Source organism: Brachyistius frenatus, unplaced genomic scaffold, assembly GCF_029030835.1.
Source record: "Brachyistius frenatus isolate BFR_SWC_R1_liver_20210118 unplaced genomic scaffold, ASM2903083v1 Contig_3, whole genome shotgun sequence".
NCBI lineage: Eukaryota > Metazoa > Chordata > Actinopteri > Embiotocidae > Brachyistius > Brachyistius frenatus.
This window is the reverse complement of record NW_027210602.1, coordinates 4,591,833-4,736,011: the sequence shown is the minus strand read 5'-3', so window position 1 is coordinate 4,736,011 and position 144,179 is coordinate 4,591,833. Positions and strand designations below refer to the sequence as shown.

At 40.1% G+C, this 144,179-nt stretch overlaps 1 protein-coding gene across 1 annotated transcript; it reads left to right on the top strand.

Annotated features, from left to right (window-relative positions):
- The first annotated feature begins 60,501 nt into the window (after window positions 1-60,501).
- On the top strand, window positions 60,502-125,044 carry LOC138624130 (matrix metalloproteinase-17-like). The gene is made up of 10 exons (XM_069704082.1): window positions 60,502-61,003; window positions 86,057-86,189; window positions 86,395-86,530; window positions 99,567-99,853; window positions 112,019-112,195; window positions 112,980-113,082; window positions 114,843-114,925; window positions 116,239-116,391; window positions 116,802-117,059; window positions 122,455-125,044. Exons 1-10 carry the CDS (start codon window positions 60,863-60,865, stop codon window positions 122,778-122,780), a joined length of 1,797 nt encoding a protein of 598 aa, XP_069560183.1. The 5' UTR covers window positions 60,502-60,862; the 3' UTR covers window positions 122,781-125,044.
- Window positions 125,045-144,179: the final 19,135 nt, after the last annotated feature.

The window sequence follows — 144,179 nt, the reverse complement described above, 5'->3', positions numbered from 1 at the left end:
ATGCTGTTGTGTCTTCATTTTACACTGCCAGGCACACCTGTCTTTTCTTCTCACTTACTGCATATCTCTACCTTCTTAACCGCAAACACGGGCCACACAGTCAGCCGGTACAGGTCAGCAACAGAAGAACAATGAAGATGTTTTTAAAGAGCAAAGATTGCAGGTGAAAAGAAAAGAAAGACATCAAAAGCAAATCTCAGGAAGATGCACAATTCAAAGCCTGATTGAAGAAATGTCCATAAAAGATTGCATTGAGCTTCTCATGGTAGTAATCATCTTCCATCTTTGACACTCTCGGTTTCTATTGACTCAAACATTTTTTGCAAGATTCCTGCTATTTTTCTGCAAAAAAAAATGTCATCAATAGAAGCATTTGTAAAAAAATGTTTTAATTACACTTAAGTCAAATTACCAAGTAACAAAACTGGATATACAACCATGGAATTGCATATCATGACAAATAAAGTCACTCTCAAATCAGGTATAAAGCTCTGACCTCTGTTAAACCCCAAATAATTCAGTTGTTAGTTCTTAATAGTCTGTCTCGTCCTTTACAGTTGTCAGTCAAAGTAGGTCTTGTATTTATATCTTCAGAAGTTCCTTGAAGTTCAACAGTTCACCATTAGTCTCTTCGAATGGATTTTTGTTTGTTTTTTGGATAAAAACAAAACAAAACAACTTTGAGATCTCAGAAAAGCAAAGTGCAAATAAAATTAAATCCTTTAAGTTTCTCAGATTTTGTTCCTACTGCCTCTTGACACGGTTCAGTATCCACGAGCAGCGGTGAAGTTCCAGACGGGATAGCAGACAAAGCATCTCGTTGTCACTTGTTGAATCCCTAAAAAAAAACAGCCTGCACACGCACAAAGAAACGGATGGAGAGTGTGAAGTTTAAGCCTGATTTTTCTGAGTTCAGTAAAGAATCCTTCCTCCCTTCACCTCCATCAACATTATGAATGCGACTATATGGATGTGTATTTATAGGATAAATAATGAATATTTAGGGTTACAAAAAATATCCAGAGGTTTAATGGTCAATAGTCTGCGACTGCAACTGTATATATATATATATATCTTATGATAATGATAAGAGTGTGCCTGTATGTGTTTGTCTGCATCTTGTCTGTGTGACTGTGTTTGACTCCTGATGTGGCCTTTTCCTACTGTACAGTCGGTGTGCGTCACATTGTTTCCCAGTATGTGAGCAGAGCTGAGGTCTAATTGACTGGGATCTGTGTCTGCCATGCACTGTTACAGACAACGAGGCCCAGTCCTTTGGGAGGAATGTCATCTCTGCACAGGCAGCTTTACACCAAGGGCTCAAAGCTTTGGCAGCCCGCTTTAACATCTTGACACAACTCAGCCAGCTAATGAACAGCATTAGAGGCCCATTGGCCGGCACATACAAACTCACGGGCAAACACACACACAAATGCACAGAATAAAACGTATTAATTTCAGTATGCTCGACAAGCTTTTTGACTCACATCTTTCCTTTTTCTCTCATGTTCAGACTTTTTTTTCTTTTTGTCCCCACCTTCCTTTCTATGTTACAGCTTTGTATGAATTTAATACAGCAGGACAGAACTGGGCCTAAATTGATTGTCTAGCAGATAAAACTAAATGCCATGCCGAGCAGGTAAAGACAGACTTAGATTTATTTTCATTGGTAATACAAATTTCTATATTATTGAATTCTCTCTGTTCTATTTGTTCATCCCTTCTTGTCCCTTCTTGTCTCTTCCCATTTGTTTCCTCACATCCCCATTAGGACTCCACCAAGGTCTGTTCTGTTATTAATCAACTTTATACACGGATGGACAAGTTTTATCACTCGTTCAGTCATGCAGGGACATAAATCTCTCTCATCCAGTGACCGCAAGCAGCCCGTTATGTGGAACCAAGGACAGGAAATGCCCTAAATGACAGATATGCTTACAGTACTGAATGTGCTGTCTTAATATGTACACAGGGAAATAAATAAATTCAAACCCAAACTCCTTTTCACCAGCTCCTGTCGTGTACGGGTCAGTTCCAAGGGTTCCTCCTCATTACCCTGTGTGTCACTGATGTTAACTGAGCCACCACCTCAAAGGCTCGGTACAAGTTGTCATTCGGCTCCAGATTCACACTTCAGTGTAAGAAAACCTTGCAGTCATAGTAATTGATGAAAATTCAACTAAGCTCTGCAATATTTTCAGGGCTGCAATCTTGTAAAGCTCCAGCAATTTCTCCACAATAGATATAGTTCATGGAAGCTGCTGAAGGTATTACAGCACAAAGTGCTCCTCCTGTCGTCATCATCAAACAAATCACAAAATCAATCACTAAAGAAAACCAAAACCGGAAGTGACAATGTGTATAATGTGGTCTTATCATGAGAATTAGATAAATTACATGATTTTAATGTGCAATTTTACTGTGATGCGAGGTTTGGAGGACTAAAATGAGGTTGGTGGTATTCCACACATAGATGGTCTATGTTTAATACATTAGGTTTAGTGATGGTCCCCCCTCTGTGTTTTATTGAACAGCCTTTTTTTTCTTCCGCTAAGCTGGTTAGCCTTTGTTGTTTTTTTGTTTTGTTTCAGAGGCAGAGGTTTAGTTCAGCCCAATTTTTTTGTATTGTTTTCTACAACCTTTTTTACACAATCCCTTACTCTGACACATAACCATCACTAATAGCAAGCAATTATAGTACACTACCTCACACTAATGCTGCTGCACTTATTTACAGCCAAATAAATTTCTCTCCCCGTAGTAATATGGGACAAATATGATGGAAACTGATTGAACTAACAGATTAATGTAGTCAAGGGGCTACAAACTAGTGTGTCTGCCAGATATATGAACCATAAAACATGTTCACCTGTACCAATTCAAGTTCAGTGGACTGATTTGTGCATCGCTTGGCAGATTATAAAGCAGATATTTACAGTTTCTGCTTTCTCTGACAATAAATGAAATTAACTGGAATTAGCTCAGCTCAATGAAATGCAGCCGCCACTAATAATATTAGTTGACTGAACTCAAATTAAATATTTAATCACATCCTGCGTCTAAATAATGCTTTAAAGTGCCAATATTGTGTTGACAGTAATTGGAAGCCAATTCTGAAATTCGTAAATCTGCACACACACAGCATGCTGCACTCCATGTGGTGAAATATAATGCATGAACTATTATTGCCTCCGTTCTTTGTCTTGGTAATAAAACGTCAGCGTTCAGAGTTGTCTACCATTATGCCATCCTGATTGATTAGAGGGACAGTGGATAATCTTTAGATGCAAGCCATTTAGCTGCTACATATTAACATAGCCTGTCAAACCCAGCTAATTAAGGAGTATTAAAACAGAGATGACAGTGCTTGGCAGGACATCAGCGACACTGCTCCCTGTGGGTGATTCTGCTGTTGGCAGTGTTTGTGTAAAGAGCAAGGAAGCATGGGTGGCATCTTCTCATTGTATTTGCATATATTAATGTTCAGGATATTCATCAGATTTACTCATTAATATTAGAAGCACTGCTGGCAATAGTAATAGTTGGAGTTCAAATGCATAAATACATGTTCAGAGCTATCTTCAGACTTGATGATGGCACCAACTGAAGGGATCAATAAAGTGGGTTAATATGTGACTAAAGATTGCAGAGGCTTGTAGAGCAGCTGACAAATTGCATTGTGTTGACCTGAGTGTCAGCCAAGCAGACTGGTTAATCTAGGGTTTGTACAAAGTCTTGAAAGCACATGCACATTGAAGGTAACTAACTATTGTAGCTGCTCGTCAGCTACTAGAGAACAGGTGGATTTGGTTGTCGTTTTAATAGCCACATGCCAGACTGTCAAGCTGCAAAAGATATTAGAAATGGCTTCAGAGAGGAGCCACAGAAAAGAATGTGTACTGCACGATCTGCAGACAGCAGGTTGACCTCAGCTCTTTTAGGAAAGCAGATTTGAAACAGAGAGGGGAAAAAAACCATTGATATAACACAAGCTGTACGGTACAAAAGAAACGATCATGCAGAGAAGAAGGTTTCAGCCTTACTTGGCTTAAATTGAAGAGAGTCAAGATTTGACATCCTACAAAATGGCTTGACTTTTAAAGCTTAACTATTGAAGTCTTAAGTAAAATCTCGCATACAAAAGTATAGGAGTAACAGAGCAATGCACTCAAGGTACTTGCTCTCTGCTTTATAAAAAGTACTCTCCATCCAATAACTAGTAATTTCAATTGAAATACTTGCAATATGATGCTTTTATGATTTTTATGTTTCTGTATTAAACCACGCTGTTACCTTTCCCTAACTTCAACCAAGTGCTGCCAGTGCCTATTGCTGCAGTCACAAGTAGACACTGTAGTACAAGATTGGCTATTTTGGCAGAAAACCCATTCGCTCAGTCAGTGAACACTTCACTTTTTTACAGTTTTGGCCATGTGTGAAGCAAAAGAGAGCAGAATGAGGAGTTGATGGAACAGCAGCCGGGAGTTACAGAGGACACAGTCATGGCATGCTGAATAAGGTGACCTGAGGCAGATTATTTGCAGACAATGAACTGTGGATTCTGGCAGCTGTGGCGCTGTCTTTTTTTTTTTTTTCTCTTTATCCATCATGACCAAATCATTGTTGCCATGCGTCCTTATCATTCCATACAGTTCATGTTAGTCCCTGAAACACAGATGAGCTACCGAGCACTCTATCACTTTCTGGTACACAATCATTTATCCGTCTGTGAATGGTGCACCTGTCTCCTCTTACCTCTTTCTCACAGAGCTTCTTGTCTGTATCTCGACTGAATTCGGTTCCTTCCCCAATAATTTTGCACATCTTGTATAAGGTATCTCTTTACCTCTCTTTCCACATCTCACTCCTCTCAAGGGAGTGCTAACCTGAAAAACTCGGGTGCCTGATTGTCTTGATGGATATGGGTCCAGTCCCAGTTGTCCTACAGGGGGAGCATTTTGGTTGTTACCAATCTGACCGCCTCCATGCTCTGGTGTCGGTTTACTGTTGTAGAACCTCCTGACACATTCATCAGGGAAATACAAAAGAGATGGCTAAGTTTTGTCTGGGGAGGATTTTTACTCGAGAAGAACTGCTGTGCTGGTTTTATGGGTGTTACAAGGGTGCAGGGGGAAGAACCAAGTCTATTACAAGCAGTGACAAATTAAAGTGGTCACAGGCCCCTAGATTGCCCTTTGTGTGCCCCACTCATGCTTTACCAGGAAAAACGAACTTACTGCCATGGGTAAAAGTGGACCAGGAATATTACACTACCCACACTCAGACACTGGTATACACACATTGACAGCCTTTACTATAAACATCAATGCTCCTGAAAAAAAAAGGCATCCACAGTGCATCTGCAAGTTGATAACAGCTTTTAGCTGCTACATCTGCAGCAGTACAGAACACCCTATTTTACTGAGGCAAAATCACAACATCCTCACAGACACACAAATCGGACCGCTGTGTAATACTCAAGTAAAACCATAAGCCATAAAAATACAGTCAGCACACCAGTAGGAGATGACAACAATAACACGACAGGCACGATCATAAATGCATATTCCTACCTTTGTGAGTTTTTCTTTCATTTTTTGGACAGGAAAGTCCTCAATGAGGCTGCTAAAATCCAATTGGCAGAATATCACTTTCACTGGACATTAGAGGCAGGTGTGCCAGTCTGATTTGGCACCCTTTGTGGATCTCAGTCTATTTTTAGCTAGTCACAGTTTTAAAGAAGTATGCTTCCCCACTGACATTGCAACACTACAACCACCCTCTTTAAAACCTCGGTCCAATATTCACATTCAAATTGTTTTTTTAAAGTTCTGAATCCATGCGCATCATCAGCACAGCTCATGACTTGAGCAATCATAGCCTTTCTATAGCTCTGAAATCCTTTGAGTTCAGCCAAGCGCTGGCTCCTCTTTTCTCTTTACTACAGCAGTGGGTTGCAGGTTTAAAACAAGTTTTAAATGGCAAGCGTTTTATTTTGGATTTCAGACACTGTGCAGGATGGCTCGAGAATGACTGAAATTTGTTTTGATAAGTTAAGGCAAGATGACGAAACAAAGGGTGTTGAAGTGATAGTTCACAAAACTGTGTCATATTTAGAAGTTTTTATTTTTATTTTATTTTTTTTGGGTGGGGGGGGGGGAGTTGGAGATCTCCTGTGCAGTGTTGCTCAACAATCACTTTTTCTGTCACCTTTTGTGGCATTTTTTTTGTTTCATTTAACTTTGTGTATTTTCCACTGTTTTAAATGAAAACTTAGACCAATAAAAGATTGGTTAAAGGTCAAAATGCTCCTCTGGTGTCTTCAACAAGACTTTCAAACTCCTCTATCTTGACAGAACAGGTTTCAGAGATAAGAACTCTTCTGTCGAGTTTTGGGACAAACTTTCAACACGTCAGTCTTTATTTCAACCCGCACTCTCCCTCCTTATTGTTTCATTATCTCCCCCTCAGCCCAAACACTAGATAGTATACAAATGGAAAGGTAGCATCATCCCCTTATCTCTTCTGCTGCCCTGTATTTTCCCCCGAACACTTAATCTTTTTCTGTGTAGCTTTGTTTTTATTGCTCTAATCCTTTTTATTTCAATGCCAACTATTCCCATTTTGTTTCATTCCTGTTCAACTTGTCACTTTTTCTCAAATATTCTCTTTCTCTCCCATCCTTGTCTCCTGCGCTCTCTATTCCTCCTTCCTAGCTTTTCTTCCGGAACCAAAGAGTGTTGATGATGATGGTGAAGACAGAAGGTGGAGAGTGAGGAGTAGATATGGTGAGATGGACAGCAGCCTGGACTGTTGACACAAGGCATGTTTGGTGGATTCAGGCGTTTCACGCCGAATTCTGACCGACCATCTGCAGCCTCAACAAAAATGGAGATTCATCAGACCAGAATGAGTTTTCCAGCCTTCAGTCCAGTTTTGGTGAGTCTGAGCCCACTGCAGCCTCAGATTACTGTTCTTCGCTGACGTGGTCTTCTGCTGTTGTAGCCCAACTAGCCTCAAGGTTCAACATGTCTCCAGTTGTAAAGCACACTGTTGTCGTGTGTGGGTTGGTGTAGCTTGATTGTGTATAAGACTATATGGCTTTGTGGCAGTATCAGACATCCAACATTTGCATTCTATCCTTGGTTGCCTGCCACTTACATTTAGTGTGCCTTCCTTTTTTTTTTTTTTTTTTTTTTTTTTTTTTATCCTTTTACTGGCTGCGGTTTGAGAAAATCATCTGTAAAATCCATGGCACCGTGGATCTGAAAAAGCCGAGCAGTTGTGCTAGTTCAGAATCAGCAAGTTGCTGTTTAATGATAAATCCATGTCAATGCTGCTGAAATAGCACACCTCATTGTGGTCCACATTTCTGTCTGTTGCAGCCTTCTGTCTCCATAAGTCTTCCCTCACATCTGATTTGCACCTCCATACAGCCCATAATAGGCTTTATAAGAGCCCCAACAGGTCCTCGCCCCCTCTGCAAGGAACCAACAGCTCTGCGCCTGATTCTAAGGTTAAATTTCCATTTTTGACAAGCCGCCCATAAAGACAAACAGGAAGGAGAGAACTGCAGCAGGTGAGCTTTACGTAGGGGCCCTCAGGTAATAAAGTTTATTAGGGCCATTTTGAGTCGCCAAGGTAACTGGACACGGAGAGGGAAGAAAAGAGTACTGCCAGATTATGACAAGTACCGCTGCATGAGGAAAAGTCACGGTACACCAAATAGTAAAAATGTGGACGGGTCAGTTCTGCATACATACCGGACCACTTTGAGCACCGTTATCTAACATAGAGTTAAAATGCAACACTAATGAACATCTAATTAATTACTAAAGAGACCTTTAAATTGATGACTCAAACAACCATTCATTACTAATCTGTCAAGTTGCACAACAAGATCTGAAAACCTTTTTGACACCTTGATATTTATGGAAGCCTCTTCCACAGTAGTATGTATATGCATAAAAAAAAAAAAAAGCTTCTAACCCCATTATTTACTTGCTGCACTTCAACACACTGGTCTGGTGTTTTAGCCATGTATATGGTCCAAGTATGTAAACACAACTATTCAGGAACACAATCCAACTTCTCTTGTACATTTCTGAATGCATTACTTACATGAGTTTAAGTAGGGTCTTCTTTTGATTATTCTTCTCGACCACTTCTTGTGTCTTTGCAGGATTTCCATACACAGCAGTGTAATTTACCTCAGCAGCTGGATTTGGTTGTCGATGCCCAGAATCAGGGAAAGATTTGTCATTCTGCGGCCTTCATTAAAATGTTCGGCAGGAGTAGTCTGGAGCTGCTGTCACTGACCTCATCTCAAATCCTGTTGACACAAAAAGGTATTCTGTCAAGCACCAGCTGTGATTACCTGTTACACACAGTCACAGTTTTCTATGACACAGATTTCACCTATGACAAGACAATTGAACCAAATTCTAACGTCAATTATATGCATATAAATTGTACTTTAAGTCATGTATGACTGAGCCTCCAAACCAACAATCACCTTTGCCTTTAGTATATCACAAAAATGACATCACAACATCAGTGACCAGAAAGGCTGCATAAGGTCAGTAAAAAGCACACATATAAGCATTCATCTAAATCACAAGTCCATGGCAATATTCAAAAGGTTTTCTCTCCATTTTCTGTAAATTATTTAAACAGTCCTTGATTTGGAATTCCTAAAACAAATAGGCCTTAATAACGCGTGGTAATCGTAATTATCTTAATGTTTTCCACATGTGTCTAATTAAAACATTATCAGACTTCATCCTGGCCTCAGTCACACATTGATTACTATGCAGGGTTTATTCTTTGTAATTAAAGCCATTTGGGGCTATACAGTTAAAACTAAGTGTAAAGCCTGAAGGCTGTTGAATAACCTACACCATTTATTTTCTGTTTTATTTTATTTTTTCCAGTAGAAAAAGCTGAGTAAGTTTTAAGTTTTCTCTGCAGGAAGGAGAGGGTAATATAATTAATATAAATACCGCAGGCATTTTGCAATAGCTGGCTCCTTTTCAAAATAACGTTAATGATACCATTTCACCACAGATTTTACAATACACCAGCTGTTTTACAATGGTTTTCTTTTCTGAATGTTAAAGACCTGTGCTGTGTTTCAAATGGTGTACTTGTGCACTAACACTCACTATTTTGATTTGAGTCAAGTATAAAAACATGCAGTGCACTACAAGTACCTGGATGATGCACTCAAAACAAACCAAAAAAGAAGTGTCAAACGCTGGACATTTAGGGCCTGATTTACTAAAACTCAAATAAAGGGTACTAAATTGTGTGTTCCTTCCAAAAGTTAGCAAATTCTTTTTCCACCTGTTTTGCGGGTGATTCACTAAGAGTAATTGCGTCATTGAAATCAGGTGCAAATCGCTGTATGTAAATGAGGGGTTTACGTGTGTCAAAGTGATTCCAGCAATGGATAAAAGAGCGACTACAAAAGGAAAAGGAAATCTGATCCCATTGAAATTAAGAAATGTAAATATAACAAGAACAAAACGCGATATAGGAGATTATCAGCAAGAAAGTCAACAATGGAAAAACAAAAAAGCAAAAAAAAAAAAGGCTTAATAAAAGAACGTCCGCAAATAAAACAGGAGGTGGATGAGATCCTCTAACAAACACCGATCAGCAGGTCCAGATCTTTCTGTGATGAGCAGGTGATTTTTCTTTCAGCGCCTCGCGAGTGCTCGTGAACCTGATGAAGCTACCTGTGAATTCTGCGGGACACATTCAGCTCTGACAGCACACTTGAATAACAAGACTGGGTGGGATATCCAAGCAGCGATATGCTGGGATGACCCAGAGGCAGGAAAATGCTGAGTCGTAAGATGTTTTTTAATTGCTGGTATTGCGTGGCTCCTCTTTGTTGTTGGCTGTCAATCATTATTCAGTTTATTCAATAACTAAGAAATGTCATCGCTGGACAAATGATATGTCTGAATAAGTTTTCCCTCTGTCATCTCAAAAATGTTTCCACAGATGTAAAACCACGTTCTCTACATATTTTTTTAGTTTCCCTGCATCTCCTTCTCACCACAATAAGAGCAGCTGTTTCTCCAGATTTGCGCATCTGATTACTACAAACCTTTCAGACGTACTAAAATACACAACAATCACTTCTCCTATTTCTACTTTCAGGTTTAGTAAATATAGTTTTCTAGAAACGCCCAATATTACATATGCATGCAGGAGAAAACGCAAAATGGACAACATGTGTTAAATTGCACATTTGAAAGACGCAATCCTCACTGCACGTCGTAAGTAAAACTGCTTAAACACTTTTTGGGGGTGGTGTGGAGTTTGCACGTGATTTTACACACGCAAACCTTTAGTAAATCAGGCCCTTAGTGTGTTTATTAAATGTGTTAAATAGAGTGTGTTAAACAGAGGGCATGAAACCCTGTTCATTTCTGAGTAAAATCATTAAAGCTGCGTTATTTTGGACGGTGATGTGTTCACGTACTCGGGTCATTTCCAGTCAATGCAGAATGGCAGTGTGCGGATTGAAACACCACTACCCGATAAAAATTCCTGCTAGAGTCCTAACATGGAAGAGTACTATTTGTTAGTATACTACAGGAAGTATGCCATTTGGAACACAGCACTGGTCTAGCATCTTATGCATACCCTTTATTTTTTTTATTTTTTTATCTCTCTGCTATACGGAGTGAGAGACTGGTGACATTTAAATGTTTTTTTTTTAATCCATTTCTTCTGAGATGACTTGGACTTTTTACTATTTGATTTTTACAACACATGACATTTTTGTCTTTAAAATTTGTCCCCCCAAAAAAAGATCAGGCACATGGAAAACATTTAGCACATCTTCAAATCTAAAAAAAAAAAGTAATCAGGGGTTCTAGATTAGGTGTCAATGATTAGAACCTTTGACATTGAGGGTCTGCTGTTTGCTTTGCTACTGAAGTGTGTGATGTCATCAAGAGCTCACTAAGGCCTTCAGAAAAAAAGGTTGTGAATAACTAAGAGCCTTACAAGGGATTTAAAAAGCTCTCTCCAAGTCCTGAATAAGAAATCAGTCCAGGAAAATGTGCATGACTAAAATCATCTACAGTACAAGTGGTGTAGATTTCAAATGAATGCCACTTTGTCCATCACTGGTCGCCCTGGAAATTGGGGGGGGGGGGGGGGGGGGGGGGGGGGGGGGGGGGGGGGGGGGGGGGGGGGGGGGGGGGGGGGGGGGGGGGGGGGGGGGGGGGGGGGGGGGGGGGGGGGGGGGGGGGGGGGGGGGGGGGGGGGGGGGGGGGGGGGGGGGGGGGGGGGGACAGCCAGAACAGTTTGTCTCCAAGATCTTTAACATTTCATTACAGAATCTGCTGAAAACTCTTGCAACTGTTGGTGTCGAAGTTCATTTGTCAAATATCTTAAAGCGTTGACACAAATTTAAGCAGAATGGGAGCCATTACCAATAAACACAGAGACAAAGAAAAGGCCTTTTGAAATATTATGTTCTGGACAGTCAAATCAAAGATAGAATTTCTTGGCAGTAACAGTAGCCATTTTTGGTGCAAATCGAAAGCAGCTTTTCTGGAGTAGACCCTCATATCAACAGTGAAGCACTGTGATGTAGGGTTGCTTTGCTGCCTCAGAGACTGGCCAGCTTGCAACCATTGATTCAAATATGGATTGTAATCATATCAAACAGTAGTTGAAGATAATGTAATCTGTCCGAAAGTTGAAGTTGAACCAGGAGTGGACCTTTTAAACCAGATAATGATCCCAAGCACATTCACCCACAAAGGAATGGCTCAATTAGAAGCAATGGAAGGCAATGAAATGTTGTGGGGAGATTTGAAACGGACCGTTCATGCTAGAGAACACTCAAACAAACGAACTTAAAAATAATCCAGTACTTGTTCGTCCATATGTTTTCAAAGATGAAGTCCAAGATATTAATTACTTTTTCACAATTCCAGTGCAATTCATACATTTCATATTTATTTAAAATTTCAAGTTAAGGTGTCAAGTTTAATCAAATGCTTTCATTAGGAACCAAAGTAATGTGCTTGATATTTGTGATAACTGTGAATGTGGCCTTTGATTGGACCTTTTAGCATGAACATATTGTTGTTGGTGTTTTCTGGTGTAACTTCAACATTTGGGATTTTAATATCCCACAGGAAAACCCAAATAAAATATTTCTTTGTAAGTTTTTGTATGTGTTCTTTGAGTAAAAACATGTGAACAGAAGGTAAGGACAAGTTCAATAAAAGAGTTGGAGATAAACTGGTCAGTAAGTGGTCCAACCATTTTTTTTAAATGGTTGGACCACTTACCAATTTATAATGGGTAAAAGGAGGATCTAATCTGCAGTATGTCTAGAGGGCCTGACAATGAGATGCAGCCCAGCGGTCTGTACAATTAGGAGTTACACATCTGTCAGACATATTCACTGTAAAGTGTTTGATTTTCTTACTATCAATGGTAGAGGTTGGTAGGATGAGCATTAATAAGATGAATAGGAGTCTTGGTATGCGACTTTTGGTAGGTATTAGCTCAGACACGTATAATGGGGCTGATAATGTTCTTTTAGCTGATCATTCATCCTCGGGGATCTTTCGTCAGGCTTAATTGTCTCGGTTTTCCAGGGAGCGGTAATATCAAATGAAAAGAAGCAGACGTGATTCAAATCACTTAGTAGTCCAGCAGTACTGCCTTACATGCTGTATATTACTTCACATACATCAGTTTGAATTTGCGGTTTCAAATACAAAAACTGTTGTGTGTATCTGCCAAATGGAGATTTTTCTGTGTGTGTAAGGTAAAGCCTACTAACTGCTGTAGAACTTGTATATCAAGATAGAGTACATTTAGGCCGCACTGCTCGGTGGTCTTTACTTTTTTTCGTTGGTGGTGGGGTTTTTTTTGCCTTTATTTGAAAGCATTAGTAGAGAGAAATGCAACCAAGTTTCCAGCTTGATTTGATTCAGACATGTTGGATTCTATGATTGGCGTCTTAATCCCTGAGTCAGGGCGTGCCGCAAGAATATGGTGGCCTTTGTAGGAGAAACTGGCAAATACATTTATGTGGTTACCAGTGAGTTGTGTTTTTTTGCGACATATCTCAGCCAACGCAAAGAGGACAGTTTCAGAAAAATGTGTTTGGCTAACTCAGGCTGCTAACATTTCAGTTATCTGTGAATTAACTTTAACTTGAATTAATATGGCACATTTTACTTTTGGGGAACTTTTTTCAATGTTTTATTTACCGCAGTAAGTAGCTCATAATTACCTCTCTTTTTTTGTTTAGCATTATATAGGAAGTAAGAACAACTGTTTGCACTGTCAATTTATTTAATCTTCATATTCATGATATTTTAATGGCCTACTTCACTGATTTACGTAAAATTGTGAACAGGTCTTTAGGACTGGGGGAGAACTTTCTTAAATTACTTTGATGTTTAGTTTTAATAGCATTAAAATGTAGAATGAATCAGTTTTTAGTAAGAGAAATCCCAATTGTGGAAGATTTGTTCAATGAAAAGTGTTCAGATGTCTTGTGAATTTCTAATGAGTCAAGTTTAAACCGTGAATTTGCACAAATGGAAGCCCTGACAGCTTCATTTTAATTTTGCCATCTGTGGATTATCTAACTTGCTGTACCCACAGTCTCCTTACATTCATTTCCTCTCAGAAACTCAATCCAGTTTGTCATTATCGGTTGGAGGTAATTATGCCTACTTTATGGGGCCAGTCTGATGATCTTTTGAGTAAATTGTACAGATGGAATCATTTAAGTACCAGCTTTTAAAACACTTACAGTATGTGAAGTAGCCAGAAATTAAGCAGATCCAAGAAGGAGCCTGTCATTTTTTATTTTTCTCTTCCTGTTTTTCCCTCCTCCAGATTTCCTGTGACTGTTATTTTCTGTCTCTTTGTTCCTGCAGTTTCTTTCTTTCTTCCACACTCGACTCACTGATTATCCTCTCTGTCACCACTTCTCCTTGCTTATTAGCAAGGGGCAAATGAGCATGGCCTTTTGTTTATTTCACACTGCTTGGCAAATTTCAAAAGATTTTAATATCTGCTCGCCTCATTCAACTTCTATTTCCTCTGTTACTCCAACTGCATGAGTATTAACACAAGTGCAGTTTGCTTAAATCTTACAGTTTCCAATAAAATGTATAATGTATTATTAGGTCTTTAAGCGACTAACATAAATTAAGGAATAATGATGACTTTTGGCAAAAAGTTTTTTCCCACTCATTTCGAAATAGTTTCTTTGTATTCTACGTGATCACAGGTGAGCGCTGAGGGGTGTTATGTACAATCCCAGTTATGTATTTCCTTATATGTTCTTCTTTAAAACCTTTTTTCTTTCTTGTAGATTCCCGAGCTCTTTGTTTCTCTACCTGCCTACCAGATGTCTTCCCACATGCCTCTGTCTTCCAGCTCACTCCAGAAGCTGTACCTAATTAGTTATTAGCTCCTGTATGTCTCTCTGTGGTTTCCTCAACAGCTGAAACTCTCTGAAAGTTAATCTTACTGTGAAATTCTTTGCCTGCAAACTTCTTATTTCATCACATCACTCAACGTTTTCGTCATCGTGCTCTGTCCCTTCCACTGGACCCAAGGCATGTTCAGTTACTATCAATTCTGTTTAAAATGAACAAAACACATCTAGTCTCTTCATCTTGTATTATGAGAGTGGCATGATCCTAATGATCAATGAATTAATATCTAACTGTTACACCAGATGAGCTGTGACTGCCTGGTATGTACGCTCCCTCCTGAACCAAAACCTGCTCCACACTGTGCTACCAGAAATCCAATAATGTGTGGATACAAAGTGCGTTAACAACAGGTCTTCATATCTAAATGACTACAACTCCCAACACAACATATTCAAGCATTTTCAGCGTCCTCTACAGGACAAACACATCCTGAAAAAAACAGAAAAGCTCATATGCTAAAATGACATAATTATATGTGACTGTTAGACAGTACCAGTCACAGACGTTACCATACCTTTGTTCTTTCTCATGGTATCACAGTTTCAGTTTTGTTAGGTTTAAGAAAACCTCATGTTGGGTTAAGAAGTCATTTGTTACTTACGTATGTGATGTAAGTTAAATACTGCAATAAATCAGGGACTCTTAATGGTAAAAGATCAGGCAGAGAGATGAACTCTGTTTCTGCACAGACCCCAGGATCTGCTATTTTTTGGGCTGTAGAACATGCCATTAACATTTACACACCAAATGCACACACAAGAGGGACTTACAATAACACCCAACTCACATCACTCGTGGTGCCCGAATGCAAAAATATTAACACATTAACCCAGTGTCTGATAGGGCCTGTCTGGTCAGCTCGTGCACCACGCGGAATTGTTCTCTGAGGTTATAAAGGTAGGCTAAGCCGGCCTCGTCCCTAACCTTGGGCTACGGGGGGTGGCCAAAGACCAAATCCACAGGAGTACGGAGCTTGTGTCCAAACACAAGAGCTGCTGGAGTGCACTTGGTGGATTCCTGGACTGCTGTCCGGTATGCTCACAGGATTATCAGCAGGTGTTGATCCCAATCTCGCTGCTTTTGGCTGGTTAGGATAGCAGGCTGGGTGGCCAGGGTGCGGTTGAAACGTTCAACGAGCCCATCACTCTGGGGATGCAGTGGTGTTGTCTGGGTCTTTCTTATGCCCAGCCGACTACAGACCTCGCCGAACACTCCAGCCTGAAAGTTCCGTCCCTGGTCGCTGTGTAGCTCCTCAGGGGTACTGAAGCGACAGAACATCTCGTTGACCAGGTGCTCAGCGGTGGTAGCAGAACTCTGGTCAGGAACCGCATACGCTTCAGGCGACTGAAGTCGGTTTAAAGTTTTGGTGACCCCAAAGTGGCCTACCCCCACTGAGCCGTGAACAAGCATGAGGACCTTGGTCCAGTGCTGATAATGCTGGCCATGTTGGTCGTTGGTTGCAGGTGGCAGTTCTCCCATTGTGCCACCCCGTACTAGTTTGATGGTAGCTGGGGTGCTAGGCTTCGTGGGGTCGGTGCTGGGCAGTAGCGTGCAATGTGGCCTGGTTCTCCACATCGGTAACATCCTTCCCTCGAACTCGAATGCAACTCCCATGTTCAACGAGTTCAAATAACTGTTTTTTAGATGGAGTCTGGTGGCATTTAACAGAGCGATAGTACCGCTGTTTCTGATTAAACAAAAAGGTCTAACATTGTAGGAATCCTTTCCGTAAAGTTGTCAGACAAATATAATTACCCACTGAACGCGTCAAAGGCAGCTTGGCAAAAATACAATGACGTTTAAAAATTCATACGTTGTTTAATTTATAGTTTTTAGAGACCCACACCCTCTTCTTTTCTGGCTTTGTTCCTGAACAGGAGGGATACATTATTTCTTGAACTCAAAGATAAATCATCATCAGATGGAGAAAATATATTTGTTCTTGTTTACATTTTAGCTAAATTGAATGGTGAAAAGAGATCTATCCATTCATCGTAGGAGGCAGGAGTATTCCGCAGCAAGTAGGAGGTAGAGTGCACCTTGGATGGTCAATTATGGGCAAACACACTTGAAGACATATTGTAAAGGGTAAATGGACTGCACTGATGATGCTGGTCAATTAGATGCAATTAGAGGAAATGTGAACTCAGTGGCATCTCAGTTGCAGCACTTGTGTTTGTCAGGTAATATTACTCTGATGGTTTGTTCATCTCAATTTCAGATTTGGTCTTCAGTTATATTTGTGCTTCCTCTCACGCCCACAGATGTCCCCTGAGCTGAACCACGGCATTGTGTTTGGAATACAATTATTCTGCACCAAACAGACCAAATATGAGACTGAATCTTGCTGTGGGATTGTGAACATGCTTAATCTCACTGTTCTGCATGTTCTCTGTGTTAAGTTTGAAAATCAATTATCGGAGTCTTCAAGTTGGCAAATACCTCGTAGCTTTCTGCTTCAAATATCTTCTATTTCTGCATGAATCCGGCATTCTGTGGTCATGAACGGGCTGATATGTGACATACCAAACAAGAAAAATCACATGTTAATGTGCTGTTTGGATTGTTCAAACGATAAAAGAAATATATAACTCAGAAAACACACAACTTTTTTGACAAAAAACATGATTAACAAGAAGAATAAAAGTCTACATAAGAATGAAACAAATTCACATTTGCCGCGCTGATGTTATGGTATGGCTTTAACACAGCTTTGAATGAAGGTGGTGCTCTCCACTTATTTCATTTTATTGAAAAATGGTGGCGTCTGTGAAATTAGTTGTGACGGTTCTGATGGCGCTCATTGTCTCACTGCATACATTTGTCCCTTCAGTTTTAACTGGAGAAGACCAATAATCTTGGAACGAGGGAGAGACATTGACAATTCTGACTGTATTCTCTGGCACTAATGACGATGTTTTGGCTGGTGGCCTTCCTAGAATTACTCTCCATGAGAGAGAGTGTTGCAGAGAGAGAGCTTCGTCTGCTTGAAGCATCCTCACTCTGCTGTGTGTGTTTTTGCTCCCTGTTTTCCCACCGACTGGAGCTGCACAAAGATCGGCCAAACTGATGACCCAAAAATCATATTTGTTTGTGGAAGACGGGACAAACTACCCTCAAACCTGCTGGAAATCCCCTATTTCCATATTTCACTGTACTTGACTCAGGCTACTAACGGGGGTCTGTGATAATAATTGCAGCAGGAAATAGAAATAGGATCCAGCAACAAAAAATGCAATCTGAAACGGTCTTATACATCAGCCCTGTCATAATTACATCAACTTTTGTCCGCTTTCATCATAGCAGCAACAAAATATAACAAATGACGGCATTTGTAGATGCTCAAGTATTCCATCCACATCCATCCTTTTCCTGTGACTTATCCAAGTCCAACATGCAAAGGAAGCCGGCTGAACAAGGCCATCTCACCATGGTTTTATAAGTACGACTAGATAACCTGCCGAGGAAAATAAACGTTGTTGCCTGTATCGATGATCTCAGTTTTTCAGTCACTACCCAGTTTTCATGGCTGTAGATGAGGGTTAAAAAGGGAGCTCGATTGGCAAATCCAGGGTGGTGCCTTCAGGCTAAGTGAGTATTTTATTCATGTCAGTATGTCAAAATGTAATGTCTACGTTATATGGAGCAATTCTAACTGACTGAGCTAATTAGATCTGCACTTTAATTACAAAGTATAAACTAGTGACTTTGAGCAAAAATAATGTTGCCAAAGTATGTAGGCACAAGTCATGCTAGTTCAGATGTAAAATAGGTAGAGCAGTGGTGGTGGGTGTGAGTATTGAAGGGGGTAGTTGCTGCTGCAACAAAACAGCTGTAAAGGGAGGAGCCCACTTGACAATCCCAAAGAGACAGCTAAAATATTTCCATCACACAAACATCAACTAGCTGTTGTTAATGTGATTTTTTTTTTTTTTTTTTTTTTTTTTTTTTTTAATACCACGTATTAAAAACAACTATTTTCATTCATCAAACTCATCATCAGTGGAAGGAGAATACATTTTGAAACTTGAAATCTGCATTTGCAGCATAGCCATGAGTGAAATTAATTTGGAGAAAAACCCATTCAGCACAGTAGATGTGCACTTGGTATAAAAAAAAGCGCAGCGCTGAGTGTAGAAACCCTGCAGTGTAGGCTACAGATCCAAAAAGTGTTAGTGCTCCAGCTGATGGAGGTCAACAGAGTGTGAATGGACAGTCTGCATTTGGCCCCAGCGGGCTTTCAGCACCAGCCGCTCAGTGAACACAGGATCAGCTTTTGCTATACCAGATGGAATTCAGAGGATATTCTCCTCAGGCTGTGAGCCACAGCGTGAGCGCATACGTGTGCACCTGCATGCGTGCCTATTTGCACCTTTCCACTCGCTTAACTTCCTGCTGCTCTTGAGCCGTTTCTGCTTAAAATACCAGCGTTCACAGGAAGGCTATCTTTCCATTTCCTGTCCCTCACAATTATACCAATCGTTCCTTCATCCAAGCAACACTCTTTTGTACCCGTGTCATTTTGAATCCTGCAGTTGTACTCCCTCTTTATGAGTTTATTCAAGCTTATTAGAAGGTTTTCTTCATCTTATCTTGAATGACAGACAACTGATTACATCCCTTTCCTGCTTTTCTGATTTTTCAACATCAATAAACTTTCTCATCTGGTTCTTCTCCCCGCAGTTGAAGAGCAAATGACAGAGCGCATCCCAGTAGCTCTCGATTCACACACCTGTACTGCACCCTTACCTCTTTGCTATGGAGTCTCCCCATATAGCTGAATAGTCACAACATTATATTTCACTTTTACGGTTTACACAGGGTGCATGTGTTTCAGATGAAGTACCAGTGATATGAACACTTTTTTTGTTAACAGTTTATTTTTCATGGTGTTTGTGGTGACTTTATGTTATCGAGGAGCTTCAACAGATTAGAACCTCTGCACCCACCCACACAGTAATTTCACAGTTGGAGAAGCTTGTCTCTGTTTGTATGTGACTGAGAGGCCACATGCATGCATGATGCCAGGTGCGCCTCATCCACAGTGGAGTGGAGATCATGCTGTTTTTTTTTTTTTTTCTGTTTTGTTTGTGCCACTGCTTCTCAGAGCAGTTATTTATTGGGATTAGAGTAATCAATAGAGAGGTTAATGTCAAAGAAAAACAGAGAGCATGAAGAATTGGGGGTGTGGGGTGGGGATTTCCAAATGTCATTTTTTTCAGGATTTATAATCTGTAACTCCTATTTTGTCTTTCTTTGATTATCCATTATTTTTATGATTAAGATTTCTGCCTATTCAATTACACTTCCAGCTGCTTTAGACACTAGTGACCAAATGATTTGATTAACCCCTTAACTACCCTGGTTAATCAAACCATGTGGTTGATATAGATATAGATATAGATATAGATATAGATATAGATATAGATATAGATATAGATAGTGATAGAGAGTCTATACCAAGTCACTGACCTGCCATTTACACGAGGAAGATTAAGACATTAATTAAATTCATATTGCCTTTTTAGAGCGTACAGATGTGGCAGCAGTTTTGTACGTTCCAGTTTTAAAGCTGAAATGATTAAGTTTTTGGAAAAACTTAAGACTTATAGGGCCTGATTTACTAAAGGTTTGTGTGTGTGTAAAATCACGTGCAAAAAAAATTGTCCAAGCAGATTTACTAACGAGGTGCAGTGAGGATTGCGTTTTTCAAATGTGCAATTTAACACATGTTGTCCATTTTGTGTGTTTGCCTGCTATGTGTAACATGTAATATTGGGCGTTTCTGCTTGAAGGCGCAAAATACTGGGAGGGAACATTCAAATACATTCATTTAGCACCTGCAACGATATTTACTAAACCGGAAAGTAGAAATAGGAGAAGTGATTGCGTGTGCATTTTAGTACATCTGAAAGGTTTGTAGTAATCAGATGCGCAAAACTGGAGAAACAGCTGCTCTTATTGTGGTGAGAAGGAGGCGCAGGAAATCAAAGAATACGATGAGAACGTGGTTTTACATCCGTGGAAACATTTTTGAGATAACACAGGGAAAAAAATTATTCAGACACATCATTTGTCCAGCGATGACATTTCTTAGTTATTGAATAAACTGAATAATGATTGACAGCCAACAACAAAGAGGAGCCACGCAATACCAGCAATTAAAAAACATCTTACGACTCAGCATTTTCCTGCCTCTGGGTCATTCCAGCGTATCGCTGCTTGGATATCCCACCCAGTCCTGTTATTCATGTGTGCTGTCAGAGGTCCTGAATGTGTCCCGCAGAATTCACAGGTAGCTTCATCAGGTTCACGAGCACTCGCGAGGCGCTGAAAGAAAAATCACCTGCTCATCACAGAAAGATCTGGACCTGCTGATCGCTGTCTGTTAGAGGATCTCATCCACCGTACCTCCTGTTTTATTTGCGGACATTCTTTTATTGAGCCTTTTTTATGTTTGTTTTTTTGTTTTTCCCACAGTATTGACTTTCTTGCTGATAATCTCCTATATAGCATTTTGTTCTTGTTGTATATTGATTTCTTAATTTCAATGGGATCAGATTTCCTTTTGCTTTTGTGGTCACTCTGTTATCCATTGCTGGAATCACTTTAACACACGCAAACCCCTCATTTAAATACAGCGATTTGCACCTGATTTCAATGACGCAATTACTCTTAGTGAATCACCCGCAAAACAGGTGTAAAAAAATGTGCTAACTTTTGGAAGGAACACACAATTTAGTACCCTTTATTTGAGATCTTAGTAAATCAGGCTCATAGAATATTCATTCTCATTGAATCATTAACATCAGGGAAGTCAAACTATGCCTAAATGAGAGCAATGAATTTACAGCCTCTTATCAAACAACAATTCAGGCTCAGCAAACAAAGCCATATGTGACCCATTCATCAACAACTGTGAGTTTTTCTTTCAGTATTCCTGAATCTCCAAAATACTGGTAAATTATACAGAAAAAAATGAGGTCCCAGGTCCAAGTCACAGCACAGCACTATCAATCAGTCAGAAACCTGGTACGACAACAAAATAACATGTTTATGAACACACCAACAAAGAATGAAGACCATTCATCTGCTGGAAAAATAAACAAAACAGTTCATAAAGTTTGAACCGTCACAGAACTTTCCGCCATTGAATTGAACTTAATTTGCATATAGAATAGCTAACAAGAGCACCTTCTCTCAGACATTATCCATGATTGGCTTAAAGTCCCTGTCATAAAGCAATGTATTTCAGTCCACTACTGCACCTACTGAACTCAGACACATCGCTGTGAAATCTGCCATGGGTCAAACAGTGCGAGAACATCAGAAGCATTGGGAAAAGGCTCACAGACAAACCACTTGGAATAAGCAAGCAGTTTCCACTGCACATAATAGAACTTTCTATCATAACTGAAAAGCATGTGGCAGGCATACTCTGAGAAACCTTTCAAAGAATATAACCTTTTATATTACAGTTAGGCCTGTAAACTGGAAAGACTTAAGAACACAAACCTTAAAGGGAGTGGACAAAAGAGGAGTGATGGGGAAAAGCAGAAGGTAAAGCAATGATAGCCCCGTTAAAACACTTAAGAGGAACCACTCTCCTTCCCAGAACTGACTAAGGCACTTCATCTTGTGCCAAACAATAGATCACCCGCACAAGATAGTTATCCAGCAGAGTTCTACAAGCAGTTTTGGCCCTTTTTATTCCTTTACAATACATTTTCAATTTCAATTTTGTTTGCAGTGCTGAATCACAATGAAACAAGGTCCCAATACAATTAACAAACACAAAGAACAGACACATTAAAATATCAAGGAGAGTGTACAACTAATGTACTTAGTAATGCACTTTACAATAGAAAGCCACCTTTCATTACTAATGCTAATCAGTAAAATGTCAGTGTTGAAGGAAACAACATGCAGTATTGGCAAATGCACGGAGAGCAAGGACGACCATAGCGATGGCATGGTTCAAGGTCTTTTCACATTCCCCTAATTGTAAGCTTACTAAAAAAGGAACATTTTAAGCTTTGTCTTGAAAGCAGGGAGCGTTTTTGCCACACAAAGCCAAACTGGGATCCAGTTGGAGAGGGGCCTGATAACTAAAGACTCTGCCTTCCATTCTACTCCTGGAAACTCTCAGAACTGTTAGCAAGCCTGCAAAATTTGATTAAATTGATATCTGATGTATATAAAAATGGAACTATTCCATCGCACCCTGACATTGAAACTATGAACAAAACATTGTTGCTCATATCATAATGTCCCTGATATGCACAGATCAAACTGCTGTCATCAGAAAATCATACAACTATTCAACCTGATGTAAAATTATATAAACAATAACCACCATGAAACCACCATTATGGCATGTCTTGAAGCTTAACAGCTATTTAAAAGGGCAGACTTGTCCTTCCTCTTTGCCTCATTGAGCCTCTTTGAACTTGGAGAGCATATCACTGGAAAAAAAAAACATTAGACAACTCACCAACAGCATGTGTAATTACCAACAGCTGTAACTAAGCTACACAAAACTACTCGACAAGCATCCCCGCGATCTCCACTACTCTTTTATCTCATGGTTGAGTCTTTGCTGCATCTATTAAGCAGTGTGACAACAGTTAAGGCATATTTCCTCTGTGAGGATAATCTGATCACTAACTACAGCAGGCTACTTCATTAAATGGTCTAAATTTGAGATGGAGTGTTTTCATGATCTAACAATTCAGATAGTTTTCACTCAAAATGTTGTGGTGAAGCTGTTTGGCTTTTATTCAGTTATTAATTATTTCAGGAAATAAATTAACATCTCCCAGTAGTAGCCCCACCAGCTCCCACACCAGATTTTCTGGCACAACTGGCAGAAAAATGCACCTATAAGCCATCCTGGTAAATTGACTATTTATCTCACTACCTTCTGAGAGATTAAATCGTTTTCCTTCAGCAAAACAATGTTTGCATGACTTAATGTGATCAGTTATTATTAGGTTTAAAATACACTGCACCAAAACTATAACTGAGTTTTTTAATTACACAGGAATATATCAAGAACTGCCCGATGAAATGTTTATGCAATTTGAATTATACTATTTATTTCTACTACATATTATGAACAGTGTTGGGCTGCATACAGTAATTCATTGCGCTTCATTTTATATTAATTTTCTATTAAACCTACAGTATTAGTAATCGCATCTTTTCTCTTTAAAACTTAGACTTCATGTGCACCACGTGGATCAGATTAATTTGCTGGTAAATGTGGCTAAGGCTTCAAATGAGCAGGTTTTTTCTTAAGCTGATGAATCCTTTCAAGGTAGATGAAGCTAGATGAAAAGCACACCTGGCTCAAACCAATGATGAGACACAATATTTTTAAATAATTCTGTTGGAGAGACATTTTATCTCTTTAAATGCTTTTTTTCAGCTCAGCTTCGATCAAAGTGTATTCCTTGTCGAGATAGTTTGCAAATCATTTTTTAATTGGGGGTCTTCTGTTGCCTGTGACCAGTACTTCGGCAAGGAGCTATCTTATACAGAGTCAGTCGTAGAGACAGACAACATTTCATCCACCACATATCCAACCACAAGCTTCATTACTTCTAGCCTGCTGTCTACAATTAAAATCCAGGTGTGTTTGTTTAGCCATTGAAGGGATGCAGCCATCCTTCGAACTGCAGAAGGCTCATCTTTGGGTGCGATGTATTACAATAAGCTAAGACAAAGGTTCTTTCCACTGTCAAAAATACAACCTCCAACCTCCTAAAATACCTACCACAACTGCACAGCAACAAAACAGGATGTGCCCTGTGGCGGCCAAGCATTTATAGCAGCATCGCTTTTTGAGCCATAAATGTCGACTCTTCCTACCTTTGTGAGGCAGAATTCACCATGCGTTGGATTGTTTAGTTTAGTCCACTAATAGGGAGACGGGTTAGTTTTACACTACTGATGATGTGTTGTTGCAATAGTAATCCAATGCAAAGAGTCCTAATACCGGCACAATTTACATTTGACGATGATGTTCTTTTCATCTTTCCTCCCTATAAAATCAAATGAATGGGAATACCTTCAGCTGCTAACAGTAAGTATTTCCATATTCTAAGATAGCTTGCTCCTTTGTGATGTGCACGCGCAACGATTACAAAATTGAATCGAGGGATGTGATTGGATTGTTGGATTTCAAATCAGTGGAGGAGTGTCAACATATGTAAGATTGTAACTGTAGACTGTGTATAAAAGTGGACATTCTGGGTCTGAAAAGTGAGGCCAATGAGAAAGTGGGGGGATATAAGAGTATTATGATTGAAATTGTATTTGTCATTCGTTACATTACTTGTTACTGTGGAAAGTAAATGCATTACTGTAATACTTTGGTAGTTATTGCCCAACACTGGTTATGAATGTGGCAGGTTCAAGTATGACTCCCACAGAACATTTGAGACTCTGTGACTCTGCAACTAAGTTATTAGATGTCCCAAAATAAGGTAAAATTGAGAGATTGACTGAAAACAATAGGTGAAGCCTGTGCTCCATTCTCCTGCCTCTTTTCTGATTCACTTCTCTGAGATGCCTCCCTCTACCAGGAGCTCTGTTTCATCTGGAGCGCTCATTATGGAGATATATTATGTCTTGGGTTGCATTATAAGGGAAAACTAAAGAAGCCCACCCCTGAGCAGAAAAATTGGGTTTCATACCTGACTGATAAAACAGCTCATCAGCTATGAGGCTGACATGTGTTTTGGTGCACAGAATTTTAAGTAGGGTAAATAATTCATACACCGCAGAGCCTTGTATCCTGTTTAAGAAGAAATATTTCTACTTTCTTCCAAGTAATAATAACATTCATTGCAGTACTGCTTAATTGTGAAGCTGCCGCAGGGCTGTATTGCATCTTCCGATTAAAGGCTTTTTTTGTAATTTTTTTTTTTTTTTTTTTTTTTTTTACTTTCATTTCTCTCTGCTGTTGTTTTCTCTGTCCTTCCCTCTCCCCAGCTGTCTTTCTCTTCAACACTTTATCAGCTTCACATGTGAAGCTGTTTTTATTTTCCACCTGTGTGTCTCAGCTGCTGTTATACAGCCTTTTCTTTGTGTTTCTGGGTTGTAGCTAACTTGTTGTGCAGCTACTTTGTTGTGGAAGCTGTCTGTAAAGTGAAACGGGAGTCATTGCTGTTTTTCTTGTGGTTTGCATTTTAAAAAGGTGAGGGATCAGCCTAATCAATTTCATCTAATTAAACTTATGAACGGTTTATTGCTCCTGTAGATATTGTGATATAGTGATATGGACAGAAAGGAAATTGCTATTTCTTGGCGCTCTTCACCCTTTATGTCACACATGTAGAAATACCACCCAGGCAAAGTACTGTTCTGGCTAGAGCCTTTCCCAGCTCACTTTTGGGCAAAGGCAGGTGTTAGAAAAATTACTCAGAGGCTTCGTTCAAAATCAAACACATCAGACATTTATTCTTGCAAGAAGGAGCAACTACATGCACCCTCAAAGAGAGGTGTCCAGCAGTGCTCCCCCCAGCAGCTCTCTACCCAGCAGGGCTCTACTCAGCAGGGCTCTACCCAGTAGTCCTCTCCAGCAGGGCTCGCCCCAGCCGGGCTCTACCCAGCCTGGTTTCCCCCAGCAGTCCTCTCCTCCGCAGTCCTCCCAGTCACTCCTCCGTAGGGCAGCTTTTATACAGTTGACAAACAGTTGACAGTCACCCCCATTCCCTTTGTATCTGCTTTCGTATGGTAATACAGAGTTGGTTGTAGATCACAAGATAAGGACACAGGGGAATCGTCCATTAGATGCGGAATGCAAAACAAAAGGAAACACTTGCAAATAAGACCGAAACCAGAAGAGACTTTCCGGAGCCACAATGCAAACGAGAGGAAGAGACAAATCTTTTTTTTCCATCAGCAGGATACCCCATGGACAGGTCGCCAGTCTATCACAGGGCCAACACATAGAGACAGTTGGAACAAAGACCACTCTCATTCACACCAAAGTGGCAATTTGTAGAATCACCAATTAACCTGAGATGCATGTTTTTAGATCGTGACAGGAAGCTGGAGTACCCGGAGAGAACCCATGCAGGCACAGGGAGAACAAGCAAACTCCGCATAGAAAGGCCCAGGCTTGGATTTGAACCTGAAACCTTTTCACTGTGAGGCAACAATGCAAACTACTGCACCACTGAAAGACCATAATTAGCCACAATGTTGGGTACCATAATTAGCTCAGAAAAATATCTAGTTAATTCCATTAGAACATTGTGAGGTAAAAAAAAAAAAAAATGAACAGCTGAAATTAGGTTGATCAACACTCTGGCTGTGTTTTAGTTGCACCTCCACACCCATTAAGCATCCAAGACCCAAGATTTGTCTTAAAAAACAATAATTTCTCTTCTTGAAAACACAGATTTCCTAAAAGCACAAATAGAGAAACCATGTCGTCAATAATTACTGTATGAGGCTACAAGCCCCTGACCCCAGATTTCTAAAAGCTGTACTACCTCTTTTGGACTTGACAACACAGTTGTGAACTTTTTCAGCATCTTCCTGCAGGTATGGTGCCGCCATATGGCTCATGGCCAGTATGGAGCACTGAACCAAGTAATATGAGAGGATAAACTGCCATTAAGCCTTCTTGTGACAACATGAAATTGAATGTTTAAACATCTGATGTGTTTTTATGGTGTTTATGTGTTTTAAGTACTCCATTTATGAAATACTGTAAAACAAAAAGAGATTTTTATGCTCCATCAGTGACTAGTAACAGCTAAAACCTGTGTCATCTACAGCTACCCCAATGAGACACAACGTCTCTATCATGCCACATGTTATTTGCTGTATATACTAAAGCCATCTTGAGTAAGTAATGACTCATCGTTATGTATTCTTCCCCAAATCGTCTTAAAGCATCCTTTAAAGCTTAATTTCTTTAGTCTGAATTAATAAATAGACCCTTTACATGATTTGGAAAAGGCCAAAGCAGGATAACGTCGATCAAATCCAAAGAACTACCATTCAGAGGAGGGTACCAACGATTTATGTTTTCTCCATTTAGGTATCATTTTTAAGTCAATAGTACTTGTAGGTTTTATTAAGAATGTCTTTAAAGGGTCTACCTATATTTTCAGTAGGCTCCATTTGGCCTCAATTTATTGTAGAAGTTTGTGAACACACTTGAAAGATACAGACTAGGAATATGTATGTGTATATGTAGCAGATTATCTAATCAGGATATGACGACAACTTTTTTCTATACCAATCTTATAAAATCCGTTTTAAGGAAAAGGAAATCAAATCACATATTACAGTAGAAATATTTAGTTCTCATGCATTAAGAGGGGAAGATTGTAACCCAAATTATATATAATCTATGATGTTCCTCAACATTTTACATGAAAGCTATTGCCACATACTGCAGGTATGTGGCCAAAAATTAGTTTGTAATGAGTACAACAAGGTGACCTATTGTAGGATTTACACGCATAAGTTAAAACCTTGTGATTTTATCTATGTGGGTGTGCCGTCCAAATAGAGGCTACATATGATAAATACTGTGGTTTACTGACAACGATGACATTTACTCCCATGTAAGCAAAGCAAAGATCACGGTAGGCATCGAAATGTCATACCAAACGTGGTGTATTTTTTCAAAACTATAGTCCCAGAGCAATAAAGGTATCAAAGTTTGGTACGCAACCCTAAAGATGATGTGACATTTCCTTTTATTTTCTAACTTGGAGGTGTTACACATAAATACAGGTATGTATTCTTTATGCAAGGAGGATCTCTTTGGAAGAGATGATGTCATATCCTCAGTGTTTTGTCTTTGCTAAGTTACTTGCATAATACTTTTTTTTTTTTTTTCAGTAAATATTTGAGTACTCTAGCTTAAGCAGTTTCCTGTTTTTACAAAGTAACAGTGCTTTTATGCAAGTACAGTTTGTGGCGACTCTACGATCTTTCCATGATCCACCGCTCTGTTTACCAATTGGATTTTTTTTTTTAATCCATTATCAGTCACTGTTAAGTAATTTACAGTGGCACAACAACAAAGGATGAGAGATTTTGTTCACACTATTCACCACTGACCAGTGAAAATCAAAGCTGGCTCGATAAAGGATGTCTATCTGGGCGGTTCGGGAAGGAAATCCTCCAATAATTCCAAAGTGTACGAGATCACAAAAGGCCTAATTTTTTGGCACTCCTTGCTTCCATCTGTGCGTCTTGCCTGGATACAGTATCGCACATGGGTCAACAAAATGTGCTGTTCTCCTGGCCAGATCTGTATATGTGTGTGTGAGAAGAGTTTTATTTGATTATTGTTGCATTTTATCTGCCTCGACAGCTGTGCTGGCTTTGACAAAGCAAAGAAGTAAGGCTTTTCAGTGGGTAATTGTCCACTGCCACCAAAGAATAGATAACTTTGAGTCAAATGGAGTGGATAGAGGTAGCTTTCTCACAATGAGCCGGTATCCCTTTATTACTGAGGCAGATATGCTTATACTCCTTCTGAGGTATTGAGGAGATTGTGCCACATTCAGCTCTTCTGGGCACAACTCCTGATGTCAAATGGGGAAAAGGGGAAAGGTCACCGTTTAGGCGATATATACACCAGGTGGAAAACTTTTAAATGTCATGCGGAATTGGACATAAATTAAAATCCAGAACAAAGCTGTAAAGTATAGATTTATTTGTGCAGTCAAATTTCCTTCCAGCACCACCTTCCTCGTCTAGATTTTTCACCTGGTTTTAATAAGATCTGATGAGTTGGCTTCGCACGGCCATACAGCCAAACTTACAGGAGGAAAAAGTACTCAGTTTCTCTCATCCAGTTTTTATTGTCCATAACATTTCTACTTTAAAATCATACTCTAACCTCTAAAGATTAGACAGGAGGTGCTATAACTCATGATTGAAAGACGATGCTGACTGTAATAAGTAATAAAGGACATAACTTAAGTGATTTTAAAGTAAATCAAACAATCGCAGCCGACATTAAACAGATTCAGGGCGTGCTTTGTTTTAGTGGTGCAGTCTGATTTGCCTACATACGTATAATCCCACAGTGTCCAGCCGTGCTTAAATCACAATTATGTACTCAGATGAAGTAATTGATTGTGACTTGACTAGCGTTTGAAGTTTCATTAGCTTGTCCCATAAAAAGACAATAACTGTGCGTCTTTGTGTATGCTTGAATTAATGACATTGTGTGTATGGGTATCTGGTCATAGACAGTGGCATTATGGAGACTCATCTCCCTTCAAGAAAAGTTAACGATTTATTTTAGGGTTAAGGCTTGGTTTTTGGTTTTGAGGCAGAGCCATGCAAGTTATACATTTATCAGAAACGACTAACCCTGGCTCTTTTCAAAGTTAAAAAATTCAAACAGTTTACCAGCACCTCTAAATGTGCATTTTTTTTTTTTTTTTTTTTTTTTTTTTACATTATATGGCCTTTGTTTTATCTTCACAAAAATGTAAAAACGTCAAGCTGCCTTTTTGTCACTGTGACGTTGCCAGTATGTGTGTGCTTCCTCTTTCTGAAAACACTACAGTGGCTATATGCCTCTGTGTGCAACAGTACTAAGCTGGTCTGTATTTGGTAGCTTTGTTTTACGCAGGTAGGCTACTTTTTTTTTTTTTTTTTTTCATATTCACCCCCAGACCCTACTCAAGCAATTAGAGGTTAAGTGCTTCACTAAAGTTCACCTCAAGGGCCCAGGATCAAATCCTGAGCCCGCTCTGTCCCATGCTCTTTCAGAATAAATTAGATGTCTCCCATGATTGCTAATAGCTGCACACTACTGAAACTGTACTTACAACATAGAATACCTTTGTTGCATTGTTGTTTCAAACAAAAACGGTCCGATTTAAGCCCGGTGGGAAGATTATGAACAAATTAAATGATAAGTAAAGATTCATAAATTTTAATTGGTTGGCCGTTTGACCCCAGGATGACTCTGTGATTTATGTTGCTGGGTCCTGGCATTCTGATTTGACTGCTGGTGTGACCCAGGCCTCAAAAGGTTGAGAATAATGACAGCCACCAGAAATGTCAATGAAAAGGGGGGCAGATGAGAAAGCTTTGCCCTCAAGGCACCACAGTGGTGTTATGATGTTCACTTATTTTTATTGTTATCATTTTTTTTTTTTTGTAAGTCAGTAACTCAGGATGAGTCTGTCTGCTAAATGCCTAAACTGTAAATCCTTAAGGTCGGCAGACAGACCCAGTAAAAGAGAATGGTGGTGCTGCTTAAGTTTGAGAGGGATATAAAAGAAGGAAACAGAGAAGAGGGAAAAATGACTTAAAAACTGAGAGAAGGGAACTAACACACATCCATGTTCACTAATTACCTGTAAATGCATTTTCGAAAAATGTTTTCCTCTGGTCATTCTTTTAAATGTTCTGCAGTTGAAAAAAATATCTGAGTGCATACAAGTGGGTGCTTCAACTTTTTCACTCCTCTTATTGGAGCCACACAGTGGGGACATGCCATCTCTGGTGCTTTTAAAACCACTTACCAACCTGCGCACTCTGTACACACAATGTAGATTACTTGCACATTAATTTCAGCTGTTGACATCCGTGTGATGTTTCCACAACAGCTCTCACATGAAATATTTGTCTTGATCACACTCATCATGTTATCTTGTCTTTGCCCGCCATCTTTTTCCTGATTTTGTCTTCCAATTTCTCTATTTCTGTGTTCAATTGTTCCACTGTAATTTCTGTTTTTCATTTTTGGTTGGATGTCATAATGAATATTTATTTTTAGAGGGAAAAAAAATAATAATAGATAGGGACAGATGGGGAAATAGTGGAAGTAGGGAGGCAGATATGGAAAATAGAAAATCAGAGAGTGCACATGGACCTAGTCACAGATAGAGAATAGAATAATCACTTCACTGGCTATTGTATGTGCGCTGGATGTCTGGAGTGTTTGTGTAGGAGAGCATTTTCCCTTGAGGTCTCAGCTGGATGTTTCATCGTGCATGCAGGAATGTCAATCGCCAATTGGACTGTGACAGAACACAAGAGGGGGAATACTGGAGGGTTTTTGGCTGAGTCCATGGACAGCATCAGCGAGCAGTGGTGGCAGTGTCTCTCTTTTACCCCCCATCTATCCTGTATTTACTTACCCAGTTTGTGTTGGCCTCTTGGCCTGTTTTCTCATTGACACACAGTTCCGCCTCTATGGACCCCAATAAAGAGCAAAGCACACATTGTTTCCCTTAAAACATGAACTCCTTCACATTCATCCTGTCCAGCTCCAAACTCTGGAACAAGGACAGAGCACACTACACAATTGCCCTTGAATAAGAGCCCCATTAAAAATACAAACAGTCCCCCTGTAATTGGAAAGACCTCTCATGAGTGACGCTGAATGTCTAACCATGGGCAATCAAGTCTGAAGCCTGGAGTTTGTATTGTCTTTCTCTACGAGGAGGCTGTATGGGATTGGTGTACTCAGACACATTTCTTTCATATTGTAGTGTCATTTTACTTCACTGCACCTCACATTTGTACCACCTATGGATTGGAGCGTAATAAGTTTGTACATAAGTTTAGGAAGGAAGACCTTTTATCTGGTGTCTTGACATAATTACACCTCAGTGAACTAATCCTGCTCTGCTATCTTCTTCCGCTTTCCGACGCTGTCAAAATAATCAATCATTCTCAATCATGATGTCATTCTTCTTTGTCCAATGATCTTTCTGCCTGCGTATCAGTCTCCAGTCTCCGTTCTTTAAATATCATAGTGATTCATCTCATTCTGTCTTCTAGACCTCCTAATACACCCCTCCCTCTCCCCATCTCCACCTCATGATTCCTTTCTTCCAGGAAACCTCAACCAAAGTCTCATCAGCCATCCACCATCTTTACCCCACCATCACCACCAGGCTCCAGAGGATCCTGATCTATCTCACCTATAGCCTACTGCTTTTGAGATGTTGCCCCTTTGACGCAGCCTCACTATGGAGCCTAATTCCCCAAACGTATTTTATCAATGTATCACATCAATACACTTTGTTATTCACTTTCAATGATCTCTCGTTAATGGACTGTATTAGGACAAATGCAGAACAGATCAGAGATGCACTCCCTCATGGACATCCATACTTTACCTTTAACTTTGTTGTAAATTGTAAATTGTGTGCTGCACTTAAGAATAACTTGTGTGCACAGTATGCTCGACGTTCAAGTGGTTAAGTCATGACAACACCGCTGCCAGGCAACACGACATGGATGGCATCTAGATTTACCAATCTAGCAGGCGGGTAAAGTAATGCAAGCAATGCAAAAGTTTAATGACAGAGTGAAAAGATGAGGCTAACGGGAACGTCAACATTTTTGTCAGATGTATCATTACATTTCTAAACTAAACTAAATTACAATATATCACCCAATGAAAACTGAACTTCTGTAGCCTCTGACATTTCTGAAAACGTCAGCAAATATGTCACAACTCATGAACTGAGGTGCAACTAAGCTTTCAGAAAATTTTAAGGTCCAAAACATGGGAGTGTTCAGATGATTATTTTAATAAGAAACAGCAAACATGACCCCATTTGAAGGCAGCATAAATTGTAAAGGACAAGCTTTCAAAAGCAAGAATTAAAAAACAACCTATGAAGATCAATGATGGACAAAAGTGGTTGTTTCCCTTCACAGTGGATCCAAATCCCTCATACGTTTTGAAGCAGCAGGAGATGAGTAGCTCTTAATTGGTGGACTTTTTACTCTCAATTTCTGTGACCTGAAACTTACATAAATCCTCTGTTTTTTTTCTTCGCTGCTAAATGATGTGAGGCACCAACAGCATTTCTTAAATCAGTCTCTCTACAGCAGAATCTCTCCTCCTCTGCACATTCGCCCTTCTTCCTCTGCCAGCCACAGCTGAAACAGGAGTGGTCCCATGTTTGCTTTGATACTGCATGCCAGCCGCGCCACATTCGACAAAGAGTGAGGTCGCAACCTATCTGAACGTCATCTTGATGGGCAGGCCTGATGGCTGTGCTGGGTTTCACCTGGCAGGAGGAGTCTGTATTTAATCTGGGTTAGAACAAGCGGAATTTCTAACCTCAATAAGACCCAAGCAGCAAAAGGTAGCAAAGAAATAGAAGAACAATGACACAGACTCCTCTGTGTTTTCTAGATGATCACAAAGTGGAGTGCCTTTCCAGAGCAATAACACGTGTATTGATCTGTTGAGTGTGATGCTCCCTTTACTTGTGGATCCCTTTTAGATCTATTTTAAGATGTATATACTGGAAATTACTCTATTTGGAGTAAAAAGGTGCGTCTGATCTGGCGATTCCACAATAAAAAACTTTCAATTGTCTTCAAAGAATCCTTAAAATTACACATACTCTTTCTCCTATTAAAATATCCAGAATTTATGACTATGCACATATATATTTCATTTCTAAAGTATAACTGATGGACACAAGATCTCTCCTACATCCCTCTAAAGTTAATTCTCAATATATGTGAACAAGAGGCCTCAAGTTTTCACATCATGCTTGTTTTAGTTAAATTGACCAGGATTGGCATCCAAACAAATTGTGATGTAACAAATAACGCTGGTAAGTCTGCCCCTTAAAATAAAATTTACAGTGAGTACAGCGAAACTTTTAACTTCCAGCAGATGAATAATATGACAGCCTTCTAGTTTCAAACTCTGCACACACATTATTCTGCACAGTGAAGCTTAAATAATCAACTGTAAGAACAAGAAGAAAAGCCTTTTTTTTTTTTTTTTTGTGAAAGAAGACTTTAAAGGTCCCTTATTTTATACATTCAGATTTACATTTGTTATTTGATTATTAAGAAAGTATAGCTGCTGCATAAATACAGTGAAATTGTCAAAATCTGAGTCCAATGAGAAATTCACACAACCTGTATTCATTTACTGTGTCATTTGGACATCCATAAGTTTGTGCTGTCACAAACTCAAGCTCATGTCATTTGTCTGCCCTCAGCTCTACTCACTGTGCAATCTTTTATGTGAAAACACAGAGCGGTCACTCCGTTGCACAGCTAGCAAGCTACAAGACCAAAAGAAAACATATGGTTGGTCTGCACGTGTGTTACTCAGAAAAAGGACAGCCATTTAGAAGATAGGGTCATTAATATCAATGAGCCTTTAAGGCAGAGACACAAAACAGCCTGTTCAGAGCTCAAGAGAGAAGCTTAAGAGAAAAAAATGGTTTTGAGATTTATTTATTTTTATACCCAAAACCACAGTATGGATTTTACGGGTATAAAGACTGCAAAAACAAGAAAAATAAATAAAAGAAAAGAAAAGTGTAAAATGGGACCTTTAAAACTAAACAATATACAGTAGCTAAACTACTACATATGGCACACCTCATAAATCATATGTTGTGGAATCGCATTGCATGAATGTAGTTCCAAGGAGCTGATTAATCGTCACTTTTTTTTCTTCTGAAAATCAGGCAGAAGCCTTATTGAGCACCAGAAATATCAGAAGCAGCCATGTATGCAAACTGAAAAATTAAATATCAGCACAGGCAGATCAAAACTGAACCTAGCACTGTGAGGATTAATAGTGAAGTAATGTGTGATGTGATGTCTTTGGTCTAGCACTAGAAAATTCTTCATACCTTCTTTCGTATTTACCTTTCTTGTTACTAAATATTGTCAATAATCATGCCAATTAGGGAAAATTGTCCATATATTCTTTCCTAATTTTCCTTTGGGAACTTTTTGTGAAATCATTTATTGAAAAATCCTAAAGTTTGTCAATATGTGTCAACAAGACAGAAACCTGTGCTTTCATTACTCATCAGAATCCAGCAGATTTCATTGTGGTGATGTCCCACAGTGACAGAGGTGAGACCAAAACGTGCTCTTGTCTGCTCTGAACTAGTGACTGATATAAAAATGTCAGTACCAATCACACGTGCTTATAAATCATCATGGTTTTTCTAAAAGAGAGCAGTGTAAAAAAAACATTTGTGAGAGTGATGATTTATTACAGCCTTGTTCACAAACACACACCTACAAATAAACACACACACACACACACACACACACACACACACACACACACACACACACACACACACACACACACACACACACACACACACACACACACACACACACACACACACACACACACACACACACACACACACACACAGATGCTAGAAGCTCCAATAGAAACAAACCAACCATTGCTACCTCTACAACATAACGATTGGATACAGATTCAGTGCCTTCAGCAGCCATAAAATACCTCCATTTTCATTAACCCTCAACTGAACCTGGAGAACAAGGAAAAAACAGTGGCAGCTGGGTGGAGGGGACAATTTATAGTTGTGCCTTCTAGATGTTTTATGCCTTTAAGTTTCCCTCAGACATCTAGCCAAGGCATTCATAACACATAATTGCTACATCAATGATCAGTTTTCCCACGTTGGAGTCCACACAAACAGGTACAGATGCAAGCATTAGAGAAAAAAACATGAACACTTACACATAACCTGAGTTCATCTTCTCTCCTCTACCAATGACACTCCATTTAGTTGTTCCATTAAACACAAGTGGGCCAGCAAAATCTACTGATTTATTCATAACTGAGCATCACTGAGGCAGTTAAAAACCTGCTCGGTGCAGGACTTTTTTTAATTTTTTTTTTTTTCAAAATTACACACTGTGAAAAGGTTTAAGGCATTAAAAGTAAAGTAAGGATTCTTTCAGATGTAATTGAATAATTTTATTTGTAAATTAATCTTGGTCCAGTAAACAGAAAACAACAACAAAAATTAAATCAATATTTACTATGACTACCCTTTAAGACTTTAATACAGCATCTATTTTCCAGACTGACTCTATGATGTTGAGGTCAGGGCTCTGTGAGGGTGACATCATCTTCTGCAGGGCTTCCTTTTCTTGTTATTTAAGATGTTTATAAGGGTTTATTACTGCTTTAAGTCAAGAGAACGCTGTTTCCAATTGAGAGCATGATTTCTTGTTTCCACAATTAAACATTGTAATATTCTCTCTCTAAAGTCTCCACTCAGATTTAAATAGTCAGTGCTCCCTCAAGGACATACTCAGCTCTCTTTCAAAACTTTACATCTGCACTCTGTTGCTTGCAAAGATTTCATGCTTCTGTTTAATCCCTCTTCCCTCCACACAGACTGCTTCTGCGAACCCTTAAAAAATTCTGCTCATAGATCTCAGCTCGCACTCTCGGGTTTTTGTGATGGATGACCCCAAATGATCCCGTCAAAATTCCTCAACTAACAGAATCCCAGGTATGATGTTGATCAATGAAATCGTCTTCGCACTGTATCACGTCAAAGCATGTAATACACCCGTTAGTCCACTAGAGGATACAAAGTCAGTGTCACGCTTTGCCGAGCCTAGCCGTGAAAAGTACACGCATGTATGACCAGGGTCGATGAAGGAGGTCATGAGACGGAGGTCATGTGACAGAGATCATGTGATGAAGCCCATGACGGAACACTGGACTTTCACCTGTGGGATCAGTGTTCGCGTCCATGAGAAAGCAAAAGTCAATGTTGGTTTCTTAACATAAGAAAGTTACACACATAACATAACATATTTAACTTACTGAACAATACTTATGTAAAATGAGTTATCTTAATCCAAACCATGATTAGTTCCAAACGCCAAACATCATTTTGATGCCTAAACCTAAGGCCCCTTATATCATGCCTCAGAGAGGCAAAACGTGACACTGATAGTGTGTCATCTAGTGGACCGACGTTGTATTACACTTTGGCGCGATAACGGGTTGCATGACTTCATGTTTGAGGTCATTGTCATTCTGCAGAATAAATTTGGAGTCAATCAGATGCCTCCCTAATGGTGCTGTGTAAAAGGCAAGAGCCTATAGTGCAATAAAATGTTGCACGGTACTTTACATCATGAACACACTTTGCAGTTCAACATCCCCACATCAAGGGCTAATCATGTTAACTATCTGGCTGTATGAATGTAAGAAAGTGTTAATAAGAGTATGAACGAGGATACAGACATTACCATTTTTCAATTTAACTGGATTATCATCTACCGTCTTTGGCTCCATGAAATTGGCTAAACTGCACACACTGATACACATAAGGCACTTTTGTGGCCTTAAGTGAGCAATAGACGAGAGGGGACCTACTATTATTCGTTCCAACACAATCCCACCAACTCCTATAGTCTTCTTTCTCCCTTTTTATTTCTCCTCCTCATCTTCCCCCTTTCTCTGTTTATCATTTACTTCTTCTCCTCTGTGTTGCCCCTTCCTCCATCATCAATCCTTCCATCTTCATCCACTCTCCCAAATTAATCTGGGTAATGGATCAAGCCCTTGTGCAACTGAGCAGAACATGGCTGCCCAAATGTGCTCCTACAGGAACACCGAATCACAATACTCAAGTCCGTGCATGGAAACACGCGAATAACATACGCACACACGCAAGCAGCCGTGCGAAGATCTGAAAGCACTTAGAAAAAAAGAAAATATCTTATCTGTGTGTCCTGTGGATGAACTGGGTAACCCTGTCATAGCACTCCCCTAATTAGCAACGAGATCAGAGTGAGTGGCAGGGCGGGGCATTATGGGATTGACTAGTTGGGGGGGATTGAAGCACTCCCCTCTATTACTCATCTGCTAGCACTTGTATCAGGGGAAGATGCAAAGGAGAATGGAGCTCGCATCTTTATCTCCGTTTTGGACTCTCAAGGTCTCCTCCAGAAAATGTCCCCACATCCATGAAGCAAATATTTAATGCATCATTTCTTGAGCAGGGGAGGTCATATGACCTTGTATTTTTTAATACTCAACTTGTATTTGCTAAAAAGAACACAAAACAAGAGATGTCCACAAAAAGCTGTAACAAAACTTTTGCACGTTGCATAAGACGTTACTGTCTACATACCTTTCTGTATTCTTAATCATTAATTCTCCATCTCCATTATACCCTGTCAAGCTATTTCAAACTGCCTTGATCCTCGCAGAAAGCATGTGAGGGTGAGATCATATCAATCATTGTATCATCAGTCTCAGTGTGATCTCTGTCTAATGAGCCTGGAAACAGCTGCTCACACATGCTTTTCTGAATAATAGATGTGATGGGCCGGTGCCTCCGCCACTCATCATCTCGGAGGTTTCGTCAGCGCTCGTATCGAGTTGGCTGGGGGGAAGAAAGAAAACAACTCATCACCGTTCAAGACATGCTTTGTGGTGGATCCGTGTTATTCTTCCTCGGCATTTGGTGGCATGCTATCGGAAGTGTATATGTACATATCCTCAGGAGGTGGATGACTTTGAATTAATCTATCTAATATCTACAATAGAATTAGAGAAGCAATACAACTATATGTACATCGAGCTAATAGATCTGAGTACTCTTTAGAGAGTGAGGAAAAAATGACCAAGCAGTTCACTTCATAGTTTTTAGGTTCAGATTCTTATCCAGTAGAGGCTATCTCAACAGTCAGCAGTTTATTCAGCATCAGCTAACATAGATGCTTCACTGTTGACCTCCATGCTGGCGAGGGCATTTGGCTTTTATCTCCATCGAGCATGGGTGGATGGCTGCTTCATGCTAACATGAGGATATTATGATTCTGAGAAGAACAAAATCTCAGAATTCAGTGAGATTTAATTCACATCTATGGATTAAAGTGCATTTAAGGAATTCTGCCATGCACAGTTACATGCATGCACATACAATATATGCATCCGTAGACATGCAGGAATATCTAGTCTTGTCAGTGCATAATCCATGAATACAGTACACATTGTTTAACCAAAGTGTGTCACACGCTTCATGCCAAACCTTGAGGCAACCAAAAAGAGACCAAAGAGACTTATGATACGTTTGTGACGTATGGATTGTTCTTTAGTTCTTTACGGTCCTCTTGGAATGAAGTGTTCCTATGCGGTTTTGCCCACAGGCTCAGAGGAATGCAGCAGCTTTCATCCTCTTCGCTGGCCTTGGTTCTGCTGGCATTACTCTGACTCACCCTGCTTCCTGTTGCTGTGATCACTGAGCTCTGATCACGTCCCCTTATCCACTGTCCTCCACTGACTTCAAAGCTAGAAATTTCATCTCCTCACAAAACACAACATCAAATGCCAGATGTTTGTGTGTGATTAAGAAGACAGTGGTTAACAATAGAGTATGTTTTCACAACTGTGTGATGGATTTTATTGGTGCTATTTATTGTTATTTTACGACACAAAAATACAAAAAGTTTATAAAATCAATATCAGAATCAGAGACATATATAGACATATGTACAGCTAAAGGACATATATATATATAAATCAAAAAGACATGTATAGAGCTAAAAGACATACACAGCTAAATAGTGGTGCAATTGTGCATAGTGCACATTTTTTACAATTTATAGATATATTGTAAAAGGTGTCACCCATAGTGATGAACCCACAGACTCTGAAGTTCCCCTTAGTCACATGAACCTTTTTACAGACCATCAGCTCTTTGTTTTGGTTTTCAAATTTAGTGTTTTGATTCAGCACTTTTTCCACTCAGAAAATTACTGCTCAAGAGCTCTACATTTATTTGAATCAGGATGCATTTGCAAAATGAGCATGCATGGTATTACAGTAAATAGAGCAATGTACACAGTCTCTCATTAAATAAAGGCACTCTGTTTAATTGACAGCAGTCAGTGATTTGTGTTTTGTGTTGAGCAGCATCCTTCAGGGGCTGTTAGTGTGAGATAGGAACATCCTCCTGGCTGGCATGAATAAATCGTGCATCTCAATCAGCATTTCCACAACATCAGCAAACAGCAACAAACTCCCTCCTCTCCCAAAAGCTCTACATCATGTTGTTATCGGGCTAACAGGGAGAGTGTGTCAGCTGGCATCGCTGCATCACAAGCACACAAACATCCTCATTCCGCTCAGTATCCTTATGCTGTTTGCTTATTACTTCATCTGAATCTCAGGGCTTCTCAAGGGGAATCAATATTAAAGGAGTTTCAGCTCCAGTCAACATCAGGACACTTGCTCACTTTGTTTATTTCCTGTAATTCTTTGATCCCTCCGTGCTCTCCAGTCTCTCTGAGCAGACTAACAGACACTGTGAATGAAATTCTACCAAAATTACAATTGATCTTTTAAAATGTTGATGGCAACATAACAAGACCCAGGGGAGTGAGGGACATCTCTTACAGTCATGGAGTTCGGCTTAAGTGAGCAAAAACAATGGTAATGAAAATAGCTTTCTCTTAAATATTAGGAAATTAGGCTTCCCAAAGGACTGAGACTTTTACACTACTCTCGGAAAATATTGTCAAATGGGACTTCAGTTGGTCTATTGAATATTTGGATGTTAAATAAAATAGCCACCGAAAGCTGAAAATGCGCAATAATGGTGCAAAAGGTTCATGTAAAGGATTTAGGGTGTAGCATTTAGAATTTAGGATGTATAATATTCATTATTATGGTTTTATTAGTGTATTATCACCTAAAACAAAGTATCGTTGTGTTTTTGTTATATAAAATGAGCCCATATCTACAGAGTGCACCGTGTTGCACCACCATGTTTCTACAGTAGCCCCCAAGGAACCATCCAAACACAGGCTCTAAACTGGGACTTTCACATTTTTGCAAGTTTCATGGCCACCGTAAAGTCTCTCAAAGCTGGATTCTGCCAGATGCAGCAATGTTGTGTTTAGGCTCTGACGCTTGTGATTCCACTAGATTCCCCGCAGCACTTTTCAGAAGCATCCCAGAAGCAGCGCTCTACTCCGCTTCTCTAAAAATACCATCTAGTCTATTTTTGACAGAAGCCGCATCAAGCTGCACAGAGCAGATCAGCTGAGGAGGAAGTCAGAAACAGGATCAGCATAGAGCAGCTGGCCAAATTTCAAAATAAAACACCACTTGCATTTCAACTGTTAACATGGGCGGCGAAATGAAATCAAGGCATTTCGCAACCACCATGCACAGACCACACAGACAGTGTGTCCCAGGCTTACGTAAGCATCCAACTACAAGTGATTCATAAATGTAATAAAGTAATACATTGGACAGGATACACAGTCCTTTGTCTACTTCAGCGAGGCTATTCGATAGAAGTGATAGAGAGAAACATGTTTTAGCTATACTGTATGTCATGTTATAAATTACATCCCTTTTGAAAAGGCAAAGTGAGAGGATTGTTTTCTCTGTGCTACACATTTCTTAAAAAAAAAAAATTGTAAAGTCCATGAAAACTCTTTTTTTTTTATTCCCTCACAAAACTTTTTATTTATTTATTGATATTACTTTTTAATTTACGCATTTTCCATTAAGTCAATGAACAGTTGGTTCAACCCACTTTAAAGCAACAAGAACATTCAATGAGCTGTTCCATTATGATGGTATATTGCTGGATAATGCAAGCCAAAGTAATTGGTTAAAACATGAGTCTTAGGGAATACAAAAAGTATTGTGTGGGAGTGCGAGGAAAGTGTTGCTTTAAAAATCAATAAGAAAAAAGATAGTAAAACTGCGGTTACATTTACTGAAAAGAAAAATCCTGTTCAAATTGTAATGATTGCTACAGAAGACAGCGATGATACGTCCTGAAAAAACAGCCCTTTAAGAAGTACAAGAAAGACGTTGGGGCTGAAGATTTTGAGCTCTGAATGCTATCAATAACATTTTAAGGAAGGTGCACAGGACTTACTGATGGGCATAAACCCACAAAGAAACTCCTCCAGGCTGCAGTTGAAATATATCTCTTTGTGCCCTAGACAGCAGCCCGGAGCACAGTCTGATTGCAAAGGGTTGAGAAGGTCTGCCAGCCAGCCCCCGGGTCGATAAGTTAACGCAGGATTCAGTCCACACCTGAGACAGCCAGGGGAATTATCCGAACATTTGCCCTCCTGCGTATCCGCCCTCGGAGTGAGAGGTCCCGGCTCTTTTTCCTAATCTCAACACTGTAAATACCTTCAGTTAGTTGACCCTTGTGCTTAAATGTTAGATTCACCACTTCCTGGGGAAGTTTCCAATCCCTAACACCTGTGGATAATAACGATGTCCTGCAGTTGATGGTACAATGTCACAGAAAGTGCATGCACCACAAGATGTCACTTACAAAGTGTAAAATTACAAACCCTATCTTCTACAAAATCCCTTCATTTATTACTAATTTGCTTTGCATTATCCATTTTTCTTGAAACATAATTGATGCATGAATTGTGTTCACTGGCGATATATATTCTAATCCAAGTAGTGGAAGAGAAGGGAGGGCTGGTTGACAAGCCAGGATTTGTGTTAACAGTCCTGGCTGGTCGTGGTGCTGCGATGATGTGGGGGGGTTGTGTGCAAACCAATCAGGGTTTGAATGCCACAATCTGTCTGTCATAAAGCAACACTCATCTCAAAGTGTTTTCATGAACATGACAGTGACTTCGGTGGAGTTCAATGTCTTTGCTGGTCACAGGATCTGAATCCAGGAGAACCGTGTCACATGTTATCAAGCTTCAGGCTAACAAGTGAAAAGATAATAAGATCTGTGAATGTTTGTAACGTAATAAATAATAAACCACAGTTTCCATGGCATCAATTATATATCATCATTCTTTGTAGACATGGTAGGAGGAATCAGCACCTTGTGAACAGTGTGTAGCACAAAAGCAAATATTTTTAATAATGAAGGCTGTGTATTGACTGACTAATAAAAACTAAATTATGGTTAGAAAATCAACAATACAACAGTAGAACAGAGAAGGTGAACAGCAACAGCTGAATAACAGGTTCTGGACTTCTGTCAAATGACTACAAACAGCATGGTCAAAGAACATAAACACGTATTTCATCTAAGTAATGTACAGGGTCAAGAATGAATGTAGAATTAAATAGAATCCATGGCAGCATTAAAATTGTACCAAGACTATTATAAAACAACAAAAGAAGGAAAGTAATGGCCTAGGGTGAAATGACATGGCTAAAAATAGATAAACACATAAAAAGGTAAGAGTAAAATATCTGGAGTTCATTCCTGCTTTTATCTGAAGATGAACCCAGAAGGGCTCGATTTCAACAATCTTGTCGTACGGTGTAAAGCATATGACGCAAGTGGTTTTAGGGCATGTCCAAATTCACTTTTGCTATTTTGACGTCGGTGAAGGTGTACTTTACCGACTATAATTACTCAAAAGATGTGTTTTGGGGGGAACATTAAATAAACCAACAGAATGTCATCTCCCATTCCTTTCAAGAGCCAGGTGCATTACATCTTGGGGGGCTGCTATTATAACAGTGGAATTACCAGGTACTATAGTAGTAAAGAAAGGTTTTCTGCAGACGAAACAGAACTACTTGTGCAGATTGAGCAGAATAATGTACACAATGTTAATCTTTCATTTTGCAATCTTTTTACTTTTAATGTAATGTGTGTGCGCTGCTGCATGTCCCTGTGTGTCTAACAAGCAGAAAGTAAGTGCACATATTCCTATCTTCATAATGTGACGTTAAAATTACAGTAACAAACCATACCATTGACTTAAAACCAGGTTTTAGTAGATCACTTTCTGCAGCTGTAACACAGAAATGCTCAAACAATGTCCCCGACACCACCCAGCATAAAGACCAACAATGTGGGCACTGGATGGGAAAATGACAACAGCCTCAGTCTACAACTTGTAAAGACTTGTATTGCACTTGGCACCGGGTGTACAATAGAACAGAAGAGCAGTATAAGTTGGCTGAATTAGATCACAGAAGGAGGCAGACAAAATGGACCATTGATAATGTACAAGGTCAAATCACAAACCTGATCAGGAGCAGATGGATCCGCCACACTCAAGTGCTAAAATAAATAATGCCCTTTCATTTTCTATTGTTCAAGTCTGAACGTGAAGCTCAGTGCTGTTGTGAGTTTAGCTCACACAGACACTTACAGTAGCGAGGGCAGTCAGCTGGAACAATCCACTTTGTATGAAGAGAGGTCAGACACAGTACAAAGATGCAGTTACACGTAACGTTATGAGCTGTGTGTCAAACAAGGTTTGGATTTCTTTACAAACGATAGCATCTCCGAGTCTGTTAAGAGACCAACATCCCAACAACTGATCCCGTCGTCATCATTACGATTTTTTTATTGTTCTTATAGCAAGACACTCCTGGGAGTGTTAACCTTCCTGAGCATATTATTTCTACAGTTGCTAAGGGAAAGCACGTGTGTGTGTGTGTGTGTGTGTGTGTGTGTGTGTGTGTGTGTGTGTGTGTGTGTGTGTGTGTGTGTGTGTGTGTGTGTGTGTGTGTGTGTGTGTGTGTGTGTGTGTGTGTGTGTGTGTGTGTGTGTGTGTGTGTGTGTGTGTGTGTGACTCTCAAAGACAATGATGGCCGCACAGTGTTTTGAGTTGGTGTAAAAATGATTTGCTGTGTAATATGGGTCACTGTTCATACTCCACATAAAGAAATGCGGTATTATGATATATTTTTTAAAAGTGTCGCGAAGGGGAAAGTCTGCTGCTGCCTCACACTGTTTCTCTGTGAAAATAAAACTACAGGCAGGCCCTTTGCAACACTTAACTATTGGGAAAGTAAGTGAACCAATTATTTTTTGTAAATGAACTGCTGCCAATAATTTCATGGCTTGAGTAAAATCTGATACAGGTTCTGTGCAGATCGGAGATTCGGATTCACCTATAAGAGCTGCAACATGGAAGAAAGCTGGAAACTGGTCCTTATGGAGATAAGTAACCAATTTGGGAGGTATTTCTGATCATGTTTACCGGTGCTCATAAATTTTTTTTTAAAAATGGCTACATTTTAACAAAATTGTTGTTCTATTTTAAGCAAAAAAAAGAAAGAAGTATTGTTTCCATGTTAGTGGTTACCAGAACGAGTCTGACATTATCTGTCTGTGTTTGTGTGTACGAACACAGTTTTCCACAATTTTTTTGTTTTTGTTTCTTATATTGATTTATTCTTTGCTCACATACACACAGATAAACACAAAGAGACTTTCATAACTGAAAAAGGACAACTGGAGCACAGTGGTTTTTTTGGTTGTTGTTGTTTTTTTAAGCGAATTGATTGCTGAAACAAAGAGCATAGTTGATGGCTGGTCGGTGCTCACTGCTGTCTGAAGGATCATGAATTATCTCCCAAGTTAAGGAAGTCATTTAACAACAGTCTGGACTATCAAATATAAAAAGGAAGAAGCAAAGACTGAGCCTCGTCCTCAAGCAGCAGAGAAATGCTGTGAAGTTTGTTTACTTGCACTCTGATGGTTCCATTAATGAAATTTTATCAGAGGAATCAAAGGGGTAAATGGAATATTTAAAGCAGAGCACATTCATCTGAACTCTGTTCCTATGAATAAATAATCAGGAAAAAGGTTAAAACCGGTTATTAATAAAGTCTTGGGATGAATCTCTTCACCTAACTTATTGTGCTGAGGAGATAGTCTGATCAAATCAATCAAATTAACAGGTAGCTTTAATTCAAATATTTTATCAAATGTCAATGTATACGGCTAAATAAAAAGACATAAATCTGAGGTTGTAGTATGTCTGAGATGTTGTTTCTATAGACATGAAATTAGATCCAGTCAGAACATGTTGTAACAGCTTCTTATCGAAGCCTCTTTTCACAGCTCTAAATGACCATAATATTAACACAGATGAGCTTTAAAAGTGAAAAAAAGCACAGTTAATTTCTGTAATAAAAACTACTTTAGTTCATTTTCACCAACGCTACAGCTGTGATAATCATTTTAATGTCATCTCTCACTGCACCATTCCAGTTCCTGACGTTTACACCCAATTAATGTCTCTGCTCTACTATAGCACTTGGCTGTGGACTGTTATGCATGAGTTCTCCTTACAATCTCTTGGGTCTTTTATCATCTCTAATACCTTGTTATCTGCAGTAAGCCAAGAGCCAGCTGAAACTGCCATCATATACTGTAATTATCAAAAAATGTGTCACTAGCTGCTTTTTATTAGTCATTTGCATTTGTGTAGCTGAAGGTCCGCACATGCTTACACCTCTAATCTACAGTATCCTGCATCATAGCTGATTTGTCAAGACAGCACATTGTTGGATCACATATTGTTTTACGATGTTTTTCTGGATTGAGTTTTGAGAGTTTTATTTTTCTGTGGTTATTTACCTGAACTAAAACATAGTATAGTTGCAGCAGCTGTATCCCTTCACACTTTTAGGGTAAAACATGAGCTTGTTGTGTCTAAATGGGTTATAAAAATGGACGTAGACTCAGGCTCTGAATCGTTAAGTCAATGCAGAAGTGCCTTACAGGTAAATACCACTGATGGCCACTGGCTGTTGGCTCTAAAAGACTTAAAATCAACTTCTCTCATGAAATACAAAGTCAATAAATTTTTTTCCACAAGTCAATATGGTGTCATTCGCGAAAGTTACTTCTTCATATTAGTTTTCTGGCGGTCCATCTGAAAATAATTCCATAATTCATTAGGCCTCAACAAGCTGTACGGTTGGGGGCGTGTCTCATTTGATTGACAGGCCTGTGGTGCAGTCAGGTGTAGTTTCTTTGGGTTCTCAGTCAGATCAAGAGAGAATCTCTGCTTACTCTCACCCAGCTCGTCTAAAAATCGTCAATTCTGATCATAAAACCAAGACTAACAAAATTACCAACTCAAGGCTTCAAAACGGCAGTTCACAAACCGATGGGTGACGTCACGATAGGTTGCCTAAATAACCACAATTAAAGAAGGCAGCAGAACATAGAAAAAGTTCTGCGTAATGTGTCTGTGCATTTTTAGCAAGCTCATCCTTGATTGGCTGAGGGGTCCATCAATGTGCTTTTATTCATGAAAACAAATCACAGCTAATTGAGGAGCCCAATGAGCAAGTTTTATTTACGCTCATAGAGGCACAGTTACACAGTTATTGTTCCTCACTTTCAGGCCTTTGGGAATGTCATATTAATAAATCTTACATATGTTACCTGGCCCTTGTCCTGTTTAATCACATCAAAGACTGGAGGTTAATGGGTCACTACCTGATGACGTATTAGCTGTGGTGCACCTCTTTGTTTTTACTTAATATAGCAAATAGACAAACTGTCCACATAAGCAGTTTTTATTCTTATGCAGCCATTATTGTTGTGCAAGGGACCTGAAGTGTCTGTAAGAAAAACTTGTGCGGGAGCTCTCTATCATCAGTGTGGCTTAATGACAACAAACTCTGCCTCTGGTTTAGGGAACACTAAGTCTAATGTGTTTGGGTTTAACATCCAAAGTGAAAATAGTTGGAATTTGTTTTGGGAACTGAAGACTTTGCAGCCAATTCTGCTTGTAAGTACTTGGTCAGCATCTCAGACAATGACTTGGACTGAATGGCCATGATGGGCTTTAAGGAAGATTAATAGAAGAATGAAATCACAAATCACAAACACTTATCTTCCAAACACACTGCAATAGTCTTGCATCTTGCTTGATTTTATTTTGCAGCAATGTTAGTTGGTATTATGAAGGTCATTGTGTGTGATGCTGAAAGTGCAGCTTGTTTCTCAGAGCGGTTTCTTTTCTTTTAATTCACAACCTTTTTGATGTACAGGCACAATGGATAAAAACACAGCATTAAAGTGAAAACAATAATCATGCAGAGAGAAAGAGAGAAAGAAAGAAAGAGCAAGGCAGAGAGGGAGAGACTGCTCCTTAAATTTGGCAAACTTTCAGGTCTTAAAATGCCTTCCGGTATCCACTCAATGTAGACTAATCACGATGCATATGCTGCGTATTATTAATAGCAAAGCTTGTAATTATCTTAACTTCAGTTTGGCATATTCTTGTAAGACACCGGATACTTTTCTTGTTCTCCCGTGCTGGGGCCAGAAGAAGGTGCCATTTCTTTTAAAGCAGACCTCAAATGTTAACATTTCTATGGGCAGGGATAATGCATGGTTTGAGCACCGCAGGTTAGAAACTGAGATGTTAGTTTGGGTTGACGTTAAATGGGGTTTTATTCTCGCTGACTGTTGTTTTACATTATTTCCATCCACTGCTCTCTCAACAGACTGACGAAAGTGTCCGGGCAGGAAATGTTGTATTGTGGGAGATTATGTCATGACTTGGCAGTCTCAGGTCTGTTAGTATGTGGCTGCACAGCCTCAGCTCTGACTGGATTAACAGGAAGCTGTGGTGTAATAGCTGGACAACCCCCCAAAAAATGTTTCTTTTTTGCATTTACTTGCTTCTGTCAGTGCTTTCAATTGCGCTTCTTTGCATGTCTCCACGTCTTAATTCTGCCTGCTTATAAGCACTCTGGTGTCGATACTGTAGCTATGGATCCAGCAGAGATCAGCAAGTAACAAAACTCCATTTAAAAAAATCTCTACCAATAGAGTGATTTATTTGTCACGTAAAAGATGCTCACTAAATTTGTATTTGTGTGAAGCATGTGTTTACAGCACCACAGGATTGTTGCCGTTTTAATTTAACCATAAAAGACGATTAAAAATAGAACCTTTCTGCTATATCTTGGTTGCAAAATGCTTTGCCTGCAGCCTCAACGACTGCCTTTAGCTTCTCCCTGCACTCAGTATTTTCAGGTTCCATTTATTAAATGAAATTTTTTGAATTAATGATGCCTGAATATTAATATTAATAACAGGTTATAATAAATCAAAACTGAATCATGCAAACCTTCAATTAAACACATTCTAACATTCGCAACACCACCAGCCTTTAAATATTTCTTAGATTTTGTATTTATTGCTGAAAAAAAATCTGTTGAATAATCAGCAGCTCATCTGTGTTTTTTTCCAAATGACTTCACACTAAGTAATGTCCTGAGCTGTGTTCATTGCAAGAGGAGAGTGTTTTTCTATAATGGTAAAAACTTTATTTCAATGAGAAATGGAAAAACTTTTTGAGCAGACAAAGTCTGTAAAATCTTATGTTGCCTTTGCAGTCAGAAGCAACGACCCCCGCAGCGATTGCTTAGTGCAGATTCACAGTCTGACATGTGACTAGACCCGTCACAATTTTTACAAAAACGCTTGATTGTAATTATTTGAGCTTGTAAAAAGTCACTCCAGCAATTTGCGATCTTGCGAATCAACGCAAATTAATTAGTATTTATTTGAAAAGCATTTAAACCCCTTATCTTAACATAGGATTTAACTTCCATATTATATTTAACACTAATAGGCTATCTTTTTTCTAAAGCTACATTACTTTTAAACAATGTTTGTAACTGTGAGCTCATGGTCAAGTTAAAAACATATTTCTGTTATTTGCGGTATGGTTATCAACACTGCCATGTTCTAACATAGACAACCATAAACATGTATCTGTAGACAGATATGGACTAGATGTTTTTCAGTGTTGCGTATACTGGAATTGTGTGCAACTGGACAGGCAGGCTGAGAAAAAAAAAAATTGAAATTACCTCAAGGTAGGTGTAGATGAGCCCCAGGCACAGTTTCAGAGAACCACTTCCAATCTAGGACACAACTCACAAAGCCTCTGGGCAGGAGGAAGCATCAGGATTACTCTCCAGTCTGATTAAAATGGATGAAACAAAGGGAAAGGTGCATGTTTATTGCAAGCACAACTTCTTGTCCTCTCTTATTTCACAATCCAATATATGCTTTTGTTTGTTTTTTTATCACTTGAGGGAACAAAGGAGAAGGCGATTGTACATGTTGAACCCTCTGACATTCATCTTTTGTACAGCTGTGATGTAGTTTGTCTGCATGCAACCTTCTTTCAACCAGAATAATCAGATTTCATTATGCTGCGCTGAAAGCCAGGCCGTTACATATTTAATCAAGGATGTAATGGTACAATAGCCACTAATCACAAATACATCTTGAGATCAACATACATTTCACACATGCAGCAGCGAAGTGTCTCGCAACCTATATAGAATCAAGCATCTGAAAAGAACCATGAATTAAACATGAATGTTACAGTGGTGGCAACTGAAACCTTCCCTGTTCTTACCCAGGAAATTCAACCTGTGATGAATAATGTATTATAATGCTATAAATCCACTTTAGACCCCTAATTGAATTAATCTGATCATTAATTAAAGTGGCAGTGATTCAGGAAACACCCCGCTCTCTAACGTGAACCTATGTTCTGAAGAGCTGCCACACAGTTTTCAGTCAGTAGCTCATAAATCTATCACGTCACATTACATTTGAATACAAGGCACAGATCTCACATGGACCTGAACACAGCGATATGTAGTTAACATGTGATTAATGAGTGTGACTTTAAATGAAAATGTGGAAAAGAGATGGTGGAGCAAGTAACGTCAGTATTATTGTGGATAGTCGGACGGAGGAAGACGGTCGTATGGATGGATGGACGGACAGACGGTCGTATGGATGGATGGTCTTATGATGCACAATCTATACTTATAGTCCGAAACAAGCTGTTTATTGTGAAAGCATCTCTGAAAACCATTTTAATGGACGCTGTTAAGCTTTTACGGTAAGAGGACTACAGTACAGTACCTCATACTATGAAGTGCCACTTTTTTGTATTAAAGCACTTATTTGTTCATGCCATATGTTTTGTGTTGTCTGGCTTTTAATGCCTGCATAAAGTGTTGTTGTTGTTGTTGTTGTTGTTGTTGTTTTATAGCTCCTGACGACAAGAATTATATGGAAGAATTTTCAGCACATCTTTGTGAAATTGGGAGGATGTGGGTTTTGAAAATTAATTGTGTATTGTGGAATATAGATCTGCTTAGTGCATATGAGGGCTCATATGTTGTACGCTAATACAATATCATTTTGGTTGACTTCCACCAAAATGTTTTGTGTATTGATGTATTCTTTGTTGGTTGGTGGAGGTGGGGGTTGTCTTCCTTCACCCCCTGGAGTCCTCCAGACAGCCATCTGATAATGCCTCAAAGAACAACAGTATGTGACCCCACAGGTTGCAGACCTCCTACTGTGACCTTTTGGTTTGGCCAAGCAGTATCACTCACATTTACATGCACAGCCTTTTGTCTACACCTTAAGATTGGTAGTTGATGGTATGACCTATATGTAAGTAATATGATATATATATATATATATATATATGTTGTATTGTTGTAAACATATTCTAGCACAGAAGCACAAAATACATACTGACTGTAAGCATTGTAGAACACATTGCTTATGCAGGAACTTATCACGTTGGGGTCACAGTAGGGTGCAACTCACTTTCAGATCAAAAGGGGGATGTGGTTCAAACGGAGGACAGTGGAAAAGTACTGAGACAAACATACTATGCAAATGTTCCCGCCACAACGTAGGTAACGCCTCTTCCTATACTATAAGTGTATGTGCCGGAAAGGGGGAAGTGAGAATCCAACAAAGAGACCTCAGGTTGATGTTGGGCTCTCCAAGATATCTTGTAAACGACGCTTAATAAAAATCAACTAAGACCGGTAAATGCCTAAAGACTGCTTCTATCAATGGACTCGGGGAAAACAATTGGGGAAAATAATTTGAGATACAACAGTATCCAGACACTTGTTAGGGTCTCGCAAGGTCACGAGTTATAAAAAGTCCAGGTCCAGTGTTGTCCCCCTGCCTTTACTCTGTCACTCTTCATTAATCATGTCAAATCCCAGAGCAGAAAACACTTTAACAATCCGCTCCTGCTCATAAGTTTAAATTCAACACTATGTTTAGGTCATATTTTTTTTTTTTCAGAGTAGGTTTAATCAACAATTAAATCAATATTAGATTAAAATTAAACTGAATTATGTCTGTCGTAAAGTATGACTTGGCATTTAAATTCACTTTTGAGGACGGTTATTTCAGCTGTCCCTCTCAGCTCCTTCACCACTGAGAACAATCCTCCTCACTAAAAAAAAAAAAAAAAAAATGCTGGTCTATTTCCTGCTGACACCAGAACTGTAAAATTACATTTCCTCAAGTAGTCGTCTCAGTGTTGATGCTGCTGTATACCTCTGATCCACCACACAAAAGACATTTAATCGTCTGCTTGAGTAACTAATCACTTTGCAGATTCAGGTTTTACAAAAAATACATCCAATCAAATCATAAAATATGCTACAATGTTATAGATACAACAACCAGGCAGTGTGAAGTACTTAAATTGCATTTTAAACAGCTAAAATGATACAGAATATATGTGCTATTGCATCTACAGTATACACCCTTACTTATACTGTAACGTGTTTTTACAGTGACAGTGCTGCTTTTACTTCAGTAAAATATATTAATACTTCGTCCACCACTTGCAGCCACAGAGTGAGTAGAAAGATTAGTACAGAGGTCATGCAGGAGGATTTGAGGTGAAGCGATTGGGGAGCAAAGAAAACATAAATTCTCTGTTTTAGAACATCTTTAACAATATCAGACTGGGCTTTCTTGTGTCCAGTACGGTATCCTCAACTTCCTCGACTTTCTGGCTGACCTTATAACAAGTTACAGGTATAAATGGAATAGATAGATATACCAGGAGGGACTACAAAGGTTAAATCTCCTTCAAACAGTTTTGAGGGAAATGGTACCGGGCATGATAAAACATTAAAAAAAAAAAAAAAAAAAATGTTTTTAATTATTTGTGCGTCTCAGCTGCGTCTAATGCCTTTTGTACGCGTTGTGTCATTTCAAAAATAGACCCGACGCCTATTTTTCAAGTGTGCCGAGCGCGGTTCCCAGCTAAAATATACAGGGACATGATCTGTGATCCTATGTGTACTGTATAATCATAATAAAAACACAGTGTAGGCTCTAACTATATCATGGCGATACTTCACCAGGTCAGGGCAGGGTTTCCTTCGCTGTTCTCTCTCTCCTTCTCTCCTCTGTGTCAGTGTGTGTCAGTTTGTGTGTGTGTGTGTGTGTGTGTGTGTGTGTGTGTGTGTGTGTGTGTGTGTGTGTGTGTGTGTGTGTGTGTGTGTGTGTGTGTGTGTGTGTGTGTGTGTGTGTGTGTGTGTGTGTGTGTGTGTGTGTGTGTGTGTGTGTGTGTGTCCAGCGCTGTTTAATGGGAAACACAACCCAGGTGCCTGACTTTTGGTTACAACTCCTCACTTCATGGACCTCAAAAATACTATACTAATGGCCATTATCAAAGAGTAACTCATTGATTCAATAGTATAGGACCTTAGCCGCAACACCGCAGCTGACAGGCTGCTGACACGCAGCAGGTGTGGATACACACACGCAGGCAAGACGCAGCTAAGACGTGCTTCTGAGGTAACTTCTGAGGCCTTACCAATGCCATTACAATGTCCCCTCGTTACAGCAACTCTGTCTCATTTTTCATTATTGTCATATTTAACTTGTGTTGAGTGGATCAGTGAATACGTACTGGCTTTAATAACTAAATGTAGAAGAGCGTGCAGTAGAAATCAAAACTCCATCTCGCTACATCGTCAGCTTTCATTGTGGCTGTGCACAGGTGATGCCCTCTGTCTTTTCATGATGGAGGTGAAGTTAAAACTTATCCAAAATTAAAACTAAATTCATTCGACTTTACATGCGGCACATTGTATGCGACGACAGCAGTGAGCAGGGCGTCTGTCAGCACGCGTAACAAGTGTGTCTCACAGGGTTCCTATTAATACCCCGTGCCTCTCACAGCTGTGGGTTTAACTGTAGTGAAGTGCTCGTGAGCCCGGACCAGTTTTGCACGTGATGTCACCAAAATCAGCACCACTTCCCGGGGCAGCAAACGCACAACAGTCAGTGTGTGCCACATCACGAGGCCAAAATTTCAAATGTAGCGTCATTCAATTTGATAATTGTTCACTTGTGTATACACAGAAAAGTGTCATACTGAGGATTCATGAAACTAAAAGTCGACAGACGTGCTCATGATTCCTGCGAGGCCATTCTGAAGCACAGCAGAGCTTTGAGCCGAATCGGCTTACAGTAACAACGCAAACACACTGGCGTACTTACATACTAACGTTCACTATTTTGAGTGCATAAGTGTGTTCACACTGTCAAACACAGAAACATAAACTAAACGGTCGCCATCTTGGATACGAAGAGGAAGGGGCGGGACCACCGACGTAAAGAATTTTCGAATTAAGGCAACTGAGGACGCTGTAGCTTTTCACTACTGCTGCCGGCCAGTAGAATCAGTGTGTTTTTTGAGTTTGTTAAACAGGCAGTGTGAAAACATTAATTTCTGGGTAAAATAATTAAAGCTGCAGATATTTTGGCAGGTGATGTGTTCACACGCTGAGGTTATTTCCGGTCAGTGCGGCAGTGTGCAATTTGAAACAACACTACCCTGTCGAAATTCCCACACTCCACAAGTAAGAGTCCTAACATGTAAGAGCGCTATTTGTTAGTGTACTAAGGGGACTATGTCATTTGGAACACAGCACCAGTCTAGTTTTATCTTAGTGCATTATCAGTTTATGCAGATCTTAAACCTGAGTATGTGTCGGCAGAAAATGTAAGGCCCAGCCGAAGTGATTACACGGTGTTTCCGTAGTTGGAGAAGTAAAAAGTTAGCGAGGGTTTACCAAAATCAGTAGACTTCATCCTCTGGGGAACATGAATCTCTGTACAAAATTGAATGGCAATCTGCCTGACATTGTGGTGAAAAATGTCCTCCTCGCATAGGAAAAACAACTAACTGCTAGCAAATGACCTGTGTCTACAGTATATCTACAGGCAGGCGTGAACTCTGTCTGTTTTCTTTATGCTTATTTGTTTTTGGACACTTCTGGGCCTCGTCTGCTCTACACATTTTAAAAGATACAGTCACATGAATTATAGATTATGACCTCAAGCTAAGTTTACTCACAGAGAGTGTGTATAAAGGGCTGAGAAAGTCTGTGGGAGAGGCCGCGTGCGTTTCTCACTGTAGATTTTATGGGGAGCAGCCTCAAGCTCTCGTGGACTTACAAGAACTATACATCAAAGTCTGAGAGTGTGTGACAGTAAGACTGGGCAAGAGAGACTTGGAAGAGAGGGGAGAGGGAGGTGAGGAAAGAGATGCATTGAAGGCGGTGTGACACACACACACACACACACACACACACACACACACACACACACACACACACACACACACACACACACACACACACACACACACACACACACACACACACACACACACACACACCGTGTAAGACTGATACATTTTTACTCATCGGGTACCCTTATTGATTATCTATAGTGACAGGTCCTCCAAAATAAATAAATGGAATCAGAAACATTGTTTACAGTAAAACTTACACACATTGGCAGGCTAACTATATTCAACCTTCCCAGGGGTGACTGGCATTTAACCAATTTAAGTTTGTATACTATTTATGCATTGGCAGTGTACCCACGGGGTAACAAAAGCGATGTATTAAATACCACATGAAACCGAATTTCTAAGAGTCAGACAAAGGACACAGTCTCGTCCTATTCACTGCTACACCATACTGGGTGTGAGCAGAGCAGCAAAACCTGCAAATGGAAAGTGTTTAGATTAAATGTATTTTAATTTTTGCGTTTTCAAACAAGTTGGGACAGTGTTTTTAAATTGCATTTACAGTTGTTTATCTCTGAGGCAGTAAAGTTTAACACACATTTCAAGAGAACAATTTAACCTGAACCATTATCTTTCCATACTTTGTCGGAGAGTGTCTATGTGTACTACATATGTGTGTATGTACTGTATGTGTGTAATTGTCAGAAATGTCTTTCAATTGTAATAGCTTTGAACAATAATCACACACTAACACAAAAAATAATAGACAAATAAATGATTAATGCACTACAATAATGAATGCTTTAGGATTTAAATATGCTACTGAGATTTATCAAGTGACATCTCCATGATCAAACAACAAAAACATTCAGGTCTCCTCTTATGACATGATGACAATATTCATCTATCTTTAGAGTTTTAGCCTTAGATATTCAAAAGGTCTGCAGCCTCTTGGCACCACGTGCTACAACAAATATTAAAATGCATGAGTCACAATAGCAGCCAACAGAGTCAATTCAGCCCACGTCCACACTGGCCAGTAGGTTTTTCTATAATTACATGATCTGACCAAGGATATTAGCTAAATGTCTCCAGGAAATAGTCAAAAGATGGTGAAACACTTCAGGGAAAATGTGCACAGCAGAGTGAGATGAGTAAATGGATGTTTTAAACTGGTGTTAATATAAAACTGAAAGACTGTAGCTTCTTTTTGCCAGCAGGCAAGCTGTGAGACACAATATTCAGACGCTACAATTATCATAATGATGTCACCTGACTGGTACTGGAACCAGCACTAACGTAGCAGAAGTTAAAACTGCAAAGCTAAAGCATATTTTTCATATATTTCTCCTCTGGACCAGTGACGAATGACTGCTGCAGTAGATCTGTGTGAGGAAAGCACAAAGAATTCAAAACACGCAGGTCAGATCTCTGTTCAAACTTATTCAAATAGTTTAATTTATTCCAATTACATCAGCTGATTACTCAGCCTATTAAATGGCTAAACGTGCTACAGGGGCATGTAGCTCTTAGTGATTGCTAGTCATCACAGTATGTACCTTCATTACCTGGTGGATTTGAATGTTATCCGACACAAAAGAAATAAGTGCATTAGTCTTTTCTCTGAAGAAGAAAGGAGCCGCTTGATACCATTGTTTCACATAACAATTATCTCTGCAGCTCAGCAAATAGGTTTTGTGTTTCCTCTGATGTTTCCTCAAATGTGGTGAAAATAGAAGTGTAATGAGGGGTACACAGTAAAACATCTTTGCATTTCAGAGGCATATGGAGTTTCTCTGCTTCAGTGACCCAGCTCCTGATGATATGTATATGTAATTCTGTGTAATTTAACTCTGTGCCCATATTTTAATTGAAAATCTGTATTATTATGGCATCATTAACAGTTGCACTTGTCTCCTCTTTCTGAAAAATGGATTTGACTCACATCTTTTCAGGTTCTGGAAAAGGGCGTGTGATACTGACTAAGTTTAGATGCAGAATAATTGAATGACCTTTGTTCATGATGTAGTTTGACATTTTTCACTGAAGATACAGTAAAATAGCAACCACGGCAGTCAGTTGACTGGAGGCCACGCTCAGAGATTCAAGAGTAAAATATGATCTACTCTCTTCATTCTTTATCTTGCCATTGCCCTTTCTAAATCCCTTTTATCCTTTATTCATTAAACCCATCTCAGCCTGGACTGGGGCAAATATAACCCACTTAGACAATTATCAGACACACTTCAAATACACGCGGCACAGTTGTACTGAGCGGAGTTTGCATGTTCTCTCTGTGCCTGCATTAGTTCTCTCCGGGAACTGCGGCTTACTCCCATCATCCGCAAACATGCACCTCAAGTTAATTGGTAGTTCTACAAATTGCACTTAGGTGTGATTGAGCGTGAATGGTCTTTGTTTCCACCTGTCTATATGTGTTGGCCCTGTGATAGACTGGCGACCTGTCCAGGGCGTACCCTGCCTTCGCCCAAAGTGAGCTGGGATAGGCTCCAGCCCTCCCCCCGTGACTCTGTTCAGGATAAAGCGGGTATAGATAATGGATGGATGGATGGATGGATGGATGGATGGATGGATGGACACTTCAAAGAAGAATGCTCTCTCTTAGATTATGCTCTGATCGTTGTGTGATGATTTTACATGTTGTCTAGACTGATGTGCTTACTAGCACATTAGTACTGCATTTTACTGCTGGTTGAACAGGTTACAGCCAATAAAATTCAACATTGAGAATACCACAACAGTTCAATATATTTTTTTATATTTTCCACCAGCAGAAAAATCCCAGTATTCAGTGAGTAACAGGTACAAAATTGAGGCCACAATGAAGAATCTTGTGCTCAATGAGTAAGAGACACTTGGAGTGATTTTGAAGTATAATAAATGTACTTGTCTCAATCACCAGGCCAGAGACAGGAATGAAAAACTTCAGCAAAAACTGTCATTTTTACTTCAGCATAATCAAAACTATAAATTGGAACGCAAATAACAGTCTTATAAAAACGAGTCAGTCAACACTGATGTTGTTGAACCTGTTAGAAAAATTCCCAACTGCCACTCTACCACATTTGATGCGACAGTACAACAAATGCTGCATCCATTTTGGTCTGAGTATCAATAGACCCCTTTCTCACTGAGTGTGCCACACTTGGCAATCTTTGAAAAAAGTTGCCAGATGTGTTTTTATAACAGATACTATCCAGTCCCGGCACAGGGACCTTCAGGGTGGAAGGGGTTGCCTATAAGTCACCGAGTTTATGTTTTGTAGCACGTTAATTAGAAATGTGTGATGACAAGATCTTTCAACAGAGATCCTACATCATTGTCTACTCTGTAGGTCCTGTCCTCTCAGTCTGCCCTGTGTCAACAAGACAAAGAGTTAAGACTAAGAGATACATTTAAATTTCGGCCTGACGGAGAGGCCAGATGAAAAGTCACCAAGGAATTGTCATTCATCCTGAGTGGTATACCGATACCTGTACAGGCAATCCATCAAGCAGTAATACATTTTACACTCAAAATTACAAGCGTCTACTCAATGCTGGGGAAAATTCAGGGGATCACCAAAATCAGTGGGATTTGTCATCTGGGACAAATCCTGCTACATGCTGTCAGACAATTTGTCATCTAGCAGCATGAACAAGAACTATTCTTATTATTGCATGTAGGATTCAAATCCCTGACTTTGTGTTTACTTGAATGCACCAGACTGCATGCACAATGCACAGAAAATGCGGTGTTGGTGGTTTGTAGTGTATCGATTAAGGCTCGCATTTGTTTTTGCCCCAGGGCTCCTAAAGACCGATGGTTCTAACTAAATCATACTACATTATAATGCTCATCCACTGGTATAATGGGACTTTAAAAAGACATGGGACTAACCTGCCCCATGGCTTTACTATTAACAGTAAAACCATGTTAATTACAACAAATACCCTTTCAATCCCTTAATGGGAAACATTCCCACACTCCAGCGATTAGCTATATATTTCACCTTCTCACCTTGCTCACAGCCTATTTCATGTACTCAATCTAAATTTGCATGTATTCAAATATTCCAAAACTGCATGATTTATTGAAGTCAAAAAAATTGCTACCATCTCTTACGCCTTTGGTTGATTTATTCTCAAAGGTTATGAAGGAAGAAGGCATGCTGGGAAATGTAAGAAAGGACCCAAAGAAAAAAATGCACCAGGGCCAATCACAATTAAGTTACACTTCAGCAAATACTCACCAAGGAAGATTGATTTACGTTATTTTGCACAAAAGTTACTGAAAAAACACCACCATAAAACTGATGTTGTTGCATAGTGTTAGAGTAGATGCAGCCAAAGAATAAGACAGGATCTGCTGTTGTCGCAATTATATTTTCAAAATTGGATGTTGAAAAATACAATTATGGCAAAACATGTTTGCACAGTACTTATATGAATACTGCTGCAGCACTCCTGCTGACGACTGCAATCTGCCAATGTCTAGTTGACTAGTTGTACCTTTGGAACCAACTGGCACCAGAGCCACCAAAACACCAGAAGTGGAGTTGCTGCTGCTGATTAGGCTTGGGTTAACTCTTAGATTAGGACACATATTGCCCAGGTAAGAAGCACACAACTTGCCAGCAGAAGTGCAAATGCAACAGTTATAAAAAATTTAAAAAAATAAAAATAAAAAAAAAGCCCTCCTCCTGTTTTGGAAAAACTAAAATAATTTGAATTCCTGTCTGTGTAACATTTTGGATCAAATTAAATCCAAGCTACCAGTTTAAAACGGGATTCCATCCAAAGCACGTTATACTCAATTAATATCGACACATTTTTAATGTATTAATAATAGAGCAACACTGACAAATTGTTTTTTTTTAAGTCTTATCCCTAAACGAAAACCGAAAACTCCTAAATTACGCACGACGCGCGTCATGCATTCTGTGTAGTCTAAGTGGGCAGAGAGGCGCTGAACTCCCCTCCTCCCTCCTCCCTTTCCCCGAATGCTTTGGGCCAAATACTCATCCACTCTCACTGTGTGCGTCAACGAGCGGTCTCTTCTCCTGCTCGGGACAAAACCGCACGCAGCTGCTTGCATTTCCCAGCGCTCGAGAGAGCACGATCAGGAGCGGACCTTGCGCGTCTTGCTGCTCGGATATTTACCTCAGATGGACTTGATATAGGCCGAGAATACACAATTTGTTTCTCCCGATTTTGTGGGAAAAAAAACACAAAAAACTTGTAACTCCTTAACGTCCCTTCCGCCACCGGTTTTAATGTGTTTTATGTGTTTGCGCTCAACAGTGAGGTAGACTTACTCGGGCACATTTTTTCCACAGGGTCGGCGTGAGATTTATCCCGTGGATGCGGCTATCGGGGTCGATGTCCGAGCCCTGCAGGATCAGCCTGTCATAGGGTATCATGATTTCTCTGCTCCTTCACAAGTGGATGAGGAATATTTCTCCTGAGATGCTGCTGCTGCTGCTGGTGCCGATATTGTGTGCTTTACCTCTGACCGGAGCGGCTCCTTCTCTGTCTACCGAGCAGCTGGACACGGGGGTGGTAAGTTTTCCATCTTATTTTTTTTAATTTATTTGTTTTACAAAGGGGTCGGAAGTTTTACTATATTAGCGGGTAAGGGGGTGCGTGTGAAGTTGTAATACCCCCCGTGGACATAGAATATGGCGCACTGTTTTTTATCTAACAACTGAAAACGGGCACTTTACCCTACTTTTTGGATGTCGGAGGAAAATGCCGTCCACTACATTTGATCTGCATGTTAACACCTCGCAGTCCACTGCCCCGGGGGAGCTTCGCGTTGCAAGCTGAGGGAGATGGGGGGGGGGGGGGATGGTGGCGGTTCTCCAAAAGAGGGATCAAGGTCCCTGTAATGGTTTTCAATAAATAAATGTAAATATATTTGCCTTAGCGCAATATCGACCTCCTCCACAGCATGCTGACATAGTATCCTGCACTGATGAATGGCAAAAGAGGGGGGGGGGGGCTCACTTCCCAACAACCAAAGCCATAAGACATCATTTCTTTTCCTCAATCATACCTCTATAAAAGACTATTCATATGTCATCTGATGCCAAGTTTGAGCAATTGCTGGGTACAAATAAGGTTGTTTAAAATTAGATGTGATGGAGCAGCAGACCCTGTAGAACAAAATTAAGACAGGTAATTTTTGACAACTAAAACCACAAAATATGAACCTTTAACGGCTGTGAGCTATGGATTTTAGTACTTTTAGTAGTCTCAAGTTGTGTTTAATGATCGCTCGGATGAAATTAAACTAATTAACGATTGTATGAATATTATTCCCAGTTTGTTTTGTGTATGGATGCTTTATGATGTTAAAAACACCCTATTCCTTCCAATGAATTGTATCTGAGCAAATTAAAGCTGTTACATAACATCATCAGTATACTTCCACTTTATGTTTGCTGGTTAATGAGCAGAGAACCTGCAGATAAAACAAGGATCTGTTAATTAGTAACTCTAGAGACAACACCCTAATTGATAGTTTGCATTCAAATCAACATAACCGTCTCATTAGGTTGCAGTATTTATTGTTATCTCCACATAACTAATATAATATCATAGTAATCAGTCTTTAGTTTCCCTCCTCAAGGCACTGATGGATTCATGTTCCACTGCTATCCATCCAACTGGTGCCTCCTTGCTTCTGTCTCTGTCATTGCCTTGTTTGTCTTGTTATTCTGGGAGGTACAGAAGATTGAGGATGAAGCCTTTTATCAAAGATATTGCAGAGGTATTTCTAGAGCTCGACCTGCTTCACATACTCCCAGTGGATGTGTGCTGGTTCGAGACAAGCATTCGTCTCCTCGGTCATAGAGACACAGACCCCCAGACATGAATGGTGCCTCACTTCCACAGAGTTGAGGGATACTTTGTGTTGTACTTTACTGCACAGAGGGTAGAATTTAGGCCTATAAAGCTGTCACATAATAGTTGGCACGTGTAGATTATAAATATATAATGCAGTTTGTCACCAAGAAAAGTGCTTTAATGTGTTTTGTAGAAATGTAACCTGTTGGTCTGTTGGATGTGGATGATCTATTGTTTGGTAGGTAGTCCTAAAAGCTGTCTTGATACTGTATCACATCCCTTGTCAAGTTACTGTATGTTTGAGTTTGTGAGCAAACATTTGGCCTCAGAGTAATGTGAGCATCAGTGGACTTATATTTCTCATCACACATGCTCAGAATTCACAGAGAAACTATCTGGCCTCAGTATTTACTACACGTCGAAGTCCTCTCATCACGCATGTGTTTACATTGGCTCTCCACCACTTCATGCCGTACGACTGGTTTGCATGAGCGCCTGTACTGGGAGCAGCTGCCCATGTCTTTTTTGGGGGGGGAGCTACAAACCAAAACATGGGGGCTGAAAGCTGCACAGAGCTGAATGCTTTTTTGACAGTGAGCTTGGCAGCTCAAGGAAGCCTTTCTTATTATTAGAAATCAATTGATTTACTGGTAATATACAAAATATTCTATGTCACAGGGTTGAATCTAGCGGAAGTTTGAAAAATTACAGAATTTTAAACAGAATCTGGGTTTATTCAAAAATAATGTCACTTTTAAACTGAATTTAATCAGGTTTAATTTTGATGGTGAGATACCTTTTGGTCTTAAACTCAAGCTTGGGGATGTCGAAGCATCTTTGAAGTGAGGCTGCATTTATTAATTTCATTATTCATTTATCCACTAATTATTTCTTCTTCTCAGAAAGGTTTTTTTTGTCCATAAAGTCTCAGGTGACATCTTCAAATATCTTACTTTTTCCCAACCAACATCCCAAATATTCCATTTACATCATATCAAACAGAGATAAAAAAAAAAAAAAAAAGGAAAATACACACACAAGAGAAGAGTTTTGCTTGAAAAGATGACTGATGATTTACTCTCAGTTGGAACATTGATTAATGGACCTATCCTTTCAGCTCTGGATGTTCGACTCAGCAGTCACAGCATATGATATAAGGCTGATAACTGGTCCTCTGAACAAAGGCAGAGACAGATTTTTCCGCGGTCGTTAGTTTGCTGCGAGAGGGGTTTAGTTTGATCACTGGCAGGCAGACGGACAGTTGAGCGGCCCATCTCCCCTGTGACTGTCTGATTGACTTTTAAATAAGATTTCTCCTGCACTGATGACATTGCTCTCAGCTGCTTAGAACAGGTGGATAATTGGTTGTCGCTGGGTTTCAATGGCTTCTCCCATCTCAGCCCAGTTGTGTTCATAACTGCAATACGTTCGGGACTCGCTCCACGAAAACAACCATCTGCCCACAGAGCCGCGTCCTCATCTCCAGCTCGGCTGCTCCACAGTCCTATTACATTTCAGAGCCACCCCTCGACTTTCAGTCGAGCAAGAGCGCTGAACGTAGCCGTCTCTCTGTGTAACTACTGTACACAGTGACCGTAATTATCTGCACCACAAACTTAAGCGCAGCTCTGAGGCATCCGATTTCCAGCTTTGCTGTTATCTAGCACAGTACATCACTGCAGAGCTCAAGTTTGCTATTTCAGCATTTAAGGAAACGACTACACAAGAGCTATGATATAATATGCACCATGTTTTTCCATCATAGTGTCATTTTACTCCTGATGGCTGTTTTCTGTTTCAGTACAGAAATGACTGAGTTCCTTAGGGAACCATTCACCTTCAAAAAGACTACTGTACTTGCTGTAGCAGCTGCCTTAAGATAGAGTGAGGTAACCAGACAAACTGCCAATAAAAGTACCTTAATTACTGTTTGATCTTGAAGAAACACACTCAGTCTCTTTCAATGCTAAGGATTTAATTCATGTCATTTCTCCTGTACGCATGTTGTAAGAAATAATTAAGTGTGTACCGAGTGCCTGATGGGACCGCCACTCCCTGCCAGCCTGCTTCTAACTCTCATTTTGCTACATAATTTTCTTCAATGAGAATACCATCTGGTCTCGTGTCCACTGAGTAGGAAAAAAAGAAAAAAAAATAGGAAAGAACCTCCTGCACCCCACCCTCCTCCACCTGCTTCTACTACGCCTCCCTCTGCTTCCCCCTCACTGCTGCTGGACCTCTTAATACTGAATTCTCATCGCCTGCCCGGCTCCACCGCCGACGCCACCACTCCTCATTAGCTCTTTCTTTGCCTTTCATGAGTGCTTATTTCACAAGTATCATATTCGGTACTGTCATTCTTTTAGGCTCCTTCCTGCAATTTTCTTCCTCTATCCCAGAGAGGAGGCTTTTTTTTACCAGCAGCACATTGTGGTTCTTCTGATTACATGTAGAGGCCCAGAGATAGAAGGGACTCGGAGAAAAAACTGGATGCAAATCACAGTCAAGGGAAAGGACGATGGAAGGATTTCTGCACTGAAATGAGTGATCAAGCACACATAATGGTCAAGAAAGGAAAGCACAGATGAACTGAAAAGGAAGAAGATATTTCTCAACTATATCAGTGAGATGATTCAAGGAGAAAATTCACTTCTGTACTATATTTTTAGGTGACTGTCTTAAACAGTTCAGTGTTTCTCACGCGCAGACTTACTTGGCCGGGCCGCTCAAGTATATTTGGCGACCCATTTCAACATTTCTTACTGATTTATTTCTATCCTGTTTGAGAGAACAATGCTATTGACATGATTGATTAACAAGGGGACAACCTCCCCTCGCTCTCCTTTACCTGTGTCTTCTCCGCACCATGTCAGTGCAGCAGAGTTTAAGCGCCGCCCTTCATGAAACACAGAGATCAGAGGACAGAAACACAGCAGTGACTCTCACACTGAGCTGAAAAGAAACGGGTGCTCCTAGATTAGGTAAATAACACAAATACAATAGTTTTAGCTGGACTGAAAAAGCAGGGCCAAAGCTATAAAGTTAGTGTCTGTCAGTGAGTGAGAAATCAAAGTTACACCACTGGATGGATGAATGCTGCGACTTCTGTTTCAAATTAAAAGCCCTCCAGTTTCACACAGTGTAGCTATGTACCTAGACGTGTTTTCTTCAGGAGAGGCAGGGGGTTCAAAAGGCAAACACAACTTTTCCTTTTCAAAATGATTCCTTATATCACGCTTTATTTGACACTTTTCTAACTATTTTGGCCACACAGAAGCTGCGTGCACTGCAGCAGGCATTTAGGGAATATCTGTGTTCTAAACTAAGCTGCATGAGTCCCTGTAAATACATTAGTCATCCACCACCACAAGTAAATTCTTAACCTATGGGAAACACTGCAGTTGTAACAGCGTAATGCTGGACAATCTAATACTTCTAAAGACTATTGTTCAGCATAATACTCCCTTATTTGCAGGTGACAGTGGGGATAGACAGGGAATCTGGGAATGATTTGCAGCTACGAACCAGCCAGCTATCGAACCTGGGACTCACTGCTCAGGGGATTTGCAGCCATGTGGCACGCACCCTAACCACTTGGCTATCGGGACGCCCTTATTGGATACTTTTAGCACCACTGTTCCACCTCATGCTGTGTGACCTTTGTGTCTGTAGCACTGTATCACAGGGCTTATATCCAGGACAAGGGCACTTTTTTTTTCCCACTGACATGAAGTGGAAGATTACCACCCAGTAGGATAGAATATATCATTGTGTGATGACTGACAGAAAGCACTTGAGACAGTTCAGATGGAATATATAGCATTTTCTCAGCTTGTGGGGAGGAGGGCAACACCGTGGCGGAGGGTTACACTATGGAAATCAACCCAGTCCTTCAGTTTTCTCCCATCCGTCATCGCTGCCTTGCTTAGTGTAAAAAGATCTCCTGGGACTTTCAAGTGTCTGAGGAGACCGTCAGAGTTTATAACATCCTTAGAGCCCTGATTCAGCAAGGATCTTAAGGGCCCTGACACTTTATTGGCTGCCACTCTGGCATGGTGGTGTGGGAGTAAAAGCGTGGCAGCTGCAACACTTCTGCATGATGCTTTCAGTCAGTGACAACGTTGAAAAAGTCAGATTAATGCATGGTTGAAGTTTCAGATTAATAACAGGTGAGCTTGTTGATTATGGCGGTGATAGATTGCTGGTCTTGTATTGTCAGGATGGTAAATCTCTGTCTATTCCTGAGGTCCTAAATCTGAATGACCTGCATGGGGCTGCTTCCACAAAAATACCCTTTGACCATGGCACTGATTTAACAAATCTGATTTTACATAGATGTCTAAATGAATATTTTACTCACAGCTGTCTTGGCTCTATAGTGAACTAATTTGCCACATACTCTGAGATTTTCTTTCCAGGCTGAAGACCATGGCTGACCATGCAACCACATGAAAACATTCGGCTCCTTTCACTCTGGCAGAAAACGGAAGAATTCAACAGTTACAAAGACATTGTACTGGGAAAATTCAGCTAAGAGTGCAGCAATATAATAAAAAAAAACAAAAAAACAACAACAACAACAAAAAACTCAACACTGTGCAGGCTTATAAAAAAGCGGATATACCTTAAAATAAGTCAGTTTATATTTTTGTGAAACTGTCTAACTTAAATTAAGACTGCCAGCACTACTGACCACTCTAAAAATGTCTTTTTAACACCAGGCTTTAGTGCTGTGGGGAAGTGTTTTCATGTGTTGCAGTTGCATTTCAGAGTTACAGGCAAAGAAAATAGCTCATTCTTTCTCTGCTGTGTGACTTCATGTAATAGTACAATGATTTGCACTGGTTTGTGGCACAATACCACTGCGACTCAGGAATTCTACGCTGCCTGTTGTCAGTTTATTTCCTTTATATTTCAAAGTAAAAGTGTGGAAATCTAAAATGTCCATCTGTAGTCTCACCACAGTATCCCCTCTATTTTTTTTTTTTTACTTTACAGTAGTGATGGATTTAATATTGTGGGTAAGTGAGTGCTGTTTTGTACAACAGAGCTGCACGCGATAGTCTTTTTCCATTGGCGAGAACTGACTTCATTACTTGTGCAGGCCCACTCCAGGGCTCCCCATATAGAAAACCTCAAATCAACTCCATGTGGACAGTTCTATTTTAACTTGAGCAGATCCCCGCTCTCCCTCCTTGTCTTTGACCAGATCAAGGTTTTTGGTTGCCGTTGTTATTCAAAGGGCCGACTAGATCTTGTAATTACAGTGGTTTCTGGTGTTGTGCCATCTCGAATACCGAAGCCTAAAATAATCTATAGCCTCGCCAGCTGAACTGCCAATAGACGGCTTTAATAGCACGATCAAGAAAACCCTGAAAGCAACAACAAAGCTCCTCAGAAATCGCCTGCAGAAATTGGCAGAATTATAATAAATGTGGTTTTGTGTGTGTGAGCAGTTTCTTCTTGTTTGTGAGTTGCTATAAAATGTGGGTATGCATGATTGCCTGTGTGTGTTGGTCACTGCCACACGAGTGATCTCAGTTTGTCTCTACAAAGCAGTTGTCATTTCTTAACAAGTGGAGCAGATGATTGAAAAAGAAAAAGAAAAACTAAAGGGAGTGGATGATTGCCTTTCATCTTTGGAGTCAACTTCACAATCCCATATCTCTAAAGGTCCAAGTGAAATGAGGAGAATTACAGGAGCGGGAGGGGGACCAAGGAAGATTGAGTGGGTGGCAGAGATGAGCTGTGTCTCCATCCAACTATCACTAGCAATTAGACCTACTTTCTCTAGTCCGGTGTTGATACTCAACTTCCTATCAAGTGACTTTAATGAGCTTTTTAACAGTCTGTGTAATATCAAGTGGCACTCGTGACTGTGTGAAGAGCAGTTTATTTGACTGAATTTGGACTGGCCTTAATTTTGCATTTAGGTTACTGTTAAGAGTAGCGCCCGGCTCTTCAAGGCTCTAGTTTAAAAATAGAGTCAAACATGTATTGAGCACACACATGCAGGCATGTACACGTTCTCTCTGTGTGTATTTTCACTACTGTAGACATGCCAGTTGCCCACATTCCTCAGCTAAAGCTAGAGAGCCATCTCTGCAAGGATCACTATAGTAACTTGTAGCTGCTATTTCATGGCTTTATGAAGCGTGTACAAGGGCAGTCCATAAATACATCCTCATGTATGTGCTCCCTCTTACAGCTTTGAACCTCACAAGGCAGTAAGAAAGATGCATTCAATCTCATACAGTTACACTAAGTAAACACATTGGTAGATACAACGCTGCTTTATTATGTATGCTATGCCTGCTTTCTAAGTGGCTTTGATTGACATTTTCCATATCCGTAAAGGTCACGGAGATTAAAAACGAATTACATGTGACATTGATTAGCTGAGGATTGACAGAAAAACTGCTATGCTATGGTGAATGACCTTTTGTTGTTTGAGATTTCTCAAAAAGGATGCAATAAATTTTTTTAAAAAAGAGCAGCAACACAAGTTGCATCCACAGTTTTTAACCGACACGTCTCCAACTCTGCCTGTACCGTGACTGACGCTAATATAATTTCCATCGGATAATACATGACGGACACATTTGTTTGAGCACAAATTTCCAAAAGAAAAATGGATTTTTAAATACTTACAAGAGCTGGCATTTACAATCAGAAATCTACACAAATGGACAGGGACAGACACATAGGCAGACATACTGCAGGTTAACATGCAGAAACAAACAACTTGAACATTGACTGTGATAGTTAAGAACCATACAGTATGTTCGATGATGTATTTGTGTGTAACTTTTAAGTCCTTCTCTTTTATCCGAGCGACCGAGCGACACTGAACGAGCTTTATTCAGTCCTTGTGTCTGTTGGGCTTTGGCTCGGGGCTGGGCTACATTACCGCCCACAGAGAGAAGAACTTCAAAGACGGCTTGGGGGCTTTTTTCCCCCTCAATACAGCCAATGAAACTTTTGCCTATTAAATTAAGCTCAAGTTACAAGGGCTTGCTCTAATTGGCTGCATCCGTTTGTTAATCTTTAATCTCTTGCTGACATCTTTAAGCCCTCTTTCTTCTTTGCGAGCCTTTCAGTTTTATTATCTCTCAACTACCCCATTCAGTCACCAAAATCACAATCAATCTGTCCAAGATGTATGTCCTGCCACGACATAAAAGGTCTGATAACTAAACTTATAAAATTATAACTTGTAACAGAGGAATTGTTGAATGTTGAAAGACAAATATTTGCGTGACGTTGTACTTTCTTTTCTGTGTCTCGGTTGGATTTGATATTGGCCTCATCAGCGAGGACATCTCCTCTGTCTCCTGCCATGATGCGCAGGCTAATTTGTGCATTGCACAGCCTTGTACCATAATAATTTAGGTCTGCCATTAAAACAATTTCTTACTGATATGCACTCATGATGAAAAAATACAGAGTTTGTAGGACTTGAATCTGCACGGAGATGTACTGTTGCATCTTTCTGGCACAGATTCAGCACATTGTTGCCCTCGGCTAACAAGATCTTCTGACAAGCGAGCAATTATTCGTTTCAGCCAACATGTTGACACACTCCCTGAAAAAATATGTTTCGAATCATCAAGTAAGCCATTGTTTGCATCATTTCTAAACAAAGCTATGCCTTTTTATAATTTTACATATGAGACTAAAGGGTCATTAGCAGCAGCAATACTTTTTCTGTGTATGCATTACCAGGAGGGCTTCTAACAGACATAAGAAAAACTGATAAATCAGGTTTGGTGGGGAAATGTGAGCATGAACAGTTTGCTTATAAAACTGTGCTTGATAAATGAGTACCGACTAATGCAGACGATCAAATGGCACCCAATTATCAGCTCTCGTGACATCGCTACTATCTACGAGGTAGTCGATTCCTTATCGTTCCATGACAAATCTTAATTCCTTTGCTACATTAACACAAATGCTTTTTGTTTTAAAACTGATTACTTTCGCTACATTTACGGAGCAGTAAATCTCATCAGTGTCAGTGAACCACAGCATTCACTCTACGTAGCGCCTACTTGGGCAGCCCGCAGATAAAATCACTCGGTTTCAACTTGGGTGAATCTTGAAGGTCTAATTAAAATTTCTGGCCACACACCTGTCTGAGTTGTGTGCGCTGCAGTATAGGGACGCTTCTCTGTGTGCAGCCGGCTGGCTAGCATCTACTGATAGCATGTGAGGCATTTAGGGACCATCTGTTGGTTATAGCTATAGAAAACAGCCTGGGTTACACGATCCCCCTCTAAAGCGCATGAAAACAAAATGTGTAATGTCATTTTCTTTTTCTTAAAAGTCATTTTATGAAATTGCCATCAACAAAAACTGTTGTTCAGGAGTAGATATTAAAGTCAATGTATTGTACTGATACTGAACATTTTTGAATGATTTCATTGGTCCATGAACATTTCTTGGTCCAACTTCTTTCCTCTCTTCTTTCTTTTCCAACTTTCTGTTTTACTTTGTCCTCTGAGCAACTGTTTTTCTTCTTCCTCTCTTTGGTCTTCCGCTTTTTGTTTGCTTCTTTTTCCTAGCTCTTGCTCGCTCTCTCTCTCTCTCGCTGTCTCTCATTTCCTCTTTGTATTCCCCTCCTTGTGTTTCTCTGTATTTTCTCCTCATGTTTGTACCCCTTTCTCCCGACATCTCTGTCTCTTCACCTTCCATGTTTCTCCCTCCAAGAACAGACAGTTGAGTCTCAGCTTTCTGTACAACCAGCTGTTCCTAAACCGGGGATTAAATGATTCACTTACAGTCACATTTTAATCCTCGTTGTCACGCTCTCACACATACAAACATGCAAATTAGGACAGATTTTCCTCCCCAAGTGTCTGGGAAATGACATTCACACCTCCAGCTGAATGGAATCTGAGTGTCAAAATTAGCACATCCATCAGAAATGGACTGCATTCTTTCAACAGGTCAGACTTGTGTCCCATTATGAGCACATTGTGTCTGCGGCAGAGCAAAATACTTCGAGGTGAAGTGATTGATTGTTTCAGCAGTGTGGCGCCTGTGCCATCTGCTTGCAAAATAGTGTGTTGGAGACTGACTGACTCTCATTGTCACCTTTTCCACCATTTTCTAACGTTTCTGTGCACTGCATCCGAAAAGTATTCACAGCGCTTCACTTTTTCCACATTTTGTTATGTTACAACCTTATTCCAAAATGGATTAAATTCATTTTTTTCCCTCAAAATTCTACACACAATACCCCATAATGACAAAGTGAAAAAAGTTTGTTTAAAATTTTTGCAAATCTATTAAAAATAAAGAACGAAAATATAACACGTACATAAGTATTCACAGCCTTCTCTCAATACTTTGTTGAAGCACTTGCTGTTGGCAGCAATTGCAGCCTCAAGTCTTTTTGAGTATGATGCTACAAGCTTGGCACACCTATTTTTGGGCAGTTTCTCCCATTCATGTTTTATGACTGAAGAGCTAAAGACGTAGAGGCATAAACCTAAGAACCTAACAATGAGACATTTGGTGGAAGAAACCCTGCAAAGGAACTCTAACTTACCCACACCACAACTCTACTCATTTTAATTTAATGATCCTTTGGTTGCTAAACTCGTGCTATTTTAGCGATAAACAAAAAGAAAACCAGACTGTTTTGGTCACTAAAAAACACAGGATGTGTTAATTCCTACTAATCTGTTGATTATTTTTTCCTTTGGTGTCCTCAAAGGGATGTAAGAGCTTATAATATACAGCATTCTTTTTGTACACCTACTTATAGAGGCTTTGTCACAGCTTTTTAGCAGAGGTGGTGCTGCTTGCCATATCCATTGAGGATCCCCTGGAAATATTATATAATACAGGCACAAATAGTGCTATATATATCAAGTGGGACAGAATAATTTGAGGTAAACAAAGAAAGTCATGGATGTAGGTGCATTCAACAACATAAGGCTTATTTTTTTTACTTTTTTTTTTTTTTTTACTTTCACTGATTAATTCCCCGATTTTTAAAAGGAGCAAGTGATTAAAGCCGGACTCTGGTGGATTTAATGTTCCCACACATCCAAAAGTTTATTTTTTTCCTCCTGCAGGAAGACATTGATCACTTCTGATTACAGCTAAAATTGCCCTATTGTGAAAAAGAACTCAAAATGTGTGTCTGGTAAAAGAAAGTGAAGAGAAAAATAGGGAGATAATACAAATGAGCTACACATATGTGACAGTTTAGCCTGATTGCCAGCAGACTATTCATACACAAAAGTAATTAACTGACACCTTTTAATGTGACTACTATTATACAAACTACACTCACCTGCCCACTTCACTAAGTACACCTGTTCAACTGCTCTAATATCTAATCCGCCAATCATTTTGCAGAAACTAGATGGATTTAGGCATGTAGACATGGTCAAGAAGATATGCTGAAGTTCAAACTAAGCATTACAATGAGGTTTCTCTGTGTACATAAGTCTCAGGATGAGTCTCAGGACGAGTCTCAAATTCTGCTGCAACAATCAGATGCTCAGGTCAGAATTTGGCATAAACAACATGAAAGTGTGGATCCATCCTTCTTTGTATTACCAAGTCAGGCTGCTGTTGTTAGTGTAATATTGTGCGGGATGTTTTCTTGGCACCGTGTGGTCCCCTTCGTACCAACTAAGCAACGGCCACTACTTTCAGCAGGATAACGAACCATGTCACAAAGCTCATATCATATCAGCTGGGTTTCTTGAACATGTACTCAAATGGCCTCCACAGTCACCATATCTCAAACCCGTAGAGCACTTTTAGGATGTGGTGGAGCAGGAGATTCACCTCATGAAGGTGAGGCCTATATATCTATAGTAACAGCGTGATGCTATCGTGTCAGTATGGACTAAAATCTCTGACCATCATGTTGTTGAATCCGTGCCGTGAAGAATCAAAGTAGTTCTGAAAGCAAAAGGAGGTCTAAAGACTACTAGCAAGGTGTGCCTAATAAAGTGGCCGGTGAGTAGCTCCATTAGTCATTTTGACAGAAAGAAAGATACAATTTTCTATTGGCAAAATAATTACACAACATTTACAAAACATAGTTTCAGTAAATGACTGAAACTCAAGGCAAAAGTGCTTCAGCAAAAACTATCCAGCTGTCTAACAAATGGTGGGAGTCGTAACATTTTATGAAAATGGGTCACTCCGTTTGTGGGGCAAGCGTGCTGAGAAGTAAATGTAAGTTCAGACACTGAAACTTTTTTTTGAGGCAGCATTAAGAGTTCAGCACTCTGGTCTGCCGTTTTTAAAATGAGATTTTGGTCACCAAAACACTACTCACAACTACTCGACTCATGATTGCCTCTGATTAAATTTCAGTGTTGCTGCCTGTTGAGCCGAGTGCAGCTATTAATACAAAATGCTCTCTTAAAATAAAATTGGCAATTCTCCATCTGCTTTCTTTCGCGCAGCAAAACAAAGCACAAATTCAGCATTCCTTTTGTTACACTAATGAAATAAACTCATTATACTCTTATCCAAATTGATAAATACCTACCTTAATCCAAACATTGAATAATAAAACTATTGAAGTCATTACAGGCCAGGTTTAGATTCTATTTGTTTAAGTGTCCAGGTAAATCAGAGGAAAATTTAGTCCTTGTGAGTTGCTTATGTATAAGCCCCACCTGGAGCATTTTAAACAAACTATTAACCCTGAACATGCATATTCATGGAAACATATAGAGGAGGAGAGCGAGGTCATACTCGGTCCAAAGCAGTGTGAGGACAGGTAAGTGAGGAAAATGCATTAAAGCAGGGGGATGATTCCTTGCCCTGGATTAATGCGCACTCTTTTTTTTTACCGCCTGGCAATCCAGCCTCAATTTTCTGTTTGATTAAACGTGTCGTTCAGGCTGCATGTCACCCCCAATTTCCCTCTCTTTCTATCCCCTCTATATTTTCCCTCTTTGATCTTATCTGTTCACACACATAAGACTAAATCCTGTATTTCTTAAGTCAATTGTGTTTACACTCAGGGTATGCCTTTGGAATGGTTTCAGGAGCTTCTCAGTCACACACACTTACGCAAGCTTTCATTCCTCCATCCTACATCATCCCAGTGTAATACTTTAGGTAAACCGTATAAGCTGGTGATATCAAATGGGAAGCGGTTACAACTGCTTTGAATAATGATAGCATCTTTGTGCATGCTGCGAACGCCCATGGATGTTCTGATGAAATTCAGTTGAAAGACATGTCCTCGTTGGAGAGCATTGGAGGCAGCAAAGGACAGCTTGATGTGAGACATTTGGATCTGTGTAAGATGTGTTTATTGGCTTATGTCTTTTAGATTAGATTTTCTTGAAAAATATTAAGATCTCTTGTGTAGTCAAAGCTATTTCTTAATTAAAAATAATGTTGGGGTCTTTTTGTTTGGTTTTTGTCTCATCGTTATCTGCACCTCGAGCTCTTTCCTCCTAGATGTCGATTCAAACTAGACTCTATTGGTCAGTAGAGAAGTTTGAAGTGGATATAAGAATATTTTTATTATTATGTGGTCTTAGACTTTTAGAAAATAATTTATAGCACCAGTTACGGTTAAAGTTTAAAAAAATGTTAATACAAATATTTAGCACCTATAATTATCTAAATGTATTTCTCTCCATGTGAAGTTACTGACCATGTCCGTTAGTAATGTTGCAAAATGAGCAAGTAATGTAACTTCTTAGTTTTAACATTCTGATTGCAGGGATCAGATATTACAATAGTGGATCAAAAAGTTCTAAGACGAGCAGCACTGTGACGTGCATGGATCATAACATTTATGAGTGAGTACTCAAGTTTCCTCGCTTGATTAACAACAGCACCTGAGTTACACGTTTTTGTGACCACATCGGCCATTTCTTAATGGAGTTGTGCAGAGGGTGCATGCGTGTCAAATTGTGTCAAACTCTGGAAATTGACAATGAAGGCCCATGAAATGCTTTCGAAAGCCTATTCTGAGGCTTTTTGAGCTGACATTTTCAATTGAAGATGGGCAGGAAGTCACTGTCCAAGACTGAAGAAGGCACATCAGGTCAGGAGGGCAACCAGCTTGGTTTTCTTTGACATTATCTGGGTTGTGCGCCATGCAGGGTAAGACTGTCAACACCAAGTTCAATTCTGACATTGAGGCATCTGAAGGAAAACAATTATCGCAAACCACCTGAACTGTAGTGTGAATAACAATGTGCCTGCTTACACATTGAAAAATTTAATTTCCTCTTCCTGAAAAAACACAATTATGTTTCCCCACCCTCCCTAATCACTGGATTTGGCTCTCTGTGACTTCCTTCTGTTCTCTAAAATTCTTGACAGAAAATCTGATGTATGCTCTCTGCTCAAGTTTTAGATCCATGCTACCATTGAACATGTGACTGGACTTGTCACAAAAACGTGTGTAATTCAGGTGCTGATGTTGAGCAAGCAACATAACTTGGAGGACCTACTCACAAAGGTTAAAGGTTGTCGCTTCACTTTCCAGGAGCCGTCTCTAAAAACCCTCATACGACAGATATTTGCTGAATACTAGCATATCAATTAAAATAATGGTCCATAATATCTGAATCATGCAGCTGTCGGCTAGTTTCTGAGGTGAATCAAGCCATTTTGGAGGAATTTCTATTCCGTTTTGTACAACTTGTAGCCTGTCTGTGTGTGGTTGTGTTCCGTATTTGCAGTACATCTCTTTTTGCCATTATTCTTTGAGTAGTTTTAAACTCCAATGGTTACACACAGCAGAATCTGTCAGTCAAGCTCTCTGCCTCGAATTCAGTTGGTTGTGACTTGAGGCTGCAATCACCTCCCAAACCGACTCTTTACTGTTCCTAAAGAGGTGAAACTATGTAGATAGTTAAACTGACAATTTGAAGTCCTCTAAGATGTATAATGTGTAAAATGGTAACATTTTCACACCATAGTGCTCAAAATTAAACTTTTTATACTACCTGAGGAAGACTGGCACATTTGCTACATCAGTGGCTCCAGGCTCTTTACAGCCCATTCTACACAGCCTGTTTACAGCCGGATTGTTGTGCCGATATTCCACCCCGGTGTTCTGTTTATGTGGTACAAACACAGAATGGCTTGGGGCATTGTTGTTTCGGCATTAAGCTGGCAGCGGAGGACCACACAACGCACCATGCTATCCCTTTGTAAAAGGTAGAGCCAGCATGGTGGGTGCAGACATTTGATGCTGTTGTTTTACACGTCATATTGGTCAGCAACTGCAATCACACATTGGTGCAGCATTATGCCGGTGTTGTAAAATAGAAAAGCTGGAGTAGTGAGGGGTCTTCTTTACAGCAGTATTAGGAGATCTCTGGTAGTTTTGCTCGAAAATACAAGTCATAAGCCCATTTTACACAGTCTTCACATTTTGTCAGCAGCGGTCAGAGCACCCAAGAGGCGAGAGGAAGCTTCATCCTTATTTGGCATTAATCAATTGACTTACATCATGGTATATCGAAACTTTTAATGCTCCAGTGTTCACTTTTCAAATAAATTCACAATACTCTCCCATCCTCATAGAACCGAACCTTTTAAAAAGTTCAAGAGGTTGGCCACAGATCTGACCTTGTCTTCAAGGTAATAAGGAACAATGTAAACACTATAATGGACTGTGCTACTTTGTGCCCCTCAGACAGTCAGCGAGGTTGTAGGGTTAAACGTCTCCCGGTGACTCATTTCCTGTTAGAGAGGCTGAAGATGAAGGAACTCAGCAGCTGTTCATCAGGGCTACACAGAGAGGTATTGTTGGATGGAGGAGGTCACATGCACTGATGCTAAACTGATTCTGCTCTGAGAGATGTTGCTGTGGTGACACCACAGTCACAGAGCTCATTATGTGTGTCTGTGCCGGCCTTACAATACAGGATCGAATTAGGATGTGATGTCACAGGTCCAACATTGGAAATAATTACATTATGAGCAGAGTTATAAGCAGAGCGTGAGACAAGATACTGCAGTAGTCTGGTGGTGGAATATTGTAGAAACTTTTATGACGGTACAGTTCATTTTAAGACTAAGCAGTGATCCTTTTTGAAACCTGCAGTATTTCTATGTGTAGGTCAAAGTTCAACAACAGTGACCTTTGACCGGTTAGTCTGCCAGAGAAAGTTGGAAGTCACACTAAAACAGACAACTTGTTTTTCAGTTCAGCAGCCATAAGAGTTTTAAATTAAAGTGAATGAAAGATGCGGCATGTTTGCTGAGGCTGGCACAGGTGTGAAAACGCCTTTGAGCTGGAGCTGGGTTTAAAATTTCGCAGTACTGGCAGTGATACCTTGACTTTGATACCGCTTCCTGAACAATACTAATTTTATAAAATATATTTTATAAAATCAAGGTTGCTAATCAATCAAGGTTGATTTCTGTCGCTACGGTTAACAGATGTTCCCTAAACCCCTCACATGCAAGTTATCATCTTTCCAATGTTCCCTAAATGCGTCACATAGAATCTATGGCTCGACGCTACACTTTACTATTGTTGCCTAAGCACCTTAAATGCTATCAGTAGATCCTGAATATCTGGCTGCACACATCGAATAATCCAGCTATACGCAAGTCCAACAAGTGTGTGGCCAAAAATGTGTTTAAAAAGAGTGAAATAAGGCATTTTTATGTAATATTTAACCAAGCTGAAACAGAGTGATTTTATATATGTGGGCGGGTTGCCCAAGAGAAGGCTACGTATGGCGAACGCTGTACTGGCTTATTGATGCTGGCGAAAGCTGCTCTTGTGTAAATGGAGCAAAAGTTATTTGTTTTAAAATGAAAACATGTTACTGTGGATTTGGCCAGGGTATCGAAATTTGGTTCTAAATGCCAAAGCATTTTTTAATAGTAAATAGTACTGAAGAAATTCAGTCGGTCCCATAAAAGTACTGAACTTTGGTAGCCAGCTCTACTGAGAGCTACCCAACTAAGCAGGGACATTTTAAAACACTGAAGAACTATAATGTGCATCAACCCATGTGTTTCCAGGTCATTGTCATAACGATCTCCATACACACAGATATGCCTGAACAGTCACAATTTACAAGGCTAAATCACTTCTGCTTCCTCTCTTGGATTAGCACACCAACTGCACACCACAGGCAAAATCTGGTAAGGAGTGAGACAAGACAGCTTGTTTACTTTGCAGAGGCTCAGCTTGTTAAACCTCCTGTTCAGTCCCCTCCTGCTCTTCATGATCACCTACACGACTGAACTCACAATTTAGATGTTCCTGTGTATATACTTCCATTTTAACATCTATCAACAACAGAGATAGTTATGAATGGAAATGGAAATGCTCAGTTTTGATGTGAGGAAGAAAGGCGGCTTAATGTTGGAAATGCCTGAAAGAGAGACAACAACAAAAAGATGCCTTTTTCTACTGAGCCAGCTTTTGTGGAGACCTGGGTCTCATAACAGGAAGTTGTTGAAGCCCTCCATTCCTTCCAGCTGGGAGGAGGGAGTGAGACATTTTTCATCCACAAAACACATGAAAGCAAAGTCACATGTGACCTAACAGATAAATATCTTTCCCGTAAAAATCACTCACTTGTCCTCTTCCATCTTTCTTCAAACTCACTCACCCTCACACACTGCCTTCTTGTCTCGACCCCCTACTGTTTCAAACGCTACCCCAATAACTGATGCATCAGCAGTTCAGCAATGCTTCAATTCTGCGTCAACATTAATCAAGGTCTCCTACACAAGAAGCGTAATTTTCTATTTCAACAGTATCTTTTCCTTTGCTTGAACAAGCAGCTCGATTGCAGGAGGACAATGAGCAGTTGTCTCACTTTGTTTTCTCCGTTCACACACAGTTAATTAGGCAACGGCTGTGTCATTTGGTGTCAGACTCTCATGTCCAACAAGCTCTCTGAGTAAATACTATAAATATGCCATGATAACCTATCGATACCACACTATAAATGACATAATGATGTGCAGAAAGACGTTGGCTTTGAGTTTGATAATTAGTGCTCTGCAAGTACTGTTTGTGGACCCAACTCTCTTCATGTCTGTGATTTTTTTATTTTTTTTATTTCATGAATCTGTTGCTTCGTTTCTCTAGACTTCACTTTATTGAAAGATTACAGGGACCAGGTTCAGAAATACTGAGATAAATTACCTTTCACACCCAGATACAGTAGCACAGACTGGGTGGATGTCAGACCTTCTAATACTGCAGGGCTCAATTATGTGTGCCATTGTGAGAGAGTAGAAAGGCAGAATGAGTGTGTGCAGTGAGAGTCATGTCCAGGAAGAACTATTGTTTCAATGTAGATTTAAATAAAAAGCTTGAATGTGTGTTTGTGCAACGTGCCCGCATGCACTCTGGGTTAATACCCACGTGTGTGCTTGCATACTTGTGTTAATGAGCTTTATCTTGCAGAGAACTGTGATCTAGTGGAGTAAAACTATGTCATCAACTATTGTAAATATACTTCTCGTCTGAATGTATGTGTGCGAGCTTGTGTTTGTAGAAGTGTTTGTGGAAATATCATTATCATTCTGTTGGAGACCGTTTTTCCTCCCCACTGTTGCTAAATTATGCTGACATGGGGATTTTTTAGGTGTCTCTCTATATACTGCAAGATATTAATGACATCATTTAGCATTACATAAATAAAACTAAATTGAAATTGAACTGAATATACTGCACAATGTCTGTCCATACATTATAGCAAGGGTCCAGCATGGGTTTCAAACTACCTGCTCGACATGGTTCTCCAAAGTTAAAAATGTATATTTACATCAATCCAGATTACAAGTTTAATTTGTTTTTAATCATTTTACTTTGGACTTCAAGTTTGGTCCTAAGTGGCAGAAATAGGTGAAGTTCTATTTTGTTAAGAATATAAGGGGGGTAGGCTCCAGTTCCCATGTAAACCTGTTCAGGATAAAGAGAGTATAGAGCATGGATGGATGGATATATAACAGGTATCAATACTCTTTGTATGTGTGTGCACATATATATACATATATAAACATTGAAACAATCCTTCTTAAAAGAATTGACCAACTAGTTGCCTCGGTTTTAGGATTCCCTCACCAAATGTGGTGTTCAGGTGATTTGAGTCTGACACCAGTAATATTGTGATACAGCACATTTCCTAGAAAGACAGTCGAGAAACAGTTAAATATTTATAAGAAATTAAGTTTTGTCAAATCTAGAGAAAGACACACGCAAGATGATAGTACTTCATCAGATTAATACAAAAATCCCGGGAATGGAATCCAAAAGACCCGGGGCATGTCTCAAAAGCAAGTTGCAGGCATTGATCAAGTGGTGGTCGTGCCACTTTTCACAAATAATTGTTGCTGGCAAGCTGCAGATAAATGTATGATGAGTAGTGTGCTTGTTTTAATTAGTGGAACTTTTCTAAATTAAAGTTATGTACAAATGTTTTGAAGCAGTCTGCTGATGTCCAACATGACTATTTATAACCAGAGATATCAAAAACAGAATAGCTACCTTGGTGTAAACAGTAAAATGTCTGACAGCTGACAGATTTCTATTGTCCCACAGTGTATATGATCTTATTATCCAACCAGCGGACCGAAGGTATAACTTAAAGAACACACAGTCAAGAGATTTGTTAAAAAAGGATACCACGCAGAGGAACAATGACAGCTCTTGCAGTAGGTGGTGCATCAGACAAATTTGGTTTAGGAAGCTGGCTAATTGTCCCACTGTGAAGTGCATGAGTGCAGGGTGTCTTCCATGAAGTATACAGGGATAAAAGTCATCTCATTGACAGTGATGAAGTGTTGTTTGGATTGATTACATACTGTGCTGCTGCTGGTATTGAAATGATACAGCTAAAGTGGAAAGTCATTTTTCACAGCACTGGAGGAACAAAAGTGGCATATTTCACACATCAAAGAGTTGATGAAAGTAATCCAGAATAAAGATTTAGTAATTCTCTCTAACGCTAGATGTTAAAACTAAAACAACTAAACAAGGAACGAGTTAAAGGACCGTTTAGATCACAGTGAGAAGCTGATTGAGAAAATGCTTTCAGGGCCTTGAGGGTGGAAATGTGTGATTTTGTGTGTTGTATTGCTGTGCTGAGATTTAGTTGTTACCAAGTTACCAACATGCTAATTGGTGAGCTTTAGCTATGTTTTGTTACCTGTGGATAAAGCTCAGGTATTTCTCCTGTTTCCAGCCTATGTGCTAAAAGCAAGGGACTCTTAACCCTTTTTCATGTGAGCTACTTTGCCAAAATGAAAGTGTCTGACAGCTACTCATGTTTAGTAACATTTATTCACATAGCTGAGCTCCACCCAAACCACCTTAATAAGCTTATTTGATGTGTGTGGGCGGCCTGCACAAGTAAATCTTGAGAACCCTGTCTAAAGTAAGCTTCATAATTACCATATAGACATGAGAGTATTATCAGTATTCTCATGTAACTCAAGAAAACAAATGTACCTTCCACCACACGTTTTGAATTGTCATAAAAGAACCATAAAAACTTTAAAAAGTGTTTGTTTAGTTAGCAGCAGTGTTCCAGATATTGAAGGGAAAATACAGGTGAAGAAGCCTTTGAAGCGCCAAAAAGTTGATGTGACATTATTATTACACTTTAGCAAAAACAAAGTCAATATATGAATATTTGAATTACTGCACATACAGGACAGCACTGAAAGCAAAGTGACGTCCTCAAATTTTGTCCGGAACATTTTTCATTGTTTTTATTTGGGAAGGTTTGAACACACCAATCAAAGTGAATGATAACATAGTAGGACTGCGCAGGTCGTTTGAGCAGCAAATGATCTAAGTGATATGGACCCCCTGGGCCTGAGCTGGGACACGGGGTCAAGCCCCCACGTCAGCAAGAATTTGCCTTGCTGAAGTCACTGAATACAAGCTTCAGTGCCGCAGCTAAGTTTGGTTTGTTTTTGAATGTGGGACTTGGTGCAGTTGTTTTAATTAAGTGCTGCCACTATTATCACAAATCTGATAAGAAATTAACAGTACAACTAATAATAATTGTATTTTATTTGTTTTTGTGTATATAGTTTGTGTGTGTGTGTATTTATTAATTGCTCTTGATTTTTTTCTAAAATAATTATTTGTATCTATCTTATTTTATTGTATACATATTTGTATTTTTTTTTTTATTATTATTACTATTATTATTGTGTGCACCTTTTTGTGTTTCTGTGCTCCTGTGATGACTAAATTTCCCCACTGGGAATAATAAAGTCTAACTCTAGTCTAAGTCTAATCATTATGGAATTTCAGACAGGAAGAGGATACAAAGTCTTGGCTGTGTGTTTGTTAAACCTGGACTTGATTGTGATGTTTACTGATCTTTATAGAAGTCCATCTCTTTTTTCATTTTGTTAAATTAACACTATTCAACACATCTTTCTATGAATCCATATAATTAGTTTCATAAAGAACATGCCAGATAACTTTCCCTAAGTGGTGCAGCTCTGTGCTTTTGTGTAAATGTTTACTTGAAGATCAGTATGTTTTGACTCATTTTGATTTCTTATCAGAGACCGTCCTGTTGTTGCTGATTATGTAAGAAGATGGTGCTTTATTCAATGAGACACTAATTACCAATTGGAGTTAATATGGAGTCCAATTTATTCATTGCTCTTATTTTTTTTCTAAAATAATTCATTTTATTTATCTTATTTTATTGTATACGTATTTGTAAAAAAAACAAAATGTCTTGTTGGTGTGCACCTTTTTGTGTTTCTATGCTGCTGTGATGACTAAATTTCCTTACTGTGGGATTAATAAAGTCAAAGTCGAAGTCTAATTACAATCTAGGCACATGACAACCAGACAAGGAGGTAGACTTTAAATTATACATTTATTTAAAAAGAACTTAATCTCTGGTAGTTTTCTTAAAATTATCATAAAGTCTCAAATTACTTATATTTGTCCACCATCTTTCTTGCAAATGCTCTTATTTTCCTGAGTATAAAACTATAACGACAGTGAAATAAAAATAATTCTGTTGCTTGAAGCAGCTGGTTGACCTCCACAGGATGTTCTCGACTTCTCCTTTTCAGAACTGGCATTAATAATAAAAAAAAAAAAAAAAAAGGAAGAGCCCACATTCTTATTTTATGCACAACACAACAGACCATCGCTGCAATTGTTCAGGTGAATGAATAAATTACAACGGTATCATCAAAGGCTTTGAAAAAGGTTTTTCATTTGGGATACAGTACAGCAGTACAAGACTGTAAGACATCTTTTTTTGTGTTTGTGTCTATGCTTAACTACAGTATGTAACTAAATGATGTATTAAAGAAGAGACAGTTGTCTGTCTGTCCTCTTGTGTTAATCAGAGACTTGGAAAGGATGGATGTTTTCAACATGCCAAATTCTCTGTTTTTCTGCCACACTGCACTCATTTGTTTCTCATCTTTATTTCAAGGGGTGAAGAAGCATCATTATTTGAGATAAATTCAAAATATGTAAACTGCGATATGTCTCCCTACTTTATTTGCACTGCTGTATTTTTAGAGCTGTTGTCTTGTCTGTTGTCGTGAGAGTAAACTAAGTTCATCGTCCTACTCAATTTTTTGTTTATCTATTTAAAGTTGGGGGACTTCAGTGCAGCCTTAATTTACACCATGCGTTACCTACTCATGGTAACATTCCTGTATATAATTTAGCAATTTTCAGCATGTTACTGAACTGGTTTGAAGATTTTACTGTTGCAGATTGCAGATAACAAGAAACGTGTTTTTCTTGACACTTCAAAGGCTAAAGAAAACACAGTCAGTAATAAAAGAAAATTAGTGTGCCGAATAGGCTTGAAGAGATTTTTGGACTGCTTTCTGCTCTTAGTTTTGTTTTTCAAGATTTTTGTTGAGGTGTCTCAACGCCTGCAGCAATATTTTTTTATTTTTCCCAGCTGTGTCTCGCGCCCTCATTTTCTTTTCACATTTACTATGCAGTCTGTCTACAGTGTGCTTAATTTTATTGTTTTTTTTTTATGTGAATACACTAAATACTAAAACCATGCTTGGAATCAGATCGTAATATGGATTTGGGACAAACTAACCATTTACAACAGACATGTTATTTGTCTAAAAGCCATTATCATCAACGTTCAACTTTCTCCTCAGGATACAGTAAGTTTAGCTAACCTGGAAAGTGATTTAAAATATGTTCAGTTGTTTGAACTCACGTTTTTTGCCCTTTCTGACACCTTTTTTGGATTAATAATGAGTACAATTCGACTGACTAACTGGAAAATGAACAGTGGTAACACCAACAAGACAATGTACATAGGGTGTTAATGGATGTACCACAGAAAAACTGTTAAAAACCACTGTTAAAAAATAAATGAGTAACTCTTTTACAAGGTGAATGGTAAAAATACTAAAAGTGTGGTTAGGTTTACATTACAAAAATTACAGGACCTTTGTAGTCACGGTTACATTAACTCGTCTGAACCCCACAACCCCACAAGGCTTGTTTTCTTTAAAAAAAAATGTTTTAAAAAAAGTCAAACTGTTTTGCCAACCCATCCATCCGACCTCCTCCCGACATGGCCCTGACTGCCTCTTAGCTAAAGGTTTTTGTCACTTAAATGTAAACATGTTATTTTGGGGGGTTTACAATGTAGTGACTCGTGTCGCCTCACATGACGGCTAGAGATCATGTAATAATACAAAGTAACTACAGCTCGTAATAAGCTGCTAGACCTACAAGATTACTTTTGAAATTTCATCTTGAAATTCTCCAAGGAAATTGTTGTTGTTTGTCATCCTCTGCGATGCTGCAGAGGGGCAGTTGAATTCCCCTGTAAATTTTTCCCAATTCCTCTGTGCAGAGGTCGAAGCCAAGGATGAGGAGGGAGGTAAATGATCAGGTAGCAGAGTGCTTCACTAAACCCAAGTCATTCCGTTAATGGGATTTTCCCAGTGTTGTCAGTACAGAAGGGATGCATCGCTATCGATCTGTGTCACTCACCTCTGATGAGTGCTGATCAAAAACCTATTTAAAACCTGACATCTCTTATTGGCCGTGTGATCATGAGGATGAGGAGGAGGCTGTAGTGGGGTGACGGAGACAAATGAAGGGACAAGGGACCAAAAGAGAAGATAAAGAAACTCCTTAGAGGTGAAAAAGAAAGAGAGAAGCAGCATTTGAGTTGCAGCTCAGATATTTCCATCAGATGGATATTTGAAAACCAATCAATGCAGTCTGCTGGGCTGCTTTGATTGGCAGCAACTTCCCTGATCTCAAATGTAAAAGGCGTTGCAGTGTTGCCAGTTACTGTATACACATGGATTCTAATTTTCAGCCTATAGGCATGGCAGTATGTATACTACATGTGTCAATCAAAGTGTGGGGATATAAAATATTTAAATAGATCATCACAACCATCACAATCCAATGTCCAACGTATAGTTCCAGCTACAGTAGAGAGAAGAAAATGGCAAGAATGGTGATGGTGGCTGACAAAGAGGATCAGCTTGCTTCTAATCAGACTACTTCAACTGCTCCAACTGTCTACCTCTATATTCAAGAATTGTTCTCACAGACGTGTACATGCACACAGAGGAACATATACACCGGCACATACTGTGAAGTAACACCTTAGGTATGCTACTTTAACACACAACTTGAACATACATACAGTATGTGCTCAGAGACGCAGTATCCACAGACAGTAAACATGAACAGGTGCCCAACCTTCTCGGAAGCTCTGGAGTCATTAAAATGTCTGGAATGAACTCCGTTGAACTCTGCGTCTACTGTTTCCCCTCCAGGACTGGCTGAGCAAGTTTGGCTACCTCCCTCCCCCTGACCCGGTGACTGGCCAGCTTCAGACCAAGGAGGCCCTGACCAAGGCCATCAAAGCCATGCAGAAGTTTGGAGGGCTGGAGGAGACTGGAGTCTTCGGTATATGGCTGAATTTGTTATAGAGTGGAGGCAAAATACACTGAAAAGCCAACGATATAATGCAATCCAATCACGCAAAGCACCAACTACAAGTGTTCTCCTTCTCCTTCTCCTTCTCCTTCTCCTTCTCCTTCTCCTTCTCCTTCTCCTTCTCCTTCTCCTTCTCCTTCTCCTTCTCCCTCTTCCTCTTCCTCTCCTTCTCCAGACCAAGCCACCCTGAGCCTCATGAAAACACCCAGATGTTCTCTGCCAGATGTGTCTGAGGCTGAAGGGACATCAGGGCGCAGGAAACGAAGCCCGACTCCTCAGAACAAATGGAATAAGAGACATCTGTCTTGGAGGTGGGGAACAAAATATGATGTCTACTATGCTGATACCAATTTAATAATATAGTACACATAGTAATACAGGGTCTGAACAATAGTTGCAGTAGGTTACATGATTTACTACTATTATATATAATGGGAGAATTGTGTGAAAATACTCATCCACAGAAAAAAGATCGTGGTCATATAATTTTGGTACAACAGCTTGTCCAGTTTTCAATTTGTGTATAACCAAAATGTGTAATGAGTGTCATTTTTAGCATTAAACTTGGATATTCAGCGCCTGCCATGGAGTCACTCTTAAGGCTGAGGGTGTTACAAATAGGGTCAAGTTAGCATTATGCTAAAGTCAGGATTAATGGTTACATACTGTCAGCTGATTACTGACTATGTAAATGACAATCATCTGTTTGACTTAAAAGTTTGTATTTCAGCTAAATGTATTTTTTTTCAAATGGAGATCAGTGCTGCAGTTCTGTACCGATTCAGTCCAGTATATCACATCAGTACAGTTCGTCAGCATTCCCACCATTTCCCAACCCATCTGTGCATCCTTTGATAGATTAGATCACAGCACTCTTCCTCCAGCCGGATATCATCTGCTCTCTAGATCAATTCAAGCTCAAAGAGAGGGCATTTCATAAAAGTAGCATTCTGATTAGAGAAACCTTTAAAATAAACCATCAACAAACAAGTTTGTCCTCTCAGAAGATGTGCGGAGCTTCCTCAGGATTCCTCATTAATTTTTTTAAATGAAGCGTTTCCTCAGTGTTGCAGCAAGGTACAGAAAGTTCATGAAAAGATTTGATGTACATTCATTAAAACCCACCAACAGAACATTAAGAAGTCTAACCATGCAGCTAGAATATAATTAAAGGAATATGCCACTAAAATTCGATGTTACATCAATCAAAACTCTCCTCCATCTTAAAAGGCTTTCTTAATTAGAGTGGATTCAAATGATGACCCAGAGACACAGCAAATATAAACTGTAAAAACCAACAAACTCGTGTAAATTTAACTTCTGAAAAGCTAAATTAACTCATACCCATCTCGCCTCGACATGCGGAAGTTTATGCCGCAGTAGTGCTTTGCAAAGTTTCTGGAGTTGTCTTAAATTGTGATGCTCGTTTTGCAGTAAATGATTACTGCATGATTTTGTAGTAAATCATGAAAAGCATTGACTCCAACATGTCTAAACATACCTTTCTCTGCAAGAAGCCACATCCGACCTTTTCAGAGTAACCTTTGAAGTGATGAGTGTGTGATTCGGCACGGGTAGTGTTGGAGAAATGATTTGTTGTTATATTGTAAATAACATTAAAACTTATGGCGGTACCAGCTACAAGCCAAACCACAGCCACAGTGGTCGCCCAGTTGTCTACTGCAGTGTCACCACATACGAGCTACTGGTGGGAACAGGAACTAGAAATGTTGTTTCACTACACTGAGGACAACAGAAACACTTCAAAGAGCTCAAATTGACCTCCCGTCATGGTCTCAATAAATGAGCTCCGTGCTATCCTTCCTGCTCATCCTACACATTACTTCCTGCTACCTGCCCCCTGACCAGTTTGTATTAGACCTGCCATCTTCATGTTTGACGACCAATCATTAGTAGATATACTACATTAAAACCTATGCGTATTCATTAGGGACGGCTATTAGGGGTGTTCCATATCACATCATTCACAATAATACGGGTATCATTTTTAATAAAATAACAAAAAAACAAAAAAAATCATATGACAATGGCCATATTCTGACCTGCTGATGCAACGACGCCATACTATTGTGCAACGTAACCGTAGGAGACATGTTCGCAGCTTCTCCAGCAACAAGCATGGCTGGAAACTTCTGTACACTACAGGTTTTCAGCTCAGTGTGAAAGTTGAATCGATGGTCGCGCCATTTCTCCTCTACCCTCTTTGTGCGCTTCACAAAGGGCGGCTCTGCTCGCGCTCGACACACACAGAGCAAATTAGAAGCTTAGGTGAACGATTCACATCGTTTCGTTACTCCGAGTGAAATACAAGTGCAACAGAAGCACCATTAATAGACAACCGTTGACCTCAAGTTCCAGAAAATCAGGCCAAAAACTTCTTCTAATCTGACAACAGTGGCGAGGAGGTAATTAGAAGCTCTGCTGCTGATCATGGTAGTCGCCCTGGCAGAGCAGCAGCTCTCCTGCCGATACATCTACGACCTCCCAGTGCTCTATACAGAGTCTGAATCTTACCAACTTACAGTTGTTGTTTACAAACTAAAGAACGAAGAGATATTTTTTTTTTCTAAGATTTGAACACAAACTGATGCTGTATGTTGACATATAAAACTCTGATGTTGTTGAAATTGCATAATAAATCATAATAACAAAAAAAAGACTAATATGAATTCAAATATGTTTCAGCATTTTGTCAGATCATCAGGAATATCGTTATCGCAAAAATACCCAGACATATCGGGATATTATTCATATCGCCCAACCCTAATGGGCATTATAAGCAAAAATACTCAATAATATTTGCTGGGAACTAAACGGCTATTATTCAAAAACACACACAACCGTTCGCCGCCGCCGCCCACACACACACACACACACACACACACACACACACACACACACACACACACACACACACACACACACACACAGAGAGAGAGAGAGAGAGAGAGCGAAAGAGACTCAACAAACACCATCATACTAAAAAAAAAAAAAAAGCTATCATCTGTGAGAGGCTCAACACATCAAACATCAAACTTATTTCATCTGGTGACAAAGTTAGCAACTGATTGTTGATCTGTGGATGGACAGTCTGCTCAGTGCTTTGCCATAGCTTTGGTAGACTTAAGATTTGTTAGATTTAGTTGAATAAACTATTTGAACTTTTATTTTTTAATGACTATTCAAAAATTATGATTCATCCTTAGTGTTTATAAAGAGCAAAAACAGTGATATATATATATATATATATTTTTATTTTTTTTTTTTGCCCTTTCATTAAATAATTTTGTCAGGTGAGAAACCATAGCAAAGTGTCAGACCGCGGAGGAGGCAGCGAAGCATATGGTTTAGACTGTGCTGATTTCTACACGCCATCAGGGCTGATTCAAAATCGAGCCGCTATAAGCTGTTGTGTGGGCCATTGTGTGTGTGCAGAATATAAAATACGCACATGAACTGAGAAATAAGGAAAGTCAACACACACACACACACACACACACACACACACACACACACACACACACACACACACACACACACACACACACACACACACACACACACAAAGTTATTTATTCAAATACTCACAGGTATGTATTCATTGCCTCCCTCCTGGTGGGCTTCAACTTTCTTTTTCTTCTTTGTACTGCTGCCAATCATCCACCGTGCTCCTGTCAGCTCACAGCTCTCTGAAATAAGACAGCCTTGTCTTCAGTCCAGTGAAACACCTTGGTATTCACAGCACTCACATTTGTAGAACAGTGCGCGGGAAAAGTTGTGGATTATGTGCTGGCTTCAGATCCAGGGAGATTTTCATATGGAACAGATTTTCAGTAAAGCACCATAACAAAGCATTGATATTCTGCATAGACTGGCCTTCGCTGTAATTCTCTGGGTGTGCTTTTCTCCTTCTGTTTTCGGAGGATGTTGTGCCACTTATACTGCTCGGTTCACAAACGTAATGTTTCATGGTATCTTTGCTTCATTAGATGAAATGGGAGAACAACAGGGTGGACAGAATGGATAATGTGCAAAACAGCTAATGAGTCAGGTGTAATCCGACAACCATATTAAATGTTTGTATGACAATCCATCATCCATCAGTAAGATGAAAGGAAAATATAACTATTTACTTCTCTGCAATGTATATATCGTATCAATATATCAATGTTCATCATTTCATTGTGCAGCCAGAAAGTCACTGCACACAAACAAGATTGTTTTAGCTATGATGTATTTATTAAATGTACGGAGCAGAACACGCATCGTGCTCCCCACACAGAGGACAAAATAATAGTCAATTTGGATTCATGTTTTTATACTTGTGACACTTTATTTATCAGTCGAACAAGAAATCTAATATGGAATGCACAAGTCTCATTTATGGCAATTAGGAGGAGTTTCCTACATATTCTGTTTCAAGAGGGCAGGATGAAAAGTGACGTTATTTACATTGAAAACCTTCAAAGAATAATTGTCATTATTTGTAAATATATAGAAGTGAGGTCTGTGGGGCTTCAAACAACAAGGAAGTGAAACCAATTTTAAAAAAAAATAAAAAACAGGAGTTAAATAAATTGATAATGGTGTCATGTTGAAATGCTTATAAAGCTATAAAGGTTCTTCTGTCCGCTGCTCATTATCAGCAGCACATGGTATTTCCCACCATTAAAACACTTGGGTGCAGCATCCACAGGGTTTTTTCACAGCCACTATCATTTAATTATAAGCTTTGTTTTATTTTTGGTTATTATTATTTCTATGATAGATGGCGCATTTTCCAATAAACATTGTAATGATAAGAATTATGTCAAAATGATCCGTTTTTAGTCAAATAACTGTCCACCACCCCCATCGCTACCACAGCAGCTACTTTAAGCCCTCTAGAAACTGATGGAAAACCCAGAAGGACCCGACTCAGTATGATCATTATTAATAGAAAGTACAGAACGCTGACATTAATTAGATTTATAATGAGCCAACTCTCGTGAAAAGCACATAATTAGATTATTGTACTCATATGAAGACTGCAATGCAACAGTTCACAGAGCTCAGTAACTTGCCAGTGTTGTGTGTTATAGGAACAGTACGGCAGACTTTTTGTTGGTATCAACAACAAATGTTAAGTAATTGCACTTGTGTTATTATCATAGCTTCACAGTAGATCTTTTACTGTTGTTGGTGATACACTTGGAGTAAAAAATATGGATTTACATTGTATATAATATGGTAACTGTAACTCTGTAAGAAGTACCGCAGTGCAAATATGTGCAAGTGTTAGCTGCTTCATAAAGTTATCATTGAGGTAAACAACAAGCACAAAGTCTCTTTGTTTCCCACTGTTAGTCCAACATAAAGTATAATACGTCCTTCTGGGTGTTCAAACCGCTCATGGTAACTGCAAAGAAATGAAATGCTTGAACAGAACTACACAGGCAGAGACTCCCAGCAGCGTTTAAAATGTGACCGACATCAGTCTCTAATTTGGCGAAGGTCTGTACCATACAGTGCTTAATTAAAATTTGACATTTACTTACAGCAAGAAGTAAAGGCTCACCCACTCATTCCTGATTTAACTCACCTTGGCACAGTTGAAGACATCTGACTGATTGGCACTTCACACTCTCCTCTGCTTGTTCGCACGGACGACAGTCACATCATTATGTTCTGAAAATACAAAGAGTACATGGTGAGTGTAAGAGATTTCACAGAAAGGGGGAAAAAAAAAAAAGGCACAATGGGCTAGGCTGAGCAGCTATTAATTTTATAGACTCAAGTAAGGTATTTTTCCACAACAGAAATAAGTAAATGATTTTTATGATGTTGTCCAAGAGTCTCTTGCTGAAGCTGAACCCTTCATACCAATTTAACTCCTGCGTACCATTTTTTTCTCTCGCGCACACGCCGATACACCACGCTGCACTGCAAGCATGTTACAGACATTAACAGCCGAGTTGTGCAATAGCTCTCTGTTAGCCCATTATCTCATATTGTTAGCCCATTATCGCAGCAGAAAGCCTGGCAGTCATTTGCAGCCGACTGATAACTCAAACAGATAGGTGTAGCGAGCTGAGCAGGGAGGAGGATGAGAATAGCGCAGAAGAAAGGAAGAAGGGATTGCATCTTTTCTCCCTACATCTATTAAATCTAAAACAGTGGTGTGGTTTTATTGACTAACTGCTAGAGTGCAAAATCACCAGTTCTCATCTTTCTCTAGACTTGCATCTTTCTAATCAAGTAAATGAACTGAGTGCAAGAACGAGCAGTGCAGGAGCCTTTATACGCACTTAATGACTATGAAAAACAGATGAAGGTCCACAGTGGCATCATCCTCTTTACATACTGCAGTGTATCATCACTGTATTTACACCTCCTGAATGTGAAAGCCATTGTTTTGTGGGACCTGCGCTTCGAACCCAGTGGGGCCTATTTACAAAAGTCGAGCAGTGTTTAAAGTTGAAGGTGGTTGGTAATGAGATTATTTAGGGTAGCCATTGCCATAACTCAGCAGCAGGGGTCCATCAAAGTACTAACAACAGCCATAGTTCACAGTGAGTGGTGAGGAATGCCACAGCTGTAAGTAAAGGCTCCAGTAGGTTACAGTCCTAGAAGTAGCCGTGGGAGTGTAAAATGTAATAACACAAAGCTGTTAGCAGTAATGGCCAGGCATACCACAGCATAACAAATAGTTTTTCATTCTCTTTCTCCCTTGGCAACATATTTAGATACATATTGTAGAGTACCAGGTGATGAACTTGCACCAGTTCAATCAGTATTTGCACAGTCAAAATTTGATATTGTGACCTGCATGTGGAGCTCTTGAACGCTTCTATGGAAAATTAAAAATGGCCCGGTCGAGTGTTTCACTGAGAAGTTCATCACCTGGTACTCTCCAATCTCATGTATAAATAAGTGCTCCAGTAACCTCTCAGTGAAAAGCTCGACCGGGTCATTTAGAATTTTCCGTAAAAGCGTTCAAGACCTCCACCCCTCGTGTGTGTGTGTGTGTGTGTGTGTGTGTGTGTGTGTGTGTGTGTGTGTGTGTGTGTGTGTGTGTGTGTGTGTGTGTGTGTGTGTGTGTGTGTGTGTGTGTGTGTGTGTGTGTGTGTGTGTGTGTGTGTGTGTGTGTGTGTGTGTGTGTGTGTGTGTGTGTGTGTGTGTGTATATATATACACACACACACACACACACACACAAACATGAGGGGTGCCTCTATTGTTGGTCAATCACAAATCCATCGAGTCTGTATCACAAAGCAATCCTGCCACAAAGAAGTGTTTATTGACATAATAGTAATTCCAAGGTATTGAAGTGCTCAGCATTCATCTCCCTGTTGCCACTTGAGGCCCCGAACCTGTGAAATTGCCTGGTAGAACCTTAAGAATACCTATAATGTTGTTATCTTACTAGAGACCCGATATGTTTTTCTCCAGATTTCACATCGCTGTCGCAGGAGTTGGTTACTGTAAGAGACTGGGTAGACAGAGGAGCGGGAGATGCAGACTGAAAAGGAGAGAGAACGATTTTTGGAGAGAGGGGAAACTCATGCAGAGCCTTTTAATTGAGCTTCTTTCATCTTCAGCCTGAATGACATGACACGTGTGTGTATGTGCCTATATGTGTGCGCATGCGTGTGTGTGTGCGCGCGTAGCGCGAGCAGTTTCTGGATAATACCCAGCATGAGTCTGTGTCTCTGTCTGTGAAATACTTCCATGTATGAGAGTTGTGTTTCAGCACGTGTTGCTACATGTGTGCATCTACGAACGCATGGGAGCCTATGAATCACAGTTAGCAATATGAGCTTTCAATTTGCAGGGTAATCAGCTTATGTCTACAGAGGGTGGTGGAGCGCAAGAGGTGAATATTAGGTGTGTTTGCGTGCATGTGTACCTTTTCGCGTCAACTTTTGATATCAGCTCACGTCTCCATGGAGCAGCAAAGCCACAGGAGGCAAGAGCCTGCTGAGAGGCTGTAGGCGAGGGGGGGAGAAACAGCAAAAGAGTCTTAGAGGTTTCTTCATCTGTTTCTCTCCCTCCCTCTGCATCTTGCCATCCCTCTCTTCTTATCCCTCTGCCTCTTCATCTGAATCATCACCCTGCGTCCACGTGTGGAAAGGTCGATAAGAAGTTACGCGGAAATTAAGTCAAACAGGTGAAATGTAATAGGAACGCGTGTGTTTGCACGCAAACGCGTCTTTCTGCATCAGCTTTAATTGGCGAACGTGCAGCGTGCAGGCGGACACACACACACACACACACATACCTGCACATAAACTTAGTTTGCTATGACTCATTCCTCAAATGAAGGTAGAACTTGTGCCATGGATTTAAGTAGGTCAAGAAAATGAAGTCGACCTTAATCAGCCTTCTGTCCATCCAACTAATTTCAAAGTCTCTTTAATCAGTTTTCCCGAATATTTGTTGCAGTAAGCAAGACGAGTTTCTTCTGGTCCTCTCACCCCATCATTAGCCGCTTTTCCTCTGCAGGGACTTAATGACCCGTAACCTGGAGCTTCCCATAACCAGAGCCTTGTGAGAACCTGTAAGACAAAGTGCTCGGTTCTGCTTTGCTTTTCCACCATACTTTATAAACTGGCCAGGATTGGATGTACATCACTGAAAAGGCAACACGCTTTAAATGGACGGTACATCACAAATTGTTCACTGCCCTGGGTTTCATTTCTCAGTGTATGTGCAGGCTGCCCTTACCATCTGGCAGAAGTAGTTTGGGCTCCCTGCAGCCTGATAATGTGTCCTCCTCTGGAAGGATTTTGGGAACACACTTTTCAGCGCCTATTTTCAGGAAATGTAAATGTCATTATTTGGGCCAAAGTTACTGATAATACAGAGATTAAGGGAGCAATAAAAAATAAATTCTGATGACACTACCATTTATCATTAAAAGCATTATGACAACTTCATCATAATGTGCTAAGTTTTTACAACAACCAACTGCAGCCATAACCAACTTCTCAAACATTTTGAATTTTAGGCCTCTGTGCCGCCCCCATTGTTTGCGGGTGGTCCGTCCGTCCGTCCCATTCATGCGAAATAAATATCTCAAGAACACCATGTAGGAATTTGTTTCAAATTTGGCACAAACATTCATTTGGACTTAAAGATGAATTGATCAGATGTTGGTGGCCAAACATCAGAGGTCACGGCTACTGTGACTTCAAAAAACTAAATTGTGGTTATAATTCAGAAATTATTGTGCAAATTATGAAAAAAAAATCACACAAATGTCTGAAAGAATAAAATAATGAAGGGATGGCATTTTATATTCAAAACATCTACTTAACTGACATCATGACATGCACCATTGTGATTGTGACCATATTTCACATTCGTTCAGATGCCGAATTGGTGACACTCATCTTTGGTATCTACCTTGTAATTGCGGGGATTGTATCGATCCTCCGTGTGTGAAGCATCCACGTTTATAATATTTAGTTTCTTTGCAGCAACAACTATATTTAAATAAAGCTTGTGTTTTATTAGAATCAGCTTCACGGGCCAAATTCCCTCCAAGTATTTACTACAAAAATGATGAGTTCGGACAGATATGGATGTAAACTGCAACTTGTTAAGTTGGTGGAGTCATACAACCATGAAGTAGTAATTCTAGTTTTCAACCTCAAATTTTCAACTCCATTACTGCCCATGTCTCACTGACATTAAGAGGGCAGTCTCTCACTCCCTCACTTTTGTACTGCCTTCTAAGTTTGTAACAGAAGCTACCATTTAAAAAGCTTTTGTAATGAGGAGCATTTTTGGTTGGTGAGGAAAAGGAGACATCAGATGCTCTGTCAGAGATAGAAATGTGTCTGTGATCACAGATCCCATCGAGTGTTGTAGCCCAGAGAAACGCTGAAACTTAAGGAACTCGTCCTTGTCACGGAGAACAGAGCGTCTGATTCTGACTAAAGTTAGAACTGTAGAAGATAAAGCCATGGGGAGAGTTGTCAGACATATTTCTTCAAGAGGAGAGTTGCTGTGTTTCTGCTTGTTACTCTATCATTTGCTCACTCTCCCTCATATAATGCCTCTGTTTTCTAATTAATTGAACCTGTATTTGTTACGCCTTCATTGTGTACTCCCTGTCTGCATCATCCTGTTCATTATCTCCTTTTCTGGTCTGAAGATTGGCCATGCACAGTGTGTACTTTTCCACCTACTATAATTAAGAAAAAGAAGATTAGCAGTGTATTTTTAAGTTGTTTAATGCCGTCTGAAGTTTAGTCTTCGAGCACACAGAACAGATGTTGAAATCGGTAATAACGATGTTGTCATGTACGATGAGTAGCGCACTATCCCTAACTTTCGTTATATTGGATAAATCTTTTTTTTGTGTGTGTTTTTTAGCAATGCTAGAGGTCTTACAACTAGTATAACAATGAATTAACGTTTGAAATCATCACTATGAACCCTTGATCTACCTCGGCCACAAGCAGAGCTCTCAGGCTGGTAAAAGGGCAGAAAAAAACAATAACATTGTCATTCCTGATTTCAACATCTGTTCTGCGTGCTCGAAGACTAAACTTCAGATAGCATTAAACAACTTCTTCTTCTTTAAAAGAAGAAAAAACAATTAAGAACTGTAGAAGCTTCATTGAGAGGAATGAGTCACCAGTGTTCAACAAGAAGACCTTCATCACAAAGCATTTGAGTATGAGCTGAAACAAATGTCAAACAGATGGTTTGTTTGACAGATACTTGGCTTTTAAGATGCCAAATTCAACAAAAGAAGAAATGGGAATGACAAGAAGACTTTTCATGAAAATTGTTTCAAGTGACAGAACCTCACTCTCTGAACCTTTTAGTGACCTAAATGTTTACCGTGATTGGCACAGTTGAAGTTTGACTGTTCTGTAACTTGATGGGCTTGTCTAAACTGATCATACATAATGAGGCTCCTGTTGTAGAGCTAGATTTGTGTGAGCACCTTAAAGGAGAGAGGTGGCCAAGTATTACAACGGTTACACTGTTTGAAAGGAAAATTACATCCATGAATATTTCAGTCCTGGTCGATTGGGTGACACCTGTGATAACTGTTAACAAAAAGTCCAGTCTAGAGAGATAACGTAGCTACTTTCTCCAAAACACATTCAAAGAGCAACTACCAACTTTCTGATATCAACAAATTTATGCCGGAGAAATGTATGTGGATTAGAAAACCCACCAAATACAAAAAAAGTGTGGTATCCCTCGAGGGAGAATTAATTTATAAACCAGTTTATCCAGGATTGCATGTAAAATCACAGCTCAGCTAAACTTCAGCACTTCCTATAAGCTCACCTTTAACTTCCCCTACATAGTTTACACACCTTGTTGCATACTCACCCACAAATATATATATATATATATATGTACATTTATTTATTTTTTACAGTTGTACATATGATTACCAAACCTTACCGATATCAGTTTTAGAGTTTTGCAAAGCCAGGAGTCTTTCTTCTGAAAATCAAAGCCCGTCTTACTGTGCTTGTCAGGGAGAGGAGCTCTGGGTTGCACTTCTAGCTTGATCAGGAGCAGACCTAATAGTCAGCATCCTTGCTGCATTTGGTAGATAGAGGTAGGGTGCATTCAAAAAATGCTGATATTTTGATCAGATTTTCATCAGTTTGGGGCTGAAGTCCATTGAAAGCTTAACTTTGGGCTATTATTTCCCTTTTTGTAGAGTCAGGTAACGAACGTAATTTGTCATCAACTCGAGTGACGTTCACCGGTTTCCGTCCCCTGCACTGCTCCGCTGCATGTCTGTGTGAATGGGACACAGATCCACCCTTCATGAAACACAGAGAGCACACAGGAGCAACAGCACAGAAAGTAGCGCGGCCTTCAGTGACAGACAGATAATAAGGGACTCTCACACTGAGCTGAAATGAAATGCATTCACAGGAATTAAATAAATAAATAAATAGTAGTTACTGGACGTAACTCCAGTTCTATGAGTATATGCGTATTTGGTTTCTTTCAGTGGGGGTCAGAAGGGACAATGGTAGAAGAAACACTGAATTACATCTTCTTTTCTCTCTACTTTTACTGCACCCAAAAAATAATCTCTCACAATACATCACTTTGGTCATTTTAACTGTTTCCCAGCAGGTCGAAAGCTCGTTGGAGTGGTAAGATGAGGCAGCTCTCACTGATACTCTGTCAGTATCACTCACTGATTAAATTTCCTTGAGCAGCCTGCAAAGGCCAAATTGCTTCTTGTATTTAGACAAAGTGGTCTTGTGGGGAGAACGAAGGGGAGTGCCTCAAGGCAAAGACTGATGGGTGGAAGGAAGAGAAAGGGGATGAGAGACAATGACAATGGAGAAGAGGAGATTTGAAAAGCGGGGCGGTAGATACATTTCGCCTGAGTTCTGAGTGGTTTTCTGTTTATTTGTGTCCTGTTTCTACTGTAGTAGTCACAAAAAAAACAGCTTGAGAGATGTTAAGATGATGCAAAGAACAACTAAACTAAAGAAGGAAGAGCGGCAATAGAAAAGACAGTAAAAACTTGTTTTGGAAAGCTGATGCCGGAATATCTCTGAATGCGCGATATAACTTATTATCAGTACGAGTGAGCTACAGGAGCACCTGAGCATGAAATACAAAAAACGATGGAATCACAGAAAATATGCAGAGGAATTCTCTGTACATGGCTCTCCCAGTGGCAGACTCTGCGTAGTTGACCTTTATGCTTTTGTGCTTTTATGCAATCAGAGCTACCTCAGTTATGCTCTTCTCCTGCCTGTGTCGACTGAATAACAACTCCCGTTTCCTTTTGATACTTCTTCAGCATGCCCTCTGACACCTTCTTATCCTTTCTCTGTCTGTGGTCCCTATGTTAATTTAGTTTTTATTGTACTTGTGCAATGACAGCAGAAATAATTAATAAAATCACCTCGCATCGGTCCAAGCTATTTCAGTTTTTCAGACAGCTGTAATGCTGCTTGAAGTGGCCGTTGGTTTGTCACAGAAAAATAGGACCCTTCATGTTATTCTCCGATGTGTCACTTACACACTTGATATACTCTTCTTCTCTGGTATCCCAGATTTTACCTCTGGTACTTCTCCGGCTTTCATTGTCATTTTCTTATCCTCTTGTTTCTTGTCTATTATAATCTTTTCTTTCTCTTGTCTTCACTTTTACTTTGTTCTTCTGTTAAGTCTCCCATCCACTTTCCCCATCAATCAATTAATCTCTTTTCCATGCCCTCCTCCTCCTCCTCCTCCTCCTCCTCCTCCTCCTCCTCCTCCTCCTCCTCCTCCCCCCCCCCTCCTTCCGTTCTTTCTACTTCTTGGTTTTAATATATTCCCTCCTCCCTCTCAGAGTGAGGACCTTCCCTAAGGATTCGGCCTTACTGGGCAGGGACACTGTTCGAGCCCTGATGTACTACGCCTTGAAGGTCTGGAGCGACATCGCGCCGCTCAACTTCCACGAGGTGGCCGGCAGTGACGCAGACATTCAGATCGACTTCACTAAAGCCGACCACAACGACGGGTACCCCTTTGACGGCCCGGGGGGAACGGTGGCTCACGCATTTTTCCCCGGAGAGCGGTTCACAGCTGGAGACACACACTTTGATGACGACGAGGCCTGGACCTTCAGATCTCCAGGTGAGGAAAGTTGTCATCTGTTACAGTAAACTGCAGTATTTATTTTACAACTATTGAAACCCATTTACATGCACAGAATAAAACACACAATTTCCCAACTCAAAATTATCTTGTTTTGCCATAACTGACTGCTTGAGATTGAACAGATTCATTCATTGCTTTTAGTTTTTTTCAGAGGCTTTATTTATTAGTTTTAGCTCATTAGTTTTAGCTAATAATTGAAATTGCTATCTCTCAGATATACGTGTCAAACATCAATTGCTTTTGTCAATTGATTTAATGGGTTTTAACATTTTATATATATATATATTTCAGCTTTTTTGCTTGCTGACAAACTCAATTTCATTCACTACCATCTGCAATACGTGGTGTCAACGAGGGGTCGGTCTTAATTTTCAAAGTCATTAAATCATAGAAAATCACATACTTTTTGCAACTATCGTCTTGATTCATTTTCCCTTGTTTTTGCTGGTATCTGGTAGTAATGAGTTACTCAAAATAGTTGCAAAATATAAAAAAAAACAGATTACAGAATATAAAAAAATAAATGAAAATAAGGCGCAGTGCAAACTCTGCCAGTTAAAACTACCATATCATCAGTCTACCACAGCAATGCGCAGTCATTTGAGACTAAAGCACCAAGCAAACAGCCACAGATCAACAACCAATGACTAACTTTGTCACCGGCCAAAGTAACTTTGATGTTCAACATGCAGAGCAAAAAACAGCCCTCATCTCAAAGATGAAGCTAAAAACATGCAGATGTTTTTATTAAAAGGCCCATCCCCAGTGTCAACGTGGTACAACTGACAGATTGATGGAAGTTTAATGTCATTGTAAATTTCCTAGAGATCCACATCACACCCTTTTGTTATTCTATTTGGCCCTCGTGTCCTCTGCCACTGTACTGAGGTGAATGCAAAAGTGTCACTTATCAGTTAACTATTGGCTACATGTCAGGTTTCAGTTGGATTTATTTATTTTGTAATCATGATTTAGATTACCTTCCTCTTAAGTCATGTATCATCAACCTGAGTTACATTCATCATCACCTGTTTTACTGTATCATTATTTGGTCTGGTGATACCGTCATCAGCATACAGACTGTGATTAGCTGGTGAAACACATTCGAGTTTGTCTGAGCTTTGAGCTGTGTGGACTAATAGACTGCTGTATGCAATGTGCTCATGAATGATCTGGCCAAATTTCTTTCATCAAACAGTTTTCAAAGAGCTTGATTACCCGCCGAGGGAGATCTACGAGTTTGAAATGAGGACACGGTGACAGCGGCTCTAAATGGAATTCAATCAGCTTTGCCAATCAAAAATAGATGAGCTTATATTAGAGATATCCGTCATTCTTAGATGGCACTGGAAAACACAAGGCATGGTTTTAGTCTCAAAACTGCTTTAATCCACTGATTTATTACTTCACTCATTCACACGTTCACACTAAAATACACAGAATACCACTCCCTGCAGACATCATCATTCACCCGGCTCCTCATTGCACTTCTGCTGAACTGTGCATGTCCTTGTTGTCTTATGAATAAGTCTAAATTCTTCTGGCACAAATTACATTTTTGTGGCACAACAGGATCATTTTTCAAAAAGTGGCCAATTGGTCAAGTTCTCGAAAGCTCGGCGGTCTTGTCACTTTGCATCATCCTCATTTTGCCATCCGCTGTACTTTGCATTTTCTTTAAAAAAAAAAAAAAAAAAAGTATAGAAGGTGGTTGGCAAGTGGGAAAGGGCGGAGGAGCATTACAGGTCCACTCATCCGGATGTAATAAGCGGATGGAGTCCACTGAATGCATCATCAGGCAGGGACTGTCTCAGTACGGTCACACGAATGACAGCATAAATCATTAACTCTCCTTTTCTCTGACTTGCTTTCTTTATTCTTCTTTTCATCTGGATGACTGAGCTTAAAATGACCTTCCTTTCTCCTCTGCTCAGTGCCTCCATTTGTCCCTTCCTTTTGAAAGATGGACGGACAGCAGAGAGTGGTAATATAGATGATGTGATTTTACATTTTAAAATTGGTATTAGAAAATAAAGAAATTCCTTCTGATATTTCGAATTATATCTACTGCTTGCAGGTAATTGATGTTAGTGGTTCGCCTTTGTTTCTATAGAATTGGAAATAACACCTAAGCAGGGAAAGAGTAATTGTTACTGTCATGCTGTATATACCACCATCTGCTAAAAAGTCCCCAGGGCCAATAGATGAAGGAGTGCCAAAAGTTTGTGATGTGTAAGGATGCCATTACTCCTCTAATTCCAAGTGACACCTTTTCCCTTCCAGTAGCAACATAATTACACCACTTGGCAGCCAATACCTATTTCTAACTCTTTCTCACCTCAACAATCCCAAATAGAGTATTTCCTGGGTTAAAGATGAATTCATGGCAAAATCTGACAGGGATACCTCTTCCAAAGCTGGAAGCAGAAAAGAGAGAAATCTGTAAGCAAGCAGCATTTCATGAAGCAGCTGCACTGACAATATGAGTGATTTTCCCACACAGAGATAATGACAGTCGGCCTTAACACCGTGTTCTTTTCAGGGTTAAGTGCTTCTAGTGCAATGCACTGCATGGAAAAGCTTAGCTACACTACATGAACATGACGCACCAAGACCTGATTATGCTTCATTATGAAAAAGTGTCCCTTGGCTGGCTATGGTCTGGGTGAATTGAGGGAACAAACATCAAACAAGTGTTGAAGCAAACTATCAGTTATGTACTATGGCTTGTGTTTGAGGAATTTTGTCACATAAATATTAAGTATGGGAATATATAGCTGAAATAATTGTGTATTTCCTAAACAAGGTACTCAGAACATTTTATATTACTGTTTATAGATATATTCACAAGGAAGACCAGCTTCCAATGCCAACTCTAGCTTTTGATGGATAGCTATCCCGTTAAGGGTGTCATGGTCATTGACATTTTGTTCAGGTTTTTCATAAATATCAAAGACCTGCCTTTTGCCACTGAATGATTTATGTGCTTATCACCTACAATAAATTGAGGAGAAATTCTAACGCCACAGTAGACAATTAATATTATGCCAGTTTAAAAGTTCTGTGTAATTTTGGACATCATTGAGGGTGAACTGTTTAACTGACTTCTCTCTAACTTTATGCCAACACACAGGTCTTTTTTTTTTTTGGAAGATTAGTAGCAATGTTTTGAGGTGCTTCTGGCATATTCTGATACAATTTCACATTTCAAAAATAGCATATGTTTGTAAATGCCAGACAGCACTGTACTGTAGTTTGACATTTCTTTCAGTGTGGGAATGTTGTGGATCTCTAAAAGAGAGTTGTTTGGAAAAAACTGTTTTTTGACAGCTGTGTCACATATTATGGAGAATCTGGGTCATATCTGGGTTTCCTCTATGTGGTAGTTAATCTTTTACCCCACAGATTAGACAATCACAATGTTTATGGAATAACAACCTTCATTAGTGAGAATGTGGCAAAAAACAAAGAGAACTATTTTGTTCATCTGAAAATCACAAACCTATCACAGCTCTGCAGTCAGAAATTGTTTTACTGTTTTGTTTAACACAGACACTTAATGCCTGGTTAACATACTTTCATTCTATGAACCGTTATTTACAATAAAAAGTTTATAGAAATACCCAGAGCCCTGTGGTGCATTTTGACCTGAGCCCCGAAGGGTGGAGGCGGTATCGGGTGTTTTTGTGCTGTCTAACCCAGCTGGTGAGTCTGTGATAGGGGCCAGGACCTGCGTGGATCTCCCTCCTTTGTTTTGTGCCATCAGGGCTGCGAACCATATGTTACAGGACAGCAGCTCAATCTGTCCCACTTAGACCGCCCACCAGGCTGCCGCAGAGGCAGAAGAAGCAGACGATATGGCGGTGAAGCCTGAACACGTGTTCGAATGTGTGTACGGAGTGACGGCGGGACCGACAACAGCTGGGTAAATGTAGCTTTGGTTAATGGGAGCAGGGCAGCGAAGGAGACAGAGGACAGGGCTGTGATCTCGTCTATGTGACTAATTTATTTCTCACAGTTTGAATACATCATAGTGCTTTTCAAAAAATAGTCATCCAGATTCTAACAACCACTAATTGTATTCACAGGAAAGTTATTGCCTTTAATATGTTTTAGGAGCTAATTTTGAGGATGATGTTGATTTTGCAGGCCGTGAATAATTCAGTGAGACTTAAGAAGGATTGCAGCCACTGTGTTAGTACAGTCAAATGGCCTTCAGTGTGGGAGAGAGTAAAAATACGGTTGGATCCTGTGAACCATCGTAACTTGTTAGATGTTCAAGGATACTGCTTTCCTCCGCTGTGATGAATTCCCTCAAGGGTGAAATTCGCATCTAGTGCGTCAAACTTTTTCATCTGTAAAGCAAGCAGTCTGCTATTTTTAACTGGTAAATTTTCTAAACAGAAAACTCTCCTCAAATGTCTTTAATCAGCTCCCTGCAAAAAAGCCACAGACGTGGTAAAAAAAATGCCCTCTTCTTCTGTGGTGTTGGAGTTGAACTCACCTCACCTTAAAGATTAATTCAGCTGTTGAGTTTGCCTGCTCTACCACACTGATTGAGGCTGCCTGGCTGACGCTCTGAGGGAGAGGGGAAAAAAGTTAATTAAACAGCTCTAAATTTCTTCACGTCACACTCTGCTAGTCTCCCCATGCTGCTATCTCACATTCTCCTCCTTCAACGTCATCAGCCTGTCTCTGAGGCATAGCTGATGTCTGTATCACTGCTTTTACATATCCATCTGCTTGTAAGACAACAGAAAGCTCTGCCTAACGCAAAGCTATCGGATTCATAAACTGTTGTTCTTAGCAGCTTTTTCAGAACGGGAATCCCAGGAGAAGGTCTAAACTTGTTAGGTCAGCCCAGAAGGTAAAAAGTGAGTGTTGGTGCTTCAGCAGATTGTAGAGCTATATAATTGTCTTTGGAAAAATGAACTTTATCAGACAAATCCATAGCTAAGTAATTGCCTTCGCTAATTCCCTCCTCCCATCTCCCGGTGCATTGTTCTCAGCGGGACCCTAAATCTGAGTCCGCCAAGGCCGCCTCCTAATGTGTGTGATGATGCTGAATAGTGGAAATTAAGCAGCACAATTCATAGACCAGTTCACCCCTGCTGTTTAGATTGATGGTTCTGGCTCCATTAGGAGTCGCAAGAGGTGGGATTGAATAAGTGTAGGTCTGGAAGTGCTGTTTTTACTTTGACAGGCAGCAGATTGTTTCTATTAATTACCACTCAACCAGCAATCTGCTTCTGCAAACTGATTACCCTGACTAAAACAAAAGCACCATTAAGCAGGTGAATGCTTGATGACATTCAATGTTTTCTTTGTGCGTGTGTGTGTGTGTGCATGTGCGTGTGTGTGTGTGTGTGTGTTCCTGTGGTGGGAACATATGTGTGTGTACTGTTTAGGTCTTTGTGTGAATGTGTTCATCTGGGAGAAACAAAAAAAAACATCTATAAAAATCAATGGCAGTTGCGCACTGACTATTGCGCACTTTAAAGTTACTACATCATCATACATATAAACTTATCAGTTAGACTTGTACAGTCCTGCTTTTTTTTTTTTTTTACCGTTTTTAAGAGTTATCATATTGGGGCACTGTTTGCTCCAATGATTGCTAGACTAGTTTAGTTTAATTTATTTACTTGTATATTTTGATATGTTTTGTTTTTTTATGACATTATAGAGATATCAAGATACGAGAGTGGAGCAACAGAGATGCCCGTCTGTAAATGACCAGGGAGCATTGTGGTTATATACGATAGAAGCAATCCAACCATGAGCCTTGAGGACACTCATGTGTTTTGATTTTTCATATACAAAGATTTATGCAACTGCAAAAAAATAATTGTAAACTTTGGTTATAGACCTTTGTTGAGGAATCTTGGCAAGAACCTAAATGTTGCTTTTTTTTATCATGGACTTTAACACACTTTTACTGTCTTGTATGGCTTCTTTCTCCTACACACATCCTCACTGTTGTGCAACAGTTTCACTTTAAATCTTGAATCTTTCAGAATCAAGGTCTTCCAACTGAAAATTACAAAATAAAATAAGTGTGAGTGTGCAGGATTTTTGTATTCTTCTTAGGGAGTGTATGAAAATATTTACAATATATCTGTATGAAATCTGCCCCCAGAAATGCCACTTTTTGAGGCCTAAAACCTAATTATTGACAGGATTATTTTTTGATGGACCACCAGAAAACTAATAAGAGGAAGTGACTTTAGCAAGTTAGAGCCTTTTTGGAGCCAACCCTTAGTGGCCTTAAGGGGTATTGCAGTTTAAGGCACTTCCGCATCGGCCTCATTTTTCAGACCGGGAAGCTACGTTCACAAGCACAGGGTACTGCCCCTAGGCACGTTTCTTGAACGTTGGCTAATCAGAACAAAGTGAGCTTTTGGGAGGGGGAGGGTGGGGAGGGTGCTTAAGACAGAGGATTATATATAAATCCTATATAAAGGCCAGTATGACATAAATAAGTAGTCTTCTAAACTGTGAATTATGCAAGACTACTTTAGTGGAGTCCCACAATAAATTTAATAAAACCTGTCAATTAAAATAATAAGTCTCCTTTAAGGTCATGGGACAGGATAGAAAAATAAATTATCTGTCCCTCTGTTTTTTGTGAAGAAGGAGAAGGGAAAGATGTGTGAGAAAGTGCAGTGAACAGCCTCTAAAATAAGAGGGAACATGGCAGAGTTATAGATATATAGTGGTGAATGGTATTTTATAGTTACTGTACGTTACATCATGCGATCACAGGTTACTTCCATAGAATGCATTACTGAAAGGGCAATTTGTTTTTAAACCCACTGTTTACATCACATTTTGTCTCGTCTATGCCCCAGTTTCTCCACCACATTTCCAGACTGATGCTGTCTTTTACAGAGCAGAGAATAACCAATTATTCAGATACAATACAGAATGGAAAACAAAGAGAAAAAAAAAAAGCAAACAAAACTGCACTACAAATCAAATAATAGCAACACGATCAGAATCCAAAAAGTTAGAACACGTACGTGAAGCAGATTGGCAAAGAGAAAGAGTTCTGCGAAAAACGTTATCCACTGAAGTAACACAATGCACTTATTTTTACTATTTACACTTTTTCTGAAAATCAAGTAAACATGACATGGACTGAAATTAAAGGGTTCCCCCAAAACTAAACACATCAAATCACAATGTAATAAAAATGTATCTATTTATGATTAAATAGACTTTTACTTTGTGAGAATGTAGTCTTTGTGGCAAATTGTAGCACACATTGTTTACAACAGGAAAACACAAGTGAGGATACGACTGACTGTCCATCATTGTCTACTGAGTTTAGATTAAATATGTGGCACAATACAGCCACTGGGTTACTTGTGGTCACTATATTTGAATAACTGGAACAGCGGACGGCTCTGTTAGGGCTCACTGAGCATGCAGGAGATCAGGAAAGGATTGTGCTCTTTTGGGATGCACATGGTTGCCATAGAAAGACAAATATTAAACATAATTTTAAGTGCCAGCATTCTTACTTAAAAGTCCATATTGGGAATTGGAACCATTTTTCTTGATAAAAAAAACTAAATGATTTAGATTTTTTTTAAAAAGAGACTTTATAAATGCATATCCATGTTTGCGACCTAAATAAAATGAAAAAAACAACAACAACTGCAACACATAATAATGACGAGTGCAAAACACTAAGTAAACAACCAGAGATGGTGTAATAGTTGAACACAGCACTGCCAGGGTTCTCATCGGATGTAAAGACAACCTGCTTCCATCTCTGGCATTTCATCCAGGCACTGGAGAACAGAGTGGTTACATCACACTGGTGCACTTGTTTCCTCACTCAACTTTTCTTATCTGAAGCACCGGAGCGTCTATATAAACCAGCAGAATATCTTAACCGTGTAAGATCTGACACGATAGACAGTGGCTCCACAGCAGGTTCAGCTTTTCAACTGAAATGTTGTAAGTGCAACATGGAGGGGTATCTGTGTTTATTCACCATATGTTCGTTTGTAAGTTGTGAACCTGAATAGAAAGCTATTGAGCCAATTATAAAGCGCTGTGTGTGTGATCAGGAATTGGTGGAAGGACTGAATGGAAGAAAAGAAAAAAAAAGAAAAGTTTCAAACTGTACTTAATAGAAGACTCTATAGTTATCATAACAACAATAATGCAGCTGCAATTATAGTCAACTACACAACAGAATAGGAATATGCATAAATATATTGCAGAGCAGTAAGAACAAGTTTTTTTTTTTTTCGTTTTGTCTAAAGAACTACAGAGGCAAAAATACATCTGATCATTGATAAACATAACTTTCAACAACATGACAAAAATAATCGCAAGACAGAGTAATATGTTCCCGGCAATAACTCCTTTGTGTGATGTTATCTCACAAATATGTGTTTGCTGAAAATGAAAAGGAAACCATCAGCAGACAAAAGTTAAATAGGGTTCCCAACTGGAAAGAAGTGCAACTTTAAAAGTGTGCGGGATTTAGTGGCATCGAGTGGTGAGGCTGCAGACTGCAACCACCAAAACACCCTCATCCTGCCCCTTCAAGTGTGGAAGAAAAATGCAAAAGTCCCTCTCTGAAGCTGGTGTTTGACCTTTCAGGGCGACTGTAGAAACATGGCACGCTCCGTGAAAGAGGACCTGCTCTATATGTAGATATGAAGGGCTCCTTCTGAGGTAACAAATAAACAACTCGTCTTATTTTCAGGTGATTACACACTAATGCAATTATAATTAAGAATATTTCATGATCATAATTAAAAACTATTCCATGATCATAATTAAGAATATTTAGGGGAAATTATTGGCAGAATTGCTGAACTATTTTGCTGTTGCTGAACACTTAACCTTGAAGTAACTGATTGAAGAAAATATCAGCAGTAGAGCATTTTACACAGGGACAAGAGCTGCTGTTTTAAATTGTTTGCAGGGAAGCGCATGCCTTGATGAGGGGGCGCTGGACAGGAGAGGAGCAGCTTCATGGATGGGAGGGTTTGAATGATGTGGATGAGAGAGATTGGTAATGAAGTTGGATGCAAGCTTCAGGGACCTGGACTATAGCAGATATTTTTTGAGAATAGGCGCTGATGTCTGGCTACTTAGATATTTGTTTCTTCTGTTTTGCTCTTGTGCGGCCCGAACCAGAGAGTAGCATGTTGTTGTCCTGGTGGACTGAATGTTGGCTGGGAGTCACAACAGCCCAACTGACAGGCTGAATTTCCTCAGCTGTTGCATGAAGCGCATCCCCTGCTTAGAGTTAAAAATGGAACCCCAAAGGAACGTTGCACTTCCTTGTAGACTTGAACCATTTGAATTTTTGAGTTTTGTCACGACATTGTGTTTTTCCCTGTTGTATTGATTCAGTCTGTTTAAAGTTGTAATGTTGGAAATTTTGGCAATCTCAGTATTGACACAGCATGATACAGCCACACCGGCTCTATATTTTAACATGGTGATAAAATAAATGTTCAGTGGAGAAAAGTCATTAAATAAATTAAAAGAGGTTACACACAAAATAACTCTTTGGTGAAGATTGGTGGTAAATACATAATATTTTTTATAAAATAATGTTGTAATAAAGGTGGTAAGTGGGAAGATTATAAAACTACATGTCACAAATTACACAACAATAGCAATATGGTTTTACTAAATTAACAAATCTTTTCTGCTCAGTTTGCCCTCAAAATGCCCTTCTCACACAAAATCAGTAAATATTATCATGTTGATCAGATAAACCTTCCTGTATGGATATATAAATGAAGCACGTTTAATATAAATTTATAAAAGGATTGGAAGTTAACATCAATATATTTACAAGTGACTTCCTATTTACATTAATTGCTTTTGAATGGACAGTGTTATGGATATTTCCCAACAATCCTTTACTAACCAATACATTTCTTAAGTTTTAAGGTACAACCTGATTTAGGAATCACAAGTTTGAAACTAGCAGAGTTACTAAATAGCAGGGATTAGATTTGAGTAGCAGGTGTAATTCAGAAAGTATTAACTGCAGATTCAAGGTCCACAAACTCTACATTTGTACCGGCTTTCTGTATCTGCCAAAATTACTCCAGATAAATGCTCACTGTGTCATTGAAAAACATGCCTGCCCTCTAGGCAAACTTCAGGGTGCCGAGGAAGAGGTGTGTTGTTATGAGATAGCCAGACAGAAGTCTTTCATAGGTTTTCTTGACCTTGTTCAAAGCAACCAAGTCCTGTGATCCTGTTTTTTGAGGACTGAAGAAATAGCAGTCAGGAGAGTTTTAGAGGTCTGGTGGATGAAGCTCTTAATCTCCATTCTCAGCACCGTGCAATGAAAGCGTTTGGGCTGATAAAAAGCTACTTAATGGGTCACTGGTGAATGTGGGAGAACAAAGATCGAACCCTGAAGAATTCAACAGTCTTTAGAGCAACACAAAAGTCTGCTCTGTCTCTGTATCTCTCTCTGCCTTCCTAAATGAATCTGGTTCATCCACACAATTCTCTCCGCTCCGACTTTGTCCGCAGGCATGACGTCTATTCTGTCAGCTTCACATGGACCATAAATATGAAGACATGGTACAGAGCCTGCTGAGTCCCTGTTCTCTCTCATTCTATCCTTCCTTTTGTTCACCTGCACCATGTGCTCCTGTAGATTAGAGTTGGTATTTGCCTCCTGGATACCCCAGTGCATGTCCCAAGCTGAGGCCAACCTAAGGTTAACCGAATGCAGACTCGAGCTTTGCCACCAAGGAACTCTGAGCTAGCGCGGCTTGATATGCTAGCTCTCCATATTTTTGCAAATCTAAATCTCCAAGCCCCAGGTTTTGTCTTGCATCACAGAGTCAGACAAGGAGTTTGTCGGAAGCTTTTTCTTTTCATGTTTCGGCAGAACATGGAGGGAAGGTGCTTTAATAGCCCGCGGGCTCTTAAGGTGTCTTTCCACACTCCGATTTTGATTGGCGGCTCAGGGACTCAGGCGGTATTACCATAGTTATCTCACTACACCACAGGCCTAACCGTACTCAAAGCTTCCTGAGCTGTCTGTCATGCCTCTTAATTTGCACCATAAGCAGATGTGAAGAAAAATACCGGAACAGGGTCAATTTAGGACAGACTTGTAGCAGAAAGGTCAGGTTGGTGACGGTCACAGGGGATATTTTCAAAGCCATTTACCAAAAAGTCGTTCACGCCACCTTAACACACAAACCTCGTGTATGACTGAAAGAGACCTCAACACGTTTGACCAATCAAACCAGACTATTGGTCACAGGGGGAAAAAAAAAAGTAATTTGACATAACTAATTTACAAATGCTCCATGCAGCCCGAGAACCAGTTCCATACATATAACTGCAAGCCATGAAATTACTCACGACCTTGTATCATTCTGCATGACAGATGTAGTGCAGCAACTATAGTTCATTTTTCATTTTACCAAAGCTGCCCATGATTTTCTTGATTAATTTATCAGCTGTTTTGACTACAAAATCTTAGAAAATGCCAAACAATGCCTGTTTCGTCATATGTCTTGTTTAATCCAACCAACAGTCCAAAACTCGAAACTATTCAACATAAATAAAACAAATATTCCATTTACGGAGACACAAAACAACAACAATAAAGAGGCAAATCCTCATGCTGGAGAAGCTTGAACTAGCAAACGCTTGACCTTTTTACTTGAAAACTATTTAAATAGTTTATCATTATTTCAGTTATCTAATGAATTACTTGACTAATTGTTTCAGCTCCATAAAGGTGCTTGTCAGATAATAGACTAAAGATTAAATTGACAGTATGGAGAGTCCACTGCTAAGACTTATCATGAAATTAAAAAGTAAACACAAACATCCTACTCTGTACAACTGTCTGTCTTTGAGATCAATAGTAGCAGTAAACTGGGCTACAGCTCAATTGTTTTTATAACTACACACTAAATATACAGTGACTAATAAACATTATAGTAACAATTTTGTGCAGTATTACTTGTCTTCTGTGAAATATCCTTTGGTCTTTGGATTGCATTTGTACAATGTTGCTTTTCCTTTTATATTATGTCTTTCTTTCTCTATAAGGTTTTCCACCATGATGTAGTTTGTTGAGTTTTATTTTGTTCATCTTTCTCTGTGATTTTTTTTCAGACTCTCACGGGATGGATCTGTTTGCGGTTGCCGTGCATGAGTTCGGTCATGCCATCGGCCTGGTCCACACCTCAGCCATGGAGTCCATCATGAGACCGTACTACCAGGGTCCCGTGGGAGACCCTCTGAAATATGATCTACCCTACGAGGACAAAGTCCGCGTCTGGCAGCTCTACGGTACGACGCAACATGTGTTCATCTTACCGTATATATATATATATATATATATATATAAATAAATAAAAAATTCTGTGTTTGATTACTACTGGGGAAGAGGCAGGTGTAAAATGACACAAGGCGGCCGTTTAAATAAGGGCACCTTAGCAACTGGTTAAATTTGGTGTTTACTTCATGCATCATAAAAAGCAAGGTGGACTCAAAGGTGTTTCTGCCCCTTCTTCATCTCTGATCAATGCTGTGAAGTCTCCTACCCACACGTGCCTGCAGAGAATCGTTCTCTACTGGTCATGACTCATGACCTGCCACCGCAATCAAGTATGGCATTATGGCAGTGGTGGCAACACCCGTTTGTCGGTGACAGCTCAGGAGACTGAAGATACAGCAGCCCTTTCATGCAGGAGGCAGCAATAGATGAGCTCTTTTGAGAAAGGTTATTGATCCAATGAAAACATGGATGGAGTTAATTGAACCTCGTTATTGCATGCGACTCCATCATACCATGGCCTGATATCGGAAGTGGCAGAGTGAGAAGAGAGAAAGAGAATAATGGACATGAATAAGCGAATGGAGTGCAGGAATAAATTATGAGGGACTGTGATTTGAATTCAAATGAACCCCACACAAGTGAAATGAAGTGAAATGAGTGAACACGGCAATAAAAACAGACAAAAGCAAAACGTGGGAAAATGGGAAAATTGCAATAAAACAAATTATCGGAAATACAATAAATAACTATGAATCACCAGAACGTTATTATATGTGTTATATCTTCTGCATGTAGGGGTGAGAGACTCAGTGTCCCACACAAATCAACCAAGCAACCCCTCTCAGACAGCTGAGCCTCCTGTCCTGCTGGACCTTCCTGAAAACAGATCTACTGTTCTGTAAGTACAAGATTTCAAGATATTCATGATATTTCACATGCAAGAAAAATATATCTGCAGTTACCGTACTGTAGTTCATAAAAATTCACTACAGCTTTTTCTTTGATTCTTTAGTCACTATCTGGACGACACTTTTGCCTCTAACAAACACAGTGGCCTTGCATCACCATTGTTGGAATTTAGTCGAGTGAAAGCAAACGTTATCCAACCTTTATTCAGTCTGGAAATACTATTCAACATAGCCCTGTCTGTACAGTGAAGGCCAGAGGAGTGCCAATATGAGTCAGATGGTGAACATACAACTCGGGACATAATCCATTGAAACATGTGCTGCTCCTTGATTATTATTTTTTTATGGTTTGAGTTACAAAGGTGAGCAAGCATGGACTTAAACCTCTGCAAAAGGAAGTAAACCTTTTAAAGTAAACTATGTTTCTGCTTTTTAAAGCTAAAATCCATAACTACGCATGTTTACATCATTATTAAAATGTAGCTATATTTAAATTAGGGTGATAAATTAATCTACATATATGGGCTTCCTACAAGTGGTATTTATTGCATCTGTAGCTGTATTGGATCTCATTATATATATATTTCTGTATTTCAGATTTTGTTTTTGTACATTATCATAATTACATTGTGACTGTTTTTTAAATGTTACTTTTCTCAACTTCCACTGAGACACCGCATAATTAATTAATCCATGCAGGAATACTAAGCACTTATTGTAAAAAGAGGGGTTTTTTTGGAGCTTGATAGGAAGTCATGAGGTACCAACAAAGCAAATTAGCCAAGAGACTGAGAGTGAGCTTGGGAGCCAGCCCATCTAATTAAGTAATTCCCTAAAGAAAGTTGGGCAGCCTATAGCTTTGTCAGGTTATCAAGCATAATTAGGCAAAACTTTGTCCGTTTATGTATTTTGAGGGTACATTCACACGCACATACACCCAAACCACCAAGCTCTAACCTTAAAATAGCCCCTGACAGATCCAAAGGCAAAAATATATATAAAAATACTTCTACAATTCCAGCTGGTTTCAGAAAGCACACACATGTGTGCGCGCACACACACAAATATAAACAGCAAGGGATCATTGAAAAGGATGTCAAAGCTCAACAGGCACTGGTGGAATATTTAACCACCTTTGCTCCCCCCACTTCCACCCGGCTTCATTAATTATTTCCCACTCCCTTCTTCAGGTCATGATGTGTGAAAAAGCTAGATTAGCCCTGACAAGGGCACCAATACTGACCACTAGGCAGCAGTGTAGTGTTAATAGAGCTCTGAATAGAGACCTTTGTTGGTAATATAAGGCCTGGCGGGCTCCCACTCTCAGCCCCGAGGTGCTAATGGCTCCATCATTGGCAGGCCGGCCACATCACTGCTTTTAATCACTTAAAAACCTCAGGGATAAAATGCACCCAGGGATGTCTTCATGTCAGGCTATCCGATAGCCTCTACTCTTTAGTTTTTCCTGGTGTAACTGATTCATGCGCAGGTAAGATGACAGGAATAGTATGAGCAAAATATTAGCACGTAAAGAAGATTTTGAAAAGAATCAGCACATATGTAACTACAAACATTAGATAATTGAGGTAAAACTTTTCCAAATGTCCTTTTAGATAATAAATGAATGCCCAGAAATAACTGGTGGTTAAAGATTTAAAAGTGTTGTAAATGTCCAGTTTTACATAAGAGGCTCTTATTTTGCCTCCTCTAACAATGTTTTCTCCTCCCACTTTCTTCACATCTCTCTCAGGCTGGCACGAGATACCCCAGACAGATGCACCAGTCACTTTGATGCCGTGGCCCAGATACGAGGGGAGGCCTTCTTTTTCAAAGGTACAACGGCACAAAGGGAGAAAGACAGACGCGGAGCCACAGAGCTGTGTGGGAAAAATAACAAGAAATTAGCTAAATGAGCACAAGTGGAGAAAGAGCTAAATTAAAGAGAGACCGAGAAAAAAAAAAAAAAGAGGATGGGAAGGAGAGCGAGGCTGCAGACACCCGACGCAGCCCGTGGAGCCCCGCTGAGAGACTGCAGTCCAAAAATTACATCAGGCTTTCATGTTTGCCCCTCTGGAGGAATGACCCCCACCCTCCCACTGACAATGGAAACAAGAAACAGACTCACACACTTTCAGTGGAGAAGTGTCAGTAAAGTGTGTTGAACTTTAACTGACATTTCCATGGACCTTTGTTAATCGCTTTCACTTGAATCAACTGACAGGACATTAAAAGTTTAAAGACCTTATCAGCAGTAATTTGGTCTTTTGAAAGCCGTTATTGCCGACACTCGGAATGATCAAGATGCATCATTTGCTTCCTGTTCAATGATCTGTGCGACACATCTGTCATTTTTGGGCTTACACATTTTTCCAAACAATGTGAACCCTCATTTAAAGTTAACTTTGTAACCGTTTCTGGGATGTTACCACTGAGGCCATCACAATTGTGAATTTTAGTTCACAATTAATTGTCAGAAAAAGAATTACGAGTAATAATTGAATTGTCTTTCTATGTTTCTTTTACCATTAGAGTATAAGCTTAAACACAGTGTATTGATACACATATATCTTAAGAAAGAGAAGGGCTATGTATTGGTTGTGCTTTTTGGCTATAAAACTAAATCCATGATGTCAATATACACTCATAGAAATGCAGTCGGTCGAACAGTAGAACCGCAGTGCTTCAAGATAAACAGGTGGTGTAGAAGTCTCAAACCACTGCAGAAGAAATGCTATTGAGAGCTATTGAAATGCAAAATGATTGCGGTGAGCTCAAATAACCACAATTGGGCAATTATTTAATAATTGTAACAGGTCTAGCTACCACATTAGTAAACTCAGGTTCAGGAAGACCCACTGTTGAAGACAAGATTTGCGCTTTTTGAATAAGGCAGATAATTAGTCAGTAACAGCAGTTAAACCTGATTTAGGCCTCTATGGAGAGACAACAGTCAAAGAGTCAAACATCCTAACGAACCTTGAAAACTAGCGCTACCATTAACAATCATACACATCTCTACACAAACACTTTGATAGTAACAATCTTCACACTCATTTGCAAATGTACATGACCGCGACCACGATGACGTATAGGTCGACATCCAGAACGGCGCTGGTACTAACTCCAAACTGGTCTGTTCCTCAAAGGGAAGTACTTCTGGCGACTAACAAGAGAGAAGCACCTGGTGTCTCTGCGTCCAGCTCAGATCCATCGCTTCTGGAGGGGCCTCCCAACCAATCTGGACAGCGTGGATGCCGTGTACGAGAGACCCGGGGACCACAAAATAGTCTTCTTTAAAGGTACGGTATCAAAACAAAAGGCATTTTCAATACAGTAGTTGACTCATGAAATGAGTCTTGAGATCTACTAAAAAAAAATGCGTCTGGTTTAGTGGTGACACAATCACAATATAATGATATGTTTGATATGACATTTGATAACAAATCAAATCAAAATGTGTGACTCAACCACACTTTAAAGAAGCAAATGAAAACTTGATGCCACATGAATCACATTAGATAAAACAAAATATATAAAATAACATTCCTATGTTCTGCATTGGTAGCATTGGAAAACTAAGTATAAATATGTTCTTTTTATTTAAATTAAGTTTCCTTTACATACCCAATATACAATAGCCTGCTTTGTGTTATTCATAAAACTGTAGAACATAAAAGGTAGTTGTTATCTGTGTGTCCACCGTGTTTAGGTCAAAAATACTGGGTATTCAAGGACAACATCGTGGAGGAGGGTTATCCCCGTCCAATCAGTGACTTTGGCCTACCCTTGGAGGGTGTGGATGCAGCCTTTGTTTGGTTACACAACGACAAAACCTACTTCTTCAAGGACAACCACTACTGGCGCTACGACGACCACCTGAGACGTATGGACCTGGGCTACCCTAAAGACAGCACCCTTTGGAAAGGGCTGCTGCCGAACCTGGATGACGCCATGAGGTGGTCTGATGGTGAGTAACGTTGGCAAATGTAATGCTTCCTTTGTTTTTAGGCTCTGGCTGCTCCTCATAGGTTGAGCACCAGACAACTCAAAAGGAAAGTTCTTTGAAATACTGTGACTGGCATAGACTTTATATAAAAGTGGACGTAGCTTCCTGGTCTGAAAAATGAAAGCTCGTTATTCCCGTCATGTTTTCCTGAAAAACTGAAACATGTTCCTGGAATTTACTTTTCACATTCTGCGACAAATCGCCCTTCACCACTACACTTACTGTTAGTTGCCGAGGTCAAATCCTTCATGATTTTATTATGAGCCCAGAAAAACCAACTAAAGAAATTTTACAAAAGTCTCCAGCTTCATTACCACGTGATACTGTTTCTCAAAGGCTGGATTGTAGCTGTTCTTTTATTCTAATTATTGCTTATGAAGCATTCAGATGTAATTAAGCTTATCGCATATTAAAATTGGAACCCAAATTGAATTTATTAATAAGTTTAAATCAACTTCTGTCTTTCATAGATAAGACATTTCACATGAGAATATCTATTCAAACTTAAGATTGTTAAATGTTCACGCAATGCATTTTTTCCTGACCATTGACCTCCATTTCATTTGAGTTTGTCTAATTTTGGCAGTCTCTGATTAAATCCATGATTTTTTTGGCATAACTGCAGTATTTAGATTCGAGGAAAAATTGCATTTTTCATGTGTGAATAGAGGTTGTTGTTTTGGGTTTTTTTTATGGTTATTTTGACATAGCACGCACAGGGGTTTCTGCCAAAATTCTGCTCCACATTTGCAGAGTCAAACATATTCAAACCTTGGAGCTGGGCCAGTGTAATCATACTGTGCAGCCCCACTGTACCAGCTGAGTGTCAAGGTCACAACGCCTGCTTCCATGAAAGCATCAGTCAACTGATCACATGCATGCTAATGAGAGTTGTGAAGTGGATTAACTGTATTTGTTTGAGGAAGCGGCAACAGTTCTTCTCTTTTGGGTTTGTGTGTATCGGGCATGATGCTCAAGGTTGTTTTCGATTTTGAAAATATCCCCCAAAAACCAGCCACTTCCTTCTACATTTTGGGTCATTCTCAGTGGGAGCCAGGATGTACCAAACCCTCCCTGCAGCACATGTGAATACAAAGAAGTTATTTCCCCGTCAGGTGTTCAGGGGTCTGTGTTCTCCCTTCTGAGCTTGTCGACTCAGAGGTCTGCGAGCTCTTTGATGAGCGTACCCGTGTGTGTGTGTGTGCGTGCGTGTGTGTGTGTGTGTGTGTGTGAGAGAGAGAGAGAGAGAGAGAGAGAGAGAGAGAGAGAGAGAGAGAGAGAGAGAGAGAGAGAGAGAGAAGAGGCCAGTCATACTGTTTTCAGTCAGCTCCACCCCCGGCCATTATCACCAATGAGCCTGGAAGGGTAAACTCAGAAACCTACACGCACAAATGCACATTGACAGACCATGGGTCCTGGGAACTAGAGCCACATCAAAGCCTGTTCTCTGTTTGTCTCACCAGCTCTGGATGAATAGGGAAGAGAAAAGAGAGAGATGACAGCAAGTAGGAAAGAGGAGATGGGATGACATCTTGTCATGAAAATAGAATAGAAAGGACGGGTGTGTGAAAAGTGGGTGGGATCCAGAAAAGAGAAGATATGAGGACACCTGAGGACAAAGATATTAAAGACCATGGAAGAAAAGGAGATGACTTGACACAGAGGACAGATCAAAAATCATACAGAAACAGGGAAAGGCAGTAAAACCATAGAGAATGGTTGCTGTGGGGGAAAAAAAGTACATTAGTGCAGCTGTAATGATGATAATAATCGCAGCTGCTGACATCAGTATGGCACCCAGGAATAGTTTAGCCTTTTAGTCATGGTTTAAAAAGAAAATGGAAAAGGATTTGAAAAATGTATTTCGTAGGCATGAATATTATCTTAAACCGATACGGGATCCGTTCAGGTACCAGTTGGCATTTTAATTGTAGCAGTGTCACATCAATAGAGTAATAGGAATCAATAGGAAACAAATCAGACCATTGAGTGAAGAGGTTGAGACAGACGTCTGTGTTACTGCAGTTCATAGTCTACCTGTAAAGAATGAGGTTGGTGATATTTGACACGTATGTGTTTGTACACAAATCCCATTAAAAGGCAAAACAACAATGAAATGTGACAACTACAAAGTATTGTCCGTGTAGCCACAGTCTGACAATCCTTATTCCTTTTGGCCACAGGGCTCCAGTATTATTAACTATACAAAAAAACAATAAAAAAAAAAAAAACATAACCAGCTGAGCTGAACCATTGTATAGTATGTTCCTTCATTTCTTCCCGCACTGCAGTTTAATTTGGCACAATTGTATGGTCTTGGTACCGAACAGCCAACTATTGTGTATTAATCTGCATCTAAAAATAGTCCTGAATAAATGCACTATTTACTCCTGTTTGAGAAATGTTAACCGAAAATTACAGTGTCCATTTGTTTTGAAGAAATTACTGAAGCTGTTGCATTAACGCGTTACGTTTCTGGCCCTGGAATTCATGTAATAATGAATATAACAATTAAAATGTGTACGAGACCTATACAAAACTCACAAGCTTCTATAACTTATTATGCCAAGTGAAACACAAACAAAAAGAGCCCAATGTCATCATGAACTTCATTTGTTCATCGAGGCCAACCTGTCCTCATCCCAGGGCAACAAATGCAGATAAGCACAAGGTGCCTAAAGTTTAGGCAACAAAAGCACATGGTTTGGTTTAGGAAGATATCATGGTTTGTGTTCAAATAAATAAGCCTCTGACATTCTTAACATTACGTAATATAGGTCACCTAAGTTACGTTAGGTATGTTACATACATGACATAAGTTCACTTGACTACGACCTGACTTCCCTCTCTGAATCGGTTGGTCATAAAGCCATCACCAAAGGAGTGTTTCTCTGACGCCAGCAGCTTTGACAGAGCGCCAGTAGTTGATGCCTTGCTAATGAGAACGGAATGGGACGGCGCATGACTCATCTTCAGTCAAAGAATGTGAAGAAAAACTGGAGTTTATTAATCAGAACTGGGTGATCTGAAATGTATTCACCAACTTTTGACAGCTCCATGATTTTTGCTCTCAAAGGAAAAGAAAGAACAAGTTGAAGAAGACAAAGTGGCATTCAACCCTATACAGTACGAGCCTGGTCTTCCTATAATGCTGACAGATGGCTAAAGAGAGTGACTTTGCGAGTGTGTTTTCTCTTGTATCTTTGTTAGGATTGAAATTAGTTTCAGACTTAAGAGAGGAAGGACATGTTTGGAAAAGACGACATTAAAGTCAGTCCTCCCACTGCAAATGGCTTCAGAGAGCTGCTAAAAGGCTGGAACTTGGTCTTACTGTTAGGGTGAGGCTGAGGGGAAATGCACTGTGTCCCTGATGGCAGTTCACTATAAAGCGTTCCTTTATTTGTATTCCACCATGCCACAGCACGGCTTGAATATATTCTGATTGTGCACAGGAAATGGGCGACTAGAGGCCGTGAGTCCTTTACGCACTTAATAAGAAAACTTACTTAACGTACATTTATAAGGCCCCCTGATTGTTCTTATTACTCAATATAAATACCAAAAACACCAACAAAACCAGGGTTTTTAACGACAATTATACCAAATAGAAACTAGTCTACGGCCGAGGGACAGAGCGCGCGTGTGACGGTTATATTCGAGTGATATCCAAAGGAAACTGGATAACACGTGAAGACATTTCACCTCCGAAAAGGCTTTCTCAGTTCACTGAGGAAGCCTTTCAGATAAGAGGTGAAACATCTTCAAAAACATGAAGCAAGCCCAGTTGCCTTTGGATGGTACTTGGATATACTCTGGCCTGGATGACTGAGAATCTTTACAGACACACAACAAAGAGGCATTTTCATCAGAAGCACACAGTGCCAATTTCCATTAGGTATGTTGGTCATTTTAATTAACTTAAGTGCCCTGTGGTGAAAGGACAGGCACAGTAACGGGTGTATCAGTAACAATCAAGTGACACAAGCCAATTATTGTGTCAAGAATGCCCACAAGGCATTGCTTTGTTATGTGCTGGCAAGCAGACACAAACAGATCCAACGAAATTACCTAAATCTAGTTTAGATGCAACGCAGGTCAATTTTAGCTACAGCTTCTATTTAATTATTCTTCAAACAGTACTTAAATACAAAAGTATTAAAGTCAATGTAACAAAAGCAATATCACCGAGAAGAATATGTTCATGTAAATGTGCCTGCCTTGCACTATGGCCTCACACTGTGTAGCTGAGGAGTCCGGTTTAAGGATTGTTCGCTGATGCTTCTTCTGGTGCTCAATTATCCACTTACTTCCAGTGTGGCGGCTCACTCTTGTAGCCATCACAAGAAAGAAATTGTGGCTACAACGCAACCATTACATACAAATATTCCACCTTAAATTGGTTGCAGATTAAGTTTGTGAAAATGACAATGTAGACAGTGAATTAAGATGGACCCTTACAATGCCGGACTCCCACCGTGATGACTGTTAGCCATCGGCAATAGATGGCCAAACCCCATTTCGCATTATTTATCATGAGTTATCAGCCACTGCCAGCAAAATACTTGTGACAACACATGGTGACGTGTCACACTGGTGCATGACAAATTAGCTAATTCTCGTGTTCTGCCAGTAGACGGGTTCTCTTTACCGTGCGCAAAACCCTGTCTCAACAAAACGACATGAATCTATTACTAAATCATTTCCCCCCTGTTAATAAGTCACTGTGACTTATTGTAATTAAACATCTTTTCATACTTTTTGTATCAAAATATTTTTTTTTAAAAACAAACGTTAATTAGCAACATGTCCTTAATATGGTAATATCACATCATTAGCGTTTCCTTCCAAACGTATCTTCTGTTGCAAATTAGCCGTTTACAAATCTCATTTCTAGGAGACGAGGTTGCTGCCAGGGTTCGTGCTATTTTCTGAACTGATCTCCTCTCCCAAAGTCACCAGTCTCAAATTGCAGCTGTTATATCAAATGAGAATATATGATTTTCTATGATGGATGTAAGGCCACACACACCTACCGAAAAGCATATTTTGTAATCCCACTCGGTTTCAAATTATTCCCACTGTGTCTCGAACAGGTGCTCCGTGGAGTAAGGTAATAACAATGTGAAACTGCTAAAACATAAACAATTTGCACCAGGGTTCACTGATTCATGAAATGAAGGCCTTCGATGCTTTATGCGTTATGTCCTTGTTGTGTATTCCAGACGAGAGCAAAGTCAATTCTAAGCCTTCTGTGCGTAATGAAGTCTCTACAGTAGTCTGCCCCTGTATTCTCTTGTGTGTTGTACACTCACACATGCAGACACTAATTCTGTCCCTCCGCCGTCTGTCTCCGAAGGCTCGTCCTACTTCTTCAAGGGGAAGGAGTACTGGCGGGTGCCGGGCAGTGACATGGAGGTGGAGGCAGATTACCCCCGCCTCATCGCTAAGGACTGGCTGCTTTGCACCGAGATGCAGTCGGACTCTCCGGACACGGAGACCAAAAACACGGAGACGAGAGTCAACGTGCACCGTCACCCCGACCACGCGGAGAACGGATACGAGGTGTGCTCCTGCACCTCGGACACCGCCTCGCCTTTAGGCGCCCGCCTCTCCCCGTCTCCCGTCTGGCTGCTGCCACCTCTGTGGACGCTCTTGCTGGCCCTCCGCTCTGAACTGCTATGATGCTGAACCGAGGGACGAAGCTTTATACTGCTGGAGGGCCAGGCAACAAACCAACAACTGGAAAATGTTGTTATTATTATATAATTTCACACATTTTTGATCAAATTTTGCCGTTATTTATTTTACACGTCATTTTGTGGGCACTGCCAACAACGATAGTCATTCTTATAGGCACAAACCCACTTACAATGCTTTACAAAGTTTTGTATTGAACGATCGAGTCGCCACATCTCTGCAAGTTAAGATGGTACTCAATAAAAGGGCTGGGTGTTGGTAAAAACAAAAAAAGAAGAAGAAAATTCAGACACCTCGATTTCAATGCTGGTTTCTTAACCATGCTTTTTTTCAATGCCAGTTTTATAAATTCCTAACCTGGCTCCACCAGACTATTGCTCACAGCTTCCACTTTCTTTGCTGTGATTATAGTCCTTAACCCTGTTTGCATTCAGGTTTACTCAGCCATTCTGGGTGGACCAATTAGTGACCAGAGTCGGTCGTTAAGTGCAAAAACGTTGAAGTCAGGCATTTTCCAAATGTCGTCGCAGTGTTGTTAAGTTTTTTTGCGCTTACGGTAAAGGACGCTCCAATAGTTTCAAAATGAACTCAAGAGCTACGACCACTGGATGCAACTACTGAATACAATTTACGATAGAGTCCACATAGCCATGCAGTTAATTTGGTCTGGTAACGTTCGGTTAAAAAAAACAAAATCAATTTTAACAAAAAGGAAATTACATTACGCTACAAATCAATAACTTTCATGTAGTTCAGAGAGGGAGAACATAACTCGTGACTATTTTCTGAATCTACAATTTACAGATCTACCCCCGAACGCCTCGCATACAGGCTATTAGTAGACGCTGGCTCGTCGGCTCTGCACGGAGAGTACTCCAACTTCTGCACTCGGGCACATATGAGGAAACATTGTATTGACTCACTGACGCTGAAGAGATATACTCCTGCCTAAACGTAACAAAAAACATGCCATTTAAAAAAAAAAAAAAAAAACAGTTTTGGTGTGGCTGTAACTAAAGTATCCAAATAATCAGCCTAAGCAATTCGGTTGGTGCCATAAAAGTATCAAAAGGTTTGTTACCCAGCCTCACCAAACAGAAATGTATTCTTTGTCTTGATGTACATCAGGTTTGAAGCAGCAAAGCTTCGCACACACGAGTACAACTTATTCTGAGATGCAGGGAGGTGCGAAGGTGAATGAAATGCCAAGACACACTTTATAGAAACGACAGCAGCTGCTTTATTATAAGGTGATTCCACCCAACTACTTTCCTCAATTGGTAGTCATGTAGATGGTTCCATTTTTTATCACCCCAATACACTGGAGATGAATGGGATGTCACTTCTCCTTTGAAAAACTCAGCTGTCGTGTATCTTTGCAAAGATAATGTCAGCGTTACTCCGAATAACTGAATAACCCACACGGGGGTAATTTCCTCTTTTAAACATAGTTGCTTTGAAAATAGTTTGCAACAAGGTCTGTAAATTATTCAAGACTGTTGAATTTTTAAATTAATGCAAAGTAATTTCCTACGCAGTGTGCAAAGCGTCCAGCACCACTTTCCATTCATCTCTGTTGTACCGAATGTCTCAGAAACTAGAGAAATAAAAGCTAAACTACCGACATGGCAGGACAGCACCAAAGTTAAATGAGGTATTTTTTTTATTTTTTTTTTATTTGGGGAACTAACCTTTTAATAAACTCCACAATCCACACAAATCCATGCGCTAAGTGCTCATGATGAGCACTGATGATGAGCACTCATCATGAGCACTTAGTCTGGAGGCTCCTACTCTCCCTGTGAGAGCATGGAAGAAGCATGGATGAGTAGGTGGGTGGAGCGCTTTCTTCGACTAAATCCGTTGACTCTGAAGTGAGGAGCTGCTGCTCATGCTCACCTCCGGGTTGTAGGCAATCCTCACACTTGGTTCAGTTGTGTCTGCATTCAGGTTCATATCCGTGTTTATTTTGCATTGCTTTGATCAGGTCACAGAGTCTTTTTGTGGCTGATGATTTCCTCGATCGCCCCCGAGCTCCAACATCGCACCCCCCCCCCCCCCCCCGAATTATTTTCTTGCTGTAAAGATATATTTACCAATAGACAGATATATTTGAGTTGAAAGGTTCTGCAGTTATTGCATCACCAAGTGGACTGTGTATATTTTCAGCTGTTTTCTAATGTAAAATATTTTTGTAGAAAAAATAAAAGGAATTCAATGGCTTCATAGGCTAATTACGGTCACGTGAATTTGTCTGTAACAGATTATTTTGAGTCCTCTGTCTTGTGGCTGTGTGGGTTGAGTGTGTAATTATTTAGTGTTATTGAAAGGGAGCCCGGGCTTGAAAACAGATGACAGCTTGGAGACACCAACTGGGAGCTGCTCTCCAGCTGATGTTCTTAAGCATGTTTTCTCTTGTAATGGTCACTGCTGTTCATCAGGAGTGTGCCTCACACATGTCAATCACACTCACTCTGGGTGGATTTATGAAGAGATCTGCTGGCAGAGGATTATACGGTGTACCCATGTTTCTACAGGAAAGAGTATCAGAGGAAAAAATGTCACCTATTCCAAAAATATTCACCGGCTCAGATACTTCTAACTCCGGGATCAAAGTCAACAGGATGTCAGGCCTGTCAAACCTTGACAGGAACACACGCGCACACACAAACAAACACAATGAGGACCAGACGTTGGTTGGCTACAACCTCAGTTATATCACATAGCACAGTAATATCCTGATCGCGCACAGGCACAAAAATGTGCATTTCTATGACGGCCTTTGTGTTTGTGTGGCCGTTTTCCTGCCCAAAAGCTACGAATGCAACCCCATCGAAAGGATGCAGACCCACAACTTCATTCTGTTTTGAGGTAAATTAAAGTTTAAGAGTTTAGAAAGTCACTCTCTTGCTATTTCTGCAAACCGCAGCATTTTCCCCTCCCTCTTCTTTACACACTCCAGTGGTATTAATTAACTGGTATGGCTCAGCAGCCGCCAGGAGAGCACCTGCAAACACAGGGCAAAATGCAGCAGTGATGGGTCACTTTCTGTGTGTCTGCTTGCCAAGATAACCATTAAAGGAGCAATTAGATGTGTTTGATTTAGTTACATTGCAATGATGTTATTGAAAACAAAAACATTATATTTTTACATCATCCATGGAGCATCTATTACAATTGACACGTGGCACTTTATCTGCTGGAGTCTCCAGGCCAGGCAGAACCAATCAATAACATGCGTAACTAAAATATTCAAGACTGGAGGAGCTGCTTGCGAAGCTGAGAAGTGTCAGTGGATGCAAGCGCACAGTAAAATGTGGAACAAATGGACAGAGGGTGACACATTAGCCGATACACAGGCTGGAAACAGGCACGCAGAAAAACGGGCAGCCAGAAACCGAAATCACCAACATGAACAGAAAAAGACCCAACAGGTGTAGAGATAGGCAAGCAAATGAAATCCAACTCCAGAGAGACAATGGCAGAGATGTGGAAGCTATTTAGCAGTAAGCATATAATCCACAGTTTCCACCCAGTAGCTGTTCATACAATCGGTTCAAAAACAGTTCTGTTTAGAACCATTTGGGCCTCGTTTGAAGAGTTTTAGGCATCATTTCACAATCACTCAGGCCAGATTATGTAACCATTTGATTTAGAGGTGAAACCTGAAACATAACTACGGCAACTGTGTAGGTAAAAAAATTTAAGCCAGAATTTTGTCTGATAATCGTTATTAATTTTACAATTTTCTTTCGTTTTCTCTTCCTAATTCAAATTTGAACATGATGCCGGGGGAAGGTGGGGGGAGGGGGGGGTTCAGCTAGTTCATTTGGTTTAGAGATAATAATTTCACGTATGATATGTAATTTTCATACACTACGATACTGATGCAAAACTCATACTATAATTGTACATAGGGAAGCATAATTGATGTTTTCCCAGAACTTAATTCATGTCCAGGTAACCATCATTTTGCCATGCTAATTCCTGCATCACCGCTGATGGCCCGTATGAGGGTACTAACAATTATGACATCAAAATTCATAACCCACAACAACTTTATACAAAAGCTCAAAACACTATGGCACACAATAATTTGTGACAAATAAACAAATGTGTGGCACCACTACCAGCACATTTATAAAATTACACTGCCGAACAGCCATGCTGGGTCCACGAGAGGCTCCGTCGCTACAGTACATTAAAACAAAAACAGAAAAGAAAGAGGATAAAGAAAGAGAAACCAGAGATGCACGAGAATAACTTGTGATCAAGAGAGGAGCTGTATCTACCGTTTAGAAGTTTTTAGCTTTTAAAAACCAATCTGCTCTCAACCACCAGAGTATATATTGTAAAATTGTTGGGCCACTGTTGTTACCAGGAGTGGTAACGTCAGTAAAGTCAAAGGGTGAAACATCGCTTAAAAAGGCTTTTTTTTTTCTTTCTTTTTTTCGAGGCATTACCATATGGCCAGTGGATTGAAAATACAAACGCAATAACAACACATGTATACACGGCAGTGGTCCCGCAGCAGACACTCGAGAAGGCCGTGTTCAGAGCAATGATTAAAAACAGTGGATCCAAGGTACGTCTTGTGTAGTTAGGAAACAACAGTTTCCTGCACTCGGGTACAGTACGTCACGATGACGTCGAGGGTTGTTACCTTATGATGCCACGAGAGGGAGTCAGGTGTATGTAGCGCTGAAAGAAAGGCTGGACAGAAACATCTAACAGTGTGTGCCGATGTCTGTGTATTTTTGCAGAATATCAAGTCAAAAGAGGAAAAAAAAAAAACTATAATTCACAACAAATCTATTCAAGTGCGCAGCTCATACATTATGTTGTTAAAATCTTATTAGGTTCTATGTCGTCCCGACAATAGAATAAGATGCAACAAACTATACAAAAGGCGCAATCATGCATAAAAACATACCACTCGGCGCTGTTTGAACATCTGACCGCTCGTGTTTCCTGCTCCGCACGGCTTCTTTTCTAGCGATGCTGCCGCCTTCCCAGGTGTCCGTTGAGGAAAATATTACAGATAGTAACGACTGATAATAAGGCCCAAGTTGTAAGCGATGAGAATTGTGCTTTAAAAATGGTCATTTCTAAGAAAAAGCCCCGGTGGTGATCACTATGACAAAACCACACATCAAACAGATGCTAGTTGTCAGACAAGATGCGACTAGAGAACGGCATGGAGAGGTCAATCACCTTCCTACCACTTTGATTCGTCAGTCAGTCAGCTCTGCGCTGATGGGCGTTCTGCAACAAACTGTTGCTCAAGCTCCAGCGTGGCGATCCCCACTCAGGAACATAATGTGTGCGTGTAGTTTTGTGGCTTTGAGGACGGTCCTCCATAAGACCGGGAGGTGGCGGTCATGAGCGAGAGGAGCAGCTGTTGTAGTGGCTGTCCGTTTTGCCCGTTCGCCTCGTCCTCATGCACACATCAGAGAGACTGGAGCAGGAAAACCGAAGCTGGCACGGGAGGAGAGGAGGTGGAGGTGGAGGGGGGGGCAGAATCCCCAACACGCACCTCTAAACACCTGACAAGGAACAACATTTGAGTCTTTAGCAAGGTTGCAAGGTAATGGGATGTCGGGGTAGCATCCCGAAAATTCCAAAGAAAAAAAACAAAAAAGCCTTCATGAATTATTAATCTTAATATCTAAACTCCTTCACATCCTCTGCTAGCGTGACTAAATGATGTGCATTACAAATATGTAAATATATTTAAATATTCGAGACACTGCTGGCCGACCACGGAGCCTTTTCTTAAACCAGAAATGACACCCGAAAGGCCTCCGCACCTTTTATCGGCGGCGGAGTTCCCACAGGCCGGGCAGAGCCAATCAGCCAGTCTGAAAGCAACCAAACTGAGGGTGAAATATTTGCTGCTAGAGCAATTTCCCGTAAAACCTCCAATGGGTAGCGTGATGGTTTGAGAGGATGTGGTGAGGTGTTAACCCATTATGACCTAAGGCGCTCTCTAAAGAACAAAAAAAAAAAACATGGCAAAGACGAAAGTCACAGCTGGAAAACGACAGCAAACCTGAGCGTTTTCAGAAAACACATTTTCATTGGTCACTACAACCATTATGTCTCAGCTTCTGTAGCTGATAGGAGCATTTGAGACCTAAAACCTTTGCTCCAATGTTGTTGTTGTTTTTTTTTTTTAAATCAATAAAAAAAAAAAGAATAACTGCCAAAGAGTAAGTAGCGGTGTAAAAGAACAGTGATCATCGTACTGGAACAGGCGTCAACAGATTGTTTGTCAAAGCATCTTTATTACCATCATGATTATCATCATTATTATTAGTACTACTCTTTTAATAAGCTATTTCTCTTTGTTACTTCTTGTATTAAGCTCTTCTAACTCTGGCAGCTGAGGAACACCCGCAGCGTTCATGTCTTTCACCGTAACGGGTGTTCACTTCCTGCTGGTCAGAGTTATGCTCCTGCTTTGTTCCATATATAAATGTGTCTCTGTCAGAAGCTCGTAAACCACATCTCCTCCTGGATTTGCTTTTATGGCAATTATCAACCAATACTGAAAAATAAAACTTGTTAATGTAGATTTTAAAATGATGACTCATGAAATTATGTTTAAAACCACCGAAAACACACATAACCTTGGTGACATAATTCCACTTGTTTCCAGGGAGTTTAAATCTCCCTGATTTTAAGAAGCTTCTGGATGTTTTGAAGCTGAATGTGCAACACGCATACTGAACAAGATGATTAACTTTTACCTCTCTGTACGTTTTTAATGCTCTTGGTATTAATATACAGAAAAGGTGTTGTCCTGGCATATCGCCACCTGTTGTTTGTGCTCTGCTGCCCTCTGCTGGTAGTATAACGTTCACGTTTAAATGAGTTGTCAGCCCAGGTGTTAAAGTCAGTTGTTAATCCAAGTCACTTAAAATAAAGAAATGCAGAACAACATTATGCGTGGGGTTGATGTCAACAGCATATTCCACATGTAATGATTAAGTCTTGGCGTTCCCCCAGACTCCTCCTGAGACGACTGGAGCCCTGCTGGCAGCAGAAGTATCCGCAGGGGGTCTCGGCTGTGAATTCCTCAGGCGTCTCATTAAGTATTCCTGTGGGCTTCAGTTCAAAGGCTGTAACTAAGGTCTGTCTCCCGCCCCCCCTCTCCCCGCCTTCCCCCACCCCCCCACCCCCCGTGTCCTCCTTAAATCCTGTGTCTGTTTTCATCAAATCTGCAGATATTAAGAGTTTCTGACCAGACACAAAGTTATATTATTATAAATCCAGGCGTCTCAGAACATTTGCCACTAAATCATCTTTGTTTACATGTCTAAAAAAAAAAAAACCGTCGAGGGACATCTCTCTTGGTTATTGTCTTTGAACAACCTTTACCGTTTTATCTTCAGCTGCCCCTTTCAGCCAAAAGACTTTTCTTTTCTCGTGGGCGTCTTCCTCATCTTTCATGCCCTTCTCCTCTGGCCATCACTTTTACTCGCCCTTTTCCTTTCTTTTGCACGCTTTGATTTCTTCCTGCTCTAATTTTTCAGCTTAATAATTTCATTAATTTCTCTTTTTCCGCACCCTCCACCAATTCCTTTTCAATTTCCTTTAATTTGTGACGCTTTACACGCTAAAAGTTGACAGGAAAAAAATGTTCCCTGCCTCTTTAAAGTTGAAGGTGTCCTTGATCAGACTTTTACAGCATGCAGACAGCTTACAGTTCAACAGGAAATATCCTGGGAAACCTCCGCATACTGTGCAAACAAATGTTATTTATTTGCCTGAGGATTGGAGAGCACAGACTTAAAATTTAGCAGGAGCTCGATACATTTAAACACGTCTTTAAGCTCCGCAATAATGGAGTATTTTGTCAGCCACTGCATTACAGTCCTTCTATATTATAGCTAATCTAGAAAAGAACATTATGTATGGTTAAAGCTGCTTCACAAAGAGTACTTTGCCTTATTAGATTAGATGCAGAAAAGCCCATTTTCCAAACTGCATGTGTCAGGAGGCTCAGCAGAGCAGGGAATTATTGTCTGCAAGAAACACCGTTTGTCTTAAACAGCTTTTGAAAAAAAAAAACACACACACACTATATTTGGTCTTTTTCAATTATTTTTTTTGGATCCACTAAAATGTTAAAGCACGAAAAAAAAAATTACATTTCTGCGGCATCTCCCCGGAGGGTTTTTTTTTGTTGTTGTTGCTCTATACCTTCTGCCGTTAGATTTACATCAGGAGACATACTTGTTCAGGTCACGTCTCACTTTCTACTTAAAGAAAATCTCGTGTTTGCTCCAACGTGTTATCGTGCAGACAACTTCATCTCCTGCCAAGTTTCTTCAGACTGGGAGTCGTCCGTTCAATCAATATTTAGCTTGTACAAAATTTGCATTCCATAAATGTCATCTCCACTCCACTTTTTTTTGTTTGTTTGTTTGTTTGTTTTTTGCACCCGTGCAGCCACACACGGGCGCGTTCCCGTCGCCGTGCGTCATGGTCGGCAACTGTGCAGACGCCGTCGCCGTGTCCACAGCGAGAACACGCTGGACCCATTTCCTTTTTGGTTTCATCTGACCCGAGACTGCCGCCAACACTCATCACATCAGGCTCCTGTTCATGTTATCTGGCAAAGTTTAACCCTGCGGTTTTGTGCCGAGGTCGCTCGCAACCGACTGCGCAGCCACTGAAACAAACAGCTTCCACGGATAATCCCTCACCCGTCGCTTTTCCAAAGCGAGGCGACTCAAATAACGAATTATGTGCGCCGTCTTTTATGGAGGACGGCTGCTGCCGTCTTCGTGTCCAGGTAGTATCACTGCAGCTGCAAATGTGTAACGGCTTGATCCTTATGTGGCCTTTCCTATCTTAAAAAAGAGGGGGAAAAAAAGGTTTAACAATCTGTAAAATGCACATCGGCTGCGCAGGCTTTCTCGCATATATGATTATAGCCCTTAAAAAAATAAGATGTATACTCTGATGAGCAGACAATATTTTTCTTTGAAAGGAACCAGAATCATGTAAGAAATTATTTAAAAATATATATATATATATATATATACACACACACACACACCACACACAATACACACACACACACACAATACACAACAGCAGCTGGGCACTGGCTCAATGGGAAGTCAGATTTACACAATAAACAACGTGGATAAAACAGCAACCCTGTGATTTACTGGCAAAGCAGGCAGGGATCTGATAGCAAGCCAACACAAAGTAAACACACAAACATTGCACAATATGAACTCTGCACCGGCAGTCAAAGACGCTAAATTACAAAATATCTTAAAATGACAAAAGCATCAACCACTGACGTAGTTAAGAGAATCTACCCACTGGCTCCAGAGTCAAAACAACGGCATTTAGTTCAGATGTCACTCATCTCAAGAAGCAGTTGTTAATTAGTTTGTAAAACTCAACAAATTGACATTAAAAACACAATGAAAACACGTGTACGGCAGGACTAAAATTACTAAAATTGTTGGGAGCAACTTTCCTGAGAATCCGGGAAGCTGTTAACCAACAACTCCTTCTAAACGCAGGCTGAAAACATGTTGGTCCTCTATGCAAAACAGTTTACTCTCTCCTTCTTGCATTCAGTTTATTTATTGTATTTTTTATTAGCAACAGAAGTGCCATACAACACCTGTACTGTTCTCTCTGTGTGTTTTACTCCTGAAGTGTTAACATAGATAAACAGCAAGCCAAACTCCTTTTTGGAGAGCCAGGATTGTGAGCGTTCTTGCTCCTTTTTAATGTCTTCATACGAATTAAATCATCTCGACATCGTCGAATCAGAGTGAGACTAGAAAAGAAAATGCCAAAAAAAAAAAAAAGCATCTTCATTAACTGCAATATTGACAGCGGCTAAATATAAACAGCCTATGTTCACATTTACCTCAAAATCCCAAAACAGGTCACCACTCTTAATCGCTCCACACACGAAGAACATAAAACACTTACAGCCATTGCTTTCTGAGGAACACAGACGAAGGATTAATGTGGATTAGACACGGGATGCCGCACGGCTCCGATCACGCTCTCTGCAGTTTGCAGCTCTCAACTTCCTACTTCCTGCTTCTCACTTCCTGCTTCATTACAGGTAAAAGCGCCACACCCATTTAAGCATGGAACAATAAAACACATCTCAAAAGTTAACTTAAACATTTCTTCAACATATAAAGATATTGAGGGCAGAACAACACCCGAAAGCTGTAAACTGAAGAGCCATTGGAGATGTGCAGCTCAGCGCTCGAGTTATTAAGCCCCTTTTCCGACGAGCTGGCATTACCTGGTTGGCACCAGCGGAGGCCTCTACTTTTATAAAACCACAAACTTTAAAACTGAGGCGCCACAATCTCTGGAAGCCTGTAAATAAACTTGACCACACCTTGTTACCGATGTCTCCAGCTCTCGTTCCTCCTCTCCAGCTTTACAAACGTTTGCTCGGTGCGCTCTTACTGTTCGCAGAAGTGCTCGCGCACCACGTACCGGAAACACGCGCGTTCGTAGTCGATTCCGAGCCGCTGAGATTTGCTCTTTTTGGTCTCCTTATGAATGAACCCGACAGCATCCTTCTTCATTCATTCGTAAATTTTACAGGCAGACATCCCGACAGTTGCTCTGGCGTGGTCATTTTCTACCCCTTTCCGCCGGTTTGGTTCACATTACTTTACCTTTGACCCAGAGCTTAACTTCATGTACGGCCGGACTGAACGTTGGCAAACTGACATCCAATATTAAGCATTGACTAAAATCAAAATGAATGGAACCCAAAAAAACTAACAAACTAAACTTTTTTTAAATTTATTTATTTTTGTTGATATTGCAGCGTCGACATGCAGGTTCTCCGTCGTCCACCAGGAGGTGCTGCAGCATCCTGCGCATCCCTATATCCCATATTAGATCATGACAAAGCACGTTGCAATTAGCCTGTATTTGAAATGACCTGCTTAATCACATTTGTGTCAGTGATTGCCGGTGTGGTCACAATTAATAGTTGCTCTAAGGTTGTACTTTGGGGCCCATATGTAAGCCTATGTCGTAGGCTATATCTGAACTGGCTTTTTAATTATACATGAGATCAAATACCCTGAGTTTCTACTGAAATATTTGAAACATTAAAAATATATTTCTCTATATATATAATGTCTCTCTACTTATCTGCATCACGTTCCTTCTGTGTCTTCCTTATGTTCTTGCTACTGCAGTGATGCTAAATGTCCCTCCGAACTTTCATTGTATTTCAGCTTTTAAAAAAAACATTTGGGGAAACTTTGAATAGGCATTGTGGATATTATTGATTACCAGGACAAATTTTGTCAAATTTGTAGGAGGCAAGACCAAATCAAAATCAATATATCTTCACTAAAAGTATTCCAGCCTTACTGTAGGATGAACATTAATATTGTACAGCAATTTGACTTTTTACAGAGTGATCCAGTAGGTGGCAATATTAGCAAATAAGAGCTTTGGTTAAACTTCTAAGCGGTTTCTACCATTTTTTTTTTTCTTATTTGAGCGTTAGTGGTGGCAGTGAGTGTAAAGCCGTAGGGAAGTTTAGTATATTTTAACATGTAGGCTACTGTTCACTGAATATATCTGAGGAATAATTTACCATCAGAACAACTTTGCTCTGATGTTGCACCGCAGCTTCATGATTCACTTCATGACTCTTTGTCCGATAAATAAATGATAACCCTCGATCATTTATCAGATGGGTTATCAGTTATCTGTGGCAGCTGCCGTGGTGCTTGCATTGTTTATGACCTCACCTTTTCCAGACAAACACAAACACGTCTTTCCCTGGAAATGAAACCCTTTTCTCGGGAGTCCCCCCGTCCCCACACTTTGAAGGAGGACTGAGGACTATTTTCCCCCGACCCACTCACTCACATTTCCACCACATCCAAGTGGTGCAGCGAACAAACAGCCTTGTCTGTGAACTGCCACCACCAGGATCATGCATCTTCCAGCTGCAACTTAGACTAACTTGCAGAAACTGCTGAAACCACAAGATTTCCTGTGCCATAAGATTTTTTTTTTTTTTTTTTTACTGCAGCAGAAGTGATGCATTAGAAAAACAAATGTAATGCAGGAGAAGTGTCCCTGATTACAATCTACACTACAGCCATGTGGTTTTCACTTTTGCTTTCCTGGCCTGCAGTTCACACTGCTGTTGTTTTTCATTGCAAATCACCGGATATAACCGTTACTGCAGTTACTTACATTTCCAATGTAAAATCCTTGACAACAGTTCATTTACATTCCAAATACAACACTGTTAATCCTGATGAATTATCATTAGCGGAGCACGTGTTTATTTTCTATAAAAACCTGACTCTGTAGCATAGTTGCAGAGGTGACACATGCCGCAGGCAGGAACACACCGAATTCCATCTTCAAGCCTGAAGTTGATTTAAGCAGAGGAGAAATGTTTCAACGTGCCTTGAGTTGGAGCAGAGAGGTGTTGTGGAACCGCTCTGTCAAACCTGGAGAGAAGACAGTCATTCTGTTCGTGTAAATAATATCCCAGCACTGTGCAGTGTGTATTATCCTCCGACTCAGTTTGCGAGTCAGTGCCCTCTAAAGCTCTTGAAACACAGGTTCAATATCCTGTCAAGCTCTGCTTCTCAAATTGAGCTCGGACGGCAGACCTCACGTCCTTTCATGTGACATGAACATTTAAGGGAAGTTTCATACGTCGTTTGGCTCGTGAGACGACACAAACAAATGTACAACACTAATTTTTCTTATCTCTTTTGACTTTTCTGCTAATTATGGTGCTTGGTTGGTTGAATTGCTCTCAACATGAGAGAGAGTATCACAGGGGTTAAAGAGAGTGGCAAACATTTTAGCAAGTGTGATTAAAAAACGCCCCCGTCTGGTCCTCTTGTGTTTATGGCTCCATCCTTTACACCAAATTAAAACATTCATGATGTCTTGTGCATCACAGACACATCTCCATGGGAAAAAAAAGTCACTTTTTTTCTTCTTTTTTTTTTTTTTTTTTTTTTAAATCTTTGTTTGGTATCTGTATTATCTGTATTACCATTTAAAATTGCTGGCTCCTTTGGAGAGCCTGCACTCCTCCCTTGAGACTTCAAGTATCGTGAGGCCATTTGGTTGGATTAGCAGCCATTGTCCAGGCGAGAACTGCAATTACCTCTTATCTCTCGATTTGTCCTCAATATACATTCAGAAGCTGCAGGGAAGGAGGCCTGCTTCTCCCCACCCCACACACACACACACACACACACACACACACACACACACACACACACACACACACACACACACACACACACACACACACACACACACACACACACACCTGCTACCCCGAACACTTTGAAATTTGTCCCTCATCTTGGACAGCAGGAGAAAAGCGGGGGATGAACATTTCATGCTTTTCATGTCTACAGAGTGCTGGTATATGTATAGTAGGTGACAAACTACTTGTTTCATCAAGGTAGGTAGGTAGGTAGGTAGTTACTTTATTAATCCCCAAGGGGAAATCTTTTCGCTACAGCAGGCATTTATAGATACAGGAAAGCAATAAAATAACAGTAAAAAAAAAATATTAAATATGAAAATACACAGTATATACAGTACAGTATATATGTATATAATATTTAAACAAACAAGAAACACAGACAACAGTGTTATTGTTGTGAGATTGATTTGGCCAGAGGTGAGTTACTGTACAGTCTTATTGCAGTGGGCAGGAATGATCTCCCGTATCAGGAATGATCTCCCGTATCAGGAATGATCTCCTGTATCTGTCCTTGTGACAGCGGAGGTCAAATCTCTGATAAATTATCTACAGAACAGCAGCCATTGGTTTGACTGTTTGAGTCCCTAAAACTGCGTAATGTGTGTGTGAGGAAACAAGAATGTGTGAGGTTACAAGAAAAAAAACAAAAAAACCCTACACCAAATACATTTACATTTATATTCTCACCTTCCCCCTCAGTCCTCTCTGACTGCACTCCCTTGTCTGTTTAGACCACACCTCCTCTTGGATCACCAACTAAATTCAACACCTGGACCTTTTAAGGACTGAAGTACCTAACTTTCCATTTAAACAGCACCATCGTCTCCAAAGTTGTCAGTACCCACAAGACCACAGGGACATGCACCACATCTCTGGTCAACTCAATCTAACTGGATTGAACTGCAGTAGGAGCCATCACAAGCAGCGGAGCTGTTCATGCTAAGAGAGGTAATGTGTTGTTTAATTGTCCTGATTTTTGACTACTTTCTAACATAAATTTCCTCAATTGCACGATTAAATTGTCATCACTATTTTACTGCCTTGAAGAGGACTAACAAAATAAGGATGCGCAAAGACATCCAGAGTGTATATCTCTCGAACGAAACGTTCAAAGTGGAACAACTGTTCAGAGATGTGAGGTTTTGTGAGATTACATTTTCCCTATTTTTCACACAGACAATATCCCGGTTATATGTGCAATAACTACAGCTGCGCAACTGTTTTCACGTGTATTTGTCTCCACAGATCATAAGCTGAATCTCAGCATGTACCATCCTGCCATACCAACATCCTCCCAGCAGGCCTTCGTCGGGATGACCCTGGAGAAGGACGACCTCTGGAAGTCCTTCCACAGCATCGGAACAGAGATGATTGTAACAAAACACGGGAGGTAACGAAGCCGGCACGGTTAGACAGCAACTGAATTAAATCTTCCACTTTTCAGGGTATTCTCTGTAAATACCAGAAGTGCTTTGTATCAGTTACAAGAAATTGTCTAAAGTTGCAGGGACATCAAACCTGTTGCACCTAATTGTGTTACAACAGGGGTGGGAATTTTTTTTTTTTTTTTTTTTTCCCATGGGGCCACATGAGAAACAGAAAATATTGTGGAGGGCCAGGCCAAAAGGCTGAACTCAATTCTGCATAATAAGCACTGCGGCTTTAGTCCATGCAAGAGGTCAAATTAGAAAATATGTTTATTTTGTAATTTCCAATCAACCTCACACGGGCCAGTCCGAATCAACCAAAGGGCCACATGTGGCCCGCGGGGCCACACAATGCCCAGGTCTGTGTTACAAGAATCCCAGACGTTTGATTCCTCCGTTTGACTTCAGACTTTTTGTTTTGTTTTAGGAGAATGTTTCCACAATGCAGTATCGTTCTATCAGGACTCCAACCTTTTGTCAACTACGTCATCATGGTGGACATGGTTTCTGTGGACGACTTCAAGTACAAGGTACAGTCACGTATACAGTATGCTCTGCTGCACATTTATTGTTTCATTGTTTTTTCACATTCTGTTTTGTTCACTGACACAAAAAGAGGAAGAAGAAGTAGGGATTAGCAGCAGCACCAAGCAGTATGAAAAAGGCGGCCGTCTGTAGCCAGACACCGGTCTGCCAATCAGCCGTTCACTGCTGCATATCAAAGCCTTTCATTGCTTTCTGTTTCTGCACTCTGGAGGCCCAATCAATTAGCATCGTGAACGAGGAGCAGTCAGACATCCCATATTCAACCGCCCTGTACTCAACTGCTCTGTCTTCAACCGCCCTGTACTCAACTGCTCTGTCTTCAACCGCCCTGTATTCAACGGGTCCTGTATTCAACAGCCCCCCACCCCCGCATCATTTGCACTGCCCCATTTGGTTACAGACATTGCTTTTAGCACACACTTGAAAACATTGTAATGTAGGAGAGCTTTGAGAGATGTGGCAGTGAATTTGTAGAAACTGATTTTTTTTTTTTTTTTAAATGATTTTTCCTTCAGTGAAGGTGTCCAGAAAAATGTACATTGTAACACGTCGAGAAGAATAGTCAATAAACCCACCACACACACACACACACACACACACACACACACACACACACACACACACACACACACACACACACACACACACACACACACACACACACACACACACAGCAAAGAGACAATGCTTAATCAAAAAGAGCTCCGGTTAAACAAACAGATCCTGAGATCTCACACTTGGTAATCTCTTACCTCCGCTTCCTCTTCCTCTCCCCTTGCCTTTTCCCCTCCCCCCGTTTCTCTGTAGTGGAAAAACAACCAGTGGGAGATCGGAGGAAAGGCAGAGCCCCATCCCCAGTATCGGGCACACACGCACCCCGACTCCCCGGCGACAGGAAGTCACTGGATGAAGCAGGCGTGCTCTTTCCCCAAGCTGAAGCTCACCAACAACGCTTTGGATCAGCAAAGCCATGTGAAATACCACTTCTCAAAATGAAGAAAAACAAACCCAAAAAAAAAAGAACATGAAATTATGTCACATTCACTTTATTTAACTTTTGATGACCTGGCTCTCTTTTTACCTGACAGCTGATCCTGCACTCCATGCATCGCTACTCCCCGAGGTTTTACGTGATCCAGACAGACAGTCTACGTATGGTCTATTGGAGAGCTGTTCAGACCTTCTCCTTCCCCGAGACGGTCTTCACTGCAGTCACTGCTTACCAGAATCCAAAGGTTTGCATTTTCACACAAGTCAAAACATCCAACTCCAATCATTTTTAAATATAGCGCTGTCTAACAAAACATTAAAGCAACAAAGATGCTTGTTTTTTTTTTTAAACATAACATTGCACTAATCTGTCTTTTTTTTTTTTTTTTTTTTTTTTTTTTAATTCTTTTTTAAGGTTACCCAATTGAAAATTGACTCCAACCCCTTTGCTAAAGGATTCAGGGAGGGAGGCAGCCATACTCACAGTAAAAGGTGAGGATTTATACCTTCTTGCTAAGGATTGAATGTGTTGCACGGTGGTCAGCACATCAGAAAGTATTTTGCCAATATCTGTGTTGTTTTTTTCTATTGTTTTAGGTCCATATAAATATACTGTGAAAAAGAAAATCTGAATAACATGGAATATGCCAAAAACAATTTATTTAAATGTTATATATATTTTTTTTAGGTATGGATTAAAGAAAAGCACTTCTGGAAAGAGGCCTAGAAAGAAAAAGAATAATGTCTCCGACGGTTCTCCAGGTAATTTCACTTACACAGCTTGTATGAAGTCACAGTAAGCCAGCAGAAGAAAAAAAAAACTTGCAGTATAATAAAAGTGTATCTCCTCATGTCTTGACCCTCCTATGAGAGCCTATTCAACATTGTATTTCCCTCTCAGACCTGAAGAGGATGCCCTTCGCCTCTCAGTCGGTGCAGGCAGAGAATAATCAGCCCTCCACGCAGCAGCAGCAGCAGCAGCAGCAGCAGCAGCAGCAGCAGCAGCAGCAGCAGCCGCCGCCGCCGCCATTAAAGTGGGGTCAGCCTTCAGCCTGGGGTGAAGAGCAGCAGTCATTTGAAAATACCTATGCTGAGGCCGTGGGGCCGTCCCAGTACGACTACGACTACAACTACAACGGCGAGGAGCAGATGGTGCCTGCGTCTGCGACATATCAACCTTTCAGGTCTGATGAGCAATATCCAGGACGGGTTTAAATCGAATGGGACGATGGGAAAATAATAACATTAATGTGACCTTTAAAAAATAAATAAATAAATCTTGTTTTGACGAGGAAGGCAATGATGTTCCATAAACCTTGTTTTTCTTTTCCGGATCTGTGGATTATGCTAGATTCCCGTTTCCTTCCAGTGACATAGATAGAGCACAGACCCTCCACTAACCTCTACCTCATGTGTTTTCCACAGACCAACAACATCGCTACTACCGCAACAACCAGCACCAACACCACCACTGCCACTGCCACCACTACCACTGCCACCACTACCACACTACCACCACTACCAGCACTACCACCCACTGCCACCGCCACCAGCACTACCACTACCACTACCACTGCCAGCACTACCACCACTACCAGCACTACCACCACTACCACCACTACCACCACTGCCAGCACTACCACCACCACCACCACCACCACCACCACCACTATCACCACTGCCACCACTGCCACCACCACCAGAGCAACATGGGAGACGGAGCCGAGTACTCAAGCTTTCCACTCTCCTGCTGGTGAACTTTGACCCCTTTCAAATGGACATCGCTGATGAGCTGCCTGTCAGTCAAATAAGATAAGTTGCATTGTGTCATAATTCATATTTGCATGAAATGTGTAAATTGGTGCTGAGACGTTGAAAAAAATACATCACAATAGATAAAAATGTAAACCTGGGTGACATTCAGGTATATTTCTTGACATGAATGCTGATCTGATTCATGTTGGGATGGGCTGTTGCTTTATAAATGTGTAAAACATTAATTTGAATCTATAACCAGTTTACTAGTGTCTGCAGCTTTATTCAGGACAATGGGCTTCGTGCTAAATGAGAATGCTATCATATTGATGTTTAGTAAATATATGTTCACCATCTTAGTTTGCCAACATTTGCCAATTAGCGCTAAAACACAAAGGTATTTGATCATTAAAATAATTAACAAATTTAAGCAATTTGATCGGATGGTGGCAACAGATGGAAGAGTTCAGGGGAAGTTGAATGTGTATCAAATTCCATAGCAATTTCTCCCAATAGTTGTTGAGATCTTTCACTCAGAGCCATTAATGGTAACCTCATGTTGCTGCTGGTGGAGCTACTGTATGTGAAGGACGACCTGAACAAAGTCAACAGGATTCATCTTCTGGGGACCACGAATGTCCGTATGAAGTTTCAGGATAATCCATTTTACAGTTGTTGAGCTATTTCAATGTGGGCAAAAGTGGCGGACCCAACAAACGACCCACATCCCCAGCCATAAAGACATTTTTGCTCACATGGCTAGAAAAGTGATGGACAATCAATCCATGCTGACCTGGGCGTAACCATAGTTACCGCCATCAACACATATGACCCTCTGTCCTCCTGCACATTTCTAAATGAGTCAAAACAAGACAATGTCACCAAAAAAAACCAACGTTCCACCGTGACAGCACAGTAATGCGTTGCTGTTTTTTTTTTTTTTTTTTTTTACAACCAACTGGCAATTCAGCTATTAAATGTCATAAGATCAATAAATACGTCTTCATCAACTGTACTACTGAAGTCATGTGCAGCATTACACAAACGACAGCGTACTTCGAAAGGGTAAGAAGGAGCGAGAACAATGGAGCAGTGAGACTCTTGTCCTGGAGTGGTGCGCCTGACCTGGTAAAGCGATGACAGACAGCTCGTGTGGAATTACCATCGTTGTCTGGCATGTTTCCCCCCAGCAGAAGGCAGGAACGTCTGCGCTGTAAATGTTTTACAAGAGACAGAGGGAGAGAGAGAGAGAGAGAGAGAGAGAGAGGGAAGCCATATCTGGGACATTTAGAAAAGCTTCAGGGAGCGGACAGTGCAGAGGAATTTTCTAGAGCACACAAACTGACGTGTTTTGTGCATTTTTTTTTTTTTTTTATAAATGACATCACAGTAGGAAACGTACACAGAGGCATAAAATGGTACCAAACCTGGAGCAGATACGGGTTCGGTCGCCGATTCACTGACATCCGACGTTGTTCGCTGTGAACTGTGACATCGTGCTCACAGGATACGGATGTTTGAACCTCCCGGATCATCCACGAGGCTCATTCTGGCTTACCCCCCCCCTCCCCCCTCCAGATACAAGTAATCTTAAATCCTGGAGGTGACCTGACCGTGCCAGTAACAGAGCTTATTCATCTGTTGGGGTTAAAAACGGTTAACTTTTTAAAGTTGGCAGCATCCAAACGAATGGGAAGTGATAACGTCAGACTCCCATCTTCATTTTCATAACTCCAGTGAGTATTATGATGAACCCGATAAGTCTTAATTTGAATTTTTGTTTGCGTTTATTAAAACGCGTCGCTTTTGGTGGTTGAGATACAGTCAGCGTCCAATCAAAACACAGGAAACTTGGCACGCCGACATGTCCGTATTTTCATGTGTAATGGTCAACATTTTTTGATTCATTTTGAGGAAATTCCATTCACCATGAGAGATTAAAAACAATTTTTTTTTTGTGTGTGTGTACCTTGATTATTAATTATTATATTAATGGGCATAGGGGGACCTTTATTGACCTTTACCTTTTCTTATAATCCGCTACGTCGTTGCGGTGAGGTGAATCTTTGGTTTTGACTTGTTTGTCTTGACCGCAGCAGCAGCAGCTCGTGTTCGATGTGGAAATAATTGTTTGTTTTTCTTCACCATTTGAACCTTCGGCTGTTTTCTGTGTAATTTCACTGACTTCAGTTTTTAAGCTCATGTATCAGTTATCGTTGTACTGTTCATGCTGTATCTTGGGTTTTTTTTCAGGACAGTCCAGGCTGTCCAGATTTTTCATTATTTCATTTGATAATACTTAGATTTTTTTTGTTTTTTATGTTAAGAAAAACTACTTCTGTTTATAATTGCGTCGAGGAAATTGTCAGTAAAAGAAGGAAACGTGTGTGGGACCGCAGCAGCAGCTCGTGTTCGATGTGGAAATAATTGTTTGTTTTTCTTCACCATTTGAACCTTTCGGCTGTTTTCTGTGTAATTTCACTGACTTCAGTTTTTTAAGCTCATGTATCAGTTATCGTTGTACTGTTCATGCTGTATCTTGTGGGGTGTTTTTTGTGGTGTTTTTGGGGGTTTTTTTCAGGACAGTCCAGGCTGTCCAGATTTTTCATTATTTCATTTGATAATACTTAGGTTTTTTTGTTTTAATGTTAAGAAAAACTACTTGTTTATAATTACGTCGAGGAAATTGTCTACAATCTGGCAATATCTAAACCGTGTTTTGTGGTTCAGATCTTGCGATGAATACTAATATTCATCCGAGAAGAACGGGTGGGAATTTGGACACAATTTGGTTTAGTTTTTTTTTAAAGCGTAATAAACAAGCAAAAATGAACACAACAGCAAATTCCTTTCATTGTACGTTCAGCCCAGTTTCTCTATAAGTGACTTGTTTCTCTGCCGTCTCCCGATTCACGTCTCACAGAACAGTAAGAACAGCGTCGTTTTAATAAGATCAACGGGTCCGCCTCTAAAGCAGGGGTGGGCAACCTTTTTGGCTCAGGGGTAGCGCTGACTTTCAAAATGTGACGGCACCAGATGCGTACGTATCAAACATAAACATTAAACAAAAAATTAAAAAAAAGGCATTACAGTGTTAATACTTACATTCACTTTCAGTGGGAACGGTGTTGTTGATCACCCTCTTCTTTGCCGGCGCGTCGAAGCCTGGCGTTGGTTTTTTTGTCGTGGCGATTCTTCAGAACAGGAAGCGGGATCCGTCGGGGTGCTTCGTTGGTGTTCGTCACACTAAAAGTCTGTTCGCACGCGTACGTAGCCGGCAAACAACGCCAGCGTCCCTCCTCTGCGCGCCGTCTTCGGGACGTTTGGAAATTTTGGCCGCGCTTCATGAAGCACAAAACTCATCCAGTTTAAGAGAGTTGA

What these genes read in the sequence shown, in the direction of transcription:
- LOC138624130 (XM_069704082.1), top strand. Translation starts at nt 60,863, where the DNA reads ATGATTTCTCTGCTCCTTCACAAGTGGATGAGGAATATTTCTCCTGAG. An exon ending in CCGCGTCTGGCAGCTCTACG is followed by an intron (nt 112,196 to 112,979) that starts GTACGACGCAAC and finishes TTCTGCATGTAG; the next exon opens with GGGTGAGAGACTCAGTGTCC. An exon ending in CGCCATGAGGTGGTCTGATG is followed by an intron (nt 117,060 to 122,454) that starts GTGAGTAACGTT and finishes CTGTCTCCGAAG; the next exon opens with GCTCGTCCTACTTCTTCAAG.